Source organism: Grampus griseus, assembly GCF_964374135.1.
Source record: "Grampus griseus genome assembly, chromosome: 19".
NCBI lineage: Eukaryota > Metazoa > Chordata > Mammalia > Artiodactyla > Delphinidae > Grampus > Grampus griseus.
Window position 1 is genome coordinate 25,204,959 of NC_139013.1, and position 142,681 is coordinate 25,347,639.

The 142,681-nt window shown below is 47.1% G+C and overlaps 2 protein-coding genes across 5 annotated transcripts; one reads left to right on the forward strand and one right to left on the reverse strand.

Annotated features, from left to right (window-relative positions):
- Positions 1-15,924: 15,924 nt before the first annotated feature.
- ADCY7 (adenylate cyclase 7) lies at positions 15,925-42,219 on the forward strand (the record flags this gene model as incomplete). Of its 2 annotated transcripts, none has more annotated exons than XM_082676364.1 (25): positions 15,925-16,110; positions 17,460-17,663; positions 18,796-18,957; positions 19,812-19,961; positions 20,260-20,408; positions 21,446-21,557; positions 24,893-25,020; positions 26,409-26,567; positions 26,785-26,917; positions 30,060-30,251; positions 30,635-30,669; positions 31,165-31,248; positions 31,365-31,437; positions 32,704-32,801; positions 33,730-33,814; positions 34,210-34,335; positions 35,184-35,282; positions 36,304-36,497; positions 37,385-37,472; positions 37,845-38,000; positions 38,689-38,835; positions 39,420-39,524; positions 39,912-40,026; positions 40,636-40,760; positions 40,941-42,219. In XM_082676364.1, 25 exons carry the CDS (start codon positions 15,940-15,942, stop codon positions 41,094-41,096), a joined length of 3,246 nt encoding a protein of 1,081 aa, XP_082532490.1. In that variant the 3' UTR covers positions 41,097-42,219. The 2 variants fall into 2 exon arrangements, with proteins under 2 accessions (XP_082532490.1, XP_082532489.1); XM_082676363.1 differs by having other exon boundaries at positions 15,940-16,110; positions 36,304-36,550; positions 37,348-37,472.
- A 4,338-nt stretch (positions 42,220-46,557) lies between these two features.
- On the reverse strand, positions 46,558-85,036 carry BRD7 (bromodomain containing 7). Of its 3 annotated transcripts, none has more exons than XM_082676638.1 (17): positions 84,786-85,036; positions 84,151-84,359; positions 71,172-71,301; positions 70,763-70,820; positions 67,891-68,035; positions 64,009-64,119; positions 59,364-59,548; positions 58,238-58,361; positions 57,504-57,579; positions 54,912-55,019; positions 54,046-54,181; positions 51,822-51,933; positions 50,185-50,241; positions 48,016-48,127; positions 47,571-47,714; positions 47,218-47,361; positions 46,558-46,897 (listed from the first exon to the last, which is right to left on the reverse strand). In XM_082676638.1, exons 1-17 carry the CDS (start codon positions 84,832-84,834, stop codon positions 46,842-46,844), a joined length of 1,956 nt encoding a protein of 651 aa, XP_082532764.1. In that variant the 5' UTR covers positions 84,835-85,036; the 3' UTR covers positions 46,558-46,841. The 3 variants fall into 3 exon arrangements, with proteins under 3 accessions (XP_082532764.1, XP_082532763.1, XP_082532765.1); XM_082676637.1 differs by having other exon boundaries at positions 48,016-48,130; XM_082676639.1 differs by lacking the exon at positions 54,912-55,019 and having other exon boundaries at positions 48,016-48,130.
- Positions 85,037-142,681: the final 57,645 nt, after the last annotated feature.

Consider the following 142,681-nt stretch of genomic DNA (forward strand, 5'->3'; position numbering starts at 1 on the left):
CCTGACAGCCGCTGGCATCTGGCTCAACCTGCCGCTGCCCACGCATTTCACAAGGGACTGCGTCATGGCTGGGGCATTGCCCAGTCCCGGGCGCAGACCTGCTGGGCTGAAGCACCTCCATTCCCTGGGCTCCCCTTTCCTCATGCCCACACCCACCCCAAGCCTTCGGAGGAGGACAAGGTGTCGGGATGGGGCGGGGCGTGAGCCCTGGGCAGAGGTGGCCTCATTCCCTCTTCGGTTACCCTTCTCGCCGTGATGCCTGGGATGGTCGTTTCTCCCTGCACGTGCTGATCTCTGATGAGTGTATTTCACAGGCGTTTTCTGGGGCACTAAATGCTGTGCTGGGGGATAGACCTGAGCCCACCCTGTTGTGAAGATGGGGTGGGACAGCCCTGGAGAGGAGGCCCGTGGGGTTCCTGGGTTCCTCTTACACACATGTCAGTGAGTTCCTCCTGTCTGGTGTCACGTTTGAACCCCTTCTCCTGGCTTTTGCCCCCCTCGCCGTGTTGGCGAACCACCCGCCCGCCCCCGATTCTATGTCTCAGGCGCTCTGGGCCCACCCCCAGGCTTGGGCAGCAGGTCGGCTTGCCCCCTCTGCCCTTTGCCATGCATCCCCTCTGCTTAGAGTGCTTCCCCACCTCGAGCCCCCTTTTGCCTCGTGTCACCCCCTCGGGGTCCTCAGGCTCAGGAGAAGACGGGGTGCAAGTGTGTCTGCTCTACTCCCCCTTCCCCCTGGGCTCTGCTGGGGCACCAGGAACACCCTCCTCTTTGTGTCTCTGTCAGCCCACCCGCCTTGAGCTCTGAAAGGAGTTACCCTGCAGCTGTGCCTGAGGAAAAAGAAACAAACTGAGGCCTTTGTTGTGGGTGCCCTGGTCCTCAGGCGCGATCCTGGCCCCCAAGGCCCACCTTCTCTGCTTTCTTCTGAGCTGGGCTGGAGGTGATGGGGTGGATGACCCGGGGGGACTCGTGCCCACTTGGGGGTGGCAGCGTGGCAGACCTGGCTTTGGGGCGTCGTGAGGCCCCCGGGGGTGACGCCGTCAGTGGTGCCACTACCCGCCTTCAGGACCCAGAGTCCCTGCCGGAGGCCTCTTTGTCTTCCAGGAATCCAGGCCTTCTTGCCCTTGGAAGTGGCTTAGTTCACTACCTCAGGGGCAGCTGACTTGGGTCGACGGTTCCTGGCGTCACTGGCTGGCCGAGCAGGGGGAGGCCCAGGATCCAGGGCTGCGCCTTTCTTGCACAGATGGGGAGACTGAGGCCCGGAGGGCTCCACAGCCCCGGGGCGAGTGCGCTTTCCTGGCCAGGGCTGTTCGGAGGCACATTTCCCTGGCCTCGCTCAGTGGGGGACGTGGATCTGGGGTGGTCGTCCTCTCCTCCTGGCCTCTCTCCTCATCTCTGCAGTAGTCAGGCTGACCCTATCCCTGCGCACCTCCCTGCTGTGCGGGCCAGGGACCTCCCGGGCCCGCCCACCCCTGCTGCCCAAGCCCTACTCCCTGGCCTCTCCTTCGGGCCCCATCCGCCTGGGGGAGGAGGTGCCCTTTGAATAAGTCATCTGGAGGCGTTGCTTTAATGGGGTCCTGGGCTAATGGGGAAGTGTCCTCTTTTGAAATATTCAGACTCCCTGGAAGGGGTGCCTTAGTGCCAGGCAAGGCCTGGGACAGGGGCTGGCACCCCGGCATCCCTTTGTCAGACCCCGCTTTCTGAGCAGGGGACCAAGAGAAGAGAAGAGCTGCCTTTTGGGGGCTGACAGGAAGTGAGGCTGAGGCCCCTGGGACTCGCAGTGTGTCCCTCAGGTCTTTGTTGTTGAGGTCTTTGTTGTGGGTGCCCTAGTCCTCGGCCGTGTTCCTGCCCCCCAAGGCCCACCTCCTCTCTCTCTGTCTCTCCTGGGCCCGGCTGGAGATGATGGGGTGGGAGTGATGTCAGAGTTTCTCAGGCCCACCCCTCCTGTTTGGAGCCAGTTGGGGCGGACCCACGTAACAGCACTCTCTGTGTGCCAGCCTCTGTGTGAGGCCCTTGGGCATTCGGTACCATCACCAGTCCATTTTACAAATGAGAAAACCGAGGCCCAGAGAGGTTAATTAACGTGCCTCAGGTCACACAGCTCCTCTGATGTGGAGCTGGGGTTCTCGCCTGTTTGGTCTCAGAGCCTGTGCTCACAACCACTAGGCTGCCCGGCCAGAGGCTGGGCCCTCTCCCACCCTGGCATTTCTTTGCCTCGTGTGGCTTCTTTGGCACACGTGTCTTCCCTCCCCGCAACATGGGCTCCCAAGGGACCCTGCGTCCATCTTGTTTGCTTCAGCACTTCACCTGGTACCTGGCACGGGCAGGAGCCCAGTGGGCACCTGTTGGATGGCAGCGCGGGAGCCTTAGGCTGGGGCCTGTTTTCCTGTGGTAGAAACAACACAGCAAGGTTGGCCCCCTTCCATGTGCGAAGTTCCTGGATTTGTAAGGAGTTTTTTAGCCACGAGGTCATTTCACTGCCAGAACAGGCCGGGGAGTGGGGGAGTGTTTTCGTCCCCATCGCTCAGGTGAGAAATCGAGGCCTGAGCGGCAGGTGACGTGCCAAAGCTGAAGCAGATGGGACTAGGGACCCCCGGGTTGGGGGCCAGACCCTGCAGTTCAGGGCGGGCTGTATTTGACTCAGTTCGTGAATTTGGGGTTTGAGTGCCCGCTATGTGCCAGGCACTGTTGGGTCCTGAAAGCAGGGAGGCGCGTGGCCAGACATCGGCCTTGGTAGAGGCGTCACGTGATCGGGCAGCGACAGGCCAGGGGCCCTGTTCTGTGGTGGGAAGTGCAGGCACTGAGTCAAGGCTGGGCAGCCCTTCTGGAGGAGGTGGCAGCTCAGCCTGGCTCTCAAGGGCCGGTAGGAGTTTGCCAGGCAGAGGGGGTTTGGGGGTGGGGAGGTAGGCAGTGCTTTTAGACTGTCTGAGCCTGGAGACAAAAGGGTGGGGCTTGTTTGGGGAACCGAAATAAGTCAAATCACACAGCCGAGAAGAAGGTCTCAGGAAGCCCTGGAGGAGTTGGTTGGCTGGCGGTGAGCAGGACGGGGCTCGTTGTCTTTGGGGTCGCGGACAGGCGTGGGGAGCCCTGGTGGAAAATCCCAGGGGAGGCTTGGGTTTGGGGGGCATGTGGCTGCCGGAGACTGGCCTCCATCACGGCGACTTCCTGTGCCCGGCGGAGCCTGGAAGGAAGGGGAGCCCAAGCACAGCCGTGGGGAGGGGCTCCCGAGCCCCTGTGTTTGTGGCTCCGGAAGCCGGGCTTCTAGGGGTGCCGGGGAGGTCAGCTGGGGCTGCTTCCCCCGCAGAAGGGCTCTTCCGGGCTCTGGGCTGGGCTTTACCAGGCAGCCCTCCCGCCCTGTCCCCCATGTGCCCCTTTGACCTCGCACAGTCCCCAGGAAGCCTTGGGGAAGGGGGGTCTTAGCATCTTGGGTTAGGGCCGGGCACTCTTGGTGGCTGGTGTGGCGGGAGTCCGAGGGAGGACCTCTTGGGGAGGCACTGGCTTTGGGAGCCAGACTAGGGAGACAGTGATGCCTCACGGGTGCTGGGGAGGCCACGGCCCCAACAGGGCCGGCTGAGCTCTGCGTGGAGGTGCCTCTCCACGTGCCTTTCCCGCTGCCCTCTCTGTGGCTAGCTTCTCTGGTAGTCTCAGTGAGAAGGGGCCTCGCACACCCTGGGGGCCTTCCCTGCCCCTGGGGGAATCAGGCCCACAGAGGGCGAGAGACGGAGCGGGGCTGGACCTTAGGTCTCTGTCCCCCGCGCTGCTTTGCTTATGGCAGGTGGGGAGACTGAGGCAGGGGGCGCTTCGCAGCCCTGCGCGGGAGAGGCAGGAAGTACGACAGGAGGGTCTTTCCTGGTTGGTATTCAGTGCCTTTTCCCACTTTCTCTTCCCCAGGGCAGATTGCTTCCCCAGCTGAAAACTGCCCTAGGGCAGGGCCTCCTCCAGTCTTCCCCGAATGCTACCCTGAAGGCCAAGGTCAGGGCTGGTCCCTGTGCGCCCACGCAGCCCAGCAGCCCAGCCCAGGGGAAGGTGGAGGCGGGGGAGTCGGGGCCCAGCTTGAGGGAGCTCCCAGGCTCTCAGAAAAGGGGCAGATCGTGGCCTCTGTGGGCCACAGTTGCCCAGGGAGTCTTCTTGGGGGAGGATCCCTGAGCCAAGTCTTGGAGATGCCAAAGTCAGCATTTCCCCAAGAGGATCCCTTAGAGATTTAATGCAAAAAGGGCCTCGTGAGCCAAAAAGACTGGGAAATGCTTAGCTGTGTTCATTAATTCAGCAGCTTGCTTTCCTGCAGGACTTCTCAGAACCTTGAATTTGCTAATGTGCACAGGGTATCTTTAGAGAAGGAGGAAGAGAATGAGAAGCCCAGCACTGCCTGTGACCAGAAACTGGCGTGCGTGTGGCTTTTCACGGCCCTGCTGTTGGGCAGGGCACACCTCAGGAAATGCAGACGCAGGGTTAGGAAGGAGTCTGGGCCTTGGAGTGGGCAGCTCTGAGTTTGAATCCCAGCCAGGAGGCTTTGGACGAGGAGCTTAGGATCCCAGAGTTGGTTCCCCTGGCTGGAAACAGAGGGAGAGCACCCTAACCCGCCCTGGGGGTCTGGATGCAAGGACCTTGCCTCTTCCCTGCAGGTGCTTGGAGGCTGATGGCAGGGGCGCCTCCCGTCGGGTTTCCTGCCCTCTGTCTCCCAGTTGGGTTCAGGGTGTGCAGAACGTGTCTGGAGGGCCGGGCGTTGTGTTTCCTCTCCTCTCCTCTCCACAACCCTAGAGGCCTTGGGGTGAGGACCCCGTGCTGCCTGGAAGCTCTCTCTGGCTCAGGCCCACCTTCCCGCTTTCCTTGACCCAGTGGACAGCTGCTCCCTTGAGGTCCAGCTAGGCTCTGCGTGGGTGTGTGAGCCCACGCGATGCTGATGCTGCTTGTACCCCAGAAAGCAGTCCCAAGGTGCTGACACTGCTGTATCCACCCCAGAGGCGAGGCCACTTCCAGAGCAGGGAGGGGGCCGGGGTGCCTTGACCTCTTTGGTGCTGAGGCTCAGGACAGAGTGGGCTGAAGGGGAAGGGGCAGGTTCTGGGCCCGCCCACAGCCCTTGAGGCCCTTTCTGCCAACTTGGTAGTACTTGTCGTCTTGACCTGGTGTGTTGTGCCAGGTGCAGCCCCCTCCCCGCCCCCCGCCACCGTGCTCTGCTTGCATCACCTCCACTGAATCCCCTCAAAGCCCTGGGTGGTCTGAACGTTATTCTCCCTTTCTTTCAAATGAGGCAAGTGCGGCTCAAGGAGGATAAGTAACTTTTTCAGGGTCATGCGTCTTAGACCTGATGGACCTGGGGCTCGTTTTCCTTTTCTTCTTCTTTCGTTTATAGGCTCTATTTATTTTTTGTGTATTCACATACATATTTTATAAGTTTTTAAAAAAAGATTATTTATTTATTTTTGGCTGCGGTGGGTCTTTGTTGCTGTGCGCGGGCTTTCTCTAGTTGTGGCGAGCGGGGGCTACTTGAGGTGCGTGGGCGTCCCATTGCGGTGGCTTCTCTTGTTGCAGAGCACGGGCTCTAGGCACGCGGGCTCTAGAGCGCAGGCTCAGTAGTTGTGGCTCACAGGCTTAGTTGCTCTGCGGCATGCGGGATCTTCCCGGACCAGGGCTCAAACTCGTGTCCCCTGCATTGGCAGTTGGATTCTTAACCACTGTGCCACCAGGGAAGTCCCCACGTACCTATTTATATATGTACACACACACACACACATACACACACACACACACCGACAAACATGCCAGGAACACATCTTTCCATGTTAATAAACTTAGAGCGTCACTTCAGTGATCAGTCGCTTTATATTGCCCTTTGGGTTTTTCTGTTAGGGTCGTTATTTTTTACTTTATGTATTTATTTAAAAAACCCTTTATTGAGGTATGAGTGACGTACAAAAAGCTGTGCATTTTTATTGTATACAACTTCATAAGTGTGGCGATAAGTATACACCCGTGAAACCATCACCACAAGCCATGCCATAAACCTGTCCCTCACAGCCTAAATTTTCCTCCCCACTTTTAGTTTATCATTATTATTTTTAAGATAAGAACACATAAAATCTACCGTCTTGAAAAAAATTTTTTAAAATATATTTTTATTTAGTTTTGGTTGCATTGGGTTTTTGTTGCTGCATGCGGGCTTTCTCTAGTTGCAGCGAGCTGGGGCTACTCTTCGTTGTGGTGAGTGGGCTTTTCATCGCAGTGGCTTCTCTTGTTGCAGAGCACAGGCTCTAGGTGCACGGGCTTCAGTAGTTGTGGCACGTGGGCTTCAGTAGTTGTGGCTCGCAGGCTCAGTAGTTGTGGCGCACGGGCTTAGTTGCACTGCAGCATGTGGGATCTTCCCGGACCAGGGATTGAACCCATGTCCCCTGTGTTGGCAGGCGGATTCTCAACCACTGCGCCACCAGGGAAGTCTCTTGAAAAAATTTTAAGTATACAATACAGTGTTGTTAAAGATAGGCACTATGTATATGGTCGATCTTGTTTTTTCTACTGAAAACTTAAAAAAAATTGCATAAGCTACATTATAACAATAGAAATAGAAACTGAAAATGAGGAGGAGTAAGATTCGTTCACTCTGACAGAGCAGCAGTTTTGGTGTTTCTGTGTCCTGGTTCAGTCCTAATCCATCCTAGGCGTGACCTTCGCCATGTGGATTTTTCACAGGATGCCCTTCCACAGTGTGGTTCAGGCTGCTGCATCTTTTTGATAGCTGCGTTGTATTCCACTGTAAGAATGTATTGTGATTTATCTTCCCCAGACTGATACACATATTGTTTTCAGTGTTTTGCAGTTACATATAGTGCTGCAATGAATAATTTTGTACATATGTCAAATTTCACACATGTGAAAGTGTTTATAGGGTAAATTACTTGATGTAGGTTTGCTAGGTCAAAAGGTGTGTGTGTGTATTAGTGAGTCTGTTAGATATGATGAAACTGCCTGCCCCAGACGTTGTGTTGAATCACACGCCCGCCAGGGGTGAGCGTGAGTGTCTGTTTCCCCCCGGCCTAGCCAACACAGATTTATGAAATGCTCTGATCTTTGCCAATTGGGTAGGTAGAAATGGTTTTCCATAGTAGTTTTAATTTGTATTTCTCTTGTTATGGGTGAGGTCAGCTTCTTTCCAAATATTTAAGAGATTTGTATTGTCTTTCTGTGAACTTTCTGTTCATCCTCTTCTCCCATTTTTCTACTGGGTTATTGTTCTTTTTGATTTGTAGGAACTCTTTACATACTAGGGAGATTAGCTCTTTAGGGAGATAAAAATTGCAAATGTCTCCATAATCTCTTGCTCGTCTTTTGATTTTGCTTTTGATAGTTTTTACTATGTAGAAAAAGAATTTTTAATTGTAATCGAATTTATCAGTCTTTTCATTGTGGCTTTTAGGTTTTGTGTCAGGTTAGAAAGGACTTACTCACTACAGCATTATATGAGAATTCTTTCATGGTTTCTTGCTCTTTGGAAATCATCCTGGTATAAATTATGCCTCCAGCTTTCTCTCCCTCCTCTGGGCTCTGCTGACTTTTTAAATAGGCAACTTAGCAGTGCAGAAGTTAAGACTTAAACCTAAATCTTTCTTGCTCTTTCCAGGACAGTGGCTACTCTGGGTTAAATCTTCTGTCACCAGCAGAACCACTGTCTGGGTGGGCCATGGGAAGCCCAGTGTTCTGCCATCTTGGGCAGAAGTAGCACCACATGAGGTCCCTGAAGGCCAGCTAGACTTCCCCTTTCTGTTCTTTGTTATCGAGGGGAAAGGGATCAGGAATGAAACATGGGCATGAAAGTTTTCATTCTAAAGGGGGAGCCTAGTGAAGATAGTGCTTAAAGGAATGAATAACTAATGGTGGAATTTCAGGCAAGAGTTGGGGGAAGATATAGCTGTTCTTTCCAATATGGGAACCTGGTTGTTTTGTTGGTCAGTTAGTAAACATTGTTGCCTGAACACCTCCTGTGTGCAGAGCCATTTGCAGACACCTGGGGGAAGGGGGCACCAAGGTCTCTGCCTTCTGAAAACTTGTGCCTGGAGCTGAGTTTCCTCTTGACACATAGAAGGTGTTAGTGCACATCTGCTGAAGGAGTGAATGCGTGACTCTCTGTCAAGATGCGTGAATGAATAGATGAACTCTTCTAGGCAATTACTAACCATCATTAGAATTGGCACAGGAGATGGCAAACTGGATTTATTATCCTTGGCGGCTGGAGCCTTGCGGGGGAGGGGTGACAAGGTATTTGTGTTTTAGAGGAGAGATTGACTAGGGTAATGCCTAATCCAGAGAAAGAGTGGAAGGGAGGATTTCAGGAGCAAAGAACAATTCCCTACCCCACCCCTGGAATGAGCCCTCTGGGGCCAGATGGCAACACGCAGGCTTTTCAGCTTTTCCTCAGTTCTCTTTGTTTTATGATTTAACCTCCGTTCCTAGCCCAGCCCAGAGCTGGGCCTCACAGGTTTGACATAACCATCTCCTTTGGCAGAGGGAAAACCGAGGCCCGGATCAGGTAGGGGTCACAGAACACGTTAGTGGCAGAGCTGGGACTGGAACACAGGTCTCTAGACCCCAAGACTGAGTGACAGCTTGTGGTCCCTAGAGGCTGGGGTAGAGTCAGCCTGGGAGTTCTTGGGGAGCAGGGCTGCCTGGGGGCACATGCTACTGGGGGCTTCGGCTTCTGCTCCTGCCTGGTGGCTTTGCAGACTGTCGCCAGGAGGTGGGGAGATAAAGTGGAGGGTTGTTAGGGCTCTGCCCCCTGTGCACCTCTGTCTCTCCTGTTTGGACCTCATGGTTGGGCTTCCTCAGCTCTAGGAATTGAGCCTTCCTTCTGGGTGCATTTGCTATTTTGTCCTCACAAACTTGGCCTGTTGGCCGTGGGGACCTGTGCCTCGCTCTCCCCCGAACTTGGGTATCAGCACCTCAGTTTACTGATGAGAAAACTGAGGCCCACTCCTATGGCCAAGGGTAGCAGAGCTGGAATTTGAACCCAGGCCTCCTCCCTCCAGGTACAGCTCACCTGCGGAAAGGTGTGATGCAGCAGGTACTTCCGGTTCTGGGGGAGACCCTTTTGTCTGTTTTCATCATCTTCCGCCCTAATGCCCGCCGCCCAGCCCCCTCAGCAAAGCCGCCCTGCCTGCTCTCTGCACCTTTCTGCCTGACTCAGGACTCGAGTTGGTTGGCTCATCCATCTGTCATCCCACAAGCCTCTGCCAGGGCCTCGCTGCAGGACACAGACGTAAATCCCACCACAATTTGGTGAGGCAGGTGCGGGGATGTTTGATAGACGTCTCGGAAGGCCTCCCGAGGGGCGCAGATGTCCAGGAGAGAATGGTATGGGGAGGGAGGTTAGGCCTTGGCACGACTAAGGCTTGGGGAGGCCCTTAGTCCCATGAGGTTTTCTGGGTGCCCCTAGGTGCCAGGCCGGGGCTGGTGGCTCTCCTTCACAGAGCTCTGGGTCTCCTGAGGGAGGTGGCATTAACATGAGTCCCTCAGCAAACAGAATGTCTGCCAGTGACCCAGCCCACCAGGCACTGGGCTGGCCTAGGGGGCAAGGCAGTGCTGGTGGGTTCCTGGCTGCAGCAGTGCGGTCACCTGGGCACGGCGTGGGTACAGGGTCCGGCCTGAGGGGCTCGAGTGGGCCCTCTCCTCTCCTCAGGCCTGCCTGCCTGCCCCGCTTCACACCCCGAGGCCCCACTTCCCCTTTCTGGGGCCACCAGGCCCTGTACAGCTCTGGGGCCTGCCAGGGCAGGGCCAGAGGAAGCCGGGCTGGGTTCCTGCCAGTATTGCTTGGGTGAGGAAGTGGGTATCCTGTCTGTGTCTGTGAAAGCTGGGGTGGGCTAGAACTCCCCCAGGGGTGTGGTAGGGCTGGGGGTGCTGCCAGATCAGCCAGTTCCGCTGGGGAAGGATTTCCTGAGCACCCCTGAGGGCCCCGTCCTGCATTCATAATTCGAGGTCCCAGCGCCCTATCTCCAGCAGCTCCTCTAGCTGAGGAACCTGGACCCCGCCTGTCAGTATTTGGCAAGAAGACCCCAGTCCTGTCTTGTTGCAGGGAAGGGAGAAGACGTTGTGTATGGGGTAGTTCAGAGGGCTTCCTGGAGGAAGAGGCCCTCCTGGATCTTGCTGGCTTCGAGGCGGCTCCCTGGCATGGCTGCCTCATCTTGCCCCTGGAAGGCAGAGGGACGTACCTTGATGGAGTCCACTTTGCCCCCCACCCTCTGTCTGGGGCCTTGAAGGGGGAGGGCAGAAAGGGGCTGACATTTTGAGATGTTATGGGCTCTTTGAATGTCAGCATTGGGAGGGTGACGGGCAGGACCCTGAGTGACCTGTATTCAAATCTCAGCTCTCTTTTACTCGCTTTGTGACCTCAGGCAAGTAACTGAATCTCTCTTTGCCTCAGCTCCCACATCCATAAAACAGACACAGCAGTCTCACCTCCAGGGCAGGGGTGCAGATTTAGAGAGACTACAGTGCTGGGTACACAGCAAGCAGTCAGTAGCTTTTGTGATGGTCTGTCCTGCTCAGTCACAGGCCCTGCGGCTGCGGGGAACTGAGTCCACCAGGATCGCTTGGGGGAAGAGATTGATTCCGCCGGTATCAGTTTCTACCTAAGTACATCCCTCCGCTCCCTAATTCCTCCCGCAGCCTTGGGCCCCCTGCTGCCCTGCTTAGTTTGGGACACGGTGACAGAGGTATGAGCTGGGGTGGGGATGGTGAAGGGTTCCCCTCGCTGGCTGGCATCCCTCCAGAGGAGGTCTTAGCCAGGACTGGCTGCGTCTGCAGGGGCCCGCTCTCACCTTTGCGCTAACTTCTCCCGACTTGGACTCATCAAGGGGCCACGAGGGCTTTCTGGACACAGCAAACTGGGGCGGGAGGCCCAACATGGGCCTTGGGACTCTTGGTTGCAAGTGCCGGAAGCTCCCCTGGCTTCAGCTGGGAGGGGTATTGACTGTCCCTTGGAGGAAATATCTGGGGGTTGCCTGAGCCTCAGACAGAGCTGGATCTGGGGGCCCCAGCGGGTGTGTTCAGGGCTCTGTCTCTCATCGTTTCTGCGGGTGGGCTTCCTTCTCAGGTGGGCTGTCTACTGTGGTGGCTCAGGTGGTGCCAGCGGCTCCAGGCCGCGGGCAAAGGGAGCATCTTTTCCTCGTGGGCCAGCAAACGTCCCAAAGAGTAATCTCGCTGACATGGTTTTGGTCACATGTGCATCTTGAAACCAGTCACTGTGGCTTGGGAGAGACTGCGCTGATGAGCCAGACCTGGGTCATGTGGCCCCGGAACCAGGGCTGAGAGAGGGGGAGAGGACCGTGTCCAGCAGAAGCGGGAAACACCCTCCCAACTGGACCCTTGGGGTCCCCCTCCTCCGTGAGATGGGACTGCTCCCCTGCCAGAGTTATTGTGAGGTGTGGGTGACGGTGAGGGAGCCCTGGGAACCCAGCCTCTCCAGGTAAAAGGGCTCGATGTCTCTGCTCTTGGTGTCTTTGGAGTTCACAGAGGACCCGCAGGGTGTGGGTGAGGGAGTGACAGGGAGGCAGGGCCTGGCTTGTCCTCAGGTCGGACTTACAGCCCGAGCAGCGCCCAGTGCTGGAGAAGACTGGCCCGAGAGGGGATGAGCTTCCCATCACCGAGGCCTGCGAGCTGAGCTTGCGGCAACACTTGTTGGAGACCTGGCAGAGGGGTTCATCCAGGGCCTCATGGGGCCCTCCCAGTTATCAGCTGAGTTGGCAACTGGCAGAAGAACTGGAGATTGGACAGAGGGGCCTTGAAACCTGCCCTGACAGAGGGGCCTCTGGGTCTCCTCCTGGAGAGGAGCTGGCCTGTGCAGGTGCCTCTCGGTGCTGGGTTGTCTGCAGGAGGGAGAAGTGCGGCCCTTCCTCCCAGCCCTGCCTCGTTCTGCCGGAGCTGGACGGGGTCCCTGGGGGGCCTAGTCTCCGTGCCCAGTACTGCCCGTTGTCTGCCTCCTCTCCCGCCTGCCGTTGCCCAGGAAGTGGCCTAATTAGATCCCCAAGAGGAGTGTTTACCAGGCCTGAGTTCCCAAGACTCTCGGAATCTTCCAACTAATCCCTCTCTCTCCATGCCTGGCTCAGCCCGGCTTTGTGTGCCTGGAAGGGCAGGTTGGCATCTGGGGTGAAAGGCTCCATGGTGTGTGTGTGTGTGTGTGTGTGTGCGTGCGTGCATGTGCGCGTGCACACGTGCACACACATGCACACTTGTGCATGTCCTGGCCACCCACAGCTCTGCTCTGGGGGCTTTGCCTGGGGGATGGAGCAGCTCTGGGGAGTTGCCTTGGCTCCTTGGAGTTTGGGGTTTCTCAGCCTGGCAGTCCCGGTGCACTGGTGTTTGCACCAGGCCGGAGAGACAGGCAGTGTTGTGTATACTTCTGACAACTGGTTCAGTCACTGGGACCTGCTGCTTCTGGAAGGAGCTCCATGGGGAAGCCTTTCTCATTTCAGTAAGACAGTGAGGCTGGGCCAAGGAGCCCTGGTTTGGTTTGGAAGCTGGCAGACTCAGGTTTGAATCCCAGCCCTTCTACCAACCAGCTCCAGCTGTGTAATCTTAGGCAAGGCACGCTCCCTCTCTGGGTTCAGTTTTGCATCTGGGAAATGGCTGTAACACCTTGGCCTTAGCAGGTTATGAAGGCGAGAGTGGAGGTGGATGTGCAGGCACCTGGCGTGACAGCATGACAGCTGTTTTACACGTGCCCTGGAGTGGGGGCTTCTCAGGGCAGGGACCTTACCTTGTTTCGTGACCCCTTTAGCACAGGGCTGGGCATATATGGCTAGTACTCAAAAAATGCCTCTTGTGGAACAAAGACTGGTGAGTATAGCTTTAGAGGTGGCAAACTAGTGGGCTGCGCTATGCAAATTTTATAAATTTTTAAAATTGAAGTAATGTTGATTTACAGTGCTGTGCAGATCTCTGCTGTGCAGCAAAGTGAGTCGGTTACACATATATTTATGTTCTTTTCCATTAGGTTTATCCCAGGAGATTGGATATAGTTCCCTGTGCTATACGGTAGGACCTTGTTGTTTATCCCTTCTAAATGTAATAGTTTGCATCTACCAAGCCCAAACTCCAGTGCATCCCTCTCCCTCCCCTCTCCCCCGGCAGCTACAAGTCTGATCTCTATGTCTATGAGTCTGTTTCTGTTTTGTAGATACGTTCATTTGTGCCATGTTTTAGATTCCACATATAAGTGATATCATTTGGTATTTGTCTTTGTCTTTCTGACTTACTTCACTTAGCATGGTAATCTCTAGTTGCATCCATGTGGCTGCAGGTGACATTATTTCATCCTTTTTTATGGCTGAGTAGTATTCCATTGTACATATGCACCACATCTTCTTCATCCATCCATCCGTCGATGGACATTCAGGTGTTTCCACGTTTTGGCTGTTGGCACCAAGCACATTTTAGAAATCAGCTGGCAACAGTTGGAAATCAGTATTTCACGTAGAAATCAGATTTGTAGCTTTTGTCCAAACACTTTGCACACTTTGGCGGTCCTGGCCCAACCCCCTCAGGGTTGCCTGGGTTAAACAGGTAGTTGCCAAGGCTTGTAGACACCTGCCTGGGCCCAGAAGGAGCAGAGGGGCCAGGACTCCAGGCAGACAGCCCCTTCCTCCCCCACCAAATATGTGGTTTTTCCATTTTGTTCCTGGGGTTTGAGGAACAGGAGCTCCCAGGTGGAATAGTGCCGCAGGTGACTCTCGATCCAAGGTGGCCCCAGGTTACTCAAGGCAGTTGGCACTCACTGGGGGACTTCACTCAGACTCTGGGATTCTGGGTGCCCTGCTATTTTGCCTTTGGGGGCTGTGGACCAACTTTCCTTCACAGCTTCCACCAGTGGCCATTTGCACCCTTTGTGACTGCCCTGAGCCTTCCCATGTCCACCTCCCTGCCCCCTGCCCTGTCCTGGTTCCTATTGCTGATGCAGGCCTGGAGGATGTTGGGGGCCTGGACTCCTGGTCCAGGGCTGCTCCCTTGACACAAGCTTCCTGCTGGGAATATGTCAGCCACCCCAAGCCCCAGTCGCTGCATCTAGGGATTGCACATTTTTTTGGTAACTTTCTCTCCCTGGAGACTGGGAGCCCTAGGGGGAGAGAGAGCTAGCCTGACACACAGGAGATATAATGGGCTTGGTGTGCCCTAGGCATGGTTAACGAGCTGTTTGGGAATAAACAAATGGGCAAATAAATGAATGGTGCTGGGGAAAGAGGGAGCCCCTCTGGGCTAAGCATTGCAAGCCTGGGGTCCGCTCTCAACTTTGTCATAAAGGGTCCACCGTGTTCTTCTCTGAGGTTCAGTTTCCTTATCTATGAAGCGAAGCTTGCAAGGTTCTTAAATTCTTGTCAGTGGGCCCTTTTAGAAAAATTCAGTCTTACGTGGAAGCTTAACATAACATGAATGCAAGGGGTATGCTCTGAGTGAAGCTGGCGTTAGTGTCTGAGACACAAGACTCACTGAGAAGTTCCAGTAATCGAGTGAGTGAGGTCTTTGCACAAGAACCATTGGAACAGAAGAAAGCCTGCGAACAGGCTTCACATGCATGGCCACCTGACTTAGGACAGAGGTGCGTCCACTAAAACTCTTGAAGGAAGGATGGCGGTTCCACGAAAGGCTGGTGGGGTAATTAGATATCCATTCAGAAAAAAGAAGCTTGGTCCCTGCCTCACACCATACACAGGAGTTCCTTGACATGGATCGGAGACCTACATGTGAAAGTAAACTGTTCAAACTTCTAGAGCAGGGCCTTCCAGTAGAAGTTTCTGGATAATGGAAGGGCTCTATCTCTGTGCTGCCCAGTGTAATAAACGCTCGCTGTGTGTGGCTGTTGAGCGCTTGAAATGTGACTGCTGTGGCTGAGGGGCTGACATTTTTTTTTTTTAACTTTCAAAATGTTTTAAATGTAATCATCAAGCTATTATTATACTCAAAACAATTAAGCGTCATTTATTAACTTAATCCCACCTTCAGTTCACATTTACATTTCTCCAGCCGTTTCAACATTTTTTTTGTAGTTGCAGCTTTTAAAAATCAAAATCCAGGTAAAGTCCTTTCTATCGCATTGGGGTCGTAAGCCTTTTAGATTTACTTTATTCTGTAACACCCCCACTCTCTCTCATGGTACTGACTGGTTAATAGTGGGTTATTTGTCCTGTAGGCCAGTAGTTTGCAAAGTGTGGACCAGCAGCTTCAGCAGCTTCTGGGAACATGTGAGAAATGCACGTTTCTTCTCAGGCCCCTTCCAGTCCTACTGACACTGGGGATGCAGCCCCGTGATTTGTGTTTTAGCAAGCCCTCCAGGATCTCTCCTGGGTACCACTGTTGTTGACTAGCCCACGTCGTAGATTTGGCCGCCTCCTGCCACCATTTGTCTTCTCCACGTAGCCTCTATATGGGACTGAACTTTTAATTTCACTTTTAATAAACTTAAATTAAATTTTTGATAGTCACATGTGGCTAGTGGCTGCTGCATCGGACCGCGCAGTTCTCGGAAACACAGGAGACCAGCTTTATGACCTTGGGGTGGGCCAAGCTTTAAAGACTTAAAAGTTAGGTTTGGTTAAGGTTGATAAATCAGACCTGGGGCTATGAGGCCTGGCCTTGCTCTCGCCCGATGCCAGCCTTCCCAGTCCAGGTCAAATCTTGGTCTGCCTTGTGTCTCTGCAGAGCTGAGGACCCTGCGTGTCTGTTCATTCGGGCCTGGATGCAAAAGCAGATGTGGGCTCTGCAGTGAGCGAGGCCTGGCGGCTGGAGCAGTGCAGGCCCCGCGTGTCCATGGAGCTGCTGGCTGAGGGGACTCCTGCCCAGCTCCGCCTGCCTGGCTCGGAGAAACCAGAGGCCTAGGCGCACAGGGGTGGGTGTCGGCAGACAGATGCTCCCCAGGCTGCAGGGTTTCCTGCGTGGACTGCTGGGCGGGTGTGCCAGAGGTGGAGGATGCCGGCCAAGGGGCGCTACTTCCTCAACGAGGGCGAGGAGGGCCCCAACCACGACACGCTCTACGAGAAGTACCGCCTCACCAGCCAGCATGGGCCGCTGCTACTCACACTCCTGTTGGTGGCCATCACTGCCTGCGCCGTCCTCATCATCATCGCCTTCAGCTACGGGGTGAGTGGGGGCAGCCCGTGGGCGTTGGGGGCTTCCCTGGGCTCCGGGTCTCAGCTCTGATGCTTTGTACTTGTGAGGCCTTGGGCAAGTCATCACCTTCTTAAAGCCTGAGTTTCTGCATCTGTAAAGTGCTACGGAGCATATTTAGGCTGGAGGAAGACACATTTTTTATTTTAATTTTTAAGTCTGGGGTGGTTTTAGATGTTACATTAATTTGGCCAAATAAATTACCCTCACTTTTCTCCACAATGGACTTTGATTTTACTGAAGGCCTGTGTATCACCACTCCCACTTCCAGTACCGTGGCAGACATCATGCATCAATCCCAGCACTCTTTCTCACGGAGCCGGCCGGGGTGGGGGCGTGTGTGTCTCAGAATCCTTCTTAAGACAGCAGGCACCACTGATATTATCTCTGCCTTAGGCCTCGTCCTGCTCTAGCCATTACCTCTCCGTGGCTGTTGAGCCCTTGAAATGTGGCTAGTATGACTGAGGAACTGAATTTTCAATTTTATCTTTAATTGTTGGAAATTTAATTTTGAATAGCCACATGTGGCTAGTGGTGGCTGTATGGGACAGTAAAGTTCTAGAAGAAGACATCAGAGACTACAGGCTGTTAACAGGGTGATATGTGTAAGGTGGCCAGCACCCAGTAGGTGCTCTGCCGGTGCTGCCTGTATCTCTGTGGATGTAAACCCGAGGGCCTTTGTTTTGTCATCCGGCACAGAGTTACTGAGCACCCACTGGGTGCTGGCCCCAGATTAGTCTCTGTGCTCATGGAGCTTACGGGCCTCTGGGGGAAACCAGGTGCTGTCCACCTGTGAACGTCTTGCCTGTTACCTTCTCCCCACAGTGTCACGTTTCTGTACCTTTCCTTCCGCTCTTCCCCTGTCTGGGATGCCTTTGGTCATATTTCCTCATAAACATCCATTCATTCTTTATGAGTTAGGAGCACTGGCCTCTCCCCTAGGAGGCTTTGCACAACTTTGCTCCTGTGCTCTTGTACCTGTGCCCTGCAGGTGTGCACAGAGCTGCTGGGGACCCCGGGGGACGCCTGAGGGGGAGGGGTGGGGAGTGAGAACGTCGTAGGGCTGGGCCCCACAGGTGACTGGGGAAAGGTGGTGGTGAAGGCACCCCTAGCAGAGGCAACAGCACAAAGCCTGAGGTAAGAAAGAACTTGATGTTTAGAGGCAGGATGGCCACCACCCACGTGGAGGAAGCAGCAAGTGACCTTGCTTAGGGCAGGCTGGACAGGCTAACCTGGCAGGCTTTCTGGAGGAGGTGGCACCCTGCTGGGGAAAGCTACCGCATTTCTGTGTGTGTTCTCCCCCCGCCCCCTCCCCCCCCCAGGACCCCTCCAGACACCAGGCTGTCCTGGGGACGGCGTTCTTCACGCTTGCCGTGTTTGTGGCTCTCTACGCGCTCGTGTATGTTGAGTGCCTCGTCCGCCGGTGGCTCAGGGCCTCGGCGCTACTCATCTGGGCCTGCCTTGTGACGCTGGGCTACGTGCTGGTGTTTGACTCATGGATGAAGGAGGCCTGTGACTGGGAGCAGGTAACAGGGCAGGGGACCCTGGCGCCCCTGGGGGCTGGGGGCTGCCAGCCAGCTGTGCACTCTGGGCATCAGATCCCTTCTGGAGACCGGCCGCATTGGGTGTGCCAGCCACGGGCCCCTCCCTCTCTCCGGGCTGTGGTTCTGTGACTGAGATGGGCCCTGGGCTGATCTTGTTCTCTCAGGCCTGTGCTGATGAGATGGGGGTGAGGTGGGAGAAGAGTGTCCACTTGAATGTCTGGCTGTGCTCTTTCTGGAAATGACACATTTCCAGCTCAAAGAGGCAAAAAGGCACAAAGTGGCTCACGTGCCGGGAGGGGCCCAGGGCTTGGTCTGCGGCTTCAGCAGGAAGGCCAGGTCCCGAGTTCTCCCGGCTCTGCTTGCCTCTGTGCTCTTTCATTCCCTGTCAGGCCACCCCCAGCTCGGGACAGAGGTGCCTGCGGCACCTCCGGGCTGCCCGTCCACCAGCCAGCCTACCCAGGCCAGCTGAAAGAGACAGCCCTTTCTCAACCAGCTTGAGCTGCGCTGGCTGGCCTGGGGCATGGGCCCAGCCCTGGACGGTCATTGTCACCGGGGAGGGGGGCGGCTCTGACCACTGGGGCTGGGTCCTGTGACTGGGGTGGGGTGAGGCTCGGGCAAGCCATGCAGGTGGGAAGCTCGGGGGAGGGTGCCGTTCCCAGCAGGGGTGGGAGCGGGCGGGTTGGGCGGGGTGGGGGGGGTGGGGAGCAGCAGGGGCCAGCTCAGAGCGTGGGCGGGGCCGGTGAGCTGGGCTGCTGGGGGTGGCAGTAGTTACCATTCCTGCGGAGGGAGGGCCGTGGGCAGTGGGCACCAGGCGAGAGCTCGCTGGGTCACGAGGGCGGCGGAGGCGCAGCCTCAGCCCCAGACGGTAAATAGCTTGTAGGAGATGATGCTGGCTGGGCATCGTTTTCTCCTTCTATCCTGTGTCTGTCGCTGCCTCTCGCCACGCAGGGTGGGGGAAGGGGCCGACCTGAGGGCCGAGGGCGCGGGGAGGGGGGCGTAGCCTCAGAGTTCAGGCTTCCAGGGCCATCCCCACGAGCCGGGGCTGCGAGTGACCCCAGCTGGGCCCCGGGCGGGGGCAGCGTGGTGGCCGCGCTCACGACGCCTCTGTGTGCAGGTGCCCTTCTTCCTGTTCGTGGTCTTCGTGGTGTACACACTGCTGCCCTTCAGCACGCGGGGTGCCGTCGTGGCCGGGGTCGTCTCCAGCACCTCCCACCTCCTGGTGCTCGGCGCTCTGATGGGGGCCTTCACCACGCCCAGCGTCCGGGTAGGGCTGCAGGTGAGGGGCGTGTGGGTCTGGGCGCGGGGGCCGGCTAAGGCCTTGGGTGGGGCTTTGGTTTGGGCCGAGGGCAGCCAAGGCTGGAGCGGGTGAGTTGGAGGCCTTGGAGACAGAGGTGTTTGCCGACGGGTGGCCTCGAGGCCGGGCTTCGTCCAAGTAGGCAGGTGCCCTGCCCTGAAGCCTTTTCTTTGCTGGCCTGGGGTACCCCAGAGGCTCAGCCCCTCCCTCGAGCCCTGACCCTCGGACCTCCTTCCTGGGTCCAGTGCATTACTGCTGGGTGAGGCCCTGTTCCCGAGGTTTTGCTCGTTCAGCCCAGAGCCCCATCTGCACAGGGTCGGACGCCGTGTCTGGTGTCCTTTGCGTTGAGTGATTATGAACAGTTAGCGGTGACGCGCAGATGTGTTTTCCTCCTGAGCAGGCCTGGTGTCTGGTCTGGGAGGTGGGGGCCTGAGCTCTGGGCAGCCAGCCTGGCCCTGTGCCTTCCGTGGCTGTCCTTGGCTCTCCCTCTGGGCTCCGGGCTCTGTGAGGGACTGTGCTCCTGCCGCCCTGGAAGCGGCTGGCTGCTCTGGTCTCTGGGGCCTGAGCGCTTCTGCACCAGGGAGTGTCTGGCGGATGCTGAGACAGGCCTGAGTCCTGGTCCTGGGGTCACAGTGACCTACTAGGAGACCAGTGAGTCTAGGAGACCAGTGAGTCTGAACCTGTTTCCCTGCCTGCCCACCCCAGGGAGGCTGCAGCCTGAGTGGGTTGGGAGGCCAGGGATCGGGGAGGGGGTGCCGTCACCAGCCCAGCAAGGGGGTCGGTGTCCTGGGGCACGGGCCTGGCCTGATGCTGAGCCCGCCACGGCCCGCCCGCAGCTGCTGGCCAACGCTGTGGTCTTCCTGTGCGGGAACCTCACGGGCGCCTTCCACAAGCACCAGATGCAGGATGCCTCCCGAGACCTCTTCACCTACACTGTGAAGTGCATTCAGATCCGCCGTAAGCTGCGCATCGAGAAGCGCCAGCAGGTGGGACCCGCCTGGCCCTGCCCGACCCCCCGGCTGTCCCCCGGGCCCCACGCCCTGCATCCTTTCTCTGAGGATGTGCTCACTGAACGGCACGGTGAGGCGCCTGGGGCACCTGGCCAGACACCTGTGCTGGTGTCATCCCGGGGGCTGCTGGGGACACGGGAGGGTGTGTGCCTGCCGGGTTGGTAGCAGGGTGTAGGCCAGCAGCAATGGGGCACGTGGTGGGCAGAGGGGCAGGAGGGCAGAGAGGATGGAGACCCGGGGCCTGACGCCGCCCTGCCTGTGCCCCACGTGCCAGGAGAACCTGCTGCTGTCCGTGCTGCCTGCCCACATCTCCATGGGCATGAAGCTGGCCATCATCGAGCGGCTCAAGGAGCGCGGGGACCGCCGCTACTTGCCTGACAACAACTTCCACAGCCTCTACGTCAAGCGGCACCAGAACGTCAGGTGGGTGGCTGGCCGGGCCCGTATGCACAGTGTCTCCCAGGGCGGCCCCGACAGGTGGCCCGCTGCCCTCCTACCTGTAGGCCCAGGTCCCAGCCTGCACGGGGACTGGGGAGAGGTAAATCCAGGCGCCTCCCTGGGCCTCAGTCTCCCACTTGTTCCCCCAGGGGGTGGGGGCAGATTAGATTAGTATTGGGGGAGATCCACTGCCCCCTAAAATTGTGAAACTCTGTGCACGAACGTGACTGTTGGGAAGAAAGGGGTCTTTTCAGATGATTCTCAAAGGGGCACAGGCCCCCCAAAAGGAGATGAAGCCCCACCCAGGTGACCGCCAGGGACCCCCCCAGTCCTGACACCATCTTTGACTGATTTGAAGGGGCTGCAGAGTCTTACTCAGCGGCGCTGACCTGAGCAAGCACAGATGTGGGCGCTGTGAGCTCCACCCTGGTCCTCCGCCTGCAGGCTCAGCGTTACCCCCGACACTGACCTGCTGCCTCTGGGTTGTGGACGGTCCAGAACTGTAGACTCAGGAGCGGGGAGATCTGGCGCAAAATGCAGCTCTGGCTTCCCAGCAAGTCTTAACCTCCCTGGGACTCAGTTTGCTCGTCTGTAGAATGGGGTTCCTACAAGGGCAGCGTGAGGACTAGATGTGTGAAAGCGCTGGGTGTGGAGCTCAGCTGGAGGGAGCGTGCAGTCACATCTTACCAGGGCTTTAGCGCTGAAGTCTGCGCAGAGGTGAAATCCAGGTATAGGGAAGGGGAGAAGTTCCCAGGTGCCCGAGAACCCACCTGTAAGGGCTCCGTTCAGTCATCTGTGGTGAGGCTCTAAAGGGGTGGGGGTGCCCGAGGGCCCCTGCAAACTGGGGCTTGTTTCATTTTGCTTTGATGTGAAGCCTCTGGAACTTTAATTCATCCTTATGGCGGGGGGTTTCTCTCCCAATCCCTGGCGGCAGAGGGCTCGCAGGGGTGATTGGGTGCAGGGCTGGCAGATGCTCAGGGGCTCTTGGCCCTGACCCTCCTGCTGGCCCCCCCTACCCCCAGCATCCTCTATGCTGACATCGTGGGCTTCACGCAGCTGGCCAGCGACTGCTCCCCAAAAGAGCTGGTGGTGGTGCTGAACGAGCTCTTCGGAAAGTTCGACCAGATCGCCAAGGTGAGCCCACTGACCTGTGCTGCCTCCCCTCCGCTGATGGTAAAGTCAGGAGCCCTTCCCACCGCATCCACAGCGTGTCCTGTGTCCAGCGCTGTGCTGAGATGGGTGTGGGGAGGCCTGGGCTGAATTTTAGTATTCAGTCAGCAAAGCTTTCAAGTGCCCCATGGTCAAAGTGGATGTTGAGCCAGGATCCTGTCCCCCAGAGTGTGAGGCCTCTGGGGAGACTGTCAGTGCACACTGGGGAATGCACTGGGCTTCACGAGCTTAGAGGGGGACTCCAGAAGGCTGCCTGGAGGAGGAGACGGCTCCATCCTCACTACGCAAGGTCAGCAGCCTCAGCTTCCCCTGGGAGCATGGGAGGATTGTGGGATGCCAGGCCTCGCCCAGAATCTGCCTCTTGACAAGATCGCAGGGTGAATAGTCTGCACATTAAAGTTTGAGAAACCTAAAAAGAAACTGAAGAGGAAAGGGAACAGTGTTATGGGCAGAGGGAACAGCATATGCAAAAACCTAGAGAAGAAAGAAAGCTCTGTGTGTCCATGCAATGAAAGTGGCTCAGTGTGAGTGGGACAGAGTGTGTTGGCGGGGAACATGGTCACAGGGTCAGACATTCAAGGACTTGAGGGCTGAGTTGAGGAGCGGGATTTGACCTCAGGACCCTGGGGAGCATAGCAGGTGGCAAGCAGGGAGGGCATTGGGCAGGGAGAGCCTCCAGGGTTCGGCCAAGGCAGGAGGGGTCTGGAGACCAAAGAGGGCTGAGCTGAGATCTCACTGTTTTGTCTTCACAAGCAACACCCAGCTCCAGGGGTGTGTGTAGGGGGCTGGGGAGGAGCCTCAGTTATTCATTAATTTACCACCTGGTCCGGGAACCTGCTGAGTAGCAGCCCTGGGCTGCCCTCAAGTTGCTCCCGGGCTACGTGCTATGTGGTTGGAAGAGAGGGGTACAGGGGGCAGGACTTGGGGGTGCTCATTTAGCCCAGCCCCAGGTGGTCAGGAAGGCTTCCTGGAAGTGGTAGCCACTGAGTAGAGACCCAAGTGTAAGATTTAGGGCAGTGGCTCTCCATCCTGGCTGCGTGTTTGAATCACATGAAAAGCTTAAGTAAAACCCCAGTACCCATGCCCGCACCCATGAGAGTTTTTCAGAGCCTCCCGGGTGACTCCATGTGCAGAGAATCGATGGTTTAGAACTTGACGGGAACAAGTTCTGGCCTCGCACTCAATCTTGGGAGGGACTACCTCACCAGGAGCAGGCTCCATCTCAGGAGATGAGCTTCCCGTCACAGGAGGTAACCAAATTACAGTTGGACACCACTGGCCAGGGGTGCTCTGGAGAGCTGTCCCCCCTGGGTACTGTGGACTGTGTGACTCTGAGGGTCTGTTTAGCTGGGAGCCTTCCTTTAGGAGCTTCCTTCCTTCGTGATTTCTCTGGTGGAGGTTCCTAGAGGTTGGGCCTCATGTGGGCCCAGGCTCCATCCTCACTACGCAAAGCCACAGCTGGCTCTTCCCCTGCCACAAAGCCAAGTACCTGCCCTTGCCCTTTTGGACACAGTCCGCTCTCCATGGCAGGCCCAGGAGGCAGCCTCATTTTATAGATGAGAAGAGGGAGGCTATGGCAGGTGCCAGTCTTCAGGCCAGAGTGTCCAGTCCCTGGGCAGACACAGCAGGCAGAGCTGGTCCCAGCCTTTTCTCCTATCAGCAATCAGATTCCAGAACTGTAACCTCCTGGCGAGAGCCAGGGCCTCCTCTCAGAGGTGTCCGCATTGCGTCTGGGCTCAGGCATTTTCTGTCCCAACACACTCACACAACTCCTCCAGTGTGTAAGTCTCAAAGGCGCGGGGCAGAGCAGCCTGGGGAACGTGGCCTCCTGTAAATCCCTGACAGCGGGGCTGGATCCAGACTGTTATCCTGCGCCTGGCTCTGGAGGAGATGAGATAAGGGCAGCGGTGCCCTGAGCCTGTGCCTGGGTGTCCCAGCTCTCGCCAAGCTTCTGCTGCTTTCTAGGAAAGCGCTGTCCTCACCCACCTCCGTTAGGCCATTCAGAACTCAGCACGTACCAGACGGAGCACACCGGGAAGCAGCTGGCACACACTCAGATGGGTCATTGCAGGAGGGCTTAGGAAGGGGACTGCTCACAAAGGCCTGGCGGGTAGGGGACCTCGAGGGAGACATGGGGCCTGGCCTGGTCATTGGCGCTGGGTGGCCACCCACAGGCCTGGTGGGCATGCCAGGGAGTGGGCACTGGATCTGGAGACAGAGGGTACCCTGGTTCTAGGGGCCAGCCCTCTGGGAAAAGGCAGGAGGGAGCTGGGGCAAGGCTTCACTGGAGCCCAGTAGGCAGCTTCTCCTTCCTGTTCCCTAAAACCCCACCCTCAAGGCCTTGATATGTATGGCCACCTTTGCTAAGGGCTTATGGAGGTCGAGTAGCTGCAGCACCACCTCAGATGGAACCTCAGACAGCCTACCTGGGCCTCCCTTTCCCCTCCAGGGGCATTTTTTTTACGTGACCCCACCCTCTCTCCCCACTCCCATCTTTCGTCTCTGTTCTTCCCCCACTCCCCAAACCCTGTATCCCTAGCAGCAGAGTCATCTCTTGGGTCACCTTGACACCTGCTGACCCCATAGCTTATGGCACCTGCTACCTCTGTTCTCATCCCTCCTGCTCTCTCCACTCCACCCACACTAACTGCTGTGCTGTGTCTCAAACACCCTTCTGGCCTCAGGGCCTTTGCACATGCTGCCTCCTTCTGCCCAGATGCTCTTCCTCCAGATCCTGGCATGGCTTGCTCCCTCAGGACTCCCAAAGTCCTTTAGGACTTTGCTTGAATGTTACCTTCACTGGGAGGCCTTTCCTGGCCTCCTGGGAACTTCCTCTTCCTTCCCATTCCTCATTTTTCTCCATAGCACTTATCATGGGTGTCTGCAGATTTTATTTATGTAGCTTAGTGTCCAGCTCTGCCACTGGCTGCAGGGATTGTTTTCTGTTTTGCTCACTGCTGTGTCCCAGTGTCTGGGGCAGGGCAGGGCACTCCGTAGATGCTCAGACATTGCATAGATGAATGAAACGAAGGTAGCGCCTCCCTAGAGGCCCTCAGGTGGCCGCCCTTGGTAACACTTGCTTTTATCCCTGACACCTGCTTGGGGTTCCTCCTGCAGACCCCCCGTGTTCCCCGTCCTTTTGCCGGGCCCAGAGGCAGCTGCTGGTGGCTGGTGCCCCAGGAGAAAGGCCCTGGCCAGAAGAGAGCCTGGCTGACTCTGGAGGGTGTGGGGAGGTGGCCAGCATGCCTGCTCCCTGGCCCCTGGGCCATCTGCTGACCAGGCCTCCCCTTGCCCTGCAGGCCAATGAATGCATGCGGATCAAGATCCTGGGCGACTGCTACTATTGCGTGTCAGGCTTGCCCGTGTCCCTGCCCAGCCACGCCCGCAACTGTGTGAAGATGGGGCTGGACATGTGTGAGGCCATTAAGTAGGTACCATGCACAAGCCTGGGGCACTGGGGCCTGTTCCCACGGCGGGCCCCTTCTGCTCCCCAAGGCATGCTGGGGAATGCATTGTCCCTGCTTTGCATATGAGGAAAGTGAGGCTCCAGGGGCGCAGGAGGCTTACCTGGACCACTCAGCAGTGTGTTTGCATCCCTCGCTCTGGGCCCACTGGGACTCCGAGTTCCAGAGAGTCTCAGAGCTGAGGGCCATAAGGGCGGGCAGCTGGGCTCCGTTTCTCCGGAGGCTGAGCCTTCGCAGCAGCAGGGGAGCTGGCAGACGCAGGGTTGGGCTCCAGGCCTCCGTCTGCTTCCTGTTCCCCCTGTGAAGACCCTAGAGTTGGGGGACTAGCCCTCAGCCTCCTGCGGCTCCTTGCCACCAACATCCCAGCTCCCCACAAGGCTCTCTGGAGCCCGAGCAGCCGTGGTCTGTGGTGGTCAAGCGGGTGGCGGAGGGCCAGGCGGGCTTGGCCAAACGGCCCAGCGTTCGGGGCAGAGCCGGGCGCGGCTGGGCTGCCGGGCAGCGCACAGCTTCCGCGCAAACCCAGCTCCGGCTTGTCCTCCTGAAGTCTCACCAGAAAAAAACCCGGTCAGGGAGTCGGTCCAGGTCACAGGCTGGCTCTGCGTCACCGCCTGTGTGACCTCGGGCTGGTGCCACAGCCCTGGGGCTTCCTTCCCTCCCTGGAGCATGTGGAGGTTGTGCGGGGCCCTCTGCTCCCACTGGCTTTGACCCCGGCAGGCTCGGTCCATCCCTAGCCCGTTGGCGGACACGTGGCACTGGCTGCTGCCCAGGCCCTCACGCACTTATCAAAGGGACCCGGAGGCCTGCTCGTGTTGGGGGTGCCTTGGGCCCCAGGGAACTCTGAAGTTGGGGCTCCTTGTACTAAGTGGTGCTGGCAACCCCCAGTACTCCCGGTTCCCAGAGATGGGGGTGTGTAAGGCCCCCCAGGGCTGGCCCCACGTTCCTTGTTTCTCCTGGGTTTGGGGCAGTGTCTGGCTTCCTCTGCAGACTCCAGCTGGGGCTGCCAGGCAGGGGTAACACCCAGTGATAGTGTGTTAGGGCCTCCAGCAGGAGCCACCGTGACCAGTGACAGTTGGAATTCCTCCTCCTTTTAACAGCCTTTGAGCTTGGGGCGGCCACATCCATTTGCACACTCCTAGACATGGGGGGCTCATCCCCTTGCAAGGAGGCAGCCCCCTCAGGCTGAGAACGTTCTCTTCTGTGAGCTGGGCCTGCCCTGTTCCCATACGCTCCCCGCACCCTTGCTTTGCCCCCACCCCGTGCCACACCCCCTACCAGGGACCTTGAGCCTGTCCTAGGGTTCAGGGCCCCCCAGCAGCCCTGGCTGGGGTGGGCTGACGGGCCTCTGCCCCAGGCAGGTGCGGGAGGCCACAGGCGTGGACATCAGCATGCGTGTGGGCATACACTCGGGGAATGTGCTGTGCGGCGTCATCGGGCTGCGCAAGTGGCAGTATGATGTGTGGTCCCATGACGTGTCCCTGGCCAACAGGATGGAGGCAGCTGGAGTCCCTGGGTGAGGCTCAGCTGGATGGCGGTGGGGTCACAGGTCTGGGGCTGACTCTGGGCTGCGGTGGTGGGGTATCAGCATGGGGTCAGAGAGGGAATCAGCGACCTGAAGGTGGGGGGAGCCCGCCCAGGGTCCGGCCTGCTCAGCCCTGCCTGCTCTGCACCCCCGGGTGGGTGTCTGCCCTTGCTGGGCCCTGCTGCTGTCTGACTCTCGTCTCCCCCAGCCGGGTGCACATCACAGAGGCGACGCTGAACCACCTGGACAAGGCGTATGAGGTGGAGGACGGGCACGGGCAGCAGCGGGACCCCTACCTGAAGGAGATGAACATCCGCACCTACCTGGTCATCGACCCCCGGGTACGAGGCTCAGCTGCGGCAGGCTGGGGGGCGGCGCTGGGGCTGTGCTTGGGAGAAGGGCCCATGCCCGGGGCATGGCCCCCGTGGAGGGAGAGGTGGGGCCCGCCCGGGGTAGGAGGCAGTGCCCCATTACTAGGCATGGTCTAGGCCCCAAGGGACAACTTCTCTGGGCCTCAGTGTTCTGTTCTATGAAACGGGGATAACAACGGCGCCTACCTCAAGAGGAGAAAAAGCTAATCTGAGTGAAGCCCTCCCTGTCAACTGGGTGCGTCATAAATGTTCTAGAAACAATAGTCACTGTTAGTTTATTTTCCATGAGGTTGTCACTAATCGTCCAGATTTTCAAAAGACACGTTTTAAAAACACGCTTTGGATGGGAGTCAGGGAAGCAAGGGATGGCCAGGGGGCCAATAGGCAGGAGCCCCTGTGTGTCCTGGGCTCTTACCCGCCGCGTGCACCCGCCCAGGTTCTCGGTTGGCCCCACTCCCTTCAGGACCCCGTGGTGGGGCAGGCCGTGAGCCTGCTTCTGGGCCGTGGGCCCCAGGCCTGCGCCGGCAGGGGCCTTTCGCTCCTGCCCGTGGGAGGCCAGCTCGTCTGGGCCCTCGGTGAATCATCCTTGGGGCTTGCTCAAGAATGTCGGCAGTGGCTGGCTCCTTCCAGCTCCGTCTCACTCTGGCCTTTGCCGTCCTCGGGGCTGGCCCGCCTGCCAGTCTCTGGGGCAGCCGCGGGCCCGCCTGTGAGCCTCCCCCGACACCCTCGGGCTTCATCCTGCTGACGTTCCCAGTGCGCCCTAGGTGGGTCAGCCATGCTAAGCGAGCATTGGGGGAACCCCTCCTGGTACCTTGGGGCTGCTCCCAGCCCACTATCGTGGAAACCACCCAGCCCCTCGCCCTGTCCCTGCAGCTCTGGGCCCCGCCCACTCCTCTGACACCTCCCCCCTCCCCCCCCCCCCCCCCCCCCGGCTTCCTTCCTCCCCCGCCCTGTGCCAGCCTCCTGTCCCTCCACTGCCAGGCTCTTTCCACTGCAGAGCCCTTGTCACTGCTGCCCCCTCTGCCCAGAACCCTTTGTCCCAAATGCTCCTGTTTATCCTTTTTACTGTTTATTGTCAGTGTGAGCTCCACGGGGGCAGGCTCGGGATGGGGGTCCCTATTCTCCAGGCTTCAACCCCCGGTCCTAGGACAACGCCTGGTACAGAGCAGGGCCCCAGATAGCTTGTGAACGAGTGAAGCAGAGCCCTTGACCCCGAGGTGGTGGCAGGCGTAGTCCTGTAACCCACCCCGCAGGGCTGCCGGATCAGCAGGTATGACCGCGGGCGCCCAGTCAGACTCGTGTTCCGGATGAACAAGGGAGAAGACTTTAGTACGAGTGTCTTATGCAGGGTTTACTGGGCACCCTGTCTTTTATCTGGCAACGCTACCTTCCCCGATCTTTGTTTAATTTTATTCATTCCCATAGTTGAAAATTCAAAAAGCATGAAGGGTGTGCTATAGAAAGTTTTTCGTGCATCCCTGTTCGCCGCCGGCACGTCCCCCCTGACGGGGACCCGTGTGGTGAGAGGTGTCTGTGCGCATCTAAGTAGAGGGGGAAAGACTCCTCTGGCCTCTCTGCTGAGCTGGCGGTAGCGCCTCCACCAGTGTGAACTTTGCTTCACCAGCGACGTAACTTGGAGACCTTGCCTTCTGTGCACAGAGACCGCCCTCATCTCTTCTCATGACTGTGCTGCACGCGCCGCGCCGAGGCGTGGTGGGGACGTCCTTTCCCAGCTCTGGCTTCTGTAGGCTTACGTGTGTGTGAGGTGCCCCAAGGGATTAGTGTCCAGAGGTGGCTGGTAGGGGGCCCGTGGCCGGTGCAGGTTGCAGGTGCCCTCCCTGGGCCCTGCTTCTCAACAGATGCGTTTTTGCTCAGAACTGATGGATCATCAGGACCCGTTTAATTTTTGGGGACAGTGTCTGGCTTCCCTGCCCTAAGAGGGAAGTGGCAGTGACCTTGAACTTGAAGAGCTGGCTGCCGTGTAGGCGAGAGTTGCTGACGGTGGAGGGGGAGGCAGAGAAATGTAACCTCCCCAGACCCCCAGGGCAGGTCACTCACCACAAGGCTTAGCTCACTCTCAGGACCCCAGGACTCTCTTCACAAGGACTGAATTCCATGCCATTCCCTCTGGCCTGGCAGACAGACATGGCTCAGAGTTTAAGAATGTTTCTGTCCTAGGAGGAGGCAAGAAGTTTCCAGGAAAGTTGCTGCCTATGGCTTAACGAGTGTTTGTGGCAGTAGGTGTTGGTCTGTGTGGGTGTTTGTGGGAGCCGCCAGAGACTGGGACTCCTGCAGGGCAGGGCTGTGAGGGGATGAGGGGGACTCAGCAGGCCTCGAGCTTGTCCCTGGTGGTCTCGGGGGTCTTTCTCTTCCCTCCCCCTTTTCCAGTCCTGTCCGGCCTCGCCAGCTGAGGATGGTCCCAGGCGGGTTGTTGTTCTTGGCGGGGGGTTGGGGGAGAGGGAGGCAGGGCTGGGCCCCTCCTTCAGGGCCTGGCTAAGCCACCGTGTCCCTGGCATGGCTGCGGCAGACTTGTGGCAGATACTGGACCCATGCTGTGGTTTGGGGGCTGTACGAGTGGAACTCCCTGGAATGCTGCCCCGTGGGGAGCAGCCCTGGGTTGGCCAGCATTCCCCTTCCTCCTGGCTGCTCCCACACGAATGATGTGTGCTGCCACATGTGGGTAGGCAGGGCAGGATGCCTGTGGCTTCTTCCCTGGGTGCCATCTCCCTGGGGTGCGTCCACCGGGAGGGGCCGATGGGCTTTCAGACCCAGGGAGCTTCAGGGGCCAAGTGGAGCCTTCGGTCTTGGGGCCTGACCCCACCTCTTGCCCTGGGGAGGCAGAGAAGGGCCTGAGGGGCTGTGCACAGTTGTGCCTGTGGCAGGGACAGGACCCCGAGCTGGGGCCTCCCCGGTGCCCGGCCAGGGAGAGCACTGGGCTTCCGCCAGTCCCCGAGGGGCTGCAGACCCAGCAGCTGTTTTGCCATTTTCCCTTTTCGCCAGATGGGCCAGCGTTCTGGGCAGCATCGCGCTTCTGGGGGAGCGGGATGGGAGCGGGCCGTTCCCGTGCTGAGAGGGGAGGGGTGGGACAGGCCGTGTCTGCGTCTGCCCGCAGAGCCAGCAGCCGCCCCCGCCCAGCCTACACCTCACCAAGTCCAAGGGGGACGCGACCCTGAAGATGCGGGCCTCCGTGCGTATGACCCGCTACCTCGAGTCCTGGGGGGCGGCGCGGCCCTTCGCACACCTCAACCAACGCGAGAACGTGAGCAGCAACGAGACCCCTGTGCCCCACGGGCGGAGGCCCAAGGTAGGACCTCTCCTCCCAGAGAGCTGGGAGCAGGGGCCGCGGGCAGGGGCGGGAGAGCACATGCTACGGGTGTCCTTCCACTAAGGGTGTCCTTCCGGCCAAGCCTCACTTTCCGCATCTGCAGGATGGTTTCAGGCTCTGCCCTCCCTCGCTCCCTCCTGGGGCCCTTGGGGAAGTGAAGGCATTTGGAGAATGCTCCAGGGTGGCGGGGGATGTCCCTGGCCTCCTGGTTCTCCAGACCAAGTTCAGTTTCAGTTCTGGGTGCCTGCAGCTTGGACAGTCCTTGCATCCGAGAGTGCCAGAGATGATAGATCCAGTCCGGTGAGGCGCATCAGGGCCCCGGGTCCTGGAGAATAACCGTCTCCCCCTCCCTTCCCTTCCAGGCCATTCCCCTACGGCGCCACCGGACCCCTGACAGGTTTGTGCCCTGTCTCCTGCCTCCCTGGCCAAGTCCTGCCCCAGTCACCTCCTCCAGGCAGGCTGCCCTGACCAGCCTCTGTCCAGGAGGGCAGCTCCACAAGGCCCAGCCCTGACTATGGGTTTCGCCATGGCTTGGGTCAGAGTGTTTTTAGGAACCAAAACTTCACAATGATCGAGTGGCTGTTGTATACCCACCCTGTAGTGGGGTCAGTGGGGTTGGTGTGATGGAACCCTGGGGTTTAGTGGGAGAGACCTTGGACCGGGGCCTGGGGGGTCTGCCCTTTGCTTCTGGCTGGGTGATGCTGGGCCTTCGCTTGTCCTCTCTGGGCCTCAATGGGACCCGCCTGTCCCTCCTCCACCCTGCACGAGGCTCTGGGACCTCCTGCAGGCACCTGGGAACCCCACTTGGGTGAGCCATCTCGTCCACACCCCTGCCTCTGGGCAAGTAGATGTAGGTTCCTGGGCTGATGGCGTTGCGGGTGTCTGATTCCAGAAGTGCGTCCCCCAAGGGGCGGTCAGAGGATGACTCATACGATGATGAGATGCTGTCAGCCATCGAGGGCCTCAGCTCCACGAGGTGAGGCTCCGAGACCTGTGCTCGCCTTGTGCCTCATGCCCAGTGGCTGTGTCCCCACGCCCTCCCCCCGACTCCTCCAGGCGCCACCTCTCACTGCCTGTGTCTCCACCCCACAGACCCTGCTGCTCCAAGTCTGATGACTTCTACACCTTTGGGTCCATCTTCCTGGAGAAGGGCTTCGAGCGAGAGGTGAGGACCTCTGAGCAGCCCCAGGAACAGGGGCAACAAGGCCTGGGGTGGGGGGCGGGTGCTGGCCACAGGGCAGCCAACACCCCCAGAAGGCCTGCTCAGGGAGGGCGCCGGGGAGGCGCTCCAGCTGCCACTGGGGTGGGGACGGGGCTCAGTGCAGCCTGTGTGGGTTCTCTTCTTGTTGGCCTCGCCCCTGCCCCTGACACCCCCGTTAGTGGTTCCCCGACTTGGGTTTGGGAGACTTTGCTCCCTTCAGATGCCAAGCCTCAGCCAGTGCTGTCAGGGGCCAGCGTGCACCTTTGGCTCTGCACTTTGTAGGAAAAAGCCCCAAACTCAGTATCAGTTTGACGGGGCCTGACCGGTTCCCCCTTCTGGCTGCTGTAACACCATGCTTGTGTCCCGCTAGTGACCATTCACTTATTTTTCGAGAGCCTACTGGTTCTGGCAACGTCCGAGGCACGCGTGTGTCATTCTGCCCTCACCTGCAGGCCAAGGTGGGCGACGGTACCCATGTCACGGACCCCAAGGTTTGGGGCGTCTTGGCCTCAGATGTGGCCTGAGAGAGTGACCCAGCCCACGGCCCTCTGGTGCTGGGACCTCTCTGCCGCTTCAGCCTCCAGGACTGGGGGTCTCCCTGAGTTGGGGGCTCCCTGTGTGGGGAGCTTGGGGTCTGGAGGCAGGTGTGGTCACCAGCAGAGCCGCCTGGCGGGCCACCTGCTGGCTATGAGACCTGGACAGGCTGCCGGGCTCCCTGAGCCTCGGTTTGCTCATCTGCGGCAGGAGCCCCGTGGGCTGAGATCTTGAGGTGGTACCGGGTGTGGCGGGGCGGGCAGCACAGGCCCCCCGCCCGACGGCGTGGGGCTCAGGCCTGGCGGTGCTCCTCGGTTTGGGGTGAGAACAGAAGCCCCATAGCCCCAGTCGCAGCAGCCCCAGAGCTCCCATTTGGTTCTCGCCCACGGACTTGGGCTGCGGGCTTTACAGGGACCTTGGAAATGAAGTCAGAGACCTGGCCGGGGTGGGGGAGGGGAAGGTAGCGCCTCTAAACATAAAAGAGAGACTGCAGAATGGAAACAGATGAAAATTGTTTGTTCGGTGATGATGTAACAGTCAAGGAGGGGAGGAAGTCAAGGAGGGGGTGTAAGGCTTTTCTTAGAGATGATTAACTTGAGCCAGGGTGGAGCCCAGGAAGGGGTCAGAGCAAGGAGCCTGCTCTGTGGGCGGGGCCTCGGCCGCCCGGCCACCCCTCACAGTCTCTGTCGCCCCCAGTACCGCCTGGCACCCATCCCGCGGGCCCGCTACTACTTCGCTTGTGCCAGCCTTGTGTTCATCTGCATCCTGCTCGTCCATGCCCTGCTGATGCCCAGGTCAGTCGGGGGGTGGGCCGGATGGTCAGGCACGCTGGGGTCAGGCTAGGAGGTGTGGTGACCTTGCAGATCCCACCAGAAGACCTGCAGGAAGGGGCTGGCTGTTAGAGTTAGTACCTTTAGGCGTCAGAGCCCCAGAAACTGGACCTGGCACCGTGGCCCCCATACCTGGATTTGCCAACGTTTAGTTTTAGTGTTAGTTGAACATGCTTGCGCGCTCAAGCCGCAGGCCTCCCCACTCCCAGATGCCTCTCGCCTTCAAAGTCACCTGTTTTCTGTGTGGCCCTTCAGGCATTTCAGTGTTTTGTGACTGTTGCCTTAGGTGTTTGGAGTCCTAGAAGGGCAGACTCCTAAAACCGTAGCTGCTGCCACCTCCCTCTTAGGTGTGGGAAATTGAGGCCCGGGGGGCTTAATGCCTTATCCAGGGTGTGTGGCCAGTACACAGGAGCCGCTGAGATTCACGCTTCTGCGAAAGGGCTCTGTTGCTGGGGGCGGGGACAGGGGGCTGAGGTCCCAGGGAGGTAGGAAGGTCAGCCAGTTGGAGGCTTCTGGAAGGGTAGTTAGGCCAAAGGATCCACTAGGATTGTGGTTCAGGACGTGCTTAATAAAGACGAAATAGGGAACGCTTTTCGATGGTGCTTGTGTGCCGGGCAAGAGTCTGAAGGCTGTATAATCAGTTATTTCTTGTATACTTGGCCTGGAAAGCGGGGCGTGATGTTGACCTTGGTCCTCGTGTCTCGGCCAGGCCTTGTGTGTTGTTCGTGGGGCAGCTGGACCACGGTGTGCAGTGTGCCCCTTCGGCTGAGTGCAGAGGAGCCGTTTGGGAGGGGGGAGAAGGTGAACTGAGGCGCTGGGGGTGGGGAGCATGCCGGTGGCTTGGCCCCGGGCAGAGGGTCCCCCAGAACTTAGGTTTTTCCTTCGTCTCCAGGATGGCGGCTCTGGGTGTGTCCTTTGGGCTGGTAGCCTGCGTGCTCGGGCTGGTACTAGGCTTGTGCTTTGCCCGTGAGCTCTTGGTGAGTGGGGAGGCCCCTGACTGGGTGGTGGGCAGGCCGGGCCCCCCAGGTGTCGGGACTGTGGTGGTGCGAGCCCCGGCCCTATGACCCCTGCCCCTCCGGCCTGGAGCGCCGTCTGGAGGCTTCTCCCAGGGCTCTCCGTCCTATGTGCTAGTAGTCCGCAAGCGGCTGTGGCTGTCCCCAGCCCCAAGGGTGGGGCTGTCCCTTCTGTCTACGCACCACACGTGTCCTGAGCTCTGGGCCAGGCGGGCACAGCACCCCTGACTCCCCAGCAGAGCTCTCAGAAGCTCTCGCTCTGCTGGGCCCTTGGGCTGTGGGCCCCCGGGCCAGGCCTCCTGCGGGCTCTCCCTGCACCTTGGGTGTGGGTGCTGGGTGATGACACTGTGATTCCGCAGAGGTGCTGCCCAGCGCGGGGCGCGCTCCGAGCCATCTCCGAGAGGGTGGAGACGCAGCCCCTGCTGCGGGTGTCCCTGGCCGTCCTGACCATCGGCAGCCTGCTCGCCGTCGCCGTGGTCAACCTGGTGGGTTCTGCGGCGGGGACGGCAGGCCTGGCAAAGACCCCTCGGGCCCTGCATGCTTCCGGGGAGGAGGGAGCAGTCTTTGACCCTGGGGACCTCTGGATTCTAGAATCCTATAATCCTGTTGCCTAAAAGCCCATCTGGTGTGACTGTATCCAGAGCCCTGTGAGGTTCCCGTGGCGGCTCTGAGCTCCTCACCCTGTGTTTGTCACATGAGGACTTGGGGGCCCCCAGAGCGTTCATGTGGCCGACCCCACAGGGCCACCACGGCGTCCTGACGTCCCGGTCTTTCTTTCCTGCCCCTGAGGAGGTCCTGTCTCAGCTTCTCTGAGACCCAGTCTCCTCGCTGGGGATGAGCAGCCCTGGGCACAAGCTGGAGGTGACGCCTGGGCCCTGCTTCTCGGGCCGGGCTCGTGTGTTTTGGGCTCAGACAGCACTTGTCCCACCCGGTCCTCCCCCGCTCCGACATTTAGAGCCAGAGTCTCTTCCATCTCCGTGTCCCCTGCACTAGGGACTCTGTGACCACCTCCCTCAGCGTCACCTGAGGAGAAGGGGGCTCACTGAAAACGCTGCTCCCAGCTGCTGCCCCCGCCCCGAGTCAGGCGCTGGGGTGGCGTCCCTGTGCCTTCCTTGGGCTCCCTCTTCCCGCAGTGAAGCTGCCAGCTGTGGTGGGACATCGGGGGCACAGAGGCTCCGGCCAGGCTTAGAGCCAGACCTGGCAGGAGATGCCCATGGCGCTCTCGGAGGCCCCGGCCCTGCCCTCTGCCCGCTCCAGGTCCCCAGCCCCGCTCAGCCGGGGCAGACCCTGGAGCCCCTGGACCACCCTTCACGGGGACCTGTCTTTTCCGTAGCCGCTGATGCCTTTCCCGGCCCCAGGGCTGCCTGCTGGGAACGAGACGGGCCCGGGGGCCGTGAGCAGCTGGGAGAGGACCCTGTGCAAGCTCCTCCCGGTGAGTGTGTCCCTCGGGGCTCCTGGTGCCCTCACTCGGACTGTCCCTGCGTGCTCAGAACACACTGAGCACCGGAGCCCATGGGCATGGAAGAGCTGAGTCCCCCCCCTCCCAGGCGAGGCGACAGAGCAGGGCCGGGTGGGGCTAAGGGGTCCAGGTGCTGGCGCCTGGGTCCAAGGCAAGAGGGTGGGAGCGCCCTGCGCTGGTGGTTGTCTCCTGACCACGCTCATCATGATCTCCACTTCATGGATGGGGGAGTGGTCGCGGGGAGGCCGATGGATTTGCCTCATAGGCGGCGGAGCCAGGACTGGGCCCAGGTGGGCTGACACCAGAAGCTGTGCCTGAAGCACCCTCCCGGACAGGATGAGGGCTGTGGGACTTGAGGGGGGTGGTGGTGAATTTGAGCTGGTCTCTAAAGGGCACAAAGGTTATGGGACGGGGGTTGGAAGAGTGGACAGCGAAAAAAACCAAGGCAGGTAGTGGGCACAGTAGGTTTCAGGTGGTCGTGTCACGGGGAGGGGGTGGGGGAGGATTGGGAGATGAAGCCAGAGGTAGGTTAGATCTAGCTCCAGTGGAGCATGAGTGCCAGGGTGAAGAGCTTGGTCTTTATTCTGGGGGCAGTAGGGAGCCACAGCATGCTCTTGAGCAGGAGAGTAACGTGGGCAGAGATGCACTTTGGGAGGCACCGGCTCATGGCAGAACTCAGATCACTGCCTGGACCTTGTCACAGCCTCCCCAGCACCTGCATTTTTATTTACTGCGTTTCTTTTTCCTTGAGTTCACTTGCCATAAGTGGAAGTAAAAATATAGTAAGAACAACACAATATAGAAAGTTTTAGATTCCGTTGCCTGCTCTTTGTTAAGGGAGGTCAGTGAGGCAGGAGGGTGGTGCTGAAGACACACTGGATCTTCACGGATTCCTCTGTGGCTAAAGGTGTCCGTCCCTTGGGTGACCTCTGATCCGGGAGGTGCCTCTTGGTGACGGGAGATGGTGGGGTGACCGACGTCCCTGTCTCCCCAGTATTACACCTGCAGCTGCATCCTGGCCTTCATCGCCTGCTCTGTCTTCCTGCGGATGAGCTTGGAGCTGAAGGTCGTGCTGTTGACAGTGGCCTTGGTGGCCTACCTGGTGCTCTTCAACATCTCCCCGTGCTGGCAGTGGGACTGCTGTGGCTACAGCCTGGGCAACCTCACCAAGACCAATGGCACCCTCAGGTGGGGCCCAGACCCCACACTGCTGGGACCCCTGCCCACTGCCTGTCTCGACTGTGGCCCATTGTAGCACTTTTTGTCTCGTCTTAGTGTCATTTCAAACTAAGGTGCTTTTGCATTCACAGTCCCCTCTGGACCGGACACCCTGTGGGCTGGACCGGCAGGTGGCATGGTTTCTGCTTTACAGGAGGGGAAGTGATGGGCTCAGGCCCTGGGTCTGCAGCACTCAGAGCTGAGTGTGACTCATGTGCAGGGGGTGTCCCCGGCCCCAGGAGGCCACCTGGGTGATCCTGTCTCTAGGCCAGCCTGGGGGTGGGAGGCGGAGGCTTCAGCTCTTGCCCAGTCCCCTGCTTTGAGCCATGTCCTGGGTCTGCAGAGCTCTGGAGAGAGCAGTTGGCTCTGATCTCTTCCCAGACTGATGCGAGGCGCTGGCGTGTGCGTGGTTCTGGGGGCTCTGGGCCTCAAGTGGATTGAGGAGCGGGGACTGGCTCCCCTTGAACTAAAAGGCAGGAGCCTGGGGACCCAGAACTAGGTGTGCTCCCGTGGATCTGGCCTGCACCTGCACCTTGCTTCTGCCGACCTGCAAGGCCTGTGGCCGCTCCCCTGCCTGCCTAGAGTGCTTTCCTTCAGACTTCGCCATGAATATCCCTTGAGACCCAGGTGTGAGCTCAGATGTCACCTCCCTGTCAACTGTACGTCCCCCTTTTCTTTACAACCTGAAGCGTCCTGTTTGCCAACCCCGAGAACGTGAGCTCCGAGGGCAACGATCTCCCATCTTGTTCACTTTCCCGTGGGCTGGCCCTGCGTCTGGGCCTCGTGCCATCCCCTGAATGTGGGGGGCTTTGGGCGGAAGTGGGGATGACGCCTGCCTTTCCCCTCATATCCGGCAGCTCCCCGTCCTGTTCATGGGATCTGAAGACAATGATCAATTTCTACCTGGTCCTGTTTTACACCACCCTCATCATGCTCTCCAGACAGGTATGGCCCAGGAGGCGCCCTCTGCGTCCCTAGCTCTACCTGGCTGCTTGTACCTCTTTCTGGAGAGGCTGGGGGTGGGGGTGGGGCGGGGGCTGCCTCAGATTTGGAGCAGCACACAGGACTGCAGGCTTTCGGGGAGCTCCGGTCCCTGGGTCGGGGTCCTGGGCAAGTGTCCTTACCTCCCATCAGGACACGAGTGACATTTAATCCTGTGGGTCACTTGGCTGACTGGGGAGTGGCTGTTGAGTTGGGGACGTTTGCCAGGGGCACAGGCTGCAGTGCTGATGGGCGGCTCCGTAGCCCCCAGGGTTACGAGTGCGCTCTGCCCTCGCTCACTGCTGCCGGGACACCGATGTTCCCTTCTGTCTGCAGATTGACTATTACTGCCGCTTGGACTGTCTGTGGAAGAAGAAGTTCAAGAAGGAACACGAGGAGTTTGAAACCATGGAGAATGTGAACCGCCTTCTTCTAGAGAATGTCCTGCCAGCCCATGTGGCCGCCCACTTCATTGGTGACAAGTTAAATGAGGTGTGGGTGAGAGGGGGCTCAGTCACTAGGACAGGGAGACTGAAGGTACAGATGCAGTCCCGTGGAGGGACGCACTATAGCTACAAGGTGCTTTCTGCACTTGGTTTCCATGGCTCTTGGCCTCACTGATGCGCCCAGGAGACCATGTGTGGTGTTAGCTGTAAGAACACAGGCTTTGGATCGGAGACTAGGGTTCAGGTGTGATTGTGGACAAGATCGCTCACTGCCCTGGGCCTTGATTTTCACATCTATAAAATGGGGCCGATAGTACTTGGCTGGCAGGATGGTTGCAAGGATCAGATGTCCAGGTATTTGCAATCTGGACCATCTGTTGATGAAAACATGCATTTTTACCAGTTCTGTGTAGCAGAGTTTTTTATCTGTGGAAACGCAGGCCCAGTGGGCATGGAACCCAGGCCTCCTGTTACCTTCTGCTACCCACGGGTTCTCAAGCCCAGCTGTACAGACCCAGGGTACTTAAAGGAGCCCCAAACCAACCTGAGTCTGACCCTCCCCAACACATTGATTCAGAATCTCCTATTTTGTAACAGCCCCCACTTGAGTCCCATGTACAGCCAGCATCTGCTCCTGGAGCGCGAGGAATCGCCTCCCGTCTGCTTCCCCCCACCACCCGCCCCAACGAGGTCTGGTGGCCACAGGGTCGTGTTTCTACCCACCCCCAATCCAGGACTGGTACCATCAGTCCTATGACTGCGTGTGTGTCATGTTTGCATCCGTGCCGGACTTCAAAGTATTCTACACGGAGTGCGACGTCAACAAGGAAGGGCTGGAGTGCCTGCGCCTGTTGAACGAGATCATAGCTGACTTTGATGAGGTGAGGCCTCCCTCCACACAGCCTGGAGAGGGCAGGCTGGGGCCGGGGGCACCCTGCGCCCACTGAACACGTGTGCTGCGGCGCCCTTGGGGAGAACACGTGGCACACAAATTATAAAAAGTACCTACACGTTTGCTTGCTTGTCACGATGTAATTTATCTCCTCTGTGAGGGGCAGCTTCCTTAGATTTAGGTTGTAGAACAGTCTGATTTCCTGCCAAGCCCGTGCTAGCAACCTGTTTCAAAGGAAGTCACTCAGTTTGGGCTTAACTCTTAGCTGCAAATAATCGACATTCCTGTGTAGATACTGTTGGGCGGGGTGTTTGCTCCTTCGCAGGCGTGAGACCAGAGGAGAATGGAAGAGACAGGGAATGTCAGGGAACAGAGACGAGGGAGCAGCAGGGAGAGAACCCAGAGGCTGTGTCCCCACCTGTACGGAGGTGTGAACTCAGGTGGGAAGGGCCCCCGCATGAGAAATGTTTGCATTAGGAGTGGTGGTGGGAGAGAATCCTACGCCCTTCTCAGAACCTGGGACAGGCCTGGGCTGCAGCTGTGTTGTATGGCCTGCTTCCTTTCGTCTTATAGCTGCTGTTAAAGCCCAAGTTCAGTGGTGTGGAGAAGATCAAGACCATCGGCAGCACGTACATGGCAGCTGCAGGGCTCAGCATCCCCTCAGGGCACGAGAACCAGGTACCCAGGCAATCTGGTGGTCTCATGTCCCAGCCCCAGATGAGGGGAAATTCAAGACAGCCCCAGACCGACACCTCTCCGTGCCCCCTCCTTTGAGGGAAGGGCAGAGGAGCTCATGGCTCAGCCTGAGGGAGCCTTTTGGTGGAGGGGTTGGGGCAGGCGGCCCCTCACCAGGAGGGGAGCTTAGGTGGGGGAGCAGGTCCTAGACCCTCTGTGGAGGAGCCTGGGTACATCTCTGCCCATCAGTGGTCCCCCATGGGTTTCATGCCCAGGCTGGCACACAGCGCTCAGCAGGTCAGGGTGTTGGAGCGTCCATCTGACAGCCGGTGGAGGCAGGAAGACGGGGTGTGATTGGCCCTGGCCCCAATGGAGTGCTCTGTCCTGCAGGACCTGGAGCGGCAGCACGCCCACATCGGCATCATGGTGGAGTTCAGCACCGCCCTGATGAGCAAGCTGGATGGCATCAACCGGCACTCCTTCAACTCCTTCCGCCTCCGAGTTGGTGAGGCCCTGGGAAGGCGGGCTGGGCCTGAGCTCTGGGTGGGACTGTGCAGCTCCCGCCTCCTGGCAAATCCACTCTCAGTCCGGTGTATGTTGTCATCTGCCATGAAAAGTTTTAGAAATCCCTTTCTGATCTTAAAACCCCAGTGACTGGGTAATAAGAATTCTTTGCGTACTATTTATGAAGTTACCTTGGCAAGTTTTAAGTAAACAGGAATATATCACTACGGGGACTGGAAAGCCCAAATCCCTGGCTGTAAAAGGTGACCTTAAATACACTGAGAACAAAGCAAAATCATTAACCTAAGTAGTCACTGTTAGCTAGCAGGGTCAGCGCTCAAAGCCCATTTACTGTTCAAGAGATGAGCAGATTCAAGAAGTGTTAACAGTGGACTCAGGTTTCACATCCAGCACAGTCTGAAAAAGAACTGCCCAGGGAGCGCTCTCCTCCCATCGCAAGTACCACCTCCCGTCAGACTCAGGAAGCACCCTTCCAACCTTCATTGCAGTTGTTCTGTCAACGCTTTCTGTGGTTGTCGGGTGGATTCTGTGGCCTTATAAGCCCGAGGCTTTGCCTCTATGATCTGCTAACTGCAAACATGTTCTTTAGGCATAAACCATGGGCCCGTGATTGCTGGAGTGATTGGGGCACGAAAACCTCAGTACGACATCTGGGGAAACACGGTCAATGTTGCCAGTCGAATGGAGAGCACTGGGGAACTTGGGAAAATCCAGGTAAAAGCTCACCTGGGGAAACCTGTGCCCAAGGGGGGGAGAACTTCCCAGAGGTGAGGGAGCCTGGGCATCAGTCAGCTGCTTGAGGGAAACCAGACCCCATTGGCCGATTTCTCTTCATCCCTCCCACAGCAGATTTTCTTTCTGCTTCTGAAGACTTAGGTTTCTTTTCCTTTTCAGGTTACTGAAGAGACATGTACCATCCTCCAGGGACTAGGTTATTCTTGTGAATGCCGTGGACTGATTAACGTCAAAGGCAAAGGCGAACTGCGGACTTACTTTGTCTGTACGGATACTGCCAAGTTTCAAGGGTTGGGGCTGAACGGAGGGCTTTAGGTAGGTGCAGAACGTGCCGGAAGCCGATTTCCTTCCCTGAAGCAAGCCAGGGGGAAGGCTCAGCCCCACGGCGGTCACAAAGGCAGTCCAAGGGTTTGGCCATTACCACCCCTAGCAGGTGGTTGTGCATGGCTTCCTTGAACTGGCACTAGAGGATTTCTCAGCTTGAGGCGACCACCAAGCCTTACACACAGGCAGCCAGAACCTCTGTGCTGTCGGAGTCTGCAGCTCGGCCTCCAGCACAGCAGGGAACGGCTCATTTGTGAGCTTTAGACCCTCATCCCCCCAGCTGCTGTGGATGAGACCTCAGAGCGTGACCTGGAGACCCCTGCTCACCCCTACTCCCCCTTGGCCTGTGAGCTGCACAGGCGAGACTCGTCTTTCTTTTCTTGTCCAGGATGGGTGGAGACTCCTTTCTCCCCAGCAGAACAGCTACAAGAGTCCACGTTTCTCATACAGGCATTCTGGTAAAGAGTTGAAAGCGTGCTTGTTTTAAATCTATAAATGGTTTCAAGCAATTGGGAGAAAACCCCACAGTGGACACTTCTTACTTCTTGTCATCTTTGGTATGTGTCTGTTTTAAATGGATACATTGTTAATGGAGGTATTTCTTATCCTTTAAATGACTTCTGAGATGCTAGACAAATTATCTTCTCTGCAGCGTAGTCTCTGCCTTTGTTACCACTGACACGTAAGTGGGACCACTGTCCAGTGTGAGCATATGAGATCAGCTCAGCTGTGGGATGGAGCTCAGAGGAATGCGGCTCATAGCAGGAAGGCACGAGTGTCACAGCCTTGGCTTTGAATCAAACAACTTTGAAGCCAGAATTTTGAGATTAGGTTTAATATGAGAAAAGCCTAGAAAATAAGGTATAAGCTCTTAGCCCTTCCTTGACTCCTCATGCATTTTTGAGCACCCGCTGCAACCTTCAACTCTGTCTTAGCTTTATACTGGAAAGGAATGGAGTCTGTGTGGAGAGAAGCTGGACAGCCTGTAGTTCTTTCCTTTCCTTCAGTCCTCATAGCTAGCTCTGAAGAGCTTCAAAACTGAGAGCATCTACTCAGCATGAGCACGTGTAGAGCTTCCTGTATCTGGGAGGCCAGCCCTCTCACAGGTGCTCAGATGTCCTTGTTCTCAACTCAATGAATCAAGGCAAGGGAAAACGCCAGGTCTGTGAGGTGGTGTCTTACAGCACTTTAGCTCTAAAAGAATGGAAAGAAGTCTACCTATGTTGTTTCAAGGTGAGAAATAATAATAACCAAACTGCCCGTTCCTTTTTCTGAACTGACGTCATTGCCTCATAACCACAGTATCCCTGGGGTTTCTGATAAATACAGCTGAATTTCACTATCTAGCAGGAATTCTTAGCCAGAAGTCATCCATGAACTCCCCTGAAATTATACAGAAAATCTTGCATACGTGAGGCTTCAAACGATTACACAGCGTTGCGGACAGGTGACTAAGCAGCCAGGTCTGCCTGGGACGGAGGGCTGTGGGGTGCGCTGGCACCCCAGCCACGGGCAGGGAGGGGACTGCAGCCGAAGCTGCTGCCTGCTGGTGCTGTGTCTTGTTGGGGGCTGGGTGGGCTAGTGGCAGCTCTGATGCTCTGCATGAAACTGGAATAGGTAGGAATCAATCACAAGAACTTGCTGGCCTAAAGGAATTTCATTGTGAAAACGCTGGTAAGGGAAATAAGCCGTACTTAAATTGCTCTTTTTACACACCAATTCTTCATCTAAGTACTATGCTGAAATCTATACCCTTAAAATCAGGAGTGACCAGGGCTGCTCAATAGGGCTCTCCTGGGAAGTCAGGAAGGTTCTGTCACGGATATGCTGTAGACACACATCAGTGTGCTGGGCCTCTCTGAGGTGGGCATACTTCTGCTCTTGCAATATGCAAATTACTTTCTTCCTCTGGCAAAGAAATCCCAGTTGGGAGTTTTAAAAAATAATTGGTTACCATTTATGTATTTTTCTTTCACTGTGCTCAGATAAGAATATTGTTTTGAGGTGTTTTGTTTTGTTTTGTTTTTGCGGTACGCGGGCCTCTCACTGCTGTGGCCTCTTCCGTTGCGGAGCACAGGCTCCGGACGCGCAGGCTCAGCGGCCATGGCTCACGGGCCCAGCCGCTCTGCGGCATGTGGGATCCTCCCGGACCGGGGCACGAACCCGTGTCCCCTGCATCGACAGGCGGACTCTCAACCACTGCGCCACCAGAGAAGTCCCTAAGTTTTGAGTTTTTGATAATCAGATCATAGTGTATAACTGACCATAAAAATCACTTATTTTTCAAAAATTTGTTTTCCAATTACCAAGCCATTTCTTCACAGGTGTCATTTTGCTTTATGACAAGTATCTTTCCTAACACTGACCTTCTCTCTATGGGTCAGGGACCTGCTTCAGATTCCTACTGAGGTGGCCTCACTGATGCTAGTGAAAATCACACCTGAAGTTTTCTGGTTTACTTATTAAGAACATTTCCTGACAGACAAGATCATTAACCACTGTATACATTGTGTATATGTACAGAAATATGCTTTGAGAAAGTACATGCAAATGACTAGGGGTTATTCTATATACTGAATATTTATAGACCTGTAACATTTGTTTCAAAATGTTATAATTTCATTTTTATAAAGCACCAGTGTTTCTCCTTTGTTTAGCTTTTCATAGATTAAATTAGCAATTCGGAAAACCTGATGTCCTAAGGTTTTTTTTTTGTCAGTTTTTTTTTTAACATCTTTATTGGAGTATAATTGCTTTACAATGGTGTGTTAGTTTCTGCTTTATAACAAAGTGAATCAGTTATACATATACATATGTTCCCATCTCTCTTCCCTCTTGGGTTCCCTCCCCCCCACCCTCCCTATCCCACCCCTCTAGGTGGTCACAAAACATGGAGCTGATCTCCCTGTGCTATGCGGCTGCTTCCCACTAGCTATCTATTTTACGTTTGGTAGTGTATATATGTCCATGCCACTCTCTCACTTTGTCACAGCTTACCCTTCCCCCTCCCCATATCCTCAAGTCCATGCTCTAGTAGGTCTGTGTCTTTATTCCCGTCTTACCCCTAGGGTCTTCATGACCTTTTTTTCTTCGATTCCATATACATGTGTTAGCATATGGTATTTGTTTTTCTTTCTGACTTACTTCACTCTGTATGAGACTCTAGGTCCATCCACCTCACTACAAATAACTCAATTTCGTTTCTTTTTATGGCTAATATTTCATTGTATATATGTGCCACATCTTCTTTATCCATTCATCTGATGATGGACACTTAGGTTGCTTCCATGTCCTGGCTATTGTAAATAGAGCTGCAATGAACATTTTGGTACATGACTCTTTTTGAATTATGGTTTTCTCAGGGTATATGCCCAGTAGTGGGATTGCTGTGTCGTATGGTAATTCTTAGTTTTTTAAGGACCCTCCATGCTGTTCTCCATAGTGGCTGTATCAATTTACATTCCCACCAGCAGTGCCAGAGTGTTGCCTTTTCTCCATACCTGCTCCAGCATTTACTGTTTCTAGATTTTTTGATGGTGGCCATTTTGTCCGGTGTAAGATGATATCTCATTGTAGTTTTGATTTGCATTTCTCTAATCATGAATGATGTTGAGCATTCTTTCATGTGTTTGTTGGCAATCTGTATATCTTCTTTGGAGAAATGTCTATTTAGGTCTTCTGCCCATTTCTGGATTGGGTTGTTTGTTTTTTTGATATTGAGCTGCATGAGCTGCTTGTAAAATTTGGAGATTAATCCTCTGTCTGTTGCTTCATTTGCAAATATTTTCCCCCATTGTGAGGGCTGTCTTTTGGTCTTGTTTATGGTTTCCTTTGCTGTGCAAAAGCTTTGAAGTTTCATTAGGTCCCATTTGTTTATTTTTGTTTTTATTTCCATTTCTCTAGGAGGTGGGTCAAAAAGGATCTTGCTGTGGTTTATGTCATAGAGTGTTCTGCCTGTTTTCCTCTAAGAGTTTGATAGTTTCTGGCCTTACATTTAGGTCTTTAATCCATTTTGAGCTTATTTTTGTATATGGTGTTAGGGAGTGTTCTAATTTCATACTTTTACATGTACCTGTCCAGTTTTCCCAGCACCACTTATTGAAGAGGCTCTTTTCTCCACTGTATGTTCTTCCCTCCTTTATCAAAGATAAGGTGACCATATGTGCATGGGTTTATCTCTGGGCTTTCTAAGCTGTTCCACTGATCTATATTTCTGTTTTTGTGGCAGTACCATACTGTCTTGATTACTGTAGCTTTGTAGTATAGTCTGAAGTCAGGGAGCCTGATTCCTAAGGTGTTCTGAATTTAAATGTTTTCTTGGTCTTCGGGAACTTACCTTATTAGCTAAGTAGATCTAAAGTTTGAGTCGGTTACTGCCTGAATTATGTTTGAGAGACAAACTCTAAAAAGACTTGATAAATACATATTTGAACTGATTCTTTAATTCTCTTGGCATATGATTTCAAGTATGTTTTTGAAAGATTAGGTCATCTTAACTCTCTTGAGAGATTCAATTTTCCTTCACCCTACTTGTTAAGTGTTTGTTAGTTTTCAAAGTCAAGAAAATAATAAAAGAGCTTCCTGCCTGGATGTTTTATAGAAGGGCTCCATGCAGTCTGAGTAGGGTCTTAAGCTTAATTTGTTCACTGAACTAGGCTACAGTCTAGTGCCTGGTTATAGAAGAGGACCACATCATCGTCTCCTACTTAAGTAATCAGACTGCTCGGGCACTTGACCTTTGCATTTCAGGTAAGAGTAGATGAGTATTAGTTTAGGGCGTACGGCAGAGGCATAGGTAACCTGTGAGAAACAGTAAACAGAAACGTAAACTTTCCTTTAAGCTTGGTGATTTCCTTATGTATTCATGGATGATTTAGTTTGTTATCTTATTTGGCTTATCCTTTTACTGTAGTTCCAAATAACCCTCTGACAAATGGCAAAAACAAACCAAAAAGGAACACTAGACAAGTTAGTGCTATGAAACTCCTGATATGTTCTGTTTGTTTTGGTTTTGTTTTTGTGGTGGTGGGAAGCCCCTAATCCTTCTACATAAGGACATCATTCCCAACAGGTATACAGGGGACACACTAGTAAATTCTAAAGTTATTTTAAGTGTATTTGTTTTCATGGCATAACAATGGAAAATCTCATTGGATGGGGATTTTAAAGAAGAGTTTCTCAGTCGTGGTCCTGCCTGTGAAACATAAGGAAGCAGCACTATCACTGCTCTGCAAGAACTTTGCCCAGGTCCACTCCCACCCACTTTCTGCTCAGTATGGCAACAGGTCAAAATCATTCATTCCTCACAAGGCCACTTTTTGAATAAATCATCAAGGTGAAATCTGGTAAGTCAGGAACCATTTGGTTATAATTTCCTTAATGAGAAGTACGGCAATGTGGCAAAATGAGGGATTTCAGTTATTTGGGGAACTTCTTTTAATGGATGGTCATAAAAAGGCTGTTTTATTTTTTGAGCTTTTCTCTATCATTTCATCCTCAGATTCAGCCCCAGGGAAAGGTGAAGGGGTAACTTAGCTGATATGCACAATACAGCTCACAGTCCCAGGTTCAGCTTTATTACCTAATAGAAGTCCAATCTCTGGAACATTAAAATTAATTGCTCCAAAGTTTAATTAAAAACACAATTTACAAATATTTAATATCTTCTGAAAAAGCATTTCCAAGTTAAGAATGAAAAAAATATATACATAATATATAATCAAATACCAGTTAGCTTCAAATCCCATCAGGTCCACACTCAGTAACATCAGTCTTTTTAGGTTCTTCAAAATCTGGAAGAAAAAAACCCCCTTCATTCAGTACTTTTTTCCTTTTAATTAGAAAAGGTATGTGAAGGTAAAAAAAAGGGTGACTTGCTAGCCCTTCTTTACTATGTTCCAGGTTACAGACTAGGTGCATCACTGTGGCTTTTTTTTTTTTTTTTGGCAAATGTGTGAAATCTTTATTCCTTAGACAAGATGGAAAGACAATAAATAGTTTATATGTTAACAGCAGAGACAAAACCTTTCAGATGTTACTTGGAGGGGGAAGACCAATGTTTACTTTTACTCACACTTAGCCCTCCACTCTCCCGGAGACACAGGGCACGTACCTTCTGTTAAATCTACAAAGGTGTTTTCAACCACCGGGGAGGGGATGGAAATCCCCATTGCTTTTCGGACTCCATACATGCTTACAATATCACCCGGAGTTACTTGCTGTGCAAGTTCTTTAAGGTTATTGGTCACTTGTTCAGCTGGAAAGAAAAATCAACATAAAGACAGTTCAAGGTACTGAAATGTGGTTCCTTTAGATAACTTAAAAAAAAAAAAAGCCCAATAAATATATAAGTGGCAAAAAATAAACTGTCCATGGTATTCACTTCAGTGTTACTTTATTGTGGTATCACTACTCAGAAATTTTCCCTTTAAGCACCCTTATTCTCCTACCAGAGGTACAACATACCAAGATGCATTTCTCTGTATGAGGGACCCAAGAGACAGATCATGTTGGGAGGGGGTCTGGTGCTCAAACGCTCATTCTGGGCTTCCTGGAGCTCTCTGAGCAGTTTGGTGGTCTCATCAAGTTTCCTCTGGAACACTTCAGCTTCTGTGTGGTAAGAAAAATAACTTACTAAGGACAACATGGACATACTTGTATTTGATCTTGTGCAATAAATTGAGTACTATGCTCTGGGGTTTTGCTATTTATTGGTTAGTCTTCTCTCCTCAAAGGAGTAATCCCCCTCAAATGAAATCAACACCACAGACATGCTTTACTATTCCACTGAAGCATGGCCAGTCAAGATGTTCCTGTAGTGAATGGCTATGTTAATCTGTGCTACTGTGACATTAAATCTTGACTGCCTGTGTCATGAAGTATTTCCTTCAAACCCTCTGGAGACACTTACCTTCCGAGTCAAAAACTTCAACTGGAGCTCCAAAGTTTGCTACTGCTTTCAGTGCTGTAAGCCTGTCTTGATTATTGGAGTCTAAATGCCCTGTTGGTTCGATTTCTGTAATCTGCTTTAAAAAAAAGATTAATTGAGCTTGCTAAGCCCTGACAGTGCTAGAATGAGAAATTAAGAAGATGGCTTGTGTTTGTAAGCCAAGCTATAGAGTTATAATTCTGATGCCTATAAAAACCTTTAAAATGCCATTCCCAAATCCTGGCAAAAGTGTCCATAAATCACACTTCTTGGTAATGGAATGGTGTGTCTTACACAATCTGCATCACTTGTTTCATCACCACTCTAAAGATAAGCCTTGTTACTGCCGACACTGTGAAGCGCTTTTGGTGACTGTGACAAGGCTGCAGTTTCTGAGGTTCACAGGCAGTGTTTCAGTCTATACACTTGCACTCCCCTGTGGTAGATCTTGAACATAATAAGATACTTCCTGGGTCTCCTCCAGGCCCCAAAGCCAGGCCGTAGTATTGCACGGGAGAAACAAAATCCTAAAAGGTGGAATTTTATTTTTGGAATCACAAGACTCAGAGTTTTCCATAACCCCAACACTGCTTTTTAGGAACAGATCAATCCTGACAATGAGTAAACAAAAGTTAATGGTTCCTTTTATACTTTGGTATTGCACTCTCAGCTCGGACAGTCTGAACATCCTATTTCTCTACCGACATACGGGCTAAAAGTGTGTGGCGGAGAAAACCGTATCAGTACATATTGATACTTATGGTTTGCCATTTCGGCTGGGCCCTTACTTCTCTATTCAACAAACTTCTTACCCAGCTTTCTTTCCCATTCTGAAGTTTTCTTTCATTCTTGCCTGCTCACCAAGTACATGACCTTGCTTGGCTCCTCTTTCTTGGAAAATGACAGGATTTTGTCAGTACCATCTACACTACCATCTACATTTGCACCTGTCTTTACTTGATCTCACATCTTCAAGTTTTCTTTCCCTTCAAAGAGCTTACATCTCTCTGATCTTCAATGTCCCAGTTTTCCTCCAGTCATTTAACTCACGGTACCTTTATCTTGTCCCCACCATTTTACTGAAATTACTCTGATTAAGGTTACAAATGACACCTGCTGGTCTCCTCTTACTGGGCTTCTGTGCAGCATCTGACACTGCTGGACTCTTTCCTGCATTAGTCTTCCATGGTTTTCCCACCTTAACTACTGGTCTCTCCAAGGTTCTGTTCTTTGGCCTTTTCCCAGGCTATGTGTTCTGCCTGGACAATCTCAGTCACCTAATACCTACAATAATTCTACCTTGACACCAGTGACTTCCAGATCCACACCTCCATTGATGTCTCAAATCACACTCACCAGCCCCGAAACCAAGTGAAATTTCTTTCCCTGCCAAAGGTGTGCTCCTTTTCCTGTATGTCGAATATGAGCTAACAATACTAATATCTACCTCGTGCAGGTCCTGTCAATTTTAGTTCTACTGTATTTCTCTTTATTGTACATCTTCATTCTCTTCCAATGTATTGTTATCTAAGCAAAAAATTAACTAGCGTAAGTCCCATAGCTTTTCACTGGTCCCCTCCCTCCAGCCCCTCTCTCGCCTCCACATTTGATCACAGCAGTCTAACTTCTAAAATCTCAACTTCTTAAGCACTGCATATATGACTCGTCATCATTTGGTCCTCAATACCTTTCCTCCTCTCTCCAGGTACCCTGTGGTCACTCACTTTCTGGGTGCTCTGCACATGTGCCTTGCCTGCTCAGATCTATTCAGGTCATTACACATGAAGTTCTACCCACTTCACACACCTGGCCCTGTGCTGCAGGAACCCTGTTCATCCTTCTAGACCCAGTTCATCCGGAAGTCCCTCTGTGAGGATCTCCTCAGCTGTCCAAAGCAGCTGGTTTCCCCAACCTGCGTTCCCACAACATGTACATTTATTCTGTACGGTAACTGGCTTTGGCTCCCTTGTTTACGTGCGTGCTTATCTACTGCACTCGCTGCTACTACATTCCCCACAGGCAAAAAAAGTTCTTCGATCTCAGGAGACACTCGATAAATATTTTTCTTTTAAAATAAAAGCTTTATCATTTAGGCTTTTTAGCTTATTCGCCATTTAAATATTTCTTGTAAAGAGTAAAAAATATAATCACCTCCATTTCTTTTGCTGTGTCAAGCATCCTAGTTTGGCCTTCATCTTCAGGAGATGACTATAAGGATAAAGAAAAACACTTTATTAAAAGACATATAAAAAGGCAAATATCAAGGAAAATAGAAAAACATCAAGAGTTTCACGGCAAGATAAAAGGAATAAGAATATGTATTATCAAAATATAATTTTTTAAACCAAAAATGAATTAGATATAATTACTAGCATTTTGAGAGTATTTTGTGAGCCCAGAGTACATATTACTGGTGACTTTAAGACTGACAGTTCTATGACCAATCAAGAAGCACCATACATGTTTAAGAAGATACTTGGTAAATAGCATACAAGGACCTAAATAAATGGAGCCTTATTTTCAGCAATAGGTGGTTGAAATCTCTGACAAAGAGAAGATAGGAGTACTCCAGGGTGTATTCTGCATAAAAAGAGGCAACACTTGCAGACAGCAGAGAATGTAAAATATTCAAATGCTACAGAGAACATGAAAACTTCCCATAATCCTAGTCTTCAGAGATACTGCATATATGAACAATACATGTATCATGCAAAAAAAATCAATCACGATCTGTTATCTTTTCTTGAAAGGTTATACAGTGATTTAACTGATTCCCAGTTTTAAAAAATTATAAACACTGTATTGCTTATATATCACTTCTATCTTAATTTGCTAGTATAAATTCTAAGAGGAACTGCTGGATCAAAGGGCAGAGGAACTTTAAATTTGAAATATATTGCCATATCAACAAAATGAAAGACATGCAATTTTAGTTCAAGACTTTTAATTAATTCAGGTTAACTGCTGGGAAGGGTATAGTAAAAATATTTTTGAATTGATGTAAAGCTGAATGTTTTTTAGGTCATGTGAATGCAGTTTATGTGCTAAGATATAAGACTGTACAGCAGTTCTCACTGAACTTCAGGCGCTGACTCAGCTTTGCTGACAGGTCACCCAAGGACCAGCAGCCACAGGTACAGCGAGGGCAGAGGACAAGGCAACTACAGTCATAGCCACCAGGAAGAGTTATGACCCCCAGGAGATACAGGGTTCCTCTAACTATGGTGACAAGGACATTCTGGAGACCAACTCTCCTCTACACTGAAGGAACACTTTCTGGTTTTAATCTTTGAGCCAGGTCTCTGAATTATCCCAGATTATGAACTATGTCCAACTGAACTGGAGCTAGTTTACAAGTGTTAATACAATACAGCAATGAGGAAGCTTGTTACTTTTTTACTTGAGGCTCCACCACTGTATTATTACTATGTAATAAGGAAAAGGACATTCCCTATCATTTTAGTCAACTTAATGTCAAGCCAGTGAGCAAGACTTCCTTTTTTGTTGGGGCACAGAACACGAGCTGACTTCTGAGTTATAACCCCGTTTTTGATTCCTACGTTTCCAAGATGAGGAGATAAAGACAACCCTCTGGCCCTCACAGACCCTGGTAGCTGAGTTACGCGTTTCCGTTCATTGTCCTCCACCCATGGTCTCCACCCGGGCTGGGCTGTCTTTTCAGCGGAATGGAGTTCAGCTGTCACACTGGTAAATCCCATGGTTTCATAACACTGATGACTAACACCTGAGGGCCAATGATAAATCACTTTCTTTAGCAGCATTCTTACCATCTCCAACTCCTGCAGGGTTCTAGAATGTCCTCCTTTTGTTAAAACATCCAGTAAACTATCTGCCATAACATATGGATAATCTTGGCATGTGGCCAAAAACTCATGGATGCTGAAAGAGAGTGTGTTGGGAAAGTCACTTTCATACAAATCATCTCCACTGGCGTAATCTTCCTATCATAGCCAACTGTTTCATTAGATGCCCTTAATTTATACCCCATGATGTGAAACTTTCCATCTGGACACAACACTGTATTTACATATTTACCAGTGATCAAGTTATCATCACAAGAGAATTAAACAATACCAAGAACACCATGAAAAGGAAATGCTCCTGGGGAAAACTTCAAAGAGAAACAAGACCTCAGTGATGGAGGGGATCAGGGCTCAGCCTCTGGAATTCTTTGCTTCTCCCCTTCACTTCCTCCCTAAGGTGATCGTATTCACCTCAGGACTCTCACATATACTAAAAGACTCTAAAAGTCACACCTCCAGTTTGGACCACACTCTGGACAGCTCCATTTGGAGGTCTAATAGGCTCAAAATGTCCAAAATTGAGTTGCTGGATCTTCCTCCCGAAGTAGTCCTAAAATCTTCCCCTTCTCAGTAAAGAGCAATGTCATCCTTTTAGGCTTGGTCTAAAACCCTGGAGTCCTCCTTGACTTTGCTCTCTCACACCCCACTTCAGTGAGTCAAGAAATCCTCCTGGCTGACTACTGATCCCTTCTCAGCACCTCAGCCACCACTCTCACGGTCCAGTTCTCATCTGGATTATGACAGCTGTTCCTCTGTTTCTTCCCTTGCCCCCCTGCAATCTGTTTTCCACAGAGCAGCCATAGTGCGCCTTTTAAAATTATAAGCCAGACGTGGTCACTACTCTGCTCAAAAGCCACCAATATTTTCCCATCTCACTTAGAATAAAATGCCAAGTCCTTACAAAGATCTACTCCCACCAGTTATTTCCCCTACTCTTCCTGTCCCTTACTGCTCTTCTTGGTCTCTAAATGTGTCAGGCAGGTTCCCACCTCAGGGCTTTCGCACAGCTATTCCACTGGCTGGAATGTTCTTCTTTCAGATGGCAGCAACGCTTGCTTCTTTACTGCCTTCAGTTTTGCTCAATGTTCACTTAGCAAAGCCTTCCTTGACTACCCTATTTAAAACAGCACCCCTCTCCCAATCCTAGCACTATCTTCCTTTACTTCTTTACTTTTCTTCAAAACACCTATTACCACCTGACAGGAGGGCATGGGTCTTTGTCAGCATTGTTTCCCAGGGGAATCCCCAGTATCTAGACGAATGCCTGGAAAATAAGGCACCTGCAATGCCTGTATGTGGCATGCATGGATGAATAATCCAGAAAGAATTTATTCAAGCTGGTGAGAAGAGGTCTAAAGGATATACAAATGGCTTGATCTTAAACCACAGTCACTGACTAAGGACCCCTGCCTTATAAAAACACTGCCGCCACTACCACCATACATATATAGAAGTGAACAATCCCCCCTTTGTCAGAACACCAGGAGACTGGTTAATCTATTGGGTTAAATTCTTACATATGACGAAGTTAACAAAGTGCCAGGGCCCAGGAGGAATAACCCAAGCTCAGTGTCCCACCCCAAGCCAGAATCCCAGTAAATCAGGACATTTCATTATGTTGATGGGATGCAAAGTACCCAACATCCTAAATAAGAACACAAAGTTATCTTCCCACAGAAACAAGAAGGGATAGTTGAGTGTAACTGCAATGGTCTACTGGTACGTGACAGGTCAAACAGGCTTGGATGTGGGTTGCGTTAGGAATCGAATCATGTCCTACCTCTGATCTTGGGGAAAATGGGTTGTGGCTTCCCAAACTGATCAAATTTGGAACAACTCACTGATCCACAAAACTGTTACAGTAAAGCAGGTGGCACGTCAACATTTTGAAGCAACAAGCTCCTGAATTTTAGTAAGCATCTTTAAAAAGATATTTTTGTAAGAATTAAAATACTACAGATGCCAACATCAGAAAATATTAGGGAGATACATTCTTTCTTTAAAATATATGGTCTCTATTAAAGAATGATGATAACTAAGGGTCTATTTAATTACTGTCAATTAAAAAAATTACTGAACACATTTTCTACCAATTGAATAACTCTGTAAGTCTATCAATAGATCACTTATGTATATCAGTATTTTAGGACAATGTAGCACTCAGAATACTGACGAACTGGTGACTCACCTGAAATCACTCGGGAGGTCAGAGTCTTCCCCATAGGTTGAATAGATTAAATCAGAATCGTCCTTGCTGATGTTTGCAAATGTGGAGTCATAATGTGGTGCATAAGAACTGTAGGGTCCATAATTCAAGTATAACACTGTTGATAAAAACACACACAAACAAAACCACAATACCATTCTTTAACTTGTATGTCAATCTATTTTTTTGTTTAGTAAAGATTATTCCCTTCTAACTTTGCTACTTTATTGACTGGCATACAAATTTAGGGTAAACATTTTCTCCAAACATGTATTTGTGAAGTCACAACTCAGGTGAATCTTTGCCCACAAAGCAGAGAGGAAAAAAAAGAAATAACAAAACTCATTTTGAATACTAACACTGATTTTTTCAGGGGCTTCCCTGGTGGCACAGTGGTTAAGAATCCACCTGAATGCAGGGGACACGGGTTTGAGCCCTGGTCCAGGAAGATCTCACATGCTGCGGAGCAACTAAGCCCGTGCGCCAGAACTACTGAGCCTGTGCTCTAGAGCCCGCAAGCCACAACTACTGAGCCCACATGCCACAACTACTGAAGCCTGCACGTCTAGAGCCCGTGCTCCGCAACAAGAAGCCACCGCAATGAGAAGCCCAGCACCACAACGAAGAGTAGCGCCCGCTCGCTACAACTAGAGAAAGCCCACGCACAGCAACAAAGACCCAACGCAGCCAAAAATAAATAAATTTAGGAAAAAAAATACTGATTTTTCAGTTTCTTAATAAAATAGCTAATTAATGTTGCAAAAATACCATAAAGAGAGTGCTTCTTTTCCTCAGCTCCTTGAGAAAGAGAGAAGAGAAAAAACTTGACTACCATGTGGGAGCCTTACCTGGAGTTACCTTGTTCCTTTTATCTTCTTTGAACCCCTGCAAAGTATTCACTCCAGACTGAAGTCTTCCAGTCGTCATTCCCAGTCTCACAGGGCAGTAGCCTGGTTCTAAAACATAAGAGTGAGCACGGTGGAGGCAGCTCATGTGGCAGTGATCCAGATGGCGCTCTCACTCAGCGTCTGTGCGCACACTGCTTCATGCCATTCACGTGACTCTGGGCAGCCCTTGCTCTACCCATTTTTAACATAAGAAAATCTGAGCTTAGAAAGGCAGGAACGTACGCGGACCAAAATCTGGTCCTTTTCATTATACTCTACTGCATCCTGGAATTCTTTATAATCATGTTGCACTTCACTTTAAAAAACATGTTTAAAGTTTTTTAAACATGGACTTTTAAAAAATTTTTCTTTTGGCCACACCCCGCAGCATGTGGGATCTTAGTTCCCCCACCAGGGATCAAACCTGTGCCCTCTGCATTGGGAGTGTGGAGTCTTAACCACTGGACAGCCAGGGAAGTCCTGAAGGTCGGATCTTTTAATGTTAAGATGATGCAAGTAAACCAGTAGAAAAGGTCAAGTAAAAGACTAAGGGAAAATACATGATTAAAGACAAGAACTCATAATATATTCAGGGCAAGTTAATCTGAATTAATCTGAGGCAGACTTGCACTGCAGGGAAGAGTAGTCTTTAAAGATGTGATGTCTGTAAACCAGGAACGAACCCCTGTAATGATGCTAGAAATCTGTGATACAAGCATAAGAACTGAGAAGGATGGTATCAGGAGAAAACGTGGTCTCTAACAAATTCCAACAGAAAGGATATTTTCTCTTGAAGAAGAGACAAGATGATTTTTGTAGCATGACCACCCTGGAATAGAGTCTACTGCCACATGTGATCAGTGTGATAAAATAAACGCACTTGAGAGAAACTTCAAACACCTAAATCAGATCTTCTGGAATTTGGTGTCCTAATTGGTACTAGTGCCTCCAACCAGGAGGATGGAGCTGAGACAGGGACATCTTCTGCCTTAAACCAGTAAACTGGCCTCCTGGGGGAGCTGCTGTGTGTGTGAGGAGTCAGGTCAGCGCTGGCCACATTTGATAATGCCTACAGAAGCAGGAAATCCAGAAAACCAGACCAAGAGCAGAGACCAGACCCCAAGTACAAAGAAAGGGGCAGATCTTAAGGTGTGACCTAAATCAACTTAGCTGCATCACCACATTTTCATCACGGCTATACTACAGAGAGCAATACTCTCAATCCTGTGGCATTTTCTTTTTTATTTTTCTCCCCTGTGGCATTTTCTTTGACCCAAGACCCTAAAAAGTTCGTATGAAAAGTTCATATAAAAGTAAAAAATGAGTTTTGTTCTGAAAACATAGCACCAGTTCCTTTTCTTCTAAGTAAGGAGGCTATTAATGTTCTCCGTCAGCATTTCAAGAGTGGAATGCAATGCTCAAAGAGAACACTGACAGGCTTGCGTCAAATGCATCAAGCTCTTCTCTGCTTCAAGGTGTTTTTTTTACCTGTCATTCCCCAATCCCTTACCCACCATTTTGGGATCAACCTAAACATCTCTTAAGGAAGCCCTCTCTGACCCCCAGACACGAGACAGATATATCCTGTTACTACTCTGCCGCTCTTTTCCTCTGATGTACTGATTCATGGTGGACAAGTTGCCATCTCTGTACATGATTCTTTTTGTTTGTGTCCTCCTTTCCCCACTCCACAGAACGTAAGGGGGACTTGTCTCTTCTTGTGTTGCTCCCTTTTTACACCTAGCTCCACCTCAAGCTTCTAAGACAGTGTCTTGCTCATGGCAAACAATAAATAATGGAGACTATTTCCTGAAGTGCAGGAATTTTGTCATTATTCATTTTTGTATCTCCAATTAACTCTCTCCTAATGGTAGTATGAAAACAGATATTTATAAAATATTCTCATGCTTATCACATGATTTTCCCCTCAGATGAATGACATAAATTTCCCATTCTTACATCAAGGTTTAAAATATTCCCTATACTACTTCCACTAAAATATCATTTGAGAAAATGTAAGTATGACTTGAGTTTCTAAAATAGTGATCCCCAACCTTTGTAAACTTTCTATCAACCACAGTGAAAGATATGTCATTAACTATATATTATTCCATTCCCATTAAAGTACTACATGGCATATATATTCATTTTATTCCCTGAAATTAAAAAGTCAAGTTAAATTTATTATGCCATAGTCTGAGGGTTTTGAGATACTTCAAGAAATAACTGAGCCTTTATACCAGAGTCTCTTAAAACCAGGGCTAGAAATGACTGCCTAATATTTTGGCTTTGTTAATGGTGGGTATGATACTCCAGGCACTTTATATTTTAAAGAAAACTTGATCTGTAGTGTACTTATTTGGGATGAAATAAAGTTAGGCTAGCTGTTAGCGTGAAGTACACCATGCCTAGCCAAGTTCTTTACGGATGATGATACAGTTAGGTTTATCGATATTCAGACTTGTTGCTTTAAAATGTTAACCCGGGTTACTGCTCTTTTCCAAATTAGCATCAAGTTCAAAGTTCATGCACAGTCTAATTCTGTGAACTTACCTCCTACAACAGGATCCACAGGATGGAGAAGTCCCAATGTTGTTGTTCCATCTGGTTTCCTCCTTTCAAATTCACACTGCAATGACCCAAAGTATTCAAATGGCATGAACAGTTTTATATACCATATGTACATATGCTGCTCATCAGAAAACCTTACCTTAGTTTAGTCAAGCTAATATTACAGGTAGCGATCATCACTATACTCAGATATCAACTTTCACACCTGTCTCCATGCACACAGGTGTTGATGGGTTAAAGAAATGAAGGTTAGAGCAATCTCAGAATTTTGAAGAGCTGTGTGGGTCCTTAAGGTCACCGAGTTCTGTTCACTCTATTAAAAAAGGATACTGAAGGCCAGGGAAGGGGAGTGACTTGCCCAAAGTCATGTATTAATTCATTTGGTTTTAGAACCAACGTGCTATACAATATGACTTGAAAAGACCAGTACGTAAATGTTTTCTTTGTAAGCTTTAAGTCTGTGGTTCATTTTCCAACTTTAGAACACATTAACATCACTTAAAAAAACAAACAAACCCAAATCCCTTTATCCAGTAACAGAGGACAATACTATATACTTTACAAACCAAGTATATTATTACTTTTTCTTTTTGTGAGTGTTCTCCTTAAGAACTCTATGGCAGATATGGATTAAAAGGACACAAGCAACTTAAAAACTGTAAGTTTCAGACAACCCGAATCAGTAGGTAATGAAACGAAAGGAAAAGCTTGATCACCTGACTATTAACGAGCCGCCTGGTCAGCTTTCCTCCAGATTCCTTAACAATGCGGTCAATCTGCTCCTGCTCTCTTTCTACATTATTGCTTTTAAATTTATCTTCAAGTACATCTTTGTCTTTCCTGAAAACACACATTAGTACTAAGTAAAAAAAAAAAAAGATAAGATGAAAACATTAAAATGTAATTCCAAATATGAATACAACTGAAGTGGAGAAATTTGCGCTACTGACACCAATTAAAACTTTGTTCCTTAATGACCTGGTAAGGGGCCCTAATAACACACCAACAGTAAGGCAAACCAAGTAGTTGGCTAGTTCCCTCCCTTTTTGTGTCCAGTGTTACTTGCTCTAAACGTTTTTCTTAGAAGATTCACAAAAATGAAACTCCACCTCAAATATGTTTTAAAAGGGGAGGGGCATACAATTTGTATTTATTAAGTTCAATATTTAAAATTAAAATAAATGTACATTTAAAATGTATAAATCTTAGAAATATAACAAAAACTTGTCACAAGTTTACTTTCTTTGCATTATGACAGCAGAAATCGCACACTGCTAACTAAACCCTTCTCCCAGAGTTGACAGCGAGGTGCTGGGCATCAGAGTAGGCAGTGGTGTGAGCAGGATATACACGACTGCGTCCGGCCATGCCAGCTGCTGCCCAGTAGGACCAGTGGCTCATTACTGCTCCTACCAGCTGACACTGAGTGGAAAACATGCACACATCTCAGCGATAGCCCATCTGTTTAGAAGGTAGCTTTAACTGTGCTTAGGCTTAAGTACGGTCTGAACTCCTTTGTGGAATGAAATAATGAATACACTTTTTTCTTAAACAAATAGTTCTACTAAAATAAACTCACAGACAATTATGAGTCCCTAAAGGTAATTTACTGGTTTTAAAACTACTTTCATACAGAATAGACATTCAGAACTATTTTCTGAACTGTGTTTGGACAATTCCATATAATGCTTTGCATGAGAAGAAGGGTATCAAATCATCAAAATGGACTTTCAGGACAAAACCCAACCAACCATGGACCCAAGGCAGGCCCCCAATCAGTATTTTCTCCCGATACTGGTGTGAAAAAGACAGCTTAACCTTAATATTCCAAAGATTCTTTACTTTTTATTTTCCTTATTGGGACTCTTGAAGCCTTGTGCCTCAGTGTCTCCAGAGTCTTCCCTCTCTCTTGGCCAGCAGCCGCTGTCCTCCCCACTCTGCGAGGTGTCTGTTCTATCTTTCTGCTTTCGACTTTTTTGCAAGTCTGCCATGAAGTCTATGCTCTGCTTCAGGCTCTGAATTCTCTCCTAAAAATATTCAAGAATATTCTTATTGAATGTTTGTCATTCATTTTGAAAGTAATGCATTTTTTCCCCCACAGAGTTTGCACTTATCCTGTTATTAACTAGGGAAGAAAAACAATTAAATGTAATCATACCAACAGAGTAGAATATTTAGGAACCAGGACAATAAAGTCTATTCCTTCAATGCAGATAATTTCCAACGTAAGAGAATGCTCTATAACTTTGCTGCATTATCAAAAAGTTCACAGAAGAGAAAGTGTGAATAAATACTAAGTATTCTTTGCAGTACTAAATTTAAAAAGTAAAATTTAGTTTAATAGGATGTTAAAGTTTTATATTTAACAGAATGGTTTTATCTTCTGAAATTTAAGAATTATCAGGTATTTAAAACCTAGAGCATGTGAACATGTGAAGATCCCTTACATTCTGGTATCCTGGGATAATCAATGATGATTCTGGCATTTTTCTCTGTGTGAAAACATGCCTCAAGGAGAATAAAAAGGCTGCTAGCATAGTTTCTTTTTCAGAGTGCATAATGTTCTAACCAAAGAAGTACTGTTTCTGTTTTGTGAAACATGCTGAATTTTCCACTGCATTGATACGCTGTGAAATTTTCATGGTGGTTAAGGACTTGAGGTTTCTGGACAAATGTTAAAGAGGCAGATTTGTTCCCAGTGACTGTTCTGCGTTTTATTTCTGAGTGTTGTCACTGGATAAAATATGGACTGCAGTCTCCTCAGGGCTGCACAGCAACAGCAGGGAAGACTTCTGTGGAATAATAGAAACTAGAACTGGAAGGGACCAGAGGTCATTCAAATAAGAACAGTGTAGTCCAGAAATGCTAAATGACTCACCTAAAGTCACAGAACCAGTGACCAAGACCAGGCCTCTTGTCTCTCACGATGGGGACTTTCCTCATCATACTCTGCTGTATTAGCAGTACAGACTGAGAGCCTCAAGAAATGAACCCTGCTATTTTTACTGGACTATAATTTTAAAATAATCTTAAAACTATTTAAGCAATATATTTTATGGTAGACAAAGACATGAGTAGAGGAGAAAATAAATACCTTGTTAATTTATTATCCGGAGAGGAAAAGTGTTAACAGGTTTAACATTCTAGTATTTTTCTAAGCATTACACATATTAGCAAATCGGAATTATAATGAACATTTTGTAACAAGCAAAGTTTCTTTTTTTTTTCAGTTAATGAACTGCAAGTATCTCCCTTCTGTATCATAAAATATTCTTAACAACTGTATAGTATTTCATCCCAGTGCGTCTCATGGTTTAATTAACGACCCTTACTGGACATTTAGCTTATTTCCAAGTTTCTCCTATTATAAATAAAAGTCTCCAGGAATCTCTATCTCTTTAGAATAAATCCTAGGAGTAAAAATACTAGGTCAAAGGGAATGAGTATTTTTAAGGCTTCTGATGTGTACTACCAAACTGCTTTCTAGAAAAACTGTAACAATTAATAGTATTTGAAAGTTTCACCAGTGTTTGAAATTTTCTCTGAATCCCTGGCAAACTGATTAGTACCATTAAAAAAAAATTACTAATTTGATTTTTAAAAACAGGTCTTATTTTAATACACACTTAAAAAATACTAGTGATTCTTTCTGTGTGCATTTACTGGCCATTCGTGTTTCCCCTTGTGCATGTCACTTAAGCCACTTCTTAACTCATCTATTTCTAGCACCTGCAACGGAGGTTGGCACATAGTAGGCACTCAATAAATGCTGGTTAAATGAATGGGCTTAGATCACAAAGTTCTCAGTAACCTATTTAATTTCCATTCTAGAGTTTTATAAAGCAGAACCTACATTTAATAATGTTTTCAGATTTTTAGAAAAACATAATATGCATAAAATTAAAATAATTCAATTAGAGAAATTTTCTAAATTTCAACACAAGTCATGGAAAAAAATTGAGTTTAATTAATTTTAATTTGAAAGCAATGTCTTTCTTTTTTGGTAACTAAAATGTCTCCAAATCAGCATACTGTTTATTAATTCTCAATTTTACAAATGTCTAAAGGGTTTGATTCTTTGCCATTAATAACAGCTAACACCTACTGAGTGCTCACTCACATAGCAGGTATAATTTTATAAGGTAAGTACTACTGTTATGCCATTTTACGTGATGGGAAAAAGGCTGAGAAAGGTTACATGGCCTGCGTAAGATCACACAGAGTCTCAATAACACAGCCAGGACCTGAACCTTGATTAGTCTGATCCAAAGCCACTATGCTATGAATAGTACTGTTTATACTATAATGCAGCATTTAGTATTTGGGAGATCAAAAGAATTATTCTGCATATGTCCACTTTTTATAAAAGTAACACATCTAATAGTCACCTAATAGTCACTACTTGTGTGTAACTGAAAAAATGATGAATGACTGCTCTACAATCTTTACACTGAATTCAAAAACAGTTATCTTTGAAAAGACACCATTAACGGAAGGGTGTACTGGGCTCTCTTGGGAGATGTGCTATTAAAAGAGTAATTCAGAAGGTCTAAATTTAAACATTTAAAAATCACTACTGTAAGGGTCTCTCCCATCTAGGGTGGAGAGAACAGTCAACAGGAAGCTATAACACAGGATGCGTAGGGCTCCTCAACAGGAAGAGATCTGAAAAAAGGGAAGACAACAGAGAGAGAAAAGGGAAAGTGGAAAAGAAAGGTTTTCTTCCTGTGCTTCCAGCCATCCCATCCCCAATAAAATACAAGAGATACTGGAGTCGTTTACATGTTATATTAACTACATTATTTAAAGATGAGGAAACAGTGGTAGATCAAAGTTGAAAATTTTACTTGTATATGTTATGTTTGCGAATTAAACTTTATCCTAAAAATTCAATGTACATATTTTGGAGTGACTAAACACTGCATTTGTTGGGTGCACTTTTACTTCAAATACAAAAACAGCAAGTATTTGCAGGTTTTTAAAACTGGAATATGGCTTGGTTCTGGATTCTGAGTTTTTCTGCAAAGAATGGGATAAACATTTTATATTCTCCTTTCCTCTGCATATTTTGCCAAAGATGGGTAACTGGCTTACATTACAGTTTCCCAAGTCTCTAGGAAAGGGTGGGAATTGATGTTGTCTAAATATTAGGAGTGCAAGAATGAACATTAATCCAAATGTTTTTCTTTCCTCCGTTAAGTGGATACAAGAATCTTTCAGAGCCAAGCACACAGACACTAAGACATCTGCGCACCAAGGCAATTCTTTAAATGTAAAACTGTGATACAAATGATCACATTTGATATAAAAACTGGAAAACCATGTGCATCTACACATGACTCATTTCTACTATTCTCTAATTCCCTTGAATTTGAACCCGAGCCCTTGATTCTGATTTCTTTCTCCTCATACCCACTCATTTCTCTTTGCAAAATCCCTCTCACATCTTGTTCTTCTTGATCTCCTCCTTACTCTAGCTCTTTCTAAAATCAGCACATTAATGCTAGCAATTATCTTTGAGATCTCAGATTAAACCTTCTTCTCTACAGATAAGAACACTGAGGCCCAGGGTGGTTAATGGGCCCAGGGTGGGCCAAGGTTCAAAAGTTAGTGGAAAAGAGCTAAAACTAGAACTCAGTCTTCTGACTTCCCGCTGTGATAAGGTGCCAGGTTTGTCTCAGTTAATTTTCCATCCTATGCAGAGTTGTGAGTAAAACCTCGAAAGACGTGATTTATCTTGTGAGCTCTCCTCTTCTCCCAGCAGATGCACATGATCACCTCAATTTGCCCTTCAAGGTCATTCATCAGCCATCACTCTGAGATGAGACTCCCGTCACTTTCTGCCACTATCTACAGTATCTCTGTTTTGAATAAGTTATCAGATTAAGCTCCCTCATGAAGCTTGATGATGATGATGTGTCTGCGTCTCTGCACACGTTTCTCCCATGTCAAATGCCTTACTATGTGCAACAGTTCTTATCCTTCAAAGGAAAGTCTGCTCCTGTGGGGAGGTGGCTTTGAGACAATTCCAAATTATCGTTCATTTGTGTATTTTGTTTCTTTCTACTCGAAGAAGTTCCTGTGCTTCACCAGAACATTAGATTCCATCCCTACAAAGGGAAATAGAGAGCTTTCCTTCTAAAAGGTCTCATAATTCATGTAATCTATCCTGTCCTGGAATTCATGTTGATGTTTGTTTCACAGCCAATGTAAGTCTATCTGGTGAATACCAACTCAAGAGCCTCTTAAGTAAATAATTACAAGTGACTGCCAATATTTATTTCTATCAATTCCAAATGAGAATCTTCCTGCTTTAATTTTCTTTTCTATGTTAAAAATTTTTTTTCATTTAATATTTCCTACTTTTAATATCATCTGCCTATAAAATAAAACCAGTACTGTATTGGATCTGTATCACTATAACCAAAAAACAAAGGGATATAGATTTTTATAACAATTATTATTTATGACAAAGAATTTCCTTTACCTGGCTAAGAATTTTCATCCCTGAGTGCAATAGCTTCTTTGCAGCTTTATAATAAATGGTCTCTGGTTTGTTGTAAATCATAGCATTAGTACACATTAGTTTGAAGTTATCCTGCAGAGAAAATATTAGGAAGAAATACGTTAAAATGAAACAAAGTACCCTCCTGTCCTGTTTGAAATCATGCAGGTCTTCAAGAAATTAAAAACAACCACCACCACCAAAAAAACCCCCCCAAAACAAAAACAAACCAACAAAACCCGCTCCCATCCTTTTACTGTTTACTAAGCAACGTTAACAGCAATTTATTAAGTTTTAAAATTCACTAACAGGGCTTCCCTGGTGGCACAGTGGTTAAGAATCTGCCTGCTAATGCAGGGGACATGGGTTCGAGCCCTGGTACAGGAAGATCCCACATGCCGTGGAGCAACTAAGCCCATGCGCCACAACTACTGAGCCTGCGAGCCACAACTACTGAAGCCCACACACCTAGAGCCCATGCTGTTCAACAAGAGAAGCCACCACAATGAGAAGCCCGCACACGGCAACGAAGAGTAGCCCCTGCTCGCCACAACTAGAGAAAGCCCACACGCAACAAAGACCCAACGCAGCCAAAAAAAAAAAAAAAGAAAGAAAAAACTTAAACTTAAAAAAAAATTAAAAAAATAAAACGCACTAACAAAACGAATACTGCTAAATTAAATATCCTACTACATTCCTTTCCAAATTCTTAAACATTCTATAGTAACTATATAAATTTTAGATCCCGAGATAAAATTTTAAAATTGGTTTCTTCAGTACAATCTTATTGCACAAAAAAAGAATTAGAAGAAAATACTTCTATCTTAATTTAATAATTTTAACTGTGTACTTCATTTAATTAAAAAATATTCTTAGTTTTAAAACAAACATCTTAATTCTCCAGTTATGAGTTAAATGTTTTACTTCAGATCCTGACTGAAAACTGGGACAATATTAAATTATCACAATATTTCCTACCAGATTCAAATTAACTGAGCAAAAATGGCGAAACATTTACACTAATTTTCTTTTAAGTGTTTGGATACTGTTATAAGCTAAACAGAATTTGCAGAATGTTGCAAAATCATGCCAACCTGAAATAAACCATACAACCTCAAAGAGTTACAACATGTAACTGCAGTAGGCAAATTATCAAAACTGTACTTTTGGTTTAAATTTCAAAGTATGCACATGTGCTGGGGAACTCAATCCCACTGCATATTTTCATGGTTAAGTAATTTTTACATTGTATAAACGTGAGGGCGATTATGCCAAGGCCTTGCTAAGTTAAAATGATAAAAACCCAACAAAAAATAATCTGAGCCCCAAACTCCTCCTCTGAATTTAAAACGAAACATTCAAGCCCCATTATTTAATAACTAGTGATGACAGCTTAGAACACTTAATGTAATGAAGATAGGTAGACTGAATATTATTTAAAAGCATATGAGAAGACTGTTCAAGGGTCACAATAAATTTGATATTAAATTTAAAGGAGATGAAACGAAGTATATGTGGCTCCTCAGTTCTTGGCCAAGTCTCTAATCAGTTAGGATTTTGCTCGGTCCTGGATCCCTAAGAATCTGATGAAAGCTATGGATCCACTCCTCAAGCACATACATGTAATACAAAGGTGAACACAAAATTTTCATGTCATTTTATAAGGTTCCTGGTCCCCCTAGAGGCTCATCCATGGCTACCCAAAGGACCCCAGGTTAAGAACCCTTTTACAGATATTCTGAAAAGCTTCCATTCCATTAAGAATTATTAAACATATATTTGGGGGTAGGAGAAGCAAATGAGGGGAGACACTAGATGACTATTACACTAAATGACCATTGGTCTCTAACTGGCAAGAGAGTACTGGACTATTCTGATTGCAGGTCTGATCTGTTAAGGCAATTTGTAGATTCCATGAATCTTAACTGCCACGTGCTAGGCTTTACTGGACTTTTGTGTAATGGCACTTCATCATTCATAAAGCTGAATGACCTTTCTGCATACTTTTCATGTAATAATAAAAAAAAACCTTGAACAGCCTAATGAGCTGGATAAGCTAATAAATACTACATTGGGCTATTGAATTTTCCTGAGAAAAAAGTGTAGTAATGTAGAAAACTCCAAAAAGTTAAAAATACTTGTTCACTTCAATTATGATAAATCTTGACCATAGCTCAAAAACACTTAGGGGGCATACTTCTAGTCCCTCATGTCATCATAAGGAAAAGATCCAAGGAAAACTATTCACAAAAAGGAAAAAAAACTGTGAAAAATTTTCCATTAAGCAATATATAAGGTCCGAAATATGCTGAAATAAACAGTTCTAGCCTAATTTTCACCAGATGAAAAGTTGAGAAAAGTTTCCATTTCTTTGAATACAAGAGAATACAATTCAGGTTTTTCAGAGTGAAATATTATCTATACATTCAAGTTGATAGTAAAGACAGAACTAAATGGTAGTGTTATAAATTTCAACCGATCAACGTGGATGAAAAAAAAAGAGACCAAGTAAACGTTTACTGTCTTATTTTCCTTCTGTAACTGATTAGGGTCTAGCCTTTAGGTCAGGTGAACGCTACAATGTTCAACCAGAAAAAACAAAGATAGAATAGATATTATCTAAACCAGTTAAGTTTGTAATGGTTTGTTACAGAGCAAATTAAAAAAGAAGACACATGGTTCCTTTTCTTCGGATGACTAAAATGTAAAGTATAGCTCTGAAACCAACATATATACCAAGGCTATTTAAAGATGGAAAAAACTTCAACTATAACATTAGGCATATGTATCATCTTGGTAGCTTGTAGGTTCTTTACTTGTAATTTATAAATTTCTCTCTTCTTAAAGTTGAAGAAAATATGCTAAACAAGTATAGCCGAAGTGAACACAGGGAGCAACTGACTTTCATCAAACTAGAGAATGTAATTAAACTTATTTATTTTTTATTTTTATTTTTGGCTGCGATGGGTCTTCATTGCTGCACGCAGGCTCCCTCTAGTTGTGGCGAGCAGGGGCTACTCTTCGTTGCGGTGGCTTGTTGCGGAGCACAGGCTCTAGGCGTGTAGGTTTCAGTAGTTGTGGCACGTGGGTTCAGTAGTCGTGGCTCGTGGGGTCTAGAGCACAGGCTCAGTAGTTGTGGCTCACGGGCTTAGCTGCTCTGCGGCACGTGGGATCTTCCCAGACCAGGGCTTGAACCCGTGTCTTCTGAACTGGCAGGCAGATTCTTAACCACTGCGCCGCCAGGGAAGCCCCAAGAAAATGTAATTAAACTTCTGTTTAGTATTTCTAGGCAAGCCAATTTATTCTGTATTAGGAAGATGTCTAGAAATAGAAAAAGAAACTACTCTAAATCAACTTCCATTAAAATACTGACTATTCAATATCTTGTTAATAGCCTATAATGGAAAATAATCTGAAAAAATATATAACTGAAGCACTTTGCTGTACACCTGAAACTAATACAATATTGTTAATTATACTTTAATTTTAAAAAATCCATTTTACCTGCATTGATCTGAAATTAAAAATCAAACATCTTTTCATTTTAAAGGTTGAGAAAATATTTTATAGAATGCATGAAATTAAAAATTTTACCAAAACCCACAAAATAATAAAAGACAGCAGATGGCTTATTTTGTCTGGTTTTTTAATCACCAAGCTCAAAGATGTTTTCTAAGACAAAAAAATACAGATTTTAGGTATTAAAATAAACTTGAGAAAGATTCTGAATACCAGACGTGCAGATTTCTGCCAGGATTTTTGTACATATAGGATCCAAAAGTTTGACTCTCAATTGAATAGGTATGTTACTTTGTAGCACAGCTCAGTCTATTTCTCCAACACGAGGTAAGTAGCTAGAGTTACCTTTAGTTCTTCTATGGACTGGTAATCATTGTTCTTGATCTTTTCTTTCATGGTACTAAAATCCATTGGGTGTTTAATGATCATGGAGTAGCCGGGAGCAATAAAATCAGTCACAGGAAATGAAAAGAAAGCACTTGGGTCTTTCCTGTGAAGACAGGAAAAAGGCAATTTTATTTCTACCACAAACAAATCTACTGGTCAAGGAGCATGAGTCAGAGGAAACCCTTCAGATGTAGAATTTGTAGTAGGCTAATGCGTTTTTCACTGAAAACTGAAGTAACAATTTTAAAGACTACTAACTATTTAATAAGGTTAAGATGCTTTACATATAAATTGTACCCTTAAGACAGAGAATCTTTTAAAATATGCAGCTTAATTAATTCACAGCATCTCCAACACAGGGAAAGATGAAACAAAATAAGAAATCTAGATTAACTAACCAATATCTTGTACTCTGGAAGATTAGTACTATGTATTTTTATCAATCATAGAGGAAAAAGCAGAAACAATAACAATGAATGCACACCTGCAATCTTCCATGTTGGTTTCTAATTAGGCTTGGACTCTTGGGCCACAGAGCTGTTGCCTCCTCACGAGTACAGCTGGCCCTCTGTATCCGTGGGTTTCTCAATGTGGATATGGAGGGCTGACTGTATTCACTGGACTGCTGTCATTTTATATAAGGGACCTGAGCATTCTTGGATTCTGGTATCTACGGGGGCTCCTGGAATCAATCCCCTGTGGATACCAAGGGATGACTATATATATTTTCTTAATCAATGGATACAACTTCTATTGTGTGTGTAGGTGGGGGGGGGGTCTCAAAAAACTGACATTAAAAAGGTCCTCATAATACCCCCATACTTGAGACCCAGCGCTTTCCATCATAGGTTCTTAACTCTGGCTGTGCATGAGAATCATTAGAGGAGCTTTAAAAAAATTCCAGTGGGGTGGGAGGCTTACCCTAGACCCACTATATGAGAATCTCTTATAGGAGGGTGGTCCAGGCAATGGTTTTTCTAGGGTTGAATTTTGATATTTCCAGGACAGACAGGGTTGAGAACCACTGCTCTATAAGATTAGTTCATTAGACTGTTATTTTCCTCTGGAACTCTGGCATATCAAAGCTTTCTTACTCCAAATAATCACATCAATAAAAATGGTTATTATTAAATAAATATATTTATTATTATTTAAAAATAAGAATAGCAACAATTTAAAAGATGTATTTACCACATGCCAGGGCCAGTGGTAGGGAATTGAAGTATTTTATATCTAATCCTCACAAAAGCCATCAAGGAGGTGGTATCCTCACTTAGAGATGAGAATACTGAGGCTCAGAGGTCAAATGATTTGTTCTAGGTCATAAATCTGATAAAATACAGAGATGGAATCTGAATTTAGGTGTGTGTGAATCTGCCTTTGTTCTTCCCAGCAGGACGCCTAAGCAGTGAGATTAAAAAGTACCGAGAATAAGCAAAAAAGTCCAGTCTGGAACTTATACATCCAAATGCATATTATCCATGAAAGCTACTGTGAATAACACCATGAAGCATCTCTGGAGGGCCTCTTCAGAGCAAATTATCTATACCTCCTAAAATCAGTCACTTTAATACAGAGTCCCACATGGTTTGACCAAAAATGCTATTATTAAACTTGGTCAACTATATTCTTTACCAGCATTTGAGCCTCAAGGATGAAGAATCACTGAGGCTATTCCAAAAAAATGTGGCTCTGGATTCTAATTCCCAAAATGTCCTGAGCAATGTGAACATCCTTAGACTAAGAGAGACCCTGATAAGTAGATTTCTTTTAAGGAGACGTCATTACCCTACATTCCGGTCTTACGTTGTAAGAAACAAAATTAAAAGGTAGCCAAAATGCTTTATAGTCATACATTCTAATTGAGTTGGAATGCTTAATACTTACCTGTTCACTCCTTTGGGACAAGTAATGAATGATTTACTCAAGTGTAAAGACTTGAGATGTAAGTATCTCAATTGTTCTGTAACACCAAAGAGGAAGAGAGACCACTAATTTCTGATTTTCACTGCAAAGCTGAATTGGTGTTGAATACAGATAGCAGTAGAGGCTTTACCTTAAAAAATTATTTATGATATGTTCTGGGGTTGACATACAAGGCCAACATGGTAAGAAGAAAACTCACTGTGAGAATGCATGCCCTATACCCATGAATCCTCTGCCAATAATGTAAATGTCTTTGAGCTGAGAATTCAAACTCTGAGTAAAGAGAGGTATCAAAACAAATATTTTAATGAAGATCATGTTATTCTTTTCTAAGAACTTATCATTAGTGTTATCAAGATATTGTAATTTTTAGAACAAATTTCTGCATTTAAGAGAGGGTCACAAATCTTATTTATGGCATTTTGTCTCTTCTCCCAGACTTGGTAATTGTTGAATATTGACAGCAGTGATAAGCACTGCACAAACATACAGAAGGTGTGTTTATGTATTAGCAAATGGAAATATCTATATTGTTTAATCCTGGTTTAAAGCTTTAACATCAGAAGTTACTTTAGATTAAGGAGAAATTTTCCATTAAGAGTATTAAGTAACACTCTTCAAGCTGCCATTTAAAACAAACCAAATGAGAACATCTAGAAGTCAGCCTCTTGGAGTACTTCTATTGCCAGGCAAAATATTTATCATCCACTTTAAAATCAAGTACATTTGGATACAGGCCATAAAATATGGCTTTAACAAATAATAATAATAAAAATAAAAAATAATAAAAAATTTATAATAAAAAATAATAAATAAAAAAATAATAAAAAGACGTGGTTTCCCACGTCTTTCCCATTTCCCATTTCAATTTCCATGTTATAAAAATGTTGGAAAAAACATTCACCTCTGCAGTTGTCTCATCAGTTGATTCAAAGCTTCTTGAAGGGGTGTCTGTTCTACTTCTAAAGTAAAGAAGAAAGGAACAGAGTGTTTTAAAAAGGAAGATTCTAGAGAGTATTGTTTAGCTTATTTTCTTTCTATATATGACTTATCTCATACCCATCATTAAACATCTCAGAGAAATTCCATTTATCTTTCAAATATGGTAAAGTATGAGAATATCAAGTTTAAAACTGAAGCTAATTTAAAGCTCTTAAGCAGTGATATAAATAAGAAAACTTAAAAGAAAATTTAATTTAACAGCTTTTAAACTTTAACTTAAAAGCTAAAAACCCAGTCACTTTCCCTGGCTACCATCTTTAAAATAATTTCAGCCTCCTCATTCAGAACAGTTAATTCAGAGTTATTCCAACCTTCTTGTTTGGCTAAAGAGCTTGCAAGAGGCTTCTCAGGAGGCAAGTCTAATCCTACAGGGGCCTGACACTGGAGGTCTTTTTCTGCCTCATTGTCCACGCAGTCCCGATCTCGCTTCTTTTTATCTTCCTAAATGGAACAAAGGGAGATAATTTAGAAATACTCCAGAATCAATACCTCTAAAACAAATCATTTTAATTTCAGTGGAAAAAAAGAAGACACCACTGAAAAGATTATTAATAATGAAATCTTAATGTATTTTACTGCCATCTGCTGGAAAATGAGAGAATAATATGTTCATAAAGGGGGAAAAAAAGTGCTTCTATATGGTAGAAACAACCAATTAGAAAAATAATACTATTCACAAAAGCAAGATAATATACCCAGGAGTAAATCTAATAAAAGATGAGCAATACCTTTTAGGAAAAATCATGAAACATTACTGAAAGGCCACTGTGGAAGATCTGAATAAAGGAGATATACCATGTTCATGAACTGAAAGATAGTCAATTTGCTCCAAAGTAATCTATAAATAAAATGTAATGCCTGGGGCTTCCCTGGTGGTGCAGTGGTTGAGAATCTGCCTGCCAATGCAGGGGACACGGGTTCGAGCCCTGGTATGGGAAGATCCCACCGCGGAGCGGCTAGGCCCGTGAGCCACAACTACTGAGTCTGCGCGTCTGGAGCTTGTGCTGCACAACAAGAGAGGCCACGACAGTAAGAGGCCTGTGCACCACGATGAAGAGTGACCCCCGCTCACCGCAACTAGAGAAAGACCCAACAAATAAATAAATAAATAAATAAAATTAAAAAAAAAATGTAATGCCTATCAAAATTGTAAGACAGGATTTTTCATGAAATTTGATAAGCCAATTGTATAATCTATCTTGAAGAGTGAGTCATCAAGAATAGAACAGTTCTGAAAAAGGTCACAATAAAATGTCTTATCAGATATTAAGTATTTGTATAAAATGATAATTAAGACAACGTGGGTCTGACACAGGGACAAACGGACCTATAGAACGTATCATAGAGCCCAGAAACAGACCCATGCACATAGAAAAGTCTTTGATGTATCACAGATTGGCATTATAAATCAATGACAAAAGGGTAGTGCTGGGACAACTGGTTATCTACATTTAAAAAGAATATGAAATTAGATCTCCACCTCATACCACGTGTAAAAGTAAATTTCAGATAAATTAAAGACTTAATTTTAAAACTTGAGATAAAGTAAAAGAATCTTTATGACTCAAGAGGAGGGATTTTCTTATCTATAAAGCTAAAAGACTAGCCTATTGACTGAGAAACACAAATAACTCAAAGTATTAGCAAAGATTACATAAAGAGCACCTACAGATTCATGTAAAAAGGTAAATAACCCAATAGAAAATGGGTAACGGGTATCATAAGTAATTCCCAGAAAAAAAACTGGAAATGTTAAGAAACATGAAAACTAGCTTCAGGCTTCCTGGAACTCTGGGAATTATGAATTTAAAAACTGGAAGGCATTTCACATCTCTATGATTGGTAAAAATTAAAATGTCTAAAAATGTCAAGTTTTGATGAAAATGTGGAGAAATGGGGCTCTCATACCTTGCAGATGGGTGAGTAAATAGGTACAACCATTAGGAGAACAATAAACAATATCTAATGAAGCTGAAGCTACCTTTATCCTACTTCTCAGCTATTCTACTCCTGGGCATATACCCTAGAGAAACTTCCTTTCACAAGTGTACATGTAGACATGTGCAAGTTTATTACAGGACTCTGTGAAATAGTAAAAAATTAGGAACAACCTACTAAAAGGAATATGGATTAATAAATTACGGCATATTTACATAGCAAGTAAAATTAATAGTCTAAAGTTACACTGTATCAGCATGTATTATATTCAGAAACAATTTCTGGAGGAAAAAGTTGAGAATTATTACAAGATTAGTTATGCAAGTTTTGAAAATATATTAGTGTATTTTACAAACGTATGCAGAAGGAGTAAAATTCTAAGAACAAGTTTTCATGTGATGCACACCAAATTCATGGTCCTCTGTAGGGAATGAGGAAGAGGAATGGATTCTGGCAGGGTATACAGAAAGTTTCATCTGTGTCTGTACTCTAATTTCTTAAAAAAAAAAAACCCAAAAATACGAGCAAAAGGCAAAATGTTACGATTTGTTAAAGCTGAATGGTTGGTATCCAGGTGGTAGTTTTTGTTTTTTTAATTCTCTGTTCTTTGAATTTTAAAAATTAAATTTTATAGTAAAATTGTCCCAAAATGTCTATTTTATGCTCAAGATTCTCAATAGGATCTTAATTTTCTTGGCCCATGTCCAAATTTCTTGTTCTAGTATCTAGAGCAGTGGTTCTCAAAGTGTGGTTCCCAGACCAGCAACATCAGCATCATCTGGGGAATTGCTAGAAATGCAAACTCTGAGGTCTCATTATGGTTCTCAAGCTTCAGTGTGCATCAGAATCACCTGAAGGTCTTGTTAAAACACCAATGACGGGCATCCCTGGTGGCGCAGTGGTTGAGAGTCCACCTGCCGATGCAGGGGACACGGGTTCATGCCCGGGTCCGGGAAGATCCCACATGCCGTGGAGCGGCTGGGCCCGTGAGCCATGGCCACTGAGCCTGCGCGTCTGGAGCCTGTGCTCCGCAACGGGAGAGGCCACAACAGTGAGAGGTCCTTGTACCACAAAAAAACAAACAAACAAAACACCAATGACTAGGCCCTGTCCCCAGAATTACTGATCCAGTAGGTCTAGAGTAGAGCCTCTGAATCTGCATTACTAACAAGTTTCTAGGCTATGTGGGTGTTGCCGATGCAGTGATCACACTTTGAGTATCACTGATACAGAACTTCACATTCGATTCTCAGAGCCCAAAGCATCTAATACAGAATATATGACTGACTGAAGCTCCAGAGAACAATGTTATAAACTGTACTCATTGTGCACTTGATGTCAGTTTCCATTAAGTTGACTGCTATCTTTTTTATGGCCTCATATTTTGGAGCAGCAATTTTTTTTTTTTTTTTTTTTTTTTTTGCAGTATGCGGGCCTCTCACTGTTGTGGCCTCTCCCATTGCGGAGCACAGGCTCCGGACGCGCAGGCTCAGCGGCCATGGCTCATGGGCCCAGCTGCTCCGCGGCATGTGGGGTCTTCCCGGACCGGGGCATGAACCCATGTCCCCTGCATCGGCAGGCGGACTCTCAACCACTGCGCCACCAGGGAAGCCCTGAGCAGCAATTTTTGACTCAGGAAAGTTTTGTATCTTTTCCCCAGAAAAACTAGTATGAATCTTTTATAGGTTGGCAGGTTTAGAACAACTGTTCAATGGAAAAAAGACCCTCAGAGACAAGATCTCTTCCTATTAAACATAAATTGTGGATAGAGGACAGCCTGAAAAGGCAGTAAGCACTCTCCTAGGTGGAAAGAACTAAGGCCATAGTACAAGAAGTCTGGAGTAGGGGCTGGCAAACTTTTTTTTTTTGGTGAACAGCCAGGTAGCATAATTTATGCTTTGTGGTCCATAATGTCTGTCGCAACTACTAACCTTTGCTGGTATAGCAAGAAAGCAGCCACAGACAATATGTAAATGAATGGGTGTGGCTATGTTCTAATAAAACTTTATTTACACAATCAGGTGGTGCTTGCTCTAGTTTGCTGACACATGGTCTAGAGGCTCAAGTTCTTGCTCTAGCTTCATCCTTAACACACTCTGACCTTCTCAGGCACTCATTTACTCTCACTAGGCCTCTTTATCACCTGCAAGATACAGATTCAACTGTTGATTCTTATTTTAGAGTTTATGAGATGGTGAAATGACCATGAAACAGAAAAGCTGAAAAAGTACCAAGGGAAGGTATAATGTGTCTCTGTACTACCCCTATCTGGTAACTTTATCTAGTTAGACTGGTCTACAGTGACCACTTTACTATTTGGTACGGCAAGAGAATACTGCCTTCTGGGCCAGAGTCCAAAAGAAAAAAAGAATATAAAAAACATATACTTGGAAACTACCCTAAAGTGAAAGGAGATATTGTAACATGTTATTGCCAGACTAGATATTAGGAGATTTAGCTTCTAATTTACCAGAATGTAAACCTGAACAAGTTATTCCACTGTTTTAGTCTGTTTCACCTGTAAAACAAGAGGCTCTGATCTCTATAGTTCTCTCTCCACCTAACATTCTGATTCCTACCTTCCAATTTTTTTTTTATGATTTCAAAATACTATAGAACCCTACTGTTAACGCCACTTGTAATAGATACGTAAAACCGGAAGTTAACACAGTTCTGGTTAAGAGCGGTTTATTTTTCTAATTACATAGAGAAAACTGAACAAAAATACTAAAGCCATTTAACTTCAGGTAGGAGGGTTTATAATTTCAGTTTATAAAATGGGTTCAAATTCTGGCTTTGCCACTTATTAGCTATGAGATCATGGATCAAGTACATAATTTTTGTGGGGGGACTAATTTCCTCATCCCTAAAATAGACACAACAATACCTACCTCAGAAGAGTGTTTTGAGGATTAAAGAAGATAGTGTATCTGAATGTTTAGCACAGTGCCTACCTAGCACATGGTGAATACTCATTCATTCATGCATTCAATAAATAAATGAGGTTCTACTGTGTGGATATTTACTGGTGGATAAACAAACACAGTCCTGCCCTTAGGAAGCCAACAGTGTAAAAAGCCACAGACATCAAACAACTTAGTAAAAGAAACCCAAACAGATTTCAAGGAGAGGATAACTGTTGGGTGAATCTAATTTAGACTGGAGAAGTAAGGGAAGGCTTCTATGAAGAAGTAACATCTGAGTTGAGATCTGAAGGAGAGAAAATTTAGCCAGGTTGAGGGTGGGAACAGAATTCTAGGGAGAGTAAATATCCTGTGTGTATGAAGGTCTGAGGCAGGAGAGAAAAACAGTGGCTATTTCCATAACTACAAACACATTGCATTTATGTCAGACTAGATTCTAATTTATCCATGACTCAACGGCAAGTTATTTTATTAATTCATAACACCTCTGAAGTAAATCTTTGCTCATATTATTAATATTATAACACTCATTGCATGTCATAGACACATTTGCCTCTTTCTGGAGTTCCTGGTGGGCAGAGGCCCAAGTCTTATTCAGCTCTGTACCCCCAAGCTCAATAATACCTAATACATAATATTTGTAGAATTAATTAATCACAAGAGACAGCGTGAAACGGTAACGTGAAAGCATGAGAAGTAACAGCTGAAGTTCTAGGTACTATCCTTCACATTGGTCACTTTTGTAGGAGAGATATATATACATAGGTATCTATGTCTATATTCAAATAATGCTTCCAGTGTACAAAACAATTTCAGAACTTTGTTTTAACAGCTGATTTTAGAATTCAAATGAAAATATCAGTTTTATTACTTTGAAGCTACACCTCATCTTTGGCCCTCCGTTGCATCTGCCACATAATTTAGCTCTTACCTCTATGATGCTTTCCCCTACTTCCCCAAGGCATAATGAGAAACACTTTCCTCTGGACTCCCAGAACACTTTATTCATACCTCTATTAGAACTTGCCAGGCCATGAAGTTTATTTATCCTTTTGTGTCTGATTTCCCAGCCCAACTTTGAGCTCCTGCAGAGTAGGAACTATATTTTATTTATCATTTGAGTCCAGTGCATCATAGGTTTCTGGTAGATATTTGCTGAATAAACAAACCAATAAATAATCCTTCTATCAGAGGACCAACACTACTCTTATGCCCTTAGTCAGAGTCCTTTCTTCTCTGGGAAGATCTTCTGTGATTAAGAGGACCACCTCAGAGGGCTTCCCTGGTAGCACAGTGGTTGAGAATCCGCCTGTCAAGGCAGAGGACACGGGTTCGAGCCCTGGTCCAGGAAGATCCCACATGCCGTGGAGCAACTAAGCCTGTGCGCCACAGCTACTGAGCCTGCGCTCTAGAGCCCGCAAGCCACAACTACTGAAGCCCGTGAGCCTAGAGCTGTGCCAGCAACAAGAGAAGCCACCGCAGTGAGAAGCCTGCGCACCACAATGAAGAGTAGCCCCTGCTTGCTGCAACTAGAGAAAGTCCGCGCGCAGCAATGAAGACGCAATGCAGCCAAATAAATAAATAAATAAATGTATTAAAAAAAAAAAAAGAAAGAGGACCACCTCAGGAGGGAACAGCAAAATGGGAAAAAGCGGAGAGGATTTTCTGCCAGCCCAAATAAGCCATAGCAGACCTGAGACCTTGGGTATGGCAGATTCATACAAAAGAAGTCAATGAATTGTGTTTTGAGAGAATTCCCACTTTGCTCAACAATTACAGTCATTCATTTCTCCTCTCTAGTTGTAAGCTACTTTACAGTTAACTCAGCAACAAAATGAGATACTAATAGTACCTACCCCATAAAGCTATTAAGTATTAAAATAGTAAATATAAAGAAGTCAGAACAATGCCTAGCATATAGTAAACACTCAAATGTTAGTTTTTATGAGTATGTATGCCCCTTGGGACCTAGTATAGTGTTTAATAAAAATGGGAATTTATTGTATATGAATAAGTTTTAAATTTTCATTAGAAGTCTTACTTACATTGGGACTTCCCTGGTGTCCAGTGGTTAAGACACCACGCTTCCACTGTAGGGGACGTGGGTTCGATCCCTGGTCGGGGAACTAAGATCCCACATTCCACATGCCGCCTGGCGCGGCCGAAAAAAGTAAATAAATAAAAAATTTTTAAGTTTTACTTAATTTGAAAAGATATATGCACTCCTATGTTCAGTGCAGCATTATTTATAATAGCCAGGATATGGAAACAATCTGAGTGCCTATCAATGGACGAATGGAAAAAAGGATGCATATATACACACACACGTGTGTGTATATATACATATGTATACATACATGATGAAATATTACCCAGCCATAAAAAAAGACGAAATTTTGCCATTTGCAACAACATGGACGGACCTTGAGGATATTATGCTAAGTGAACAAGTCAGACGGAGAAAGACAAATATTGTTATGATTCCACCCATATGTGGAATATAAAAAACAAACAAGAAAACAAAATAAATGAACAAATCAAACAAAAAAACCCTGAACACATAGATACAAAGCACAGAGTAGTGGTTACCAGAGGGGAACGGGAGGAGGGTGAAATGGGTAAAAAGAATCAACTGTATGGTGATGGATGGAAACTAAATTTTTGGTGGTGGGCATGTTGTACTGTATACAAAAGTAGAAATATAATGCTGTACACGTGGAACTGATATAATGTTATAAACTAATGTTACATCAATAAAAAATAAATTAAAACAAAATTTTACTTAACTAGCATTGTGAATAATATCCTATATATTTAATGCTCATGATTTTAAAAAATTTAAAGAAAAACACCTGTCATTTTATTCTGATAACATCCCTAGCAACGGGACTAGCCTAACTTCTTTGAGCATCTAAACCTGAAGCTGACTCGCAAAGTTGTTAAGACAGAATTCGGGTTAGGATTATGCTTTTCTGAAGAACAAGTCTGAGTTTCAATGAAAGAATTTAGACCTCTCATCTGAACTACTTCAATAAAAAGCCTTCTAAGTAGGTCTCCTTACACCCAGTCTCTACTCTCTTCAATATCTGCTAGATACTGTTAACAGATTACCGTTACTAAGGCTCAACATTTTATCATTCTTCCACTCAGAAAGTTTTTGACTCTCTACTGCTTACACATTCAAGTTCAAACTCCCTACTCTGCCATCTCAACTGCCTCTCAGATCTTATCCCATACTCCTCTTCACGTATTCTGTGCTTCAAAAACAGAACTACTTTATGTCCCTTGTACACACCCTCACATCTACCCACTTTCATGCTATTGTTCTTAGTTCTCCACATGGTGTGCAAGCTTCCTTACTTCTGCAGTAATGTACCATTCTGTTCAGGTATCAGCTTCTCAAGTCAGCATATAAATGAAAAGTGGGTTGTCAGGTTACCTCTGAAAATATCTGAAGTAGCCCATAAAGTATAATACTCATGGCTTTATACATATGATCCTTTATGTTTAATAGTATGATATGAAAAGAATATTTCTACTATACTACAGTAATAGCTCAGAATACATAGTTGACCCCATGTTGACTGTAGTGCTAACATCACTGTACCCTGATTTCTAAAGACTAGAGTTATGCCAGCAGGCAAATTCTTTGCCAACTGCTTGGCATTCAAATGTTTAAAAGAAAAAAAAGCCAACACACTTCGGTGTTGTGCAGATTATGGTCTGATTAAAACTAAAGCATGGGGACTTCCCTGGCAGTCCAGTGGTTAAGACATCACCTTCCAATGCAGGGCGTACGGGTTCGATCCCTGGTTAGGGAGCTAAGATCCCACATGCCTCGTGGCCAAAAAAACAAAACATAAAACAGAAGCAATATTGTAAAAAATTCAATAAAGACGTTAAAAAATGGTCCACATCAAAAAAATCTTAAAAAAACAAAAAACAACCCCCCCCCCCCCCAAAAAAAAACAAAAAACTAAAGCATGGTGTGCTTTTAATGCTATGGCTGGTATTAAGTACCACTGCTCTACAGGGAGAAACAATACTGATACTACCTGTTGGGGCATTTTAAACTAGTATAATCAGAGCCTTCCTACTCAAAAGAAGAATATTACTTAACTTTATATGACATCTTTGAGAAATTACAGGGTTTTGTGTTGTAAACATCTGTGCTTTCCCAAAACTTTACCTTCTCCTTATTTTCCTAAGTAAAAGATTCCTGATTTTTATTAGGATTTAATGCCCCCAACCCTTTCCCTAAACTAAAAGACATTTCCCAGCCTCCCTAGCAGCAAGGGTGGCTAAGTGATTAAGTTCTGGCTAATGAAATATAAGCAGAAGTTATGAATGCCTTTTAGAAAAACACTTTAAAAGGGAAAGGGCATGTTTTATCTTTTCCTTGTGCCCTTCCCCCTTCCTGCTACATGAACTAACAGAAGAGTCACCAGTCCCTCAGAACCACACATACTCTAGCCCCTTTCAGGCCCACAGGTGTCACATGGCTGACTTTCCCCAAGAAAAGACCAGAAGCAACTGCTGTTCCTAAAACTCTCTGGAGATCCAGAGTACAGCTCAGAGAAAGGTGTCCTTCTGAAGTCTCCCTAGCAAAGGAACCCCTCTTCCCCCTCCCCAGTCCAGCCTGGAGAAAAGGGATAACCCAAACAGGCTCTACAGAACCAGTGACACTCCAGAAGTATCCCACAGTCCCTAGCCCTGAGTCCTGGGGAAGTGGGACCTTGGGCAAATTCACTTCAATTCTGAGTTTCCACTTTACCTTCTGTACAATGGAAATCATCCACCTCCCTGCCCTACTTTGGGTGTTATTTCCAAATGAAACTGTGGATAAGAAAGCATGTTAATTTGCAATGAAATAAAAATATATAGGTGGCTAATGATACTTAGAGCCACCATCAAGAAAGGGCAGAGGGGGAGACTTCCAGGAACCTATCCTGAAGATATCCTTATAAAAGTATACAAAGCGATGTGAACAATGAGGTTCAATGCAGCATTATTTGTAACATTCAAAAGTTATATAAAATAAAATATGGTACAGTAATATAACCAAATACAATGTAGTTAATAAAAAGATGAGATAATTGATAAAACAAGAAATGAGGAGTATGAGTATATCAGCTGGCATAATGGTAGAAACTGCCAGAACTAAACCCAGAAGTGGTTAAAAGGGGTTCAACTTCCAGTTAAACGAGATGATGGTGGGAAAAAAGAGTACAGAAGAGATGACAGTGGGTGAAAGATATCAACACACTTGGGAGATGAAAGGCAAGTGGAGGAGTCTGCAGATCAGAGAAAGCAAGATACCTCCTGCATGCAAGGAGGGAGACACCGCTGAGAAAAGTTCTAACCTCAGAAACCTGGAAAAGCACAAAACTTTGGCGGCTCCCAATCAAAATGATCAGGTCTCCGTTTAGTGGTGCCCACAGTGAAGTCCATCAGCTGACAAACTTTGTCTAGGCACAAAGCATATAATCAGCCTTTCTGTGCTTCACATTTAAATACAAACAGATTACAAACACTCAACAGATAACTAGATGATGCTTTTGACACAAAAGGAAGAGACCAAATAAAATGAAGAACTTGAGGGGAAACAGAGACAGTGCCAGGAGCAAAAAAAAACTTAGAAGAAAAATATCAAAAAAACTCATCAATTAATATTTCAGAGAAATAAAAGATCCTGCATGTAAAAACAAGAACAGGATGTTATTAAAACAAGGACAGTTAGAAAACATGAAAAAGTTCTTGGAAATTCAAAATACAAGGTCTGAAATAAAATTCAAGAGCAGAGCCAGAAGACAAAGTTTAGGAACTCTCTTTGAAGGAAGAACACAAAAAACAAAGAGGAAAAAGAGGAGAAAAAAACGTAAGAAAATTAGAGAATCAGTCCAGAAGTCCAACATCTAAATGGCAGGGGTTCTAGAAAGAGAGAAGAGAGAGAACGGAGGGAAGGAAGCTATCACAGAAATACTTCAAGCAAACATCTCAGACCTGAAGGCAAGAATATCCATTGTGCAACAGACTACTGAAGATAAAGGGGAAGATTCTAAGCATTTTGAGAGAGCACATACTGGTCATGTACAAAGGACTAAGAATCAGAAGGCAACAGACTTCTCAACAGCAAATCTAGAAGCCAGAAAACAACACGCAATGCTTTCAAAATTCTTGGAGAAAATAATTTCCAATTTGGAGTTCCATGCTGAGTCAAACCATCAATCTACATGAGGAGAGTATATGGGAGTAAAATAAAGATGTTCAAACATGTAAGAACTTACAAAAATCTACCTCCTATGAATGCTTTCTTAGGAAGTTCGTAGAGTTAAGACTCCACCAGAACAAAGGAGTAAATCAAGAAGAAGACATGGGATCCAGAAAGAATGCAAAGGAGGCCTAGAGAACAACTAGTCCAGATTAGAGCAGGAAGGGACAGAGGGCTGCAAGATGGATGTTTCCAAAAAAGGGGAAGTGTCTGACCATGTGAAAAACAGAAATCAGATGGGTTTTACAAATCTGTTAGAAGTTTGGGAAGAATTAGTACATGATAACTAAACAAATGAAAGCAATTAATTAACTGGTCAAGATCAGATCTGTATTTGTATATTCCATTTGTCTCCAGTGAACAATAATTAGAAATAAACACTGAATACTGAGCTGTACCTACACTGGGAGAATGCAGGAAGGGAAATTGGGGGCGTGGAGCAATATAAGGATGCTAATTTAAATTCTCATCTTTTGCAACATGATGTCAGTAAAAGATGTACACATAAATCTAAACAGCAATATAAACCTACATTTAGAAATGGAGATAAACATCCAAAGAAAAAAAAGTTTGGGAAGTAAAACTCCAGGATGGAGCAGGACACCGCTTTTATGTTAAAAGCTTTGTAGTACTCTTGACATTTTTTTTAATATAATTTTTTTCAATTGGAGTATAACTGCTTTACAATGCTGTGTTAGTTTCTGCTGTACAACGAAGTGACTCAGCTATATGTATACATATATCCCCTCCCTCCCCCCTCCCCCCCATCTAGGTCACCACAGAGCAACGAGCTGAGCTCCCTGTACCGCAGGTTCCCACTAGCTATCTATTTCACACATGGTAGTGTATTTATGTCAAACCTACTCATGAATTACCTTACTCCTAACAGTAAATAATTTTAAAAAAACGAAACAAAACTGGTTACCTCTGAAGAGGAAGATTAAATGAGGTACCTGAGTGAGCAAAACCTTTTCCCTTCCATTTTGTTCACTTCTGTATTACTTGAATTTCTTTTAAAAAAAAATCATAGGCATATATGGCTTTTATAGTTTAGGGAATAAAAAATTAGACAGTTCTATATATTGTCACAATCTAGACAAAGGCAATAAACACTGGGGCAGAAAGGCATATAATTAAGAAATTCCAAAAAGAGAATCTCTAAGATTTAGTGACTTACCCATGTGTTTCATCACACGGACTAGAACATTTCTGTTGTGTATATAAATATTAAAAAATTATAAAACTAAACCTACAGAAATCTAGCTTCAAGATCCAGTAACTGATTAAACAAGTCACTTCGTGACAGGTTAAATTTGGGAAGTGCCGAAGAAGCCTAGGACAATTCCAGGTATGTATGTGATCATCCTTGGAAGGAAAGTTAATTATTATTACTATTTATATAGAGATGGCAGCTACTTTCTTTTTTACGTTCTATTAGCTGCAAATGGTTAAGAAAATGCTTATTTTCATCACTAGTGTCATATCCCTTAAAGGTCTCTGATCAAATTATCTCATCAATAGACTCAAACTTTGTTCTAAAATATGAAAGTTGTTCATTATGTATTTGGAATTATAGTATTTATTTCAGAACAAAACTTGAATCCCAATAGATCCCATTTACTTTTTTTTTTTTTTTTTTTTGCGGTACGCGGGCCTCTCACTGTTGTGGCCTCTCCTGTCTCAGAGCACTGGCTCTGGATGCGCAGGCTCCGCAGCCTGTGGGATCTTCCCGGACCGGGGCACGAACCCGTGTCCCCTGCATCGGCAGGTGGACTCCCAACCACTGCGCCACCAGGGAAGCCCCCCATTTACTTTTGAAATGACTATTTTCCACAAACCTCGAACACTGAGGCTTTCTTGAGCATGACTTTTACCTTTCCTAGATGGTAGGAAGCAGCTCCTGAAAATCAGGACTTAGCTGCTCACTCACCTGATGTGTGAGAGTACAACTAAGAGTATAATTAAAGACAGAGCTGTTGAAACTCAGATGATTCATGTTTCTATTCTGCCCTGCTCCTGCTCAAGACAAGTCCGATTTTACAAGCGTTTCAGCATCTCACTAGACACAAAGAAAATAAAGCAAGGTTGACAGCGGGAGGCGGCAACCCTCAGAAACTGGTACCACCTGCAGAGCTGAAGCAACGCAACGACCTTTACCTTTATTCGTCTCCGTTTTCTCCCCTTTTCCTCCCCTGGAACCTGTTTCTCTCCTTTCTTTCTCTTTTTCCGCTTTCGGTCCTTGTGTTTGTCGTGATCGTTTTTGTCTTCTAAGAGGGTGGAGTCGTGCCCGGAGCTGCCCGTGGAGAGTTCGGTGACTTCGTTCCCTCCCACTTTGAGGACCAGCTTCAAAGGCTTCTCTACATACTCTTAAATGAAAGAAAAGGGCTTCAATTAAAGGAGGCACTCGCGGGGCAGTATCCACAACGAAGAGTGACCGCTGGACGGGAGAGAAGGAGGCGCACAGGCCGAGGCGGCCCGGGGAACGCAGTGGGCGCCCCACGAAGCACCTGTTGAATGACGGGCACTCGCCGAGTGGACGCCCCGAACGTTCCCGGGCCGCCTCACACCCCTCAACAAGAGACCCGCCCGGACCGGGGGTCCCGGGTTCGAATGCCGCCCTAGCCTGGGGTATGCGCGGCTCAGACGGGTCGCGTCCCCTTCGCGGGTCCGGTCCTGCCCGCGGGAGGCGTGGCCCCCGGCCCGCCTCGGACGCTCGAGGGTAGTCTCGAAGGCACGAAAACCCCACCGAGCCGCCGCGGGCTCGCCACCCTCCACCGCGGCCCACTCCTTACCCTCGTAGAGGTGTTTGTCCGACTTGTGCTTCTTGTGCTTCTTGCCCATGTCCGACCGGGCCCCGGTGCCCGCCCCCCGCACCAGGCCCAGGCCGTGCGGCGCCGCTTCCGGTCCGGGCCAGGCGAGCGGAGGGCGGGAGCGGGGCCCACGAGACCCCGCGCCTCGAGGCAGGGGTACGGCGTGCGCCGAACGGCGCGAGGCCTCGCACGAAGAGACCCAGCAGCGGCCGAGCGCGCGAGACCCAGCCGGAGCCCGAGAGCGGCTGCGGGTCGGCGAGCGGCCGGCGGAGGCGGGAGAGAGGGCCTGCCGCGCGCGCAGAGAGCGGCCGGCTGCGCGTGGCGGCCCCTGGCGGCTGGAGGTAGCGCTGCAGCCTGCGGCCCGGGGGCGGAGTCCGGCCCGGGGGCGGGGCCAGGGTGGGATCCACCACTCTGAAACTCTCTTTTCTCCGTCACTCTCCCTTCCTTCATCTTCATCTCTCTCTCTTCCTTGCCTCCCTTGATGCCTTCCCTCCCTCCCTCCCTCCTCCTCGCCCCCTCCTTCCTTTTTCTTTTCATCACCCTTCCTCCTTTCCTGAATCCTCCCTTTTATCCCACTTTCCCTAGCTTCTATCTTCCCTTTAACATTATTTGTTGAACCCTGTACTGGATGCCAGATCCAGCAAATCCAGCACCTTGGTAACTGAAGGATTGTAACTTAAAAAACAACAACAACAGAAAACTTATGTGATGATATGTAAAGGCCTCCAAGACCTTAATTAAAACAACATCAACAAAGTACGGAGCAGAGTGTATTTGGTAAGATGCATGCATGGAAATAAATGTTGCCATCTGGATTAAAAGGCTGTGATGGATACGCAAGCACTGTTAACAGTGGTTATCTCAGGTGAATAGGACTGGAGGTGGAATGGATTGGTTTAGTTTTATGCTTCTCTGTACGGTTTGAAAAGTTTCTCATGTGCATGTTTAATTTTTTTGAAATAAAAAGAAAGAAAATTTAGAAATTAGATTGAAAAAAATGATGAAAATATATCTGGATCCACACCAAGTGGGGGTCCAGACTAACACTATTGCTCTGTAGATGGATGTCCACTCCTCAATCCTGTTTTAAGCCCTTCTTCTCATTCACTTTTATCCTTAGATGCTGAGCCTTACTGGTGAGATGAATTATTCACATTTTTGCTCACTGGCATTTACCTGAATAAAATGTTAAGGTGTGTTTAAGATAGCACATCCAGGGATTATGGCTGCAGGGAAACAAAATGATGTTGATATTTTTCTACATGACAACCTTGTAAGGTAGGAAGGGCAGAAATATTCTTATTCCCATTTTACAGATGAGGAAATGGATACCCAGAGAAATTAAGTAAGTTGCCAGTTCGTGGTAGAGCCAGGCTTCAAATCCAGGTTTTCTGAATCTGAATCATAAGCTTGTGGACCTGATGAAGGAGGTCTTGATTGTCTCTACCTTTAGAGTTACAGTGCCCTGTTTGTTTTCAGATAAACCTATAATCACAGCTTGCTCTCAAGAAAGGAGCTGACATTAATCATTTATACTTGAGTAAGAGTTTGGACCTCGGGATTACTTCTCCCAGGAAGATCTGTAGCTTTAACTTGAACTGCAGTGGTGAAATGGTACACTTGTAATTCAGAGCCCTATGGTTGGATAATGACAGAAATCCAGTTTGAATTATTTCAAGTAAATAAAAAAGATGTATTGGGTCACATGTCCAGGAAGGACAGGAGTAAAGGTCGCCTGAAGAAAGATGGGAACCAGGGATTTGATGCTGTGACGTCTCTCTCTCTTTCTTTGGGTCATCCCTTGGGCTCCATTTTTTTGGGCTCCAGTTTTTTCCCCCTACATGGCTGAAAACACTGTTACCAGCAGCTGTATCCTGACTAATTGGGAAACGGGTCTCTTTCTTTCATATCAGCTTCACCCAGGAAAATATTTCAGGGGAGGGCTCTGACTGGCTTGGCTTGGGTCACATGTTTTATAGGCAAGGGAACGGGAGATTGATCCAGCTTGGATACCAAGTGATCCAGCTTGGATACCAAGTCCACCCCTAAGGCCAAGAGGAGTTAAGAGTCTATGACTGGCAGTCCCCACCAGACCCCAGTGATTAGTCAGTGAAGATGAGGTTCCTTTAGAGGAGGGGAGCTGCTTTTCCACAAAGGCTAAGAGTTTGTGTCTGTTAGCTCCCTGTAACACGCCTCTCTGGCATCTGTGAGGTGGATGTCAGAGTGGAGCAAGAGAGGTGTTGGCGAAGGGAACCTCTGTTGCTCTGAAATCAAGCCACCAAAGCCCCCTAAGTATAGAGCAAAGCTTGGTTTCAGCTTTTCAACTACTGGCTGTAACTGTTTTTGCTTTAAGGAGAACTGCTATGCCAGCTCCCCCTGTGGGTCTGGCCTCACTCCAGGCTGAACCTGTGAGTTTTCCGGCCTTCTCCTCATCACCCAGTATGCTCCCCCAGGGCAGGGTTTGGTCTGGGGAGCACAGGACCTTTGTGTCCGTAGCACCCAGCACAGTGACCACTACTCTGCAAAGGCCCCTCAGAACTAGCTCACTCTGTGTGTGTGTGTGTGTGTGTGTGTGTCTTCCCTCTGAGCGCCCTGTGATGGAGGGAAAGGGTCCAGTTAACTCATTTACATTAGGGAGTTAGTAATTTCCCTCCTTTTCTCAACAGAGATCTTACCTAGGTCCCAAAGTATTCCCAGCAGTGTAAGAACCTGAAGCAGAGAACACTTCACAGAAAAAAGTTCCTGGGAGATAGAAACCTCAACTCATCTACTTTTTTATTCCCAGCCCAAGGATAGTGCCTGGCGCCTAAAAGGCACCAGAAAATTCTAGTTGAAGTGAACATTGTAGAGTCAGGCAGAGTCTAAAATGACCCCTCAAAATTCCTGCCTCCTGGTGTCACTTCCTCCAATTGACCGTGGGCTGGCCTAGAGACTTACTTCTGACCACAGAATATGGCAAAAGTGATGAGATGTCACTTCTGTGATCTGGTTCCAGAAGATTGTGGCTTTCGTCTTGTTAGCCAACTCTGTTGTCTTCTTGGCTTGCACGCTTCGGGGAAGCAAGCTGCCCTTTTGGATAGGCTCACGTGCAAGGAATGGAGGGCATCCTCTAACCAACACCCCCAAGAGCTGAGGCTGTCAGTCCAGCTGTCCTTGAGCCATTGGTCCTGCCAACAACCACCCGAGCTTCAAAGTGAATCCTTCCTCAGTGGAGCATTCAGATGAGACCTCTGCCCTGGCTCACACCTTGATTACAGACTTGGAGAGACCCCAAAGCAGAAGACCCAGGGAAACTATGCTCAGACTCATGACCCACAGGAACTGTAAGATAATAAACGTATGTTTACTTAAACCACCAAGTCTTAGTGTAATTTGTTATATGGTATTTGTATAAAAAGTTTATACAGGGCTTCCCTGATGGCGCAGTGGTTGAGAGCCTGCCTGCCGATGCAGGGGATGCAGGTTCGTGCCCCGGTCCAGGAAGATCCCACATGCCGCGGAGCGGCTGTTCCCGTGAGCCATGGCCACTGAGCCTGCGCGTCTGGAGCCTGTGCTCCGCAACGGGAGAGGCCACAACAGTGAGAGGCTCACGTACCGCAAAAAAAAAAAAAAAAAAAAAAAAAGTTTATACAAATAAGCTTTCTGAGCCTCTTACATATGTCAATAAGAAGGACTGAAATGACAGAAACTGAGCAATTGCCTGTGCAGGGGACTCGGCTGGAGTGTTGCCCACGCTGCCATCCCCTTTTAACCTCTTAGGTGGGTGAGAAGAGCACTCTTATCCCTGTCCCACAGGTGAGGAAACTGAGGTCTGGAGAGGTCAGGTGGTTTATGCAAGGTCGCACAGCTTGCCTGTCTGGGATCTGAATCCTTGTCTGCCCACCTCCGAACCCCACATTCTCACCATTAGTTCACACTGCTCTTCAAAAAGAGGGTCAGATAATCTCCAAAGTCCCTTCCTGCATGTTTGGAGTAGCGTTAGATGAAAACAAATTCCAGAAGAAGATGCATATACTCACATAAACGTGTAGAAATGGATGTTTGTGCCTTGAAAAGGATCAGAAGGTAAGTTGAAGAACGGAAATAGTTTTGCTGTTATGGAACAAGGGGAAGTTGACCAATAAAAGATGACTGCTTGGGTTTCCCTGGTGGTGCAGTGGTTGAGAGTCCGCCTGCCGATGCAGGGGATGCGGGTTCGTGCCCCGGTCCGGGAAGATCCCACATACCGCGGAGCGGCTGGGCCTGTGAGCCATGGCCGCTGAGCCTGCGCGTCTGGAGCCTGTGCCCCGCAACGGGAGAGGCCACAGCAGTGAGAGGCCCGCGCACCGCAAAAAAAAAAAAAAAGATGACTGCTTGACTTGATGGACCAGCTCTCTAATGGCCAAACTTCAGTTGTCTTTTTTTTTTTAGTATTTATTTATTTTTTTGGCTGCGTCGGGTCTTAGTTGTGGTATGTGGGCTCTTTCCTTGTGGCGCGAGGGCTTCTGTCTAGTTGTGGCAAACAGGCTCTGGAGCGCGCGGGCTTAGTTGCCCCGCGGCATGTGGGAATCTTAGTTCCCCGACCAGGGATTGAACCCGAGTCCCCTGCATTGGAAGGGGGATGCTTAACCACTGGACCACCAGGGAAGTCCCCAAACTTCAGGTTTTATGAGACCTGTGTAGGGGTCTGGTTCTGACCTGGGCTGCAAGGGGAGGCTCCTTGCCAGCAGCTGGTCACCCCTCATAAGGAGAGGGAGCTTCTCTCTCGTGCATCCTTATTGGTGGAAAAGGAGGAGCACAGTGGGAGAGGACAAGGTTGGCTCTGTACCTTGCTTAGTCCCACCCAGCACCTTCCTACATCTGTGGGCCTCTGTCAGTTCCCTTGCAGCCTGGTTTGCCGCACCTCCGTCGTGGAGGCTGAATGGATGCTTTCTCTTTCCAAGGTGGACTGGCCTGATGCATTTCACCAGATTCCTAGAACACAGCCCCTGATGCTTTGGGCATGAATAACTGCTGTGACACCTGTTGAGCATCTGCTGTGCACTCACCAGCCTGGACCCTTCCTCAGTGTCTTCCCTGCAACACCCAGAGGAGGAGATAGCGTGTCCATCTTACAGAGGCAGCATCAGGACCAGACAGGAGCCACCTATGTTACACAGCTAGAGGGTGGAAGTCAGAATCAAAACACCGAGAGTGAGACCTGGTGTAGAGTAAGTGCTCAGTAAATGTCAGCTGCTAGCATTAATTTTTTAAAGTAAATTTATTTATTTATTTACTTTTGGCTGCATTGGGTCTTCATTGCTGCGTGCGGGCTTTCTCTAGTTGCGGCTAGTGGTGGCTACTCTGTTGCGGTGTGCGGGCTTCTCATTGCGGTGGCTTCTCTTGTTGCGGAGCACGGACTCTAGGCGTGCGGACTCCAGTAGTTGTGGCCCACAGGCTCAGTAGTTGTGGCTCACGGGCTCAGTAGTTGTGGCTTGCGGGCTCTAGAGTGCAGGCTTCAGTAGTTGTGGCGCACGGGCTCCGTTGCTCCGTGGCCTGTGGGATCTTCCCGGAGCAGGGCTCGAACCCATGTCCCCTGGCAGGCGGATTCTTAACCACTGCGCCACCAGGGAAGTGCTAATTTTAAAATATTCTATGATCCTTTAAAAACGTGATTCAGATAATGTCACTCTCCTGCTCAAAACTGTCTCGTGCCTCTCCCTCTTCCTCAGAGTCAAAGCCAAACCCTTACCTTGGCTTTCAGGGCCTGATCTGGCCTCATTATCTCTCCAGCCCCACTTCTTGCCCCTGTCACCGTGGCTGGGCCACACCGGCCTCCTCACTTGTTCTGACACACCCAGGACCACAGTCTCTGCTCTTCCCTGTGCCTGGAATACTCTCCCCTCAGCTCCTGGCCTGGCTCCTGCCCTTGGGCCATCCTGGGCTCCAGAGTGACTGCCTCAGCAGCACTTCTGACTCCTCAGCCCCCGTGGCTTTGCTTCTCTTCATGGAGTTACGTGTCAGTTACCCGTCTGCGTGCGTCTTTGTCCACTCTCTCCACTGGACTCCCAGCTCCTTGGGGACAGGGACTGGGTCTGTCTCCCTTACACTGTGTCCTCTGCACCTAGCACAGTGCCAGGCTCAGCGCAGGCCCTCAAATATTTGTTGGATGAAGGAATGAATAATTACCACTGTTTTGTGAGATGATTCCCCCCTCTCTGTCCTCTCCGAGGGTCTTTTAGTTGGGGACAGGAGGTAACTGGTGGCCTCTGGGAGAATCTGAGAATGAGGAGGGGGAGAAGAGGCACTGGGGAAGGCTGGCCACTGGGGGGTGTGGCATTCCCAGGAAATGGCCTCTGACCGGCTCTCTCAGGCCCAGGCCTCTCTGCAGCTGCCCAGTGGGCCTGAGGCCGGGGCAGGCCAGGCCCTGAGCAGACTCATTACCTTGAGGTGTGCCAGGCTCCCACCACAGCTGGGCCTTCTTTCTGACCTTGGCGCCTCTGTGGAGAGGGCGCCCTGGGACACAGCTGATGTCCCGGACACCTGACCCTGGGATAGAGTGTGGTCTCCCTTGGTTGGGACAGTTCTGGGAGAGCTGGTGGGGACCCTTTACAGGAATCCCCTTATAGCTGCCAGATGAAAAATGCTTACTGGGAGCCGACCCGCGATCTAGACACACTGAAAGGCCTGAACATCAGGGGCTCCCACGACCTTCCCCTCTGCCCTGCTGTGTTCACCAAAGCCCCCTAATGCAGCAGAGAGGCAGGACAAAGATCTCCCATCACCTGTTGTCCTCGGGCTACTACTTCTTCTCTAGTCTTCCTTTGTCTGAGCCTCAGTTTTCTCCTGTGAGGAATGGGCAGAACCTGCCCTGTGCATCCTGTGTTGTTGGCATGAGGGTCAGGGTAAGTGAAAAGGCTTCTTGCACAGTGAAAGCCTTCCGAAGTAAATATGATGGAGCAGGAAACTGCTGTTCTCCCAGATGCTCTGGGGGTGCCCTGCACTCTGTCCCTAGGGGTAAAGGGGGAGGTGGCATTTCCCGAGCCCAGACCCCCAGCAGCTGGAGCATGTGCCCCAGTTTGGCAGCAGGGATGGGCCTACCTGGCACCAGCCTGTCTGTGCTGCTGGGAGAGCCCCAGAGGGGGCCGAGGCTGGGTCGATGAGCAGCTCTTTGGGGATGCAGCAGCCTGAGGTGATTCACTGTGACAGGCTGTCGATGGTGCAGCTTCCAGGGCTGTTCATGAGGCCCCAGCCGCCTGCCTCTGAGTGAACAAAAGAGAGGTGGCAGATGACAGCTGTCCATGTAGATATCCTGGGCTGCCTCTGCCCTTGTGGCCCCGGAGCCGCTTGCTCAAGTGTGGTAAGTCCAAGCCACGGTGCCCATTGCAGACAACCGCAAAGTCATTTGGACTCAGATTCTGCCATGATAAAGATAAACCTGGAGCCCTCGATCAAATAGGAAACATGAGTTAATCTTTGCGAAGGGTGTAAGGTTTCTGTCCTGATTCATTTTTTTACATATGGATGTTCAGTTGTTCCAGGACCATTTGTTGAAAAGATTCTTTTCTCCATTATCCTGCCTTTACTCCTGTCAGTAGATTATATTTATAGGCATCTATTTCTGTGTTATCAATTCTGTTCCACCGACCTATTTGTCTGTTCTTTCATCAGCAACACACTGCCTTGATTACTGTGGCTTTATAGTAAGTCTTGAAGTTGAGTAGTGTGTCTTCCAACTATTTTTTAAAAAATATTTATTTATTTATTTTGGCTGTGTTGGGTCTTAGTTGCAGCACGTGGGATCTTTCGTTGCAGCGTTCGGGCTTCTCTCTAGTTGTGGCTTGCAGGTTTTCTCTCTCTCGTTGTGACGTGCAGGCTCCAGGGCTCTGTAGTTTTGGCGTGCAGGCTCCAGGGCTCTGTAGTTGTGGAGTGCGGGTTCCAGAGCATGTGGGCTCTGTAGTTTGCAGCATGCAGGCTCCCTAGTTGAAGCACGTGAGCTCAGTAGTTGTGGCGTGCGGGCTTAGTTGGCCCACAGCATGCGGGATCTTAGTTCCCTGACCAGGGATTGAACCTGCATCTCCTGCATTGGAAGGTGGATTCTGGTCCAGTAGTAACTGGACCACCAGGGAGGTCCCTGCGTGTTTTCCAACTTTGTTCTTCTTTAGTATTGTGTTGGCTACTCTGGGTCTTTTGCTTCTCCATATAAACTTTAGAATCAGTTTGTCAATATCCACAAAATAATTTGCTGCAATTTTGACTGGGATTGCATTGAATCTATACATCAAGTTGGGAACAACTGACATCTTGATAATATTGAGTCTTCCTATCTGTGAACATGGAATATCTCTCCATTTATTTACTTCTTTTTTGATCCCTTTCATCAGAGTTTTGTAGTTTTCCTCCTATGGGTCTTGTACATATTTTGTTAGATTTATACCTAAGTAGTTCATTTTTCTAGGGGCGGTGCTAGTATAAATGGTATTGTGTTTTTAATTTCAAATTCCACTTGTTCATTGATGGTATATAGGAAAAGGATTGCCTTTTATATATTGACCTTAATTCCTGCAACCTGCTGTGATCACTTATTAGTTCCAGCTTTTTAAGCAATTCTTTCAGATTTTCTACACAGATGATCATGTAATCTGTGAACAAAGACAATTTCTTCTTCCAAATCTGTATTTTCTTGTCTTGTCTTGTTGCATTGGTTAGAATTTCCAGTATAATGTTGAAAAGGAGTGGTGAGAAGGGAAATCCTTGCCTCGTACCTGATCTTAGAGGGAAAGCTTCGAGTTTCTCACCATTAGGTATGATGTTAGCTGTAGATTTTTTTGGTAGCTGTTCTTTGTTTTTTTTTTTGTGGTACGTGGGCCTCTCACTGTTGTGGCCTCTCCCGTTGCGGAGCACAGGCTCCAGATGTGCAGGCTCAGCGGCCATGGCTCATGGGCCTAGCTGCTCCGTGGTATGTGGGATCTTCCCGGACCGGGGCACGAACCCGTGTCCCCTGCATCGGCAGGCGGACTCTCAACCACTGCGCACCAGGGAAGCCCCTTATAATGTTTTTGCCTGGTGTTGGTATTGGGCTAATGCTGGCCTCATAGAATGAGTTAGGAAATATTCCCTCTGCTTCTATCCTCTAAAAGAGATTATAGAGAATTTGTATATTTTCTTTCTTAAATTTCTGGTAGATTTCAGCAGTGAACCCATTTGGGCCCGATGCTTTCTCTTTTGGAAGGTTATTAATTATTGATTCAATTTCTTTAATAGATATGGACCTATTCAGATGGTCTATTTCTTCTTTTGTGAGTTTGGCAAATTTCATCTTTCAAGCAATTGGTCCATTTCATCCAGGTTATCAGGTTTGTGGGCATACAGTTGTTCATTGTATTCCTTTATTATCCTTTTAATGCCTGTACAAGCTGTAACGATATCCCCTCTTTCATTCCTTTTTTGTTTTTTTAAATTAATTTTTGTTGGAGTATAGTTGCTCTACAATATTATGTTTCTACTGTACAGCAAAATGAATCAGCCATACATATTCATATTCCCCTCTCTTTTGGATTTCCTTCCCATTTAGGTCACCACAGTACATTAAGTAGAGTTCCCTGTGCTGTACAGCATGTTCTCATTAGTTGTCTATTTTCTACATAGCATCAATAGTGTATATGTGTCAATACCGATCTCCCAATTCCTCCCACCCCCCCTTTCATTTCTGACACTAATAATTTGTGTCTCTTTTTTTCTTAGCCTGACTAGAGGCTTATTGATTTTACTATTTTTTTTCAAAGAACTAGCTTTTGGTTTCATTGATTTTTCTCTATTGATTCCCTATTTAACCAATTTTTACACCTTGGAAACAAACACATTGAAATTTAGGTCGCTGATTATTTTTTTTAATTTATTATTTTTTTATTTACTTTTGGCTGCCTTGGATCTTCGTTGCTGCGTGCAGGTTTTCTCTAGAGGGGACTACTCTTTGTTGCGGTGGCTTCTCTTATTGCGGAGCACAGGCTTTAGGCACACAGGCTTCAGTAGTTGTGGCTCGCGGGCTCTAGAGTGCAGGCTCGGTCGTTGTGGCACATGGGCTTAGTTGCTCCATGGCATGTGGAATCTTCCCGGACCAGGGCTCGAACCCGTGTCCCCTGCATTGGCAGGCGGATTCTTAACCACTGCGCCACCAGGGATGCCCCTAGGTCATTGATTATTAAAAAAGTAAATGTTAAAACTTTTAACTTAAAAGATAAAATACATTTGCAGTAAAGAGACAGTGCTTTTATTTCTTACACACAAGAGCTCTGCTTAATATTTCATTTGAAATAAGAAGTTGCTAAAAATCTTTGAAAACCACTCAATGATATGATCTCCAGGGATCCTCCCATGGCTCTGTGATTCAGTTAGATTAAACAATGTTGTGGTCAGATGTTTTTGTTTTAAAAATATTTATCTTTTAGTAAACCATAAAACCATACAGATTAGTCAAGTTTGGATATGTGGTTGGATAAAGTCACCTGGAACATGATATAGGGTAAGAGCACCGGACTAGAAATCAGAATGCCTGGTCTTCATCCTTGTATCGTAGCCTTCATGTGAAAGTCAGAATGCTTTTTTTTGACGGTGTCAGAAACCCACTCCTAATGAGGTTAAGTTTTAGGTATGGCTCCATTCAGAAGCTCAAATGGTGTCAAAAATTCATGCTTTCTCTATCTCTTGGCTCTGCACTGGTCCTATTCTCAGACAGGCTCTAATGGCCTCCAGCAGCTCCACGCTGACATCCTCAGAGATCCCAATTCAGAGAAAAGAGAATGCTCCTTCCCCCAGGGGTCCAGCAAAAAGTCTTGGGGTTATCTGATTGAACTGAGTTAGATCATGTGTCCACTCTGAACCAATTACCATGAAGGGGCGGGGTGGGGGGGGAGGTGGCCCTGAGTGGTGGATTTGAATGACAAGCCAAGTCTAGATCGTAAGTCCACCCTGGAACTTGGGTGGGAGGCCGGTGCCACCTAAACCATGTGGCCTAAGTTGAGATCCCCAAGAAAAATTAGGGAGCTGTTACCACAGGATTGGAGAATGGATGCTGGATAGGCAAAGCCATTTAGTAGAAACAAAAACAAACCAGTTTCTAAACTCAGTTTCTCTCCCTGCCTTGAGGGGACCACGGTTGTGAGGGTCCAGTGAGAGGAGGATGTGGACAACAGGGAGGACGGGTCCCTGTCCTGAGGTGGATGCAGCCTGGAGGCAGGTTGCTGTGCAAACTTGGCTGGCAGACAATACCTGGTTGAACAGAAACATACGGTATTTAACGAACACAACAGGCTTCACAAAATGTGACTCTTGGCTCTCACGAGGCTGGTCACCAACGAAGGGCTGGCAGAAAGACTCTTCCTGACTAATCACATTCTGATCGGCTTCGTGGACACTGCCCCGCTCATCCCAGAGGCGAATGTGCCCATTTGCTCAGGGAAATGCAACCAGGAAGGCTTTTTCTGCCTCTCTCTCCTGTGATCTTGTCTTTCAGAGGCCAGCGGGGATCAGACTTGGAATTGCTGACGTTGTCAGCCCCAGGACAAAATCTGTGAGGCTCAGCCAGGTCTATTTATGCCAAATTTGATAATGTCATTGGGTTATTCTCACTTGGAACTGCCGATGGTTTGTTGTAATTGTTGTTTAATCCTCCGTGTAGGTGATTTGGAAGGTACTTATTGATGAATGCTCGTCTCTTTCTAGTTTCTGAGGCAGAAAAAGGAAAAACAAATTTTCCCTTTATTCAGGAGGAAAAAGCTTGGAAGGGGGAAATGCAGCCTTCTCCTTTGTTCCTGCCTCTTGAGCTTTGACTTGGGGAAAAATCCCCTCCTCAAAGCCCTCCCATATGTCCCCATTAGGAGGGAATAGCCCCCTCATCTATGTGTCCTTGACATTGACTTAGCATGAGCCGCCATGTTTCCCAGCTTCCACTCTGCCTCACTCTCCATCCACTCTCCCCATGACAGCCAGAGTGACCTTACAAACACAGATTAGCTTAGACCATAACCTCACCCTGTTCATAACCCTTCGGTGGCCTTCCTTCACACTCAGATAAAACCTGAACTTTGGGGGAATTCCTGGCGGTCCAGTGGTTAGGACTCTGAGCTTCCACTGGAGCATGGGGCACGGGTTTGATTCCCCGGTTGGGGAACTAAGATCTTGGATGCCACGCAGTGCAGCCAAGAAAATAAAAAATAAAATAAAATAAAACCTGAACTTTTTAAAAATTGAAGTCTAGTTGATTCACAATGTTGTGGCAATCTCTGCTGTGCAGCAAAGTGACTCAGTTATACACGTATAGACATTCTTTTTTTATGTTCTTTTCCATTATGGTTTATCACAGGATATTGGATATAGTTCCCTGTTCTATACGGTAGGACCTTGTTGTTTATCCCTTCTAAATGTAATCGTTTGCATCTACCAACCCCAAACTCCAGTCCATCCCTCTCCCTCCCGCCCGCCTTGGCAACCACAAGCCTGTTGTCTGTATCTATGAGTCTGTTTCTGTTTTGTAGATAGGTTCATTTATGCCATAGTTTAGATTCCACATATAAGTGATATCATTTGGTATTTGTCTTTCTCTTTCTGACTTACTTCACTTGGTATGATAATCTCTAGTTGCATCCATGTTGCTGCAAATGGCATTATTTTGTGCTTTTTTATGGCTGAGTAGTATTCCAGTGTATGTATGTACCACATCTTCTTTATCCATTCATCCGTCAATGGACATTTAGGTTGTTTCCGTGTTTTGGCTATTGTGAATAGTGCTGCTATGAACATAGGGGTGCGTGTATCTTTGAATTATAAAAATCTGAGCTTTTGTCCTGGGCCCTCCTCTCTGACCCAGTCTTGTGCTGTAATCCATTTTGACTCGTTGTACTCCAGATATAATATCCCTAATTTTCTTTTCTTTTTTTTTTTTTTGCGGTACGTGGGCCTCTCACTGCTGTGGCCTCTTCTGTTGCGGAGCACAGGCTCCGGATGCGCAGGTTCAGCGGCCATGGCTCACGGGCCTAGCCGCTCCGCGGCATGTGGGATCTTCCCGGACAGGGGCACGAACCCGTGTCCCCTGCATCGGCAGGTGGACTCTCAACCACTGCGCCACCAGGGAAGCCCAATATCCCTAATTTTAGTCTTAAACATGCCACATGCTTCTAAATGCATGGCCTTCATACATGCTGTTCTCTTATTCTGGAAATCTGTTCCCACATTCTTCATACAGCGGGTTCCTTCTTATCATTCTCAGAAAGGTAACCCCCTAAACCCTGCTGACATGAGCCTCTTTTATCAATAGTTTCTTTCCTACCACTCTGTGCATTTCCTGTTTCCTTTAAATACATCACATTTGCAACTGCATTTTCCTGTTTCCTTTAAATACATCACATTTGCAACTGCATTTTCCTGTTTCCTTTAAATACATCACATTTGTAACTGCATATTTATTTATTATCAGTCTCCCCATTGGACAGAGAGCTTCATGAGGGCAAGAGCTGTCCTATTTTTCTTTTGTGTTTACTGCTATATCCCCTGCACATGGCACTTAGCCTCTGCATAATACATTTTTGTTGCCCAAATGATTAGAGAGCTGGGGTTCTCTCTGAGGGTGGGCAGGACTTCCTCTGTGTTCTTCCTTCTGGCTGCGGCTGATTTTTTCTTCCAAGAGGGGACTAGGGATCGTGTCACACTTACTGCTATCTCCCTCAAGCCACTTACCTGGTGTTTGGCTCACAGCGGGAGCCCGGTGGGGATTGCTGAATTAATTCACATTACCTGTGCTCTTCCCCCGCCCCCTCAACTGCATAGCCAGCAACTCTTGGAAGTGGCAAAGATAGCAACCTACAGGATGAGACTTCAGAGTTGCCAAGCCATTGCAAAATGTAAACCTCTCTCTTCCACTGGTGAGTTGTGGATCCTGAGATTCTGACACAACAGAGCCAGGACAAGCTCTAAGAATCATTGTCCAAGAGACAGCACACCTAGATGAAGTAGTGCCTGAACTAAGCCTAGTGATCTCCTTCAGGGGCAGGGATGAGTGCGGGGGTGGGGGGGAGGGGGGCAATGCAGCAACTGCCCCTGAGCCCCTAGGCTCTCACTTTAACAGAATTCATTAAGCAAATAGTGATTGTGTTAGAGTCTGTGGGGCCTCAGACAAGAACAAGACACAGCCCCTGAGCTCAGGAGGCTCAGATTTTAGTAGAACAGATACATGACTTACGCCTTTCTAGTTGTATGACCTTCGACCCATTACTTAACTTTTTCAAAGCCTCAGTTTCCTCATCTGTAGGACGGGGTAATAAATGTACCAACCACACTGGTGATAATTCAGTGAGTTGATGCACGGAAAGTGCTTAGGACAGGGCTGGGCTTAGTAGGGGTTGGCAGTAAGTATTATTATTTGCTATTCTGAGGCAGGGATGGGAGTCACTGGCAGCCCTCTAGTGTTAACCTCCTGTTTACCATTGTCTCCAGGCAGAGCTGCCCTCTGGTGGTAATTGTGCGGCATGACCATCTGTCCTGGGACCTTGCCTATTCTGCCTTCCTCCCAGCCCTGGTTCTCAGCCTGGGACCATTTAGGCATACGTGTGAGGAAACTATCATAAAAACCTTTAATAAGCAGTTCTAATTGAAGATATTCTCAGGAGTAAGGGTTCTGGGACTGGAAATATCTCAAGCTTGGGCAAGTGGGTGGGTGGTAGCAGAAAGAGGTGGTGCTCGTTGGGCTGCCTGTCAGTTTTGAGCAGCACGGAAGCAGAGGTGGGAGGAGTCGACATCTGGGAAAAAGAAGAACCAGGATTCAAAGAAGTTTGCCAGGCAGGGTTGATGGTATCCTGGTTCTGCAGCTACAGACCTGGGGTGGAGTCTTGTTCTGACCATTTAGTAGCTTAACGACCTTGGGCAAGTCACTTGACCTCTCTGAGTGCATTTTCATGGAATGGAAATAGCAGCGATATTACCCCTGATAGGTTTGTAGAAAGCATCTAATGGGATAATGCCTGGGAAAAACCCTGTATGAACTATAAAAGTATTACTGTAATCTATCAGTTCTAAGATGGGCTTTTAAAACATTTCCTATTTCTGAAATTGGAAGGAATTACAATCTGTGGTGTAACATAATTTAATTGGTGGCTTTTAGTTTTGCTTGGTGGTTCATAAAAACTGTGTGTATTGCAATCAGGGGCATCTCATGAACAGATATGATGAGATGGTAGTTGAAACAGTAGTCATTGTCTTTTCCTCCCCCACCGCTACCCTTGCCCAGGAGCTTTCAGAGAATAGAAGTGACACCTTTTTGTGTGTGCCCCCTCAGAGCCTGGCACAGTGTCTGGCACAAATCAGCACTCAATTAATGCTTTATACTCTGATAAGGGCAAGTGGCCAGCTCAAACGTTCGACCAGAAGGGCTTTTGACAAGCCAAACACAACCTTCTCACCTTCCAATTAACTTGGCGATTGAGGAGTGGTCCTTTGCGTGCTTTGTTTTTCTGGCCACCTAGCATCCATCAACCTTATTGCTGAGGGCTGCTGTGGTCCACCCTCACCCATTTAAATGAAATACAGAGGGAACACCTCCTCACCACCTTCTCATGTCCCTGCCCACCCCCTCCCGACCTCCCCCCTCCCCCCCACCCCATGCCTAATATAATTAGCATAGCACATCACTCTGGCCTCAGTGATTGGTCCAGGGATAAACATATGACCCAATCAGAACCTTTGAGATACAATGAGACTTTTGTCGGTGTAGCTGCTGTCTGTGCCTCCACCATAGCCCCCTGGCATCTGCCATTTCCATGAACGCTGGCTGAACTTCCAACTGCCAGTGTTTGGGACTCTGCCTGAGGGCTCTCTCAGGCTGCTGGAGCCCACTGTGCTCATGCGTGCAGCAGGCCAAAGTACCAGAGTCAGTTCTACCAGGGACCGCCAGGGCTGGGATTCGGGTGAGGAGAGTGGCATGCCTCGTGTGTAAAATGTAAGGAGTCCGAGGCCCAGCCCTGGAGCAGCCCTCAACCGATGGCTGATGGGGGCTGGTAGAAAAATGCTGCAATTCCCTTTTGGATGCATGCTCTACCCTGTTTCTCACAGCTCCTCAGTAAGATTAGGCTCTGGACGCCTGCAGAGATAACTAGCTCAGTAATACATCCTTTATTGGCTTCTTTTCCCTCCCTGGCTCACTTTCTCATTCCCCTACCAGCATTTCCTGTGATCACTTCCTAATAAATGACTCGTATTCAAATCCTTGTCTCGAGGTCTGCTTCTGGGGGAACCCAAACCAAGACACCTGTTGGCTATGGTTAAGGGATGATGCAGCTCTAGGAGATGCTGCAGCAGCTGTCTTGCCAGCCACGGGGGGCAGACCCTTCAAGAATGGAGCCGACATGGAGGTGAGCAGAACCGACCTGGCAAGTGAGGGGATTTTTTTTTTTTTACATCTTTTTTGGAGTACAATTGCTTTACAATATTGTGTTAGTCTCTGCTGTACAACAAAGTGAATCAGCTATATGTATACATATGTCCCCATCTCCCCTCCCTCTTGAGCCTCCCTCCCACCCCCCCATCCCATCCCTCTAGGTGATCACAAAGCACCGAGCTGATCTCCCTGTGCTATGCAGCAGCTTCCCACTAGCCATCCATTTTACATTTGGTAGTGTATATATGTCCGTGCTACTCAAGTGAGGTGATTTTAATGAAGTTTTGCTATTAGGATCACACACCACAGTTCAGACACTTTATGAAATTCCCCATGAGATCTCTCTGTGCACCGGTATTTTCTCTCCTACAGCCAGCCACCTCCTCTCTTCTCTCTCTGCCTTCTCCAAAAATTCTATTGTCCAGAATGATTGATCTCCGTCTCGCAGCTTTTGCACCCACTCAACAAAATGAGTCTCTTTTGAGATTTACCATTCTGGAAGTTGCTCAAATGTGGGAGGGAATTGTCAAGAAAAAGTAAAAAGGAGTGCGTGAACGTTGGTAGGATGGGGTATGGTGTGTGTGTGTGGTATGTGCACATGTGTGTACTCTTCTTGTGTTTGTGCACATGTGTTTGTGCTTCTTGGCAGGATTCATCTCACAGGCTCCAAAGTCAGGAGTTACGGAACAGATTTGTCTACTGGGAAATCACGTGAGAACCCCAAACCGGGGGCTCTCCCCCATCTCTTCCTGTCTCTTAGGAATCTTTTGTTTCTCTCATCTCTGCTGTTCTCAATTTTCTGTATCTTTCTCCTCCTCTCTGTCTTCTTCCTCTGTTCTTCAGAGGACCATCGATCCACACGACCTAACAGACTGACCCCAGTTCAAATTCTCCACGGAGAATCTGACAGGCTCTGCTCAACTGTCAATATCTAGCTTCCCTTGGACCAGGTCCCACCTCTTGTCCAATCAGCTGTAGCCTTGGTGCTGGGGGCGAGGCCTTGGGGGTGGGTGGCCAATGAAATATCCCCAACAGCTCCACCCCTTTTAGGTGCCCGCTTCCTGAGCCTCAGGACAGTGTCTGGGAGGGAAGACAATGATAATAAGAGTCAGTAGTGACTGAGTACTTCTTTAAATCAGGTACTGGACACACGTTACCTCTCTTTTTTTTTTTTTTTTTTGTGGTACACGGGCCTCTCACTGTTGTGGCCTCTCCCGTTGCGGAGCACAGGCTCCGGACGCGCAGGCCCAGCGGCCATGGCTCACCGGCGCTCCGCGGCACGCGGGATCCTCCCGGACCGGGGCACGAACCCGCGCCCCCTGCATCGGCAGGCGGACTCCCAACCACCGCGCCACCAGGGAAGTCCACTTTACCTCTTTCATAATGAAATTTTATCAGAGTATAACAAGTGCACGAATATAAAGCGTACAGCTCAATACGTGTATTATTTCTTGCAATTCTTCTAGCAACTCCATGAATACGGGTGTGATGATTATTATCTTTAATGTACAGGTATGAAAACAGGCTCAGCAAAGTCCATTCACTCGCCTGGAGAGTGGATCTGGGATTTGAACCTAGGCAGTACAACTCTAAAATCGGAGTGCATGACCACTCCTGTACACTGCGCATGTCACCAAGTCACCTTTGAGGATAAGCATGACCTGTGGTCCCGGGCAGTGACAGGAAGACAAACAGGTGACATTCATTTACAAAGTGTGTCAGGTGCTGGGTGGAAGAACTGCAGCCCAGCTTTCTCCTCTTGGCCATCCTTCCCCCTCTCCCCCTCGTGGCCACTTGGTACCTTCCTCTGCTTTTCCGGGCAGCACAGCCTCAGCTGGAGACAGCCTCTGGGAACCACCAAGAGGCTTTATGATGTGCAGATGGCGTTTCCGCCGACCCCTCTCTTTTCATGTCGGTGGCCTCTGGGAGCTGGGCCAGCCCAGATGTCCCTGATCTTGAGAAAGGCTCCCGTGGCAAGCCTGGCATAAGATGCCAGTGATGGGGGCCTCGGGCCAGCTCTGGCTGGGATCCTCTGGTGAGGGGCCTTGGCTGGATGCTTGTGAGGCAGACGATTCTGCGTCATTTGTGTCCAGCCCTGTGGATTAGGATGGTGCATCTGCAGAGCCAGGAATATCACTTCTGAGGCTACAGACAAACAGAGACACTGCACGGCTAGCTTTTCAAAGGGACTCTAGATTGATCTCTTTTTTCCATGCATGTTGTTTTATCTGACTCTCAAGCTATCTATGGGCACAGACTGCCTCTCCCATCAGAGGAGGTGCCCTCCTGTGACAGGAACAATCTCATCCCCATCAGTGATACACTGGGCCAAGATTAGGAGCCACGTGTCTCCTGCATCAGACTTGGAGTTCTACAGTCCAGGGATAAATATGTCTCTGCCATCGCGGAAAATGAGAGTCTGCTCTCAGCTCTCAGACTAGGAGTTCCCCAAGTCAGGAAAATGTGACTCTCTCATCAGATTGGGCGTTTTCAAGGTTGAGAACTATGTACTTGTCTCTTCCATTAGGCTGAAAACTCCCCAGGGATGAAGTGAGTGTCTCCCGCATCGGACCAGGGCTCCCTGAGAGTGGGGTGATGGCATCTCTTCATCTCTCTCTTCCAAGAGTGTTCAGACAAGGGTCTGTCTGCAACGGATGTCTGGTGTTGGAGAAATGTCTGTGGACAATCCTAGTGGGCAGGCAGCTTTCATCCTGGACTCTGTAGGCCTGCCCTTAGCCAACCGCCTGGGAAGGGTGGGACAGCGTCAGCCAAAGTGGGTGCTGGAGATACATGGAGAAGAAGACCAACTGTGAGATTGATGGGTATCCGGCCAGTGGCTGTCTTGCGACCTGCTGGAGAACCTAGCTTTTGGTTCAGGGCTTGCTCCTTGTCAGGAGCTCAGTGATGATGGCTGAATGATGAATGAATGAATGAATGAAGACCTGGTTTCTGCCCTTGAGATGCTCACCCTCTGCTAGGGAAGGAATGAAGCTCACTTTTCTTGCATACCTGTATGCACTGGACACAATTTTAGGCTCTTTAACGTATATTACCTTATTTAATCCTCAAAACCACCCTAGAGGAAAAGTTTTATTTTCTCCACTTTACAGATGAAGAACTTGGGGCTCAGAGACCTGTCCAAGGTCTCACAGCTGATAAATAAGGGAGTTGAGATTTGAACTGAGGTTCTTTGATTTCCAGACATAGGACCTCTTTGTGGAAAAATTACTGTCATTTAATTTCAGAGCTACCTAAGACAGGTGTGTATGAAGTGGCATGTGAAATGAGGGAGAGAAAGCCTTCAAAGAATGAGTGACATTGGATATGGGTTTTGAAGGATGAATAGGAGTTCACCAGACAAAGAAGATGGGGAGGCATGGTTAGAAAAGGAGAGATGTTTTGTCTACTTGGAAGACTCCCATATGGGGTTTCTGGGCAGCTGCCCCCTCCCTCATGTGCTCTTCTGTGGCCCTGCCTTTCCGGGAGCTGGACTTCCTCCCTCTCTTCAAGAGGACACACAGCCTAATCTTATGCTGCCACATCACTGCTGAGATGCCAGGAAGTCTCTGCTGTGAGCCTCCACCCTGGCGCCAGGGCCAGCTGGGCTTCTAGGAAGAAGGAAGGATGGTTGGGGGCCAGCTCTGATGAGAAATTTCCTCTTGGGCCCTCTGCAAAGGGCAGGGCAGTGGAGGAGGAGCTGGGACCCAAGTCCTGCATCTGGTCAGAAGGAGGAGGTCAAGGAAGATGGGGATGGGCGAGTTGTCCCCCAGACCCGTGACCAGTGGCCCTCTCTTTGTGGTTTCAAAAACAGAGGGCAGCTTATTGCATCCCCCTGTGAGTGTGGACATCCCTTAGGTATCTTTTCTGGAGACAGGCAGGTGCTACATTCTCCTGGGTGGAAGTACAGAGTAGGTCTTCCATAGATTCTTGGTTGTTGATCAATGGTCAGACTTTGCGAATTCATCATTTTTCTAAAACTGGGTAGAATGAAGTGTAGCTCTTAGTTAAGTTCATCAGGGTCCAGTTAGAATCACAGCTTCAAGGAGGTCAGCAGGAAGGAGCGGAGACCCTCTAGATCTGCGCCTTTTAAATTATATGTGTGTTTTTATCAGCAGGACCTTGAAACAAGCCTGGAGATTTTACCGGAAGCCTAATGTGTTGAACAGATAAAAGCAGGGAAGCAGGGACCCAGAGGACTGCCCGCTCAGCTTTCTCTTGACCCCACCTTGGCCCCCTGAGGAATGTTCATAGAACCCCATTCTTCCCCGCACCTGAATGTCTCTGGTGAACTCCAACTCTCAGGTTTTACTAGGATAACCGAGGCACTGAGAGAGGAATGATTTGTCTGAAGTTGCATCAGTAATGGGTATGCGGGGTGATAGCTCCCAAATTCCTGGACTGAAAGTCAGTGTGGATGGGGGTGTCTATTCAGCTGTACTACTGGCTGTGGTACCAGCTCCTCCAGGCTCCCCATCCGGGCCAGTGGAACACCCGTGACCAAGGCTTTGGTCTCTGGGCACTGCTACCCAACAGGATAAGAGAAATTCTGCCTGTGAGGGTAGGCCCTGTCCCTTTTGCAGGAGGGCCATCTGAGATCCCAAGAGGGCCAGCCTCTGGATTACGTGGATGGCAGCCAGGGTGTCAATGCAGCACTGGGTCAGAGTTGCCTTTGGTTCTGTTCCTCCAGATTTTCGTTTGTCCCAGGCTCAGTCAGCCAATGGAGACCCTCCCAAGGGCCCTGGCAGACAGCCATCTGCCCGGGCTTCGCCCAGCCAGGAGCTGTGTGAAGCAGGTTCCGATGTGGAAGCTGCCAGGGCGTTACTAACGGGCTGTCGGTTGCAATTAGGGCAGCGGCCTTTCATCTCCCTGCCACTCCCCTCCTCCTAAGGACAGCCTCGCATCAGCTTCCCGTCCTGTCCTGACCCTGTCTGGCCGGTGGCAGGCGCCCCTCCTGAGGTGGGACACCAGAGGGGGGCCCGGATGAGCAGGCCTAACTGGAAACCATTGCCAGGGCCTGGCTCTGGATCCAACTGTGGAGTCTCCCTGGGGGCGCAGGGCCCACCTCCAGCGGCCTTCCATCCATCCCTCAGTCCCGCCCGGCATGGCCAGGCCCGTCTCTGAGCCTCGGCCTGGAAGGCTCCATCCACTGCAGTCAGGCCTGCCTGAGATTACCTAGGTGTTCTGGTGACTTCTGAGGGCCTCGCATGAAAGATAACGCCCAAATCAACAAATCTGCCATTGTGGCTTTGAAGAGACTGTTTCAATCACTTTATTTTGTCTTTATGTCAGGTTTGCCAGATGGCTTGGGTCTTTCTGAGGTCCTGTACCGAGGGGGCGCAGAGAGAACTGGTGCAGCTTCAAAGCTCCTTTTTAATCTTTAGCAACATCACAGCGGCTGGGAAACTGCCTCGGCTCCCTCAAGTCTCTCCCACAAAAGAGGCGCGGCCGAGGCTCTAATGAAAGCCAGATAAAGGGATGGCTGGAATCAGAAACAGAGGGAAAGGAGCAGTCGTTAGTCTTTCTTGTAGCTGTTTCAAAAGAAATTCTAAGACAAATTATGGCTTTGGGTGTTTTTCTAAAAGGACTGAAGCAAGGAGAGGAGCTGGGGGAGGATGCTTTGACCCCTCAGCACCCTTCCCCTTGCATAAAAGGCAGAGGAGACTGAAAAAAGGCCGCAATACAACAATAAACTTTCCGCGTGCGCGTGGGGATGAAAGCCCGGCTGGCATAATTATGGGCGAGGGTGCGCCGGGCGGGTGCCTTTACCTTGCCGCCAGTGCTGTTAATGATGAAGCTTCCTCCTCTTTCTTCTCTGGAAGGGATGCCTTTGGTTTTTGGGAATGGGGGCGGGGAGCCGTGCCACGTGCCTGACATTTGGCACAGGCTGTGTTGTGTGATGCGTCGTTCCATCACATGAGGGTCCGAGCGCCCTCGCTGGCCGCCAACGCCCGTCATCCGTGAGAAGAAGGCCAAGGTGCCCACGGGCCAGCCTCCCTTCCCGCTCGCCCTTCTTTAAGGTTTCAAGGTCTGTCTCTCAGGACCCGGGGAGGGGTTTTCTGACCTGCGATTCTGCCCGCACACGCTCTCTCAGCTAGGGATCAGCCCTGTTCTAGGCCAGGGGTCCCCAACCCCCGGGCTGCGGACCAGTAGCGGTCCTCGGCCTGTTAGGAACCAGGGAGCCGGGCCGCACAGCAGGAGGTGAGCGGCGGGGAAGCAAGTGAAGCTTCGTCTGCACTCGCCGTCGCTCGCGTTGCCGCCCGAACCCCCGCCCCCGACCACCACGTGGAAAACTTGTCTTCCAGGAAACCCGTCCCTGGTGCCAGAAAGGTTGGGGACCGCTGTTCTAGGGGACTCAGAGGGGTGGGGGAGCCTCTAGACGTCCTCCCACGGCGCGTACTGTCTTAAGTGCCCACCATCAGCCTGTCCTGTGCCGCCGCCGTGTTCTCCAGCAGGGGGTGCACTCAGCTCCTGCCTCCCCTCCCATTTCCCCACGGGTCATCTTAGCTCCTGCGGGTGGTTGGTCAGCTCCTTGGCAAGGCCTTGTGGGAATGGGACAGCTAAGATTTGATAGGCGGGAAGGAAAGAGGCAGAAAACTGGACTGTGTAAGGGGGCTTCCAGGGGAGGGGCCGGGTGGACATTTGGGGGATGCCCTCCTTGTGAAGGCATCACTGGCTTTGAAGGTTGGTGAAGGCCGACAGACTCACAGGCCCCCCGGAATGCCAGCCCTAAAAGGGCCCTCACTGTACAGGTGGCGGACTGAGGTCCTGGGAGGGGAGGGTCTTAATCAAGGTCACACGGCAGGTTAGGGACAAGCAAGCCCTCAAGTCCATGTTCCACAGGAGGACTCAGATATTCTGTGAGAATGAGGGACTTGTGTGGCGTGGGGTCAGAAGGGGGTTCAGAGCCTGATGAGAGAGTTGGACAGGGTCTGGCACGTTCCCTCCACACTGTCCCCCGCCTTCTCCCTTTGCCAGTTGGCAGGGCTCAGTGGCCGTGGGCTTTGGCCTCTGGAGCCTTGGCCGAGAGGTGTTCCCGGGGCTCCCTGCGCATCAGGTCCCTTGCTCAGGGTGCGATCAAGTGAGGGACATCGCCCCGTGGGCGTGTCTTTGCTCACTTCTCCTCTGGAGGCTCTTGCTGTGCATCTGAGACTTGAGGAGAATTGAAACTAAAGAGAAGTAGCCGTGCAACGTTTACCTGCTCGTGTTAAAAGGTCTTCCTTTTTCCCCATCTCGTTCTCAGCCCCAGCGAGGGGAGAGTTAGATGTGTTGACAGGTGGACGAGGGAGGCGGTAGTCCCATCTCTTTCTTTCTTTCTGCCTTTGCTCTTTCCCTGTGTGTCTCCCACTTTGTCTGTCTGTCTGTCTGCCTGTCTCTTCCCCATCCCTCTCCCATGATGTCCGTGGGGCTCTGGTATTTTTTTCTTGGCACTGGGGCCTCTGTAGCCTCCTGTGTCCCCATAGCCTCCCAGTACTTCAGGTGCCTCATCTCCCTGCTGCGCCTGTTGCTGAGTGAGGAGCTCGGGGTGCTGAGAGGTGGAGAACCTCTGGATACTGAGGGGTGCAGGCTCGCTGGAGGGGGGAAGGGGTGGTGCTGGGGCAAGGGCTGGCATGTCACATCGCTCTTCCTCCCTTGGGGCAGAGCCAGGCAGAAGTGGCCTGCCAGGCCCCTGGGCTATTGTAATGAAGGAGAATTTGGGCAGATTACAGGTTCTAACTGTGTGGGGGTGGATTTCTCCTGCTCTCCTGTGTGTATGGTGCACACCTGACACCACCAAGCTCCCCTTGTGGACAGTAATGCACATTGCGGGGGTCACAGGCTCTGGGACCACATTCCTGAAGTTTGAATCCTGGCTCCTCAACTTCTTAACTGGGGGACCTTGGGAAAATGACTTACCCTTTTTGTGCCTCACTTTTCTTATCTGTAAAATGGGACTACTAAATGTACTTACCTCATAGGGTTGTTATGACGAATAAATGACTTATGACATGTAAAGTGCTTAGAATAGTGCCCACACACTGGTACTCAACAAATCTGAACTACTGTTGTTGTTGTCCCCATCTAAATCTCTTCAGCCATCATTGTCAGCAACAACCCAGTTGGCAATCCACACTGTGAACCAGTTCTCCTGCTTGGGTGTTGTTGGGTTATTGGGGTAAGTCAACTGTCTTCTTTCTCTCTCTCCTTGTCTTCTGACAACAGGCCCTCTTTCCTGGGGGCCTATTCCGTGTAGTTCTAAAGGGGGTGTGGCACCTGCTGGGCCCATGTGACACAGGTCTGGCCAATCAGAGAACCTTACTCCTCAGGCCAGAGTGATCGACTGGCTTAAGGGGGTCATAGGATCCAAACCAGGCAAGAGTCCTCCCCAGAATTTTGCTGCCAGAATTGTCAGGAAAGATGGTTTTCCTTCTTCTGAGACCCATGTTCGAAGGATGCTGTGAGCTGGAATCCCTAGAAACCACCTTCTCCAGCTGCATGAAGGAAGCTACAGTAGGAGGAAATGAGGCCATCTGGTCAAGGAAAGGAGAAACAACACATGAAGAGGGGGGAGAGAGAATGAAACCCTGAATCCAGCCATGCAGGTGTCCCCATTTTGCATGTGTGTGTGGCTGAGCCAATTGCTGTTGGCTCTTAAAGCGTTTGACTTGGGTTTCTTGCAACTGAAAGAGTCCTGATCAGTGGCAAGGCTGGCTTGATTGCCTAGGAGGCCTGATCTCACGCTCACGCTACTGTCACTCACAGGAACTCATAGCTTCCTCAACAGAGAAGCTACCCAGGAGACGAACGCTGAGGAGGACCAGAGGATGAAGGGCTGGGAGTCAGAAGCAAGGGTGGCTGGGCTGGAGAATCGGAGTTGGCATGGATTCAGCAGGATATGAACCCTCCTGATGGGCTTGATTTCAGGATCTCAGAGAAACGAAGAGGGGAACAGGTGAGCATTCCAGGGGAAGGGCAATGCATGAGCTATAAAGGCTCAGAGGAGAGCAAACATGGATTAGAAGAACAGCAGCTAGTTTGGTTTGGATGAAATGTCAGGTAAGTGGGGAAACGAAACCTGGAGGCAATGAGGCTGGAGAGTTTTGTTGGGGTCAGAGCAGGGAAGGTCTTGAGCTTCAGGTCTAGGGCCTTGGATTTTTTATGGGTTAGACAACAGTGAGCCATTGAAGTGTGTGTTTGTTTTTTTCTTTTGGAGTGAGGTGGAAAGATGCAGAGCTGTGTAGAGGACAGTTAAAATGGGGAGGATGAAATCAGGGACTTGTCCAGAAGACCGGGTGAGAAATGATGGCCGTCTAGAGTTGGCTGGTGGCCTAGAATGGATATGGATATCATGGGAATTTGTTGTTTTTATGTTCAGCAATCATTCTTGCTTCTTCTGGTAAGAATGTCCCCATTTTCCTTGGGGAAACCACTCCTCTTCCAAACTCAGTCTGTAGAGTGTGGGTGGGACTGACCTCACACCCAGACCTAGGGCATAGATTGTGACCCTGGCCTAAGCTAACTCATATATCCATCCCGTGATCACAGGAAATGGTTTAAGTATGCCCATTGTCCCAATCTGGGGCAATGAAGTTCAGGCCCACTATTTTTGTGAGTTAGGGAAAGGGAATTCTATCTTCCAGTAGACCTACGGCCGAGGGGAAGTGAGACTGGAGCTTTGGGGGCCCCCATGAGGCAGAATGGCTCAAGTGGATGACCTTAAGGCAAGTTCCTCTCCATGGCTCAGTTTGCTCATCTAAGAAGTGGACACCATGATGTCTGTCTTGTAAGGTTGAACTTTTCTATAAAGTGCTTGGCACATAGTTGGTGCTCAATAAAGTCTTGCTTTGTTACTGTTATTATTTTTTAAATTATTTATTATTATTTCTCAAGGTATGGAAGCATGGAGGAGCATGAGGGGGTGTGTATTAATCAGTCTTCTTTCAGTTGCAAATAAAAGAAAACCAAATCAGACTGGCTTAAAAAACAAAAGGAAGTTGTTGGCTCACATGAGAGTAAAGTCTAAGGGCGCTAATGAATTTCAGGCATGGCTTGATCCAGAGGCTCAAATAATATCACCAGGATACTGTCTATCTCTCCATCTTTTGGCTCTGTTTTCCATGGTATAGGTTCCATTCCAGGCGTGTGCTGGAGCCAACTGTAAAACATTCAGGAATTTTGGGCAGTGTTGTTAAATCATTGGTAGCATGAAATTGGCCATGGTGAAAGTATTTATATCATGGAAACTGGCAAATGCTGCAAACCAGGGCTTTCTTTCCTTCTTCTTCTTCTTTTTTCTTTGTGGGAGGAGAGCTAGTTCACAAGCACACAATGGCTCCATTCTCCAGAAGCCACTTCCTTTGTAGTGGCAAGAAGTCTGCCCACAGCAGCTGGTTGACATCCCAGCACCTATGCAACCCCAGTGGGAAGCAAGTACCTCTTTTGCAGGAGTCCCAGAAAATGTCCCAGGGTTGGGTCTCATTGGTCTGGCTTGGATCACATGCCCTTTTGTGAAATAGCAACTGAGGCCAGCGTGCTGGGGCACAGAGTGTACTGACTGGTACCTGTCCTTTCTGGAGCTGGGAGATGGGGTCAACTCTCTCTCCCCCTGAACCACGTGGACTGAGAATGGGTGGGGATGGTTCCCTACCGTATCAAACAACCACAGAACCTGGTAGCCTGCAACAGGAAATGTTTATTTCTCCCATGTCTGTGGTTTGGCTGGAGGCTCTGCTTCAGGCTGGGCTTATCTGAGGCCGTTAGGTGGGATGCCTCTGTTCCCATTCTCTCTTCTTCTCCTCCTGGAACCAGATGAGCAGCCCAGAATGTCCTCCTCGGGGTGACAGCAAAGTCACAAGATGAGAAACAGTGATCCCTCATAAGGCCTAGGCTTGGACTGGACACACCATCAGTTCTGCCTCATTTCATTGCCCAGAGAAAGTCACAGGACTCTGCCCAGATTCCAGGGGTGGGAATATACGCTTTGCTTCTTTCATGAGATAAACTATGAAGTCCGAAGGTGAAGGGTTTAGGTGTGGAGAAGGGAGAAGAATTGGGACCATGGAAACAAATCAGCACCTTCCCTAAAGAAAACCAGGGCACTGTCAGTAGCAGAAGGAGAATGGTTACTGAGTGAGTATAAACAATAGATGTCCACTGAGGGTGTTGGGAGGGAGGGGGCTGGATGTGGCTGTGCTGGGTGTGTGGGTAGCAGGGAAGGAGGGCCTGCAGGAGAAGAGGCTGGAGTATAATGTAAGGACTGGAAAAAGGCCTCCTGCCTCTGTGACACCACCGTGTGACCCAGATGACCATTCTCGGTCTCCAGACTCAGGGGAGCTGTCTTCATTTTCGTTTCCCCAGGAGCAGATCCTGAGCAAGGGTTTGGGTGCAAGTTAATTTATCTGGGAGGTAATGCCAAGAAACACTGATAGGGGAGCCATGCTGTGCTAGTAAACTGGCTCTCTGGAAAAAAAAAAACCACCCTGATTTCCAGTGTCTGCCAATTTTCATGGTGTAAATGTTTCCACCATGGTTGATTTCAAGCTACTGGCATGATGTACCTGAATGAGGAGCTGGGAAGAGATGGGGAAAATGGGTTGTCATGGGCTGGTCTGAGCTGGCTTCAGCACACCTCTGTAAGTGAGGCAGGGAAGGAAGGTGGCCGGAAGCCAGCTTCCAAGGCGAGCCCCTAGAGCTCAGTACCACTGGGACGGCTGGAAGTGGCGTGAAGCACCGGGCTCTGTGTTACCTCATGGGGAAAAGGGCTGGGGTAACCACCCACCAACTCCCCGTCCATTGTTCGGTGGGGGTATTCCCTAGGGGATGGTAATTCTCTGGCACTTCTGGCCAGGTCTCTGGTTGCACAGGGGCTGGAAGTTGCCAGTTGGGCCGCAGCGGATGTGGAAATGGTAAGGTCTGCCATGGGGGCCACTGGAGAATTGCGAGCAAAGAATGCAGCATCCTGTTTTTCTTAAGCTACTCTTAATTTTACAATGACTAGGTGAGCTACACTTCCACGGCTATAAAATAGAGATTTTCCTCTTTGCAAAGCTAATTGACTGCTGAAGGATCTAATTTGGCCTCATTAGCATGATAACTGCTTTGTGCCTCGGTTTCCTCATCTGTAGAATGGAAATATTAACTACATCGTAGGATTTCTACGAGGGCTTAAATGAGATAATACAACCTCTTTAGCAATATGTACTCTTCAACATATGGTCCTTAGGTGCCAGTTACTGGTGCACGGGGAGATAAGTATAGCATTGAGAAACTTTGCTAGCAATTTGCCAGAGTAATTGTATATCTGTTAAATCTAACAGTTAAAAAAAACCCTTGAATTTTGCATTTTTATTAAAAAAATTTCATTTTTCTAAAAATAAAAAAAAAAAAAAAATGAAGCGTCCAACATGCCAGCCTCCAGGGTACCCTCACCAGGTTCTGGACCCCGTTCTCCCCCAGCATACTACTCCTTCGTTGAAAGAAACATTACCTGCTTCCCTCGAGCAAGAAATGTAGTAAACATCTTTAACACATTCAATGAAACCATTTTGTTGTTCTCTGGATGTGGAGGTGTTTCTCTGGAATATTTTCAGGTGTGTCCCTTCTCTGGGCTTCTGTCTGGCCCTCGATGGGGTGGAAATGGGGTCAATTATATTTATTTCTTGCTTTTTCTTATGCCCTCTTGTATTTCCTTCTTGTGGTTGGGGAGTCTGGAGAAAATGCTCTCCGTAGTTTTTTTTATTTTAAATAGCAATAATCCATTCCTTTATTGGGAACTCACTCATTTTGGTGATTTGCTGCCTGCAGCAGACATGGTGGATGCCCTGCTACTCACAGCTCTCACTTCCGGCTTCTCACCACAAAGAACTGTGCAACTATCTGAGCTCATTCTCTGAATGCCAGAGGGTGAGTGGCCCCACGTGGGACGGGCCCGAAGTGTCCCAGGAGCGGCCTTAGTGGAGGACTGTTGGCAAATGGTGGATGAATCTCTCAGCTTCATTACGCCTTGGGTGGGACACCCCTCAGGCAGGTCCCAGGGGTCTGGTCGGGATGGAACCCATTTCGCCCACAGCAGCAGTCACCTGCTCAGTAACCCCTCTCATATTGGCTGGCTTCTCCTCTCGCCTCGCTTCCCCACGTCCCTACCCGGGCTTCCTGGGACCACTTCCCTGTTAGTCATATTCTTGTCTCAGGCTCTGCTTCGGGGGAACCCATCCTGGGACACAGTGTGTCATGCCTCTTGGCTTCTGAACGAGACTAATCTGATGGGGTGGGAGTTGTGTCTGATGGTGCTTTTTGATTCCCCTCAGGGCTTGGCACAGTGTGAGGGACTCACCAGGGTTTCAACTTCAAAGTCCAGATCCAAGGAGGCCCCAGCTAAAGGCTGAAGGGCAGACAGGGACGATGCGGTCTACAGGTGCTGCGTCCTCTTAAATCTGCATGCCCAGGCCCCTGTTTCCTGAGCTCCAGACCCAAGCATCCGACCAGATGCCTCCACCTGGGCCAAAGCTCAAAATGTAATTTATCACCCCTCCCCTGCCTCCTCACCCAGCATGCCTCCTCTCAGGCAACGAAGACAGACACTGCAGCCAACCCCTCTCTCCCGCGGTCACACAGGGTCTTGTTTTGGTCCTCTGTGCATCCTTCCCAAAGCTCTCCACTTCTCCCCACCTCCCCTGACACCTCTCTGGCCCCTGCCAGCATCACCTCTCATCTCCAGTCTTGTGACCCTGCAACCCCTCCTTCTGAAGCAACCTTGGCCACATCGCTCCCCGCTGAAAGGCCTCGACTGTGGCTCCCCATCTCCGTGAAGAGGAAACTCAAACTCCTTGCTGTGGTCTAACAAGCTCCCCACCGCCCCCATCCCAGGAGCTGGTCCCTGTCCAACCTCCAGGCCCCAGGCTCTCCCCTCCCCTTAATACCTGGAGGCCCATGCCCACGGGGCAGAAGTGCTTTCAGTTCCTTGGACTCACTTTCTTTCACCTGCTAGCCTAACGCTTGCTTTCTCTCTGCCCCCAACACTTCCTCCCACCTCCCCTGGCCAACCTCGATTCATCCTTGAGGTTTAGCTTAAACGCCACTTCCCCAGAGCGGGTGCCTCTGGGTCCCTGGTCTGGATTACAGGAGCCTGTTTTCTCAGGAACCCCTGTGGTGATGTAATCCCCTGGATTATAACCTGTTGTTTAATCACGTTGCTCTCACGCAAGGTGAACTCTCTTCGAACAGGGGCCGCATCTGATTTGTTCCTGGTCGTGTCCCTGGCCTTTGGGGATGTCGTAGTGTCTGGGGAGTGACTCAGGCAGTGGAAGGGGGACTTTTCTCTGGCCTGGCCCGGAGGAGTGCATCCAGAGAGCTTGGCTTCAGGCTTTCCTGGAGGAGACAACTTTTGCTTGGCGGCCTCTGTGTTCCCCAGGACATCTTATTCAGGTCCTTAACGGGAAGAGAGGGGCTCGAGGAACGGAGAGGAGGAGGGAGGGCAGGAGAAGAAAGGAGGCCCTAATCCGTGGCCCAGAAGAAATGAACATCTCCAAGTTTCCCACATCCCTCATCTAAGTAGGTCACACGGAAGAACTCAGAGTTCCTGTCAAAGTTTCAGGCAAAAACAATAACTTGGTTTTGACCTTGCTCTCTTCAAAAAGCAAGTCGCTGCTGAGCTGCAACATCAAAAAGAATAAATAATTGTTTTTCTTTTTTGTTGTTATGATATGGATCATCTGAGCGGTTAGTGGTAAGCAAGCGGCTTTGATTCGACTCTGGCTCCCCAGCGCTTCAGCCCCTCTTTATGCCAGCAGGCTCCTGTTTCCACCCCAGGACAGCAGAATCCCTTGATTAAATTCATATTTGTTTTAATCTTTCCCTGTGTCTGATCTCGAGCTCAAAGATGGTCAGGAAAAAAAGCTGGCTGCCCCGCTGCGGCCACGGGGAAGGCCCGTGTCAGGCCCCACGCTGTTTGTTCTGTCCGGCGCGATAAGGCAGCCAGCCCGCCAGGCCCCGCCAGGCCCCTGTGCCAGCCCCAGTTCCCACACTGCTGGTGGCTGCCGGGACGGCCCACCGAGCTGCCAGGCCGCAGGTGAGGGCGAGGAGGGTGGGGGACCAGGCAGCTGGCAGCACAGGGCACGGTCTGCGATCGGACCCTCATGCCGGACTGGGAGTGCTAGAATTCTCTTTAAACATCTTAAAGCTGAAGACAGTATGGATCTCAGGTGCGCCGAATGGAGTCTCAGTCCGTAGCAGGCTACTACCATTTGTCTGTGTTTTATACCCCCTCCCCCGCACCCCGTCACGGCACTTTCATCCCTTCCCCCATTCTGCCAGCAGGGAGGCAGCCTTCTCAGTGTGTTGCGTAAACATCCTGAATACATAATGTTGCTTTGTATGTGGATGTGTGTTTCTTTTTTTATTTTTAATTGTGGTTAAATACACATAAAATTTACCTTTTTGGTGTACGTAATTTTAATATAGAGAGAAGTACTGTGTTCTGTACAGTGTAGCAGTCAAGAGTACAGGCTCTGGACTCAAACTGCCTGAGTTCAAAACCCCAGCTTTGTCTCTCACTAGCCGTTTGATGGCTCAATGTCTCCATCTGTGAAATGGGATGGTATATTTGTTCCCACGTCATAGAACTATCTGGAAGATTAAATGAGGTAATACGGAGCACTCAGAACACTGCCTGGCATATGCTAAATGCTCAAAAAATGTTGGGCTTCCCTGGTGGCGCAGTGGTTGAGAGTCTGCCTGCTGATGCAGGGGACACGGGTTCGTGCCCCGATCCGGGAAGATCCCACATGCTGCGAAGCGGCTGGGCCCGTGAGCCATGGCCGCTGAGCCTGCGCGTCCGGAGCCTGTGCTCCACAATGGGAGAGGCCACAACAGTGAGAAGCCCCCGTACCGCAAAAAAAAAAAAAAAAAAAAAAGTTAGCTATTTTCATTATTCTATTTCTCCGTTTTTGGTTTTCTATCACTCAGCCCAATATTGAGAAGCACCCATACTGCTGTATGTATATCTGGTTCTTTGCTTTTAATTTTATTCCACATTGTGTATTGCCTACATTTTACTTTTTGAGTCCCTAGAGATGGACCCCCAATCAGCAATGTAACAGTGAGCACCTCGTGCAGATCAGCAGGAAGATTTCTCCCTGCAGGAGTGGGGTCAACGCGTCCTAGGTCAGGGTTTGCAAATTTTCTTTCTTTTTTTTTAATTTATTTTTTCTAATTTAATTTTATATTGGAGTATAGTTGATTAGCAATGTTGTGTTAGTTTCAGGTGTACAGAAAAGTGATTCAGTTACACATATACTTATATCTATTGGCAAATTTTCCATAAAGAGTGAGATAGTAGATATTTTTGACTTTGTGGTCCATACAGCTCTGTTGCAATTACCCAACTCTGCCGTTGTAGCACTAAGGCAGCCATAGGCCATATGTAAGTGAATGTACATGGTTATGTTCTAATAAATATTTATTTACAAAGACAGGGTCTGGCCAGATTTGGCCTGCAAGTTTGTAGACCCCTGAACCAGGTCATAAGTAGACCTATGTTGCTGAATCCCTCCAGCTGCTCTCAGATTGGCTACACAGTCTATTCTCCCGTCAGCAATGCCCATGAATTCCTGTTTCCCCATGTCCTCCTAACAGAATTCTCCAAGTCATTGATTCAGAGGGCAAGGAGGAGGCAAGGGGGCCCGTGCCTCTGCCCTCATCCTCTGGCTAAGACTTTCTTTCACTGTGACATTTGGGCTGTTTACATCTGTTGTTTGAGACCTTTCCCTATGAAATTTAAATTAATGTATATCTGGGACATTTGAACCATTGTCACTACCATTTAGTGTGTGCCAGGTGCTGTGCTAAGCACTTTACATGTATTAGCCCCCTTGGTAATCCCAACGACCCTGTGAAGTAGGTACCAGTGGAATTTTCTTTACCAGATGAGGGAACAAAGGCTCAGGTAGGTGGAATGACTTGCCCAAGGTCACGTGGCTAGGACAAGGTAGAACCAGCGCATGAAACCACATCTGTTTAAAGCCAAGTTGAATTCCACTCCAATCCCTCTTCCTGGGGGTGTGTGGGGAGGGCTGGGCCCAGCAGAAGAAGGTCCAGGAGGTTCAAGTGGGGGCTCGTCCATGTAAAGTACTTAGCACAGCGCCTGGCACATAGTAAATGGGAGGTAGGAGGGTGCAGAGCAGGAAGGGGAAGGAGCTGATAGGAAACTTGGGGGTGTCTCTGGATAAGGGGCCTGCTCAGACAGTTCTGATACTCAAGCCCATGGTGGAAAACTCCTCTGTGGAATCAGCAACCTGAGACCCAGGCCTGCGACGAGGGAAGGACTTGAACCAGAGAGAGCAGAGGCTCAATCCCATGTGCCGTGTTGAGGAGTCAGGGCTGTGTCTACGCCACCTTGGATCCCCTCTGTGCTTAGTGCTGTGCCTGACATTTTTTTTTTTTTAACATCTTGGAGTATAATTGCTTTACAATGGTGTGTTAGTTTCTGCTTTATAACAAAGTGAATCAGTTATACATATACATATGTTCCCATATATCTTCCCTCTTGCGTCTCCCTCCCCCCCCATCCCACCCCTCTAGGTGGTCACAAAGCACCGAGCTGATCTCCCTGTGCTATGCGGCTGCTTCCCACTAGCTATCTATTTTACATTTGGTAGTGTATATATGTCCACGCCACTCTCTCACGTTGTCACAGCTTACCCTTCCCCCTCCCCATATCCTCAAGTCCATTCTCTAGTAGGTCTGTGTCTTTATTCCGGTCTTACCCCTAGGTTATTCATGACCTTTTCTTTTTTTTCTTCTTAGATTCCATATATATGTGTTAGCATACGGTATTTGTTTTTCTCTTTCTGACTTACTTCACTCTGTATGACAGACTCTAGGTCCATCCACCTCACTACAAATAACTCAATTTCATTTCTTTCTATGGCTGAGTAGTATTCCATTGTATATATGTGCCACAGCTTCTTTATCCATTCATCTGTTGATGGACACTTAGGTTGCTTCCATGTCCTGGCTATTGTAAATAGAGCTGCAGTGAACATTGTGGTACATGACCCTTTTTGAATTATGGTTTTCTCAGTGTATATGCCCAGTAGTGGGATTGCTGGATCGTATGGTGGTTCTGTTTTTAGTTTTTTAAGGAACCTCCATACTGTTCTCCATAGTGGCTGTATCAATTTACATTCCCACCAACAGTGCAAGAGTGTTCCCTTTTCTTCACACCCTCTCCAGCATTTACTGTTTCTAGATTTTTTGATGATGGCCATTCTGACCGGTGTGAGATGATATTTCATTGTAGTTTTGACTTGCATTTCTCTAATGATTAATGATGTTGAGCATTCCTTCATGTGTTTGTTGGCAATCTGTAAATCTTCTTTGGAGAAAAGTCTATTTAGGTCTTCTGCCCATTTTTGGATTGGGTTGTTTGTTTTTTTGTTATTGAGCTGCATGAGCTGCTTGTAAATTTTGGAGATTAATCCTTTGTCAGTTGCTTCATTTGCAAATATTTTCTCCCATTCTGAGGCTTGTCTTTTGGTCTTGTTTATGGTTTCCTTTGCTGTGCAAAAGCTTTGAAGTTTCAATAGGTCCCATTTGTTTATTATTGTTTTGATTTCCATTTCTCTAGGAGGTGGGTCAAAAAGGATCTTGCTGTGATTTATGTCATAGAGTGTTCTGCCTATGTTTTCCTCTAAGAGTTTGATAGTTTCTGGCCTTACATTTAGGTCTTTAATCCATTTTGAGTTTATTTTTGTGTATGGTGTTAGGGAGTGTTCTAATTTCATACTTTTATATGTAGCTGTCCAATTTTCCCAGCACCACTTATTGACGAGGCTGTCTTTTCTCCACTGTATATTCTTGCCTCCTTTATCAAAGATAAGGTGGCCATATGTGCATGGGTTTATCTCTGGGCTTTCTATTCTGTTCCATTGATCTATATTTCTGTTTTTGTGGCAGTACCATACTGTCTTGATTACTTTAGCTTTGTAGTATAGTCTGAAGTCACGGAGCCTGATTCCTCCAGCTGCATTTTTTGTTCTCAAATTGCTTTGGCTATTTGGTTTCTTTTGTGTTTCCATACAAATTGTGAATTTTTTTGTGCTAGTTCTGTGAAAAATGCCAGTGGTAGTTTGATAGGGATTGCATTGAATCTGTAGATTGCTTTGGGTAGTAGAGTCATTTCCACAATGCTGGTTCTTCCAATCCAAGAACATGGTACATCTCACCATCTATTTGTATCATCTTTAATTTCTTTCATCAGTGTCTTATGATTTTCTGCATACAGGTCTTTTGTCTCCTTAGGTAGGTTTATTTCTAGATATTTTATTCTTTTTGTTGTAATGGTAAATGGGAGTGTTTTCTTAATTTCACTTTCAGATTTTTCATTGTTAGTGTATAGGAATGCCAGAGATTTCTGTGCATTAATTTTGTATCCTGCTACTTTACCAAATTCATTGATTAGCTCTAGTAGTTTTCTGGTAGCATATTTAGGATGCTCTATGTATAGTATCATGTCATCTGCAAACAGTGACAGCTTTACTTCTTCTTTTCCGATTTGGATTCCTTTTATTTCTTTTTCTTCTCTGATTGCTGTGGCTAAAACTTCCAAAACTATGTTGAATAATAGTGGTGAGAGTGGGCAACCTTGTCTTGTTCCTGATCTTAGTGGAAATGGTTTCAGTTTTTCACCATTGAGGACGATCTTGGCTGTAGGTTTGTCATATATGGCCTTTATTATGTTGAGGAAGTTCCCTCTATGCCTATGTTGAGGAAGTTCCCTCTATGCCTATTTTCTATTATCATAAATCGGTGTTAAATTTTGTCAAAAGCTTTCCCTGCATCTATTGAGATGATCATATGGTTTTTCTCCTTCAATTTGTTAATATGGTGTATCACATTGATTGATTTGCGTATATTGAAGAATCCTTGCATTCCTGGGATAAACCCCACTTGATCATGGTGTATGATCCTTTTAATGTGCAGTTGGATTCTGTTTGCTAGTATTTTGTTGAGGATTTTTGCATCTAGGTTCATCAGAGATATTGGCCTGTAGCTTTCTTTCTTTGTGACATCTTTGTCTGGTTTTGGTATCAGGGTGATGGTGGCCTCGTAGAATGAGTTTGGGAGTGTTCCTCCCTCTGCTATGTTTTGGAAGAGTTTGAGAAGGATAGGTGTTAGCTCTTCTCTAAATGTTTGATAGAATTCGCCTGTGAAGCCATCTGGTCCTGGGCTTTTGTTTGTTGGAAGATTTTTAGTTACAGTTTCAATTTCAGTGCTTGTGATTGGTCTGTTCATATTTTCTATTTCTTCCTGGTTCAGTCCCGGCAGGTGTGCATTTCTAAGAATTTGTCCATTTCTTCCAGGTTGTCCATTTTATTGGCATGGAGTTGCTTCTAGTAATCTCTCATGATCCTTTGTATTTCTGCAGTGTCAGTTGTTACTTCTCCTTTTTCATTTCTAAGTCTATTGATTTGAGTCTTCTCCCTTTTTTTCTTGATGAGTCTGGCTAATGGTTTATCAATTTTGTTTATCTTCTCAAAGAACGAGCATTTAGCTTTATTGATCTTTGCTATCGTTTCCTTCATTTCTTTTTCATTTATTTCTGATCTGATCTTTATGATTTCTTTCCTTCTGCTAACTTTGGGGGTTTTTTGTTCTTCTTTCTCTAATTGCTTTAGGTGCAAGGTTAGGTTGTTTATTTGAGATGTTTCCTGCTTCTTAAGGTAGGATTGTATTGCCATAAACTTCCCTGTTAGAACTGCTTTTACTGCATCCCATAGGTTTTGGGTCGTCGTGTTTTCATTGTCATTTGTTTCTAGGTATTTTTTGATTTCCTCTTTGATTTCTTCAGTGATCTCTTGGTTATTAAGTAGTGTATTGTTTAGCCTCCATGTGTCTGTATCTTTTACAGATCTTTTTCCTGTAATTGATATCTAGTCTCATAGCATTGTGGTCTGAAAAGATACTTGATACGATTTCAATTTTCTAAAATTTACCAAGGCTTGATTTGTGACCCAAGATATGATCTATTCTGGAGAATGTTCCATGAGCACTTGAGAAAAATGTGCATTCTGTTGTTTTTGGATGGAATGTCCTGTAAGTATCAATTAAGTCCATCTTGTTTAATGTATCATTTAAAGCTTGTGTTTCCTTATTTATTTTCATTTTGGATGATCTGTCCATTGGTGAAAGTGGGGTGTTAAAGTCCCCTACTATGATTGTTACTGTCGATTTCCCCTTTTATGGCTGTTAGTATTTGCCTTATATACTGAGGTGCTCCTATGTTGGGTGCATAAATATTTACAATTGCACATTTATATCTTTTTGTATATTTGTATATTTACATTTACAATTTATATCTTCTTCTTGGATTGATCCTTTGATCATTATGTAGTGTCCTTCTTTGTCTCTTGTAATAGTCTTTATTTTAAAGTCTATTTTGTCTGACATGAGAATTGCTACTCCAGCTTTCTTCTGATTTCCACTTGCATGGAATATTTTTTTCCATCCCCTCACTTTCAGTTTGTATGTGTCCCTAGGTCTGAAGTGGGTCTCTTGTAGACAGCATATATATGGGTCTTGTTTTTGTATCCATTCAGCCAATCTGTGTCTTTTGGTGGGAGCATTTAATCCATTTTCATTTAAGGTAATTATCTATATGTGTGTTCCTATTCCCATTTTCTTAATTGTTTTGGGTTTGTTATTGTAGGTCTTTTCCTTCTCTTGTGTTTCTTGCCTAGAGAAGTTCCTTTAGCATTTGTTGTAAAGCTGGTTTGGTGGTGCTGAACTCTCTCAGCTTTTGCTTCTCTGTAATTTCTCCATGAAATCTGAATGAGATCCTTGCTGGGTAGAGTAATCTTGGTTGTAGCTTTTTCTCCTTCATCACTTTAAATATGTCCTGCCACTCCCTTCTGGCTTGCAGAGTTTCTGCTGAAAGATCAGCTGTTAACCTTATGAGGATTCCCTTGTGTGTTATTTGTTGTTTTTCCCTTGCTGCTTTTAATATGTGTTCTTTGTATTTAATTTTTGATAGTTTGATTAATATGTGTCTTGGTGTGTTTCTCCTTGGATTTATCCTATATGGGACTCTCTGTGCTTCCTGGACTTCATTAACTGTTTCCTTTCCCATATTAGGGAAATTTTCTACTACAATCTCTTCAAATATTTTCTCAGTCCCTTTCTTTTTCTCTTCTTCTTCTGGACCCCTATAATTCGAATGTTGTTGCATTTAATGTTGTCCCAGAGGTCTCTGAGACTGTCCTCAATTTTTTTCATTCTTTTTTCTTTATTCTGCTCTGCAGTAGTTATTTCCACTATTTTATCTTCCAGGTCACTTATCCATTCTTCTGCCTCAGTTATTCTGCTATTGATCCATTCTAGAGTATTTTTAATTTCATTTATTGTGTTGTTCATCAGTGCTTGTTTCCTCTTTAATTCTTCTAGGTCCTTGTTAAATGTTTCTTCCATTTTCTCTATTCTATTATTTCCAAGATTTTGGATCATCTTTACTAGCATTATTCTGAATTCTTTTTCAGGTAGACTCCTATTTCCTCTTCATTTGTTAGGTCTGGTGGGTTTTTACCTTGCTCCTTCATCTGCTGTGTGTTTTTCTGTCTTCTCATTTTCTTTATCTTACTGTGTTTGGGGTCTCCTTTTAGCAGGCTGCAGGTTCATAGTTCCCGTTGTTTTTGGTGTCTGTCCCCAGTGGCTAAGGTTGGTTCAGTGGGTTGTGTAGGCTTCCTGGTGGAGGGGACTAGTGCTTGTGTTCTGGTGGATAAGGCTGGATCTTGTCTTTCTGGTGGGCAGGTCCATGTCTGGTGGTGTGTTTTGGGGTGTCTGTGGCCTTATTATGATTTTAGGCAGCTTCTCTGCTAATGGATGGGGCTGTGTTCCTGTCTTGCTAGTTGTTTGGCATAGGGTGTCCAGCACTGTAGGTTGCTGGTCGTTGAGTGAAGCTGGGTTTTGGTGTTGAGATGGAGATCTCTGGGAGATTTTCGCTGTTTGATATTATGTGGAGCTGAGGGGTCTCTTGTGGACCAGTGTCCTGAAGTTGGCTCTCCCACCTCAGTGGCATGGCTCTGACGCCTGACTGGAGCACCAAGAGCTTTTCATCCACATGGCTCAGAATAAAAGGGAGAAAAAAATAGAAAGAAAGAAAGAATGAGGATAAAATAAAATAAAATAAAGTAAGATAAAATAAAGTTATTAAGATAAAAAATAATTATTATGAAAGAATTTCAAAAAGTAAAAAAAAAAAAAGAAAAAAGAATGGATGGACAGAATCCTAGGACAAATGGTGAAAGCAAAGCTGTACAGACAAAATCTCACACAGAAGCATACACATACACACTCACCAAAAGAGGAAAAAGGGAAAAACTAATAAATGTTGCTCTCAAAGTCCACCGCCTTAATTTGGGATGATTCGTTGTCTATTCATGTATTCCACAGATGCAGGGTACATCAAGTTGATTGTGGAGCTTTAATCCGCGGCGTCTGAGGCTGCTGGGAGAGATCTCCCTTTCTCCTCTTTGTTCTCACAGCTCCCAGGGGCTCAGCTTTGTATTTGGCCCCGCCTCTGCGTGTAGGTCGCCGGAGGGCGTCTGTTCTTCGCTCAGACAGGACGGGGTTAAAGGAGGCGCTGATTCGGGGGCTCTGGCTCACTCAGGCCAGGGGGAGGGAGGGGCACGGAGTGCGGGGTGAGCCTGCGGCGGCAGAGGCCTGCGTGATGTTGCACCAGCCTGAGGCGCGCCGTGCGTTCTCCCGGAGGAGTTGACCCTGGATCCCGGGACCCTGGCAGTGGCGGGCTGCACAGGCTCCCCAGAAGCGGGGTGTGGATAGTGACCTGTGCTCGCACACAGTCTTCTCGGTGGCGGCAGCAGCAGCCTTCACGTCTCATGCCCGTCTCTGGGGTCCGCGCTGTTAGCCGCGGCTCGCGCCCGTCTCTGGAGCTCCTTTAAGCGGCGCTTTTAATCCCCTCTCCTCACGCACCAGGAAACAAAGAGGCAAGAAAAAGTCTCTTGCCTCTTTGGCAGGTCCAGACTTCTTCCCGGACTCCCTCCCAGCTAGCCGTGGCGTACTAGCCCCCCTTCAGGCTGTGTTCACGCCGCCAACCCCAGTCCTCTCCCTGCGCTCCGACCGAAACCCGAGCCTCAGCTCGCAGCCCCGCCCGTCCCGGCGGGTGAGCAGACAAGCCTCTCGGGCTGGTGAGTGCCAGTCGGCACCGATCCTCTGTGCAGGAATCTCTCCGCTTTGCCCTCTGCACCCCTGTTGCTGTGCTCTCCTCCGCAGCTCCGAAGCTCCCCCTTCCACCACCCATAGTCTCCGCCCACGAAGGGGCTTCCTAGTGTGTGGAAACCTTTCCTCCTTCACGGCTCGCTCCCACTGGTGCAGGTCCCGTCCCTATTCTTTTGTCTCTGTTTATTATTTTTTCTTTTGCCCTACCCAGGTACGTGGGGAGTTTCTTGCCTTTTGGGAGGTCTGAGGTCTTCTGCCAGTGTTCAGTAGGTGTTCTACAGGAGCAGTTCCACGTGTAGATGTATTTCTGATGTATCTGTGGTGAGGAAGTTGATCTCCATGTCTTACTCTTCCGCCACCTTCTCCTCTCTCTATGCCTGAGGTTTAATGGGGAGAAGCAAATAAGCTGCTTGAACATGAACTAATTAAAAGCAATGTTTTCCAGCCATTTTAAAAAAGTAAATCTTTATTGACGTGTAATGTACATACAGAAAAATACACAAATCATCAGAGTATGATAAATTTTCACAAAGTGAGCATACCCATTAGCACCCAGATCAAGAAATAGAACTGCACCTGCACCCCAGAAACTCCTTTCATGTCCACTCCCAGCCAGATACCTCCCACTCTCCTGGCTTCTAATAGCATAAATTAGTTTTGCCTGGTTGTGAACTTGAACTTTCTATAAATGGAATCATCAGTGAGCATTCTTTGGTGCTTTCTCGGTGTCTTTTACTCAACATTATGTTTGAGATTCATCCATGTTGTTGGTTGGGCATAGTTTTAGTTTGCTTATTTTCATTACTGAAGAAGTGTATATATATATGTGTGTGTGTGAGTGTGTGTGTGTGTGTGTGTGTATTTCCTCACTATATATGTGAGACTGTATACAATACTATATATACATAGTCTCACATATATAAATAATTAGTAATTTAATTTAAATAAATAAATTCAATTGTGATATCCATCGATAGATAGATAGATAGATAGAGATCACAGTTGAACTTATCCGTTCCACTGTTGCTGGGCATTTAGGTAGTTTCCGTTTTGGGGGCTATTGTGCATAACGCTTCTATGAACATTCTTACATGGGTCTCTTGGTGGCCACATGCATGAATCTCTGTTGGGTGTATATGTAGGTGTATAACATTTGAGTCCTAGAGGAGCAAATGTTTAGCTCTAGTTAGATGCTGCCAAACAATTTATGTTCCCATCCCAGTGCATGAGAGTTCTGTTTGCTCTAGACTGCATTAGTGTTGCAACCAGCTGAGTTTTCAGGTGTTCTGAATATCCTTAAGCGTCACCAGCCTGTGGGTTCAAATGATGTCACCCTAACACATCTAGTGGGCTTTCCCTGATTGGCTAGCTCCTCCCTTCCTGCCTTCCTCCATAGAACCATAGATACTAAAAGAGTGCATTTATCAATCACTCCTAATGACAACATTTACTGAGTACTTGCTAGGTATGTGGTACAAGCACTGAACAAGAATTAGTTGATTTAATCCCCACAACAACCCTTTGACGCAAGTACATTTAATATTGGGTTGGCCAAAAAGATCGTTCGGGTTTTTCCGTACCATCTTATGTAAACCCGAACGGACTTTTTGGCCAATCCAATATCATCCCATTTTACACATGAGGAAATGGAGACACAGAGAGGGGAAGTTACTTGTTCAAGGATACACAGCTGGGAAGTGGCCATGCTGATATTAAACTCCGTGAAGGCTGTCTCCAGAGCCTCTCTCCTTCACCATCAACTCACACCACCTAGTAGCTCAATCTTCTCGTGCCATAGCCTCTGGGCCACTACTTCCTCCTCTCCTGGGTCCTCTGCGAAAGCCACGCTCCCCCTGTTCTACTCAGGCAGCTGCCCTCAAGGGTATCCTGTGTCTTCAGGCCACTATCTGGTGCTGGTCTGGGCCCCCCTTCCCTGGCCCCCCTTGGCTGCCACCCAGTGAACTGCTGGCCTCATGTTCCACAGGAAATGTGTAGGGGAATCAGCCCCTGGACTGAGTCAGAGGGACCCACAGCAGAGATGCTTGAGCCCCTGGTGTCTCAGCTCTTGTTGCCACAATCACTGGCTTTGAAGGAGCTTGAATAAGAGCCAGCAGCGTAAGAACCATTTTTCCTCTCCCACTCTCAGGCTCAGTTGCCAGGTTTGGCTTATAACAACAGAGTTTTCTTTCCTTCAGGAGGATTTATATTTTCAGGGTCCCAGTTCAGTCTGCGTTCTGGTTTCATACAACAGAAACGGGCGATGACAAACTTAAGCAGATGAGGAATGGAAGGGAAGAACGTGGGTTGCTCATAGAATCAATAGAAGGTTGGAGTCCCTTGACGTAAAGGGCAGAGTCCAGGAACAAGGATGTTGTTTCAAAATAGGAAGGACATTAGATTCTGGGTAGGAAGGAGTTGGGGGAGAGAGAGAGAGAGAGAGAGAGAGAGAGAGAGACGCTTCTTGTCTCAGGATTTGGCATCTGCCACAAACCTCTCAGCCTGTTAACAGCCTGAATATGCCCAAACCTGGATTCTGGCTCTCTCCTAGAAAGCCCTTCAGTCCCAACCCTGACCCCATGTAAATTAGCTGGCACAAACAGGAGGTCCAGGAACGCTGCTGCAGGCCCCACAATGCACTGCAGGGTACCCTTAGTAAGTCTCATCTTGAGTGATTTTTTTCACAATAGTGACTTTGCTGCTTGAAACAAAGAATAGCTAAATGAAGGACTCAGTGCTTTTCTGACAATGATTTGTCCAACTGTAGTCACAGCACCATTCAGCAGTGAGGAACACGCACAGGGTGGGAGCTACAGGCACGCCTCCGACGAATGGAACTTGGAAATGACTTATGCAGCGATTTCTCACCTCTTTATTTCACATTCCAGTCTTAGGATAACATGTGAAATATTAAGGTTGTTTTCAGGAATAACCAATAAAAGAATTGTTCATGCCCTTGTCACTGTTGGAAGTTTTGTTTTTCTTTATGGAAACCACTTAAATACAAAGTCAATATGGAATAAAAGTGTGAGACATATTGCTGAATATATAAAGTAAGCAGTATTTGATTTAAATGCATTTAAAAAATTTAAAGGCAAAAATAGATTGCAGATAGTAGTCCCTGAAATAAGTTTTACAAAGCTGTAAAAAAAAAAAATCACCATTGGGTGTAACCAAAGTTATTAAAGAAAATGCTCATTTTGACCTTTCATTTTGGCACTAGAGACAAATTTAAAAATTTATGACAACAATGTAAAGCCACTGGGGCAGCCAAGACTGCCTGAAAATGATTTTGAAGTCTAAAACTTTAAAGCTGAACAAAAAGACTGACGAGTCCTTTTTAAAAATGTTGTATGAGAGTAGAATTTAAAGAAACCAAAAGCCCACCAAATTCTGAAAACAGCGGAGTGAGCTTAAAGTGCTGTCAAACTATTCAATAGTGAAAAAAAAATCAATCCATGAGATATTAAACAAAAGAGAAAGAAAAGAAAATCAGTGGCTACTTCTGACAATTTGTTGCCTTGACCATTGTTCCGTCTACCAATTCACCTGGAGCTGTAGATGTCGATCAAACAGATGAAGGACCCTGGTGGGTCTTGGGTGCACCCACCTCCCACATACTCCCCTCCCCTCAACAGTGCCAGGTCTGGCTCTGCCCACTGAGCCACTGCTGGTGTCCCGTCTCTGCCTCTGAATTTTCTGTCAAGATTATTCACTATGTTTGAACATTTATCCTGTTTCTTCTTTAGGAACTGTTTCATTGTGACCAAATAGCCCCAGTTGAGGAGGGAAATCCCTTTATGGAACAATTCTGGCTAATAAATGGAGGAATGAGACAATTAGAAACTGGTCGTTTCGCAACTATCAGTGAAATAATTGATTTAGGTAAGCATCATCAATGGATGTTGGAAGCATTAGGTAAAAAGTTGACTGAGAACTGGAGTTTTGCACAATGTCAGGGTACCGACCCCTCAAGTCCACTTGCAAAGGGAAATATGTAATTGTATAATGGCAAGATCCGTCTGTTGCCACCTTACCCAGGAATCAAACTGAGCATCACTAATGTGGGAACTCTTGTTTCTCCTGGTGGGATGCTATGATGAAGTATGAGCTTTACCTTTGAGGCGTTCTTGTCAATGATGTTGAACACGCTTCTAATCAACTCTTTAGTCCTAACTCTGATTTATAGAAAATATAGAGAACAGAGGGGCAAATTAAATGTCACCACAAGGAAACAATCAGATTGACAAATACAGAATGTGCCACATTCCTTAAGATAAAGGGTTTAGTATCTTTAACAAAGTCAATGTCATAGGTTAAAAAAAAAAAAGACAAAATAAAAGGGATTGTTCTAAACTAAAAAAGACCTAAGAGACATAACAACCAAATTCAAGTATGACCTTTGATTGGGTCCTAGTTTAAACAACCATAAAAGACATTTTTGGAACAAATGAGGATTTGGATATGGACTGGTTATTAGATGCTATTACAGAATTATTGTTGGTTTTGTTAGACTAGGTAATGGTATTATGGGAAAATATTCTTATTTTTTGACAATGCCAGCTGAAGTATTACTGTCATGATGTCTGCAATCTACTTTCAAATGGTTCAGCAAAAATACAAAATTTGGTTGAAGCAAATATATTAAATCCAGAGGGATTTTTATGGATGTTCATTTTGCTGTTCTATTTTTCAGTATTTCAAACATGTCTTCAAAAAACTTAAAAATATGCCAGTGCATATGAAAACCTTTAAATCTCTTTAATAGTCTGGTCACAAATAGCAAAAATATAGAGCAGTGACTGATGTAGGAAAAAAAAAAAAAGGGCTAATGCTATAAAATGCTGACTTTATGGTCCCCACAGCAACAATAACCTGAGGGACATGTGGGTGGTGAGGCCTGGGAGTGGCGGGGTGACTTTGCCACAGTGTGTGAGATCCCCCATGCTGGTGGCCCGCCAGCTCCTATGGGAGCCATTGCTGGGGTTATGGCTACGTTTACAAAATTCATTCAGTACTTCGGCTCCTGCACAAGAAATACACGTGCCCTTGAAAAGGTAAGTGTGCCCTTGGAAAATATTTAAAAAAACCTCAGAACCAACAACCCACCAGGCTGGTAAAAACTAGATGGAGTCTACAAATTGTGTCTCACTCTCCCCCATCCTCCTGATTTTACTGTCACCTCTCCTGAGGTTGGGGCAGCCATGGCTTGCCCTTAGATTCAGAAGCTGATTCTTGACCTTGGCTGCTAAGAAAGGCCTGTGTGACCTTGAACATGTTATTTGCCTCCTGGGGGATTAGATTTCTCACCAATAAATAAAGAACAACAGAGTTTGTCTCCCAGGTTTTTTTTTTTTAAGTGAAATTTACATAACATAAATTAACCATTTTAAAGTGAACAATTCAGTTGCTTTTAGTACATTCACAATGTTGTACAGCCATCGTCACCATCCATCTGCAAAACGTTTTCATCTTCCCAAATGGAAACTCTGTATCCCTTAAACAACAACTTCCTATTCTTTCTTTCCCACTGTCCCTAGAAATGACCAATCAGCTTTCTGCCTCTATAGATTTACCTATTCTGGATATTTCATATAAATGCAATCATATAATATGTGCCCTTTTGTGTCCGGTTCTGTCACTTCACATGGTATTTTCAAGGTTCATCCATGTTGTAGCATGTGTCAGTGCTTCATTCCTTTTTATAGCTGAATAATATTGATTGTGTATACCATAGTTTGTTTATCCATTTGCTTGTTCATTTGCTTGTCAATGGGCATTTGGGTTGTTTATACCCTTTGGCTATTGTGAGTAATGCTGCTATGGACATGAATGTACACGTATTTGTTTGAGTTTCTGTTTTCAATTCCTTTGGTTTTATACCCAGGAGTGAAACTGGTCATTTGTATGGTGATTCTATGTTTAATTTTTTTTGTTTTTTTGCAGTACGCGGGCCTCTCACTGTTGTGGCCTCTCCCGTTGCAGAGCACAGGCTCCGGATGTGCAGGCTCAGCGGCCATGGCTCACGGGCCTAACCGCTCCGTGGCATGTGGGATCTTCCCGGACTGGGGCACGAACCCATGTCCCCTGCATCAGCAGGCGGACTCTCAACCACTGCGCCACCAGGGAAGCCCTCTATGTTTAATTTTTGAAGACCTGCCAAACTGTTCTCCACAGTGGCTGAACCATTTTACATTCCCACCAGCAAAGTTTGAGTGTTCCGATTTCTCCAAATCCTCACCAACACTTGTTATTTTCTGTTTTGTTTTGTCTGTTTGTTTTTTTAACATAGCTCCCTAGTGAGCGTAAAGTACTGTCTCAGTGTGGTTTTGATTTGCATTTCCCTAATGACTAGTGATGTTGAAATCTTTTTATGTGCTTATTGGCCATTTGTATGTCTTCTTTGGGAAAATGTCTGTTCAAGCCCTTTGTCCATTTTTGAGCTGAGTTGCTTTCTTTTCTGTTGTTGAGTTGTAGGATTTCTTTGAATATTCTTGATATTAATCTCTTCTCAGATATACAATTTGCAAATAATTTCTCCCCATTTTGTGCTCTGTCTTTTCACTCTACTGATAGCGTCCTTTGATGCACAAAAGTTTTTAAATTTGATGAAATTCAGTTTATCTATTGTATTCTTTTGTTGCCTGCACTTTTGGTGTCATATCTCAGACTCCACTGCCAAATACAAGGTCATAAGTATTACCCTGGTGTTTACCATGAGGATTACAATTAATACATATCCTAACTTTATAACAATTTAGTTTGAGCTGATTTCAAATTAATTTTAGTAGCATACACAACCTCTGTTCCTATACATCTCTGTCCCCTCCCTTTTTTGTTATTATTGTCAAATTTGCATCTTTATACACATATGCCTATTAACATAGATTTTTAGTTATTGTTTTATGCATTTATATTTTAAATCAGATAGGAAACAAAAAGAGGAGTTAGAAACAAAAAATATAATAACACTAGCTTTTATATTTACTTATGTAGTTATATTTACTGAGATTCCTTATTTCTTAATGTGGATTTGAGTTACTGACTAGTGTCCTTTCATTTCAACCTAAAGGACTACCTTTAGCATTTCTTGTAGGTCTGGTCTCCTGGTGACAAACTCCCTCAGCATTTGCTTATCTGGGAATCTCTTAATTTCTCCTTTTTTTGGATTGGCTTTTTATTTATTTATTTTTATTGTGATAAAATATATATAACATAAATTTACCATTATAACCTTTTTAAAGTGTACAGTCCAGAAGGCGTTAACTATATTCACAGTGCTGTATAACCATCATCAGTATCTATTGATATTTTCAGAACTTTTTCATCATTTCAAACAGAAACTTTGTACCCATTAAGCAATAACTCTCCATTCCTCCTCCAACCCCTGCTCCAGCCCCTGGTAACCTCTGTTCTTTCTGGCTCTAGGAATTTGCCTATTCTAGATACCTCATTTAAGTGGAATCATGCAATATTTGTCCTTTTTTGCCTGGCTTATTTCACTTAGCATAAGGTTTTCAAGGTTCATTCATTTTGTAGCATGTATCAGAATTTCATTCCCTTTTGGCTGAATAATATTTCATTGTATGTATAGATCTCATTCTGTTCATTCATTCATCAGTTGATGGATAATTGACTTATTTCCACCTTTGGGCTACTGAGAATATTGCCACTATGAATATATTTTTTTGAATTTTATTTTATTTTTTATATAGCAGGGTCTTACTAGTTATCTATTTTATACATATGCCACTATGAATATTGATGTGCCAAGTATCTGTTTGAGTCCTGCTTTCAATTATTTTGTGTTATCTACCTAGAAGTGGAATTGCTGGATTATATAGTAATTCTATGTGTAACTTTTTGAGGAGCCATTAAACTGTTTTCCTCAGTTGCTGCACCATTTTACATGTCCACCAGCAACGTTTGAGAATTTTCTCTACATCCTCACCAATACTTGTTGTTTCCTCTGTTTTAAATTTTAAAAAAAAGCCATCTTTGTGGGTGTAAAATGGTATTTGGTTTAGATTTGCATTTCCCTAATGACTAGTGTTGTTGAGCATCTTTTTATGTTCTGTTGGTCGTTGTATATCTTTTTTGGAGAAATGTCAAGTCCTTTTCCTATTTTTGAATTTGGTTATTGTCTTCTTGTTGAGTTTTGGGTTGGTTTTTTTTTTTCCCTCTCTTGATAGTACTTTTGTTGCACACAAGTTTTAATTTTGGTGAGGTCCATTTTATCTATTTTTTTCTTTTGTGGCCTGTACTTTTAGTGATGTGCTTAAGAAACCATTGCCAAATTCAAGGGCGTAAAGATTTTCTCCTGTGCTTCCTTCTAATAGTTTTATAATTTTAGCTCTTAAATTTAGGTCTTTGATCCATTTTGAGTTAATTTTTCTATATGGTATAAGGTAAGGGTCCAACGTCATTCTTTTGCATGGTGGACATACAGTTTTACCAGCACAATTTATTCAAAAGATGGTCCTTTTCCCATGAAGCGTGTTAGCACCATTGTCATAACTCAACTGACTATATATGTGAGGGTTTATTTATGGTCTCCTTATTCTACTCCACTGATTTATATGTCGATCCTATGTTAGTACCACAGTGTTTTGGTTATTGTAGCTATAGTATGTTTTGAAATTAGGAAGGGCAAATTCTCTAACTTTGTTCTTTCTCAAGATTGTTTTGAAAATTTAGGGTCCCTTGAAATAAATTCCATATGAATTTTAGGATGGTTTTCTATTTCTGCAAAAAAACACTGTTGGGATTTTGATAAGGATTGCACTGAATCTGTAAATTGATTTGGGTAGTATTGCCATCTTAACAATATTAAGTCTTCCAATCCATGAACACAGGGGTCTTTCCATTTATTAGGACATCTCTAGTCTTTCAGCAATGTTTTGTAGCTTTCAGTGTACAAATCTCTCACTTTGTTGGTTAAATTTATTCCTAAGTATTTTTTGTTTGCTATTGTAAATGGAATTATTTTATTAATATTTTGATTGTTCATTGCTAGTCTATAGAAATATTGTTTGTGTGTTGATTTTATATCCTGCAGCTTTGCTGAATTTGTTTATTAGCTCTAACTTTTTTTCTCCCTGTATAGATTCTTTAAGGTTTCCTATATATAAGATCATGTCATCTGTGAATTAGAGATAATTTTATTTCTTCCTTTCCAACTTGGATGCCCTATAATTCTTTTTCTGGCCTAATTGATCTGGCTATAACTTCAAATACTGTGTTGCACAGAAATGATAAAAGCAGGTCTCTTGTCTTACTCCTGATCTTAGGGGAAATTCCTTCAGTCTTTCACCATTCAATAAGATGTTAGCTGTGGGCTTTTCATATATAGTTTTTATCATGTTGAGGTAGTTCTATTTTATTTGAAGGATGTTGGTTTTTGCAAATGCTTTTTCTGCATCAATTGAGATGATATGCTTTTTCTCCTCATTCTATTAATGTGGTATATTACATTAATGGATTTTCTTGTGTTGAGCCATCTGTGCATTCCAGAGATAAATCCCACTTGTTTATGGTGTATGGTTCTTTTAATATGCTGCTGAATTTAGTTTCTTAGTGTTTTGTTTAGGATTTTGCATCTATATACATAAGAGATATTGACTTGCAGTTTTCTTATACTGTCTTTGTCTGGTATCGGAGTAGTTCTGATCTCATAGAATGAGCAGGAATTATTCCTTCCTCTTCAATTTTTTGGGAAGACTGTGAGAAGAATTGGTGTTAATTCTTCTTTAAATGTTTGGTAGAGGGCTTCCCTGGTGGCACAGTAGTTGAGAATCTGCCTGCAGGGGACACGGGTTCGAGCCCTGGTCTGGGAGGATCCCACATGCCACGGAGCAACTAGGCCCATGAGCCACAGCTACTGAGCCTGCCCATCTGGAGCCTGTGCTTCGCAACAAGAGAGACCGCAATAGTGAGAGGCCCGCGCACCGCAATGAAGAGTGGCCCCCGCTTGCCACAACTAGAGAAAGCCCTCGCACAGAAACAAAGACCCAACACAGCAAAAATAAATTAATTAAATAATAAACTCCTACCCCAATATCTTCTTAAAAAAAAAAAAGTTTGGTAGAATTCACTAGTGAAGCTGTTTGGTCCTGGGCTTTTCTTTGTTGAGATGTTTTGATTACTAATTCAATCTCCTTACTTGTTATAGGTCTGTTCAAATTTTATATTTCTTTTTGAGTCAGTTTTGGTAGTTTGTGTGTTTCTAGGGTTTGTCTATTTCATCTAGAGTATTCAATTGTCTGGCATATAATTGTTCATAGTATTCTCTTATAATCTGTTTTCTTTCTGTAAAATAGGTAATAATGCCCCCACTTTCATTTCTGATTTAATTGAGTTTTCTTTCTTTTTTAGTCATGTAGGTTAAAGTTCATCAATTTTGTTGATCTTTCCAAAGAACCAACTTTTTGTTTAGTTGATTTTCTCTATTGTTTTTCTATTCTCTCTTTAATATATATTTACAGATAAATAGATTCTATATATCTCCAATCTAATTTTTTTTTTTTTTTTTTTTTGTGGTACATGGGCCTCTCACTGTTGTGGCCTCTCCTGTTGCGGAGCACAGGCTCCGGATGCACAGGCTCAGCGGCCATGGCTCACGGACCTAGCCGCTGTGCGGCATGTGGGATCTTCCCAGACCGGGGCATGAATCCGTGTCCCCTGCATCGGCAGGCGGACTCTCAACCACTGCGCCACCAGGGAAGCCCTCCAATCTAGTCTTTATTATTTCCTTCCTTCTGCTATCTTGAGTGTAGTTCATTCTTCTTATTCTAGTCCCATATAGTGTAAAATTGGGTTATTGATTTGAGATCTTTCTTCTTTTTTAATGTATATGTTTACAGCTATAAATTTCCCTCTTAGTACTGCTTTCACTGCATCCTATAAGTTTGGTATTTTGTGTTTTCATTTTCATTTGTCTTAAGGTACATTCTAATTTCCCCGATGATTTCTTCTTCTACCCATTGGCTGTCTAAGAGTTTGTTGTTTAATTTCCACATATTTGTGAATTTTCTGTTATTGATTTCTAGCTTCATTCCATTGTGATTAGAAAAGATACTTTGTGTGATTTAAATCTTTAAAAATTTTTGTTAATTCTTGCTTTGCAGACTAACATTTAGTCTATCCTGGAAAATGTTCCCTGTGCACTTGAAAAGAATGTTTATTCTGTTGTTGTTGGGTGTAGTGTTCTATATATGTCTAATAGGTCTAATTGGTTTATAGTGTTGTTCAAGTCCTTTGTTTCCTTACTGATTTTCTGTCTGGGTGCTCTATCTTTTATTTATTTATTTTTAATATTTATTTATTTGGCTGCATTGGATCTTAGTTGTGGGTCTTAGTTGTGGCATGTGGAATCTTTGTTGTGGCATGCAGGATCTTTCATTGTGGTGTGAGGGCTTCTCTCTAGTTGTGGCATGTGGGCTCAGTAGTTGCAGTGCGTGGGCTATAGAGTGTGCGGGCTTAGTTGTCCTGTGGCATGTGGGATCTTAGTTCCCTGACCAGGGATTGAACCCACATCTCCACATTGGAAGATGGATTCTTAACCACTGGAACACCAGGGAAGTCCCTCTATCCTTTATTAAAATTGGGGTATTGAAGTTTCCAATTAGGGTATCGTAGAACTGTATACTTCTCTCTTCAATTCTGTCAATTTTTGCTTTATCTTTTTGGATCTTTTTGTTAGGTTCATGTAGGTTTATAATTGTTCTATTTTCTTGCTGAATTAAAACTTTTATCAGTATATATTGTCCTTCTATGTCTCTTGTAACTTTTTTGACTTAGAGTCCATTTTGTCTGACAATAACATAGCCACCTCAGCTCTCTTTTGGTTACTATTTGCATGGAATATCTTTTTCCATTCTTTTACTTTCAATCTTTTTGTGTTGTTACATCTAAAGCGAGTCTCTTGTAAACAACATATAGACAGGTCATGTTTTTTAAATCCAATCTGCCAAGCTCTGCCTTTTAATAGAAGAGTTTAAACCATTTACATTTAATGCAATTACTGATAAAGAAGCATTTACATCTACCATTTACCTATTTGTCAATGTGTTTTATGTTTTTTTGTTCTTCATTCCTCCATTATTGCTTTTTTTGGGTATTTAGTTTATTTTTTGGTAGTAAACCATTTTGATTCCCTTCTTTCCTTTTCTCTACACATTTAATTTATTTTATTAGTTACTACTTTTGGGATTACAATTAGCATCTTTTAAGCTTATTAACAAGCTAGTTTGAACAGTGCTAACTTGGTCTCAAAAGTATACATACTCTGTTTCTGTATATACCTGTTCCTCATTTTAAATTTTGTTATTGTCACAGAATACATCTTTATATATGTTTTTCCACTGACATAGATTTATAATTGTTGTTTTATGCATTTTCCTTTTATATCACATGGGAAAAAAAGAGTTACAAACCAAAAGTACAGTAACATTTGACTTTTATATTTACATACATAGTTACCTATACCAGTGTTATTTATTTTTTCTTATGGCTTTAATTATGGTCTCATGTCCTTTCATTTTAGACTGAAGGACTTCCTTTAGCATTTCTCATATAGCAAATCTATTGATAACTCCCTCGGATTTTATTTCTATGGAGATGTCTTGATTTTTTCCTTCATTCTTGAGGGATAGTTTTGCTGTATATAAAAATCTTGATTGACACTTTTTTTTTCTTCCAGCACTTTAAATATGTCATTCCACTGTCCTCTGGCCTCCATGGTTTCAGATCAGAAATCAGGTGTTAACCTTATTGAGGATCCCTTGTGCTTGTCACAAGTTGCTTCTTCCTTGCTGCTTTCAAATTTTCTCTTTGCTTTGGGTTTCAACAGTTTGATTATAATATGTCTTGTTGTAGATCTTTTTTGACTGTATCTTACTTGGAGTTTATTGAGCTTCTTGGTAGTATATATTCATGTCTTTCATCAGATTTGGGAAGTTTCTGGCCATTATTTCTTCAAATACTTTTTATGTGCCTTTCTTTTTTTCTTCTCTATCTGAGACTCCTGTAATGTGCATGTTGGTATGCTTGATGATATATCACAGCTCCCTCAGGTTCTTTTCATTTTCCTCTTTCTTTCTTTTTTTCCTTTGCACTCAGATTGGATAATTCCAATTGTCTTATCTTTGAGTTTGCTGATTCTTCCATATGCCTGCTCAAATCTGATGTTGAATTCCTCTTGCACTTTTCATTTCAGCTCTTTTTACTTTTCAGGTCCAGAATTTCTATTTAGTTCCTTTTTTCTGTTTATCTTTTTGCTGATATTCTCATTTTGATCATACATTGTTTTCCTGATTTTCTTTAGTTTTTTTGTCCATGATATCCTTTTACTCATAGTTGATTTAATATTATTGACTAGTAATTACAACGTCTGGGCTTCTTCAAGGATGGTTTCTATCAAATTCTTTTTTTCCTGCCAATGGGCCATACTTTACTCTTTCTTTGTATGTTTTGTAAATTTTTGTTGAGAACTGGACATTCTGAATATTATACTGTGGTACATCTGGAAATCTAATTTTCCCACTCCTCAGGGTTTGCTGATTCTTACTAGTTTACTGGAGCCATCACTTTTGTTTTATTTGTGACATTTCCAAACTAGTTTGGCAAAATGTGTTCCTTTTTGTGCATGGTCACTGAAGTTTCTGTTCCATTATCTATGGTCAGCCAATGAGCTGACAAAGATTTCCTTAACATCTGACGCAAAAATGGAAAAAAGAAAGATTATATCTCTAAATCTACAATAGGTCCTCCCAATAGGCACTGAAACTAAGAGGGCCAAAGCAAAAGCAAATATCTGTGCTGGTCCCTCAGGGATCTACCAGACTGACCAAAATGCCCGACCCCCAACTTCTGGAGAATAAGGACCACACTGCTCGTCCTGGCACCAGTCAGATGCTCCAGGAATGTGAGCCAGTATCCCCACAGTATGGCAGGGCTTTGTGATAGATGATGGTAGGTATTTTATACATGCTGGCCTCTTACCAAAGAGCAATAGCCTCTCCCTTCATCAAGCAAGCCCTGGCTTTTATAAGTGTCCCTTCAGGACTCCGAGGTCTGAGGTAGTTGACTTTGACAATATTTTCCCTCAGTTTACTGGTTGTTTGGCTTAAGGACTGAGCCCTAGTGCTTCCTCCTCTGCCACTTTGCATGGTATCACTGTGGTTTCTCCATTTTTGAAGGAAAATTTTGCTGGATATAAAATTCTTGGTTGACAATTTTCTTCCAGCACTTTAAATGTATCATTTCACTGTCTCCTGGCCTCCATAGTTTCTGATGAGAAATCAAGTGTTAATCTTGTTGAAGGTCGTTTGTGCTTGTCACAAGTTGCTTCTCCCTTGCTGCTTTCAAAATTCTTTGTCTTTGGGTTTCAACAGTTTGATTATAATATGTCTTGTTGTGGATCTTTTTGACTGTTCATTGGAATTCACTGAGCTTCTTGGATGTGTATATTCATGTCTTTCATCAGATTTGAGAAATTTTTGGCCATTATTTTTTCAAATATTCTTTCCATCCTCTTTCTTCATCTGAGACTTTTATGATGTGCATTTTGGTATGCTTGATAGTATACTTTCAGGTTCTGTTAATTTTTCTTTCTATTTCTCAAACTGTGTATTAATCTGTTCACTGCCATAACAGAATACCATACAGTAGGTGGCTTAAACAACAGACATTTCTTTCTCACAGTTCTGGAGGCTGAGAAGTCCAAGATCAAGGTACCAGCAAGGAGTATTTCATTCTGAGGCCTCTTCTTTGGCTTGTAGGTGGCCACCTTCTCACTGTGTGCTCACATAATCTCTTCTTTGTGTGCATGTGGAGAGAAAGATCTCCCTCTCCTTACAAGGACACAAATTCTATCAGATTAGAGTCCCACCCTTATGACCACATTTAATCTCAATTACCTCCTAAGGCCCTATCTCCAAATACAGTGTCATTGAGGGTTAGGGTTTCAACATAAGAAATTTGGGGGGACACAAATAATAATTTTGATTGCCTTATCTTCAAGTTTGCTGATTCCTTCATCTGTCTGATCCAATCTGCTGTTGAATCTCTCTAGTGAAATTTTCACTTCAGCTATTGTTCTTTTCAGCTCCAGAATTTCTATTTGGTTTCTTTTTAATATTTTCTATCTCTTTATCGATGTTCTCTATTTGTTCATATATCGTTCTTCTGGTTTTCTTTAGTTCTTGGTCCATGGTTTCCTTTAGCTCATTGAGCATATTTAAAATAGTTGACTTAAAGTCTTTGTCTAGTAAGTCTAATATCTGGGCTTCCTCAGGGACAGTTTCTGGCAATATCGTTTCTTTTCCCCTGTGCATGGGCCATACTTTCCTGTCTCTTTGTATTACTTGTATTTTGTTGTTGTTGTTAAAAGTGGACATTTTGAATATTATAATATGGTAACTCTTGAAATCGGATTTTCCCCAGGGATTGCTATTGTTGACTTTTGTGGGCTGCAGCCATAGTTCGTTTAATGACTTTTCCAAACTACTTTTGCAAATACTGTATTCCTTGTTATGTGTGGTCACTGAAGTCTCTGTTCCTTTATCTCAGAGGTTAGCCAGTGACCTGGAAGATTTCCATAAATGCCTGGAGCAAAAAAGAAGAAATATACTCTTCTGGTCTTTGCAGATTGGCTCTAAGCTGGGTTACTCCTTCAATGCTATGCCAGGTATACACAGTTCTGCCTTAGCTTTCACCTCCTGTTTGTGCAGATCCCAAAGATCAGCCAAAGGTGGAAGCCTAGAATCCTATCATATCTTTTCTGAGTATCCAGCCATGGGCATGCACGTTGCACTCCAGATTCCCTGGTATATGTGATAGTCCTTTGAAATCCTTATTGCCCCAAGAATGTTTCTCCTTAGCCTCTTCCTTCCCAGACTTATGCATCTGTCTACTGCTTGCTTGTCTGTCACACCCAGGTGGCTATAGGTAGTGTAATGCCTTCTACAGATGCCACATAGAAAGGCACTCCAGTCTGAGGGAGACAAACAAAGGTCAGCTTCTGTTCTAATCCCTCAGGGAACTTCCAGACAAGTCAAAACACACCATTACAACTTTTTGAGAACAAGCTCTGTATTGCCCTCCAGCTCCAGCAAGCCACACCAGGAATGCAGACTGCCATCCCCATGGCTGCCACTGATCTAGAGAATGGGGGATGATAGGCAGGTAAGCAAAATGCTATACATTTTCTTATTAAAATTTAGCAGACTGTTTATTAAGCACTCCCATAGTTGCCATAATTTTTTTTTTTTGGCCAGTTTAATGATTGCTTCTTTTTTTTTTTTTTTTTTTTTGTGCGGTACATGGGTCTCTCACTGCTGTGGCCTCTCCTGTTGCAGAGCACAGGCTCCGGACGTGCAGGCTCAGTGGCCATGGCTCACGGGCCCAGCCTCTCTGTGGCATCCTCCCAGACCGGGTCATGAACCCGTGTCCCCTGCATTGGCAGGTGGACTCTCAACCACTGCACCACCAGGGAAGCCCTAATGATTGCTTCTTTAGAGTTCCTTACTCCTTCATTTCTGTAACATTACTCAACCTTTCCTGGGTTTTTTAAAAAAAATTTATTATTGAAAAATTTAAGTATACACAAAAGTGGGGAGGGTATTTTAATGAATCCCTATGAATTTATCAACTAGGATCAAAAATTATCAACTCATGGCCAACTTTGTTTCATCTATACCACCAGCCATTGACTGAGAACTTACTAAGTGCTGTGCTCAGAGCACTTCATGCATTATCTTATTTCATTTTCATAATACTCTATGAGGTAGGGATTAATATCCCCATTTCACAGATGAAGAACTGGAAACTGAGGGGTTTAGTAATTTTATCAAGATCATATGCAGCTTCCTGGAACCGGGACTTGAACTTGTATCTATCTGGGATCAGAATCATGGCTTAAGCTGGTTCCCCAATCACCTTTCCTGGGGAGCTCATTTGATGCTGACAGCAACCTGAGAGGCAGGTGTGGTGGACATGGCTAATATTCATTCAAATCCACTTCTTATCTGCTTCTTGGTAGACAGGATTATGATTCCAAAACTTTGTGGAATTAGGCAGGATCCTGTGGCAAGTTCTGCCCAATGAAATGTAGGCAGAAGTGACATGTGTCATTACCAAGCTGAAGCATTTAACTGCTGGTGCTTTACTCTCTAGCCTTCTCTACACCTGCTGCAGAGAACTCTGAAGACTTGTCTTGAGATGCTGGTTGCAGGTTGTAGATGAGGAAATCCTTGTTTCCCTGGGTCCCTAAAGGATGAGTACTGCAGTAGAG

What these genes read in the sequence shown, in the direction of transcription:
- BRD7 (XM_082676637.1), bottom strand. Translation starts at nt 84,834, where the DNA reads ATGGGCAAGAAGCACAAGAAGCACAAGTCGGACAAACACCTCTACGAG. An exon ending in CTCTTTAGCCAAACAAGAAG is followed by an intron (nt 70,821 to 71,171) that starts GTTGGAATAACT and finishes TCTTTACTTTAG; the next exon opens with AAGTAGAACAGACACCCCTT. An exon ending in CCCAATAAGGAAAATAAAAA is followed by an intron (nt 58,362 to 59,363) that starts GTAAAGAATCTT and finishes GTGTGTTTTCAG; the next exon opens with GAAAGACAAAGATGTACTTG.